This window comes from Pistacia vera, unplaced genomic scaffold (genome assembly GCF_008641045.1).
Source record: "Pistacia vera cultivar Batoury unplaced genomic scaffold, PisVer_v2 Contig36, whole genome shotgun sequence".
In the NCBI taxonomy this organism is placed as follows: Eukaryota; Viridiplantae; Streptophyta; class Magnoliopsida; order Sapindales; family Anacardiaceae; genus Pistacia; species Pistacia vera.
Window position 1 is genome coordinate 385,910 of NW_022196179.1, and position 143,037 is coordinate 528,946.

The 143,037-nt window shown below is 35.9% G+C and overlaps 13 protein-coding genes and 1 long non-coding RNA gene across 20 annotated transcripts; 2 read left to right on the forward strand and 12 right to left on the reverse strand.

The window, feature by feature from the left end:
* The first annotated feature begins 21,372 nt into the window (after nt 1-21,372).
* LOC116139949 (transcription factor bHLH123-like) lies at nt 21,373-24,038 on the forward strand. 2 transcript variants are annotated; one of them, XM_031425594.1, is made up of 7 exons: nt 21,373-21,855; nt 22,000-22,624; nt 22,748-22,864; nt 23,001-23,066; nt 23,197-23,256; nt 23,365-23,418; nt 23,519-24,038. In XM_031425594.1, exons 1-7 carry the CDS (start codon nt 21,545-21,547, stop codon nt 23,666-23,668), a joined length of 1,383 nt encoding a protein of 460 aa, XP_031281454.1. In that variant the 5' UTR covers nt 21,373-21,544; the 3' UTR covers nt 23,669-24,038. The 2 variants fall into 2 exon arrangements, with proteins under 2 accessions (XP_031281454.1, XP_031281453.1); XM_031425593.1 differs by having other exon boundaries at nt 21,387-21,855; nt 23,197-23,262.
* Nucleotides 24,039-27,963: 3,925 nt separating this feature from the next.
* LOC116139958 (probable NAD(P)H dehydrogenase (quinone) FQR1-like 1) lies at nt 27,964-31,526 on the reverse strand. Its single transcript, XM_031425603.1, has 4 exons — nt 31,376-31,526; nt 29,660-29,753; nt 28,543-28,805; nt 27,964-28,449 (listed from the first exon to the last, which is right to left on the reverse strand). The coding sequence occupies exons 1-4, from the start codon at nt 31,396-31,398 to the stop codon at nt 28,218-28,220; spliced, it is 612 nt and encodes a 203-aa protein (XP_031281463.1). The 5' UTR covers nt 31,399-31,526; the 3' UTR covers nt 27,964-28,217.
* Nucleotides 31,527-36,642: 5,116 nt separating this feature from the next.
* LOC116139955 (probable NAD(P)H dehydrogenase (quinone) FQR1-like 1) lies at nt 36,643-40,219 on the reverse strand. Its single transcript, XM_031425599.1, has 4 exons — nt 40,069-40,219; nt 38,354-38,447; nt 37,237-37,499; nt 36,643-37,143 (listed from the first exon to the last, which is right to left on the reverse strand). Exons 1-4 carry the CDS (start codon nt 40,089-40,091, stop codon nt 36,912-36,914), a joined length of 612 nt encoding a protein of 203 aa, XP_031281459.1. The 5' UTR covers nt 40,092-40,219; the 3' UTR covers nt 36,643-36,911.
* A 4,208-nt stretch (nt 40,220-44,427) lies between these two features.
* On the reverse strand, nt 44,428-48,118 carry LOC116139826 (G-type lectin S-receptor-like serine/threonine-protein kinase At4g27290). The gene is made up of 7 exons (XM_031425477.1): nt 46,672-48,118; nt 46,407-46,532; nt 45,957-46,114; nt 45,651-45,861; nt 45,295-45,532; nt 45,055-45,205; nt 44,428-44,955 (listed from the first exon to the last, which is right to left on the reverse strand). Exons 1-7 carry the CDS (start codon nt 47,939-47,941, stop codon nt 44,647-44,649), a joined length of 2,463 nt encoding a protein of 820 aa, XP_031281337.1. The 5' UTR covers nt 47,942-48,118; the 3' UTR covers nt 44,428-44,646.
* Nucleotides 48,119-55,939: 7,821 nt separating this feature from the next.
* LOC116139838 (G-type lectin S-receptor-like serine/threonine-protein kinase SD1-1) lies at nt 55,940-57,382 on the reverse strand. The gene is made up of 5 exons (XM_031425485.1): nt 57,221-57,382; nt 56,914-57,124; nt 56,600-56,837; nt 56,366-56,514; nt 55,940-56,252 (listed from the first exon to the last, which is right to left on the reverse strand). The coding sequence occupies exons 1-5, from the start codon at nt 57,380-57,382 to the stop codon at nt 56,233-56,235; spliced, it is 780 nt and encodes a 259-aa protein (XP_031281345.1). The 3' UTR covers nt 55,940-56,232.
* A 5,520-nt stretch (nt 57,383-62,902) lies between these two features.
* LOC116139839 (receptor-like serine/threonine-protein kinase SD1-8) lies at nt 62,903-64,436 on the reverse strand. The gene is made up of 2 exons (XM_031425486.1): nt 63,167-64,436; nt 62,903-63,027 (listed from the first exon to the last, which is right to left on the reverse strand). The coding sequence occupies exons 1-2, from the start codon at nt 64,434-64,436 to the stop codon at nt 62,903-62,905; spliced, it is 1,395 nt and encodes a 464-aa protein (XP_031281346.1).
* Nucleotides 64,437-67,106: 2,670 nt separating this feature from the next.
* On the reverse strand, nt 67,107-70,374 carry LOC116139825 (G-type lectin S-receptor-like serine/threonine-protein kinase At4g27290). The gene is made up of 7 exons (XM_031425476.1): nt 69,088-70,374; nt 68,797-68,928; nt 68,467-68,603; nt 68,160-68,370; nt 67,846-68,083; nt 67,610-67,760; nt 67,107-67,495 (listed from the first exon to the last, which is right to left on the reverse strand). The coding sequence occupies exons 1-7, from the start codon at nt 70,352-70,354 to the stop codon at nt 67,190-67,192; spliced, it is 2,442 nt and encodes an 813-aa protein (XP_031281336.1). The 5' UTR covers nt 70,355-70,374; the 3' UTR covers nt 67,107-67,189.
* A 552-nt stretch (nt 70,375-70,926) lies between these two features.
* Nucleotides 70,927-75,052, reverse strand: LOC116139824 (G-type lectin S-receptor-like serine/threonine-protein kinase At4g27290). Its single transcript, XM_031425475.1, has 7 exons — nt 73,735-75,052; nt 73,514-73,639; nt 72,561-72,718; nt 72,258-72,468; nt 71,911-72,148; nt 71,679-71,829; nt 70,927-71,570 (listed from the first exon to the last, which is right to left on the reverse strand). The coding sequence occupies exons 1-7, from the start codon at nt 75,011-75,013 to the stop codon at nt 71,265-71,267; spliced, it is 2,469 nt and encodes an 822-aa protein (XP_031281335.1). The 5' UTR covers nt 75,014-75,052; the 3' UTR covers nt 70,927-71,264.
* Nucleotides 75,053-76,311: 1,259 nt separating this feature from the next.
* LOC116139823 (G-type lectin S-receptor-like serine/threonine-protein kinase At4g27290) lies at nt 76,312-80,763 on the reverse strand. Of its 6 annotated transcripts, none has more exons than XM_031425470.1 (9): nt 80,471-80,763; nt 80,326-80,388; nt 78,692-80,054; nt 78,331-78,459; nt 77,822-78,000; nt 77,517-77,727; nt 77,166-77,403; nt 76,935-77,085; nt 76,312-76,847 (listed from the first exon to the last, which is right to left on the reverse strand). In XM_031425470.1, exons 3-9 carry the CDS (start codon nt 79,956-79,958, stop codon nt 76,536-76,538), a joined length of 2,487 nt encoding a protein of 828 aa, XP_031281330.1. In that variant the 5' UTR covers nt 79,959-80,054; nt 80,326-80,388; nt 80,471-80,763; the 3' UTR covers nt 76,312-76,535. The 6 variants fall into 6 exon arrangements, with proteins under 6 accessions (XP_031281330.1, XP_031281327.1, XP_031281331.1 ...); XM_031425473.1 differs by having other exon boundaries at nt 76,316-76,847; nt 78,692-79,672; nt 80,471-80,760; XM_031425472.1 differs by having other exon boundaries at nt 76,316-76,847; nt 78,692-79,677; nt 80,471-80,760.
* A 567-nt stretch (nt 80,764-81,330) lies between these two features.
* On the reverse strand, nt 81,331-81,903 carry LOC116139932 (calcium-binding protein KRP1-like). Its single transcript, XM_031425575.1, has one exon. It carries the CDS (start codon nt 81,752-81,754, stop codon nt 81,404-81,406), a length of 351 nt encoding a protein of 116 aa, XP_031281435.1. The 5' UTR covers nt 81,755-81,903; the 3' UTR covers nt 81,331-81,403.
* Nucleotides 81,904-86,294: 4,391 nt separating this feature from the next.
* LOC116139959 lies at nt 86,295-87,720 on the reverse strand. Its single transcript, XR_004129533.1, has 2 exons — nt 87,563-87,720; nt 86,295-87,390 (listed from the first exon to the last, which is right to left on the reverse strand). It is a non-coding gene; the product is annotated as an uncharacterized LOC116139959 (long non-coding RNA).
* A 13,464-nt stretch (nt 87,721-101,184) lies between these two features.
* Nucleotides 101,185-104,802, reverse strand: LOC116139840 (putative disease resistance protein At3g14460). The gene is made up of 4 exons (XM_031425488.1): nt 102,392-104,802; nt 102,049-102,232; nt 101,562-101,941; nt 101,185-101,482 (listed from the first exon to the last, which is right to left on the reverse strand). Exon 1 carries the CDS (start codon nt 104,800-104,802, stop codon nt 102,457-102,459), a length of 2,346 nt encoding a protein of 781 aa, XP_031281348.1. The 3' UTR covers nt 101,185-101,482; nt 101,562-101,941; nt 102,049-102,232; nt 102,392-102,456.
* A 443-nt stretch (nt 104,803-105,245) lies between these two features.
* Nucleotides 105,246-106,829, reverse strand: LOC116139972 (putative disease resistance RPP13-like protein 1). The gene is made up of 2 exons (XM_031425620.1): nt 105,393-106,829; nt 105,246-105,281 (listed from the first exon to the last, which is right to left on the reverse strand). Coding segments are annotated over exons 1-2 (1,425 nt in total). The 5' UTR covers nt 106,816-106,829; the 3' UTR covers nt 105,246-105,279.
* An 8,742-nt stretch (nt 106,830-115,571) lies between these two features.
* On the forward strand, nt 115,572-139,016 carry LOC116139941. The gene is made up of 9 exons (XM_031425585.1): nt 115,572-115,577; nt 116,671-116,674; nt 121,640-121,647; nt 135,824-136,015; nt 136,820-136,919; nt 137,098-137,266; nt 137,768-137,850; nt 137,952-138,028; nt 138,306-139,016. Exons 4-9 carry the CDS (start codon nt 135,933-135,935, stop codon nt 138,475-138,477), a joined length of 684 nt encoding a protein of 227 aa, XP_031281445.1. The 5' UTR covers nt 115,572-115,577; nt 116,671-116,674; nt 121,640-121,647; nt 135,824-135,932; the 3' UTR covers nt 138,478-139,016.
* The last annotated feature ends 4,021 nt before the right edge of the window (nt 139,017-143,037 follow it).

The following is a 143,037-nucleotide window of genomic DNA, read 5'->3' on the forward strand; positions in this document are numbered from 1 at the left end:
TTATAATAAACATTATTGATGCATATATTTAAAAGAAGATTGATAGACAATGAAAGTTAATAATACTAGAGAGAGAGAAATAGACTAGTCAACTATTTGATAATTGATTTCACCAAGTAACAACCAAATTTTACATCAAAATTCCTTGGACTTTCTTTTACTATTTTCTAATTCCCTTTTCATAATACAACAAATTATGCAATCAATTATCACACCTTGAATGATATTTACTTTTTTGAACAAAAAAAAAATGGTTAATCTCAAAAGCTTCAATGATTTTTTAAAACTGTCAAATATCTATGGAGGTTTCTGATATTTATTTTTTTACTAAAGGGTTGAAATGTACCCTTAAAAAAATTATGATTTTTTTTTTTAGTATTTGACTAAAATAAATAAAAAATAATTTTGGATACCAATTACAAAGCAATTGTGTAGTGGGTAGGGTACAAACATCTCTCTTGGTCTAATTAGGCGGGAAGTATTGAAAACCCATTTCAAAATTTCAATTATCAGGTTAATCATAATTAATTAAGCAAGTCAAAAGTGGGATTAAAAAAATAAAACATGAGGGACCCCAAATTAGGCATCATATGATAATAAATAAAATGTGTTACATTAAAATATTGATGGTTACCTAAGCCTAACGGTAACAGTCACCCTAAAAATGACTAAACCAAACGACAAAGAATTGGGCCAAAATTCACGTGAATTGTTTTCAAGAAGTTGACGGCCCAAAGTTGGTGGTTGACGGGGCACAATCTAATGTCGCCCTCGCACGTGACCCGACATTGGACAATTACACGTGTGGCCCATGAGACTCTTGACTTTGACCACCCTATAAACCCCACCCACACGTGAGACAAATCCCCTTTGTTCCCCTTGTCGGGCCCGTACTATAGGCCCATTCGGCCCATTAAACAGTCATGAACAGTAGAATTACTCTGTGTTGTCACTATATAAGAGGTGGATTATCGGCCTTGTTGTCCCAAATGCAAATAATTGTTCCCCTTGAAAAATAATTTAACATTTAAAGCCAAATAATCAAAGCTTTGGTCATGTATTGTTTGTATAAATGTTGACAAAAAAACCTAATTTTAGAATAGTTTAATTGATTAATCAAAACCCAATTAGGATTAGGACAAACTTTATTATATTTAGAGGAGTAAAGTATAGTACTTTCGGTTATAAATATTTAAATAATTTGTATGTTAGTATAATGTTGAATATGCATTTTTAATAAGTCGTATTAGTATAATGTTGAATAGTGATTAGGAGCTCCAATATGATGGTATTGTAAGTAGTAATAGCATTATTATTATTATTATTATTATTATTATTATCTTTGGGGGGGTTGTTGAGTGTTTTTGTTCTAAGTCTTACAACATGTAACATCAGTTGAATTTAACAAGATTAAGATATTGAAATCAAATCACTTAACCTTATAAAAGTATGCAAATGATTATTGGGAAATCGATAAGGAGATTATGTAAGATGGGTATGTGTCAAAAGACAATTTCAACAAGAGGGAGAAAAATTATGCATGGACCACTATTCTAAACCATATATTAGTCATAAATTTGACACAAATCTTCACTAAAAATAAAGGGTTTCATCATTGATCGTACTTTCAACTACAATATTAAGCACAAGAAACTGAAGGCATTGTTTAATGTTGAGTTGTTTTCTAGATAGCTTCTAGGACGGTTAAACCAAGTATTTAATGGGCTTTAGGGTAGATTCTTTTTTGAAATTGAGGCATCATTTTGTGTCATAACATAACCACTCTAAAATTGTATTGACTTGTATTGGAGAAATATTCGTATTGGATTCAATCTCCATTCAACATTGAGCCAATTACTCCTAGCTTCCATCATCGCTTACGACATACATTTCTTTTAGGAAGCAATGGAAAGTGGAAAATAATTTGGATGGGATCGAGATGTGTTCAATATTCCCATTCAATATAAATGTTAATATGTATAAATTATTGAGCATATGATAAAATAATACATTTGTGCCACTTAAAATCTTGTCGTCAAAGCATATCATTGTTGGTCTTGTTTTTTATTGTCAGGTGATTATGAGAATAGCCACTTAAATTGTATTTTGAAAATGTTTAGATTTTTTGTTTTTTTTCTTGATGATCGAAGTGTTCGAGTCATTGCATGTATCTCGACTAATTTCTGTGATTTATGAATACTCTACAAACTAATATTTCAAAAAAGTGACATATGTGATAGGTGGTTCCAAAAGGTTCAAATCCAAGAAGTTAATGAAGAGAGTAAACCGTTTGACCGCTCTACCGACCCTTTGGAGTCAAGGTTTTGGTTCTTTGATCTTATGGCAAGAGGTCTTTCGCTATAATACAATCATGAAAATGTATATCGCAAGTTTTATGTTTTACGTTGATGTATTGTTACAGCGTATACTGGAACATAACCTCCCCACAACGAAATTTGTTACTTTACAAATGTAAACTTATGCCCCAATACAACCCACTCCAACATAGTTTCTTTGTGGCGCCCGAATATATAAAGTGGACTTCGATAAAGCAGCGAACCTTGGGGGCCAAATCTGGAAAGCCGAAAACTAGTCATACTCAGCCAGTTTATATTACTAACATCGGGCCTTGAGAGATCCTTGATTTGTTCGGGCCATGTTGCGTGATATGTAAGGCTGGATCCAATATCTGAGTAAGGTCCAGTTCACAAAATGCAAATCTTTAAAAAAAATAATTGGAATGTAATTAGCAAGTCTCTTATGCAAATCATGATATTTGGGGATATTAGTGTAAGTAAGATGTGAACGACTTTTTCCCACCCACCAAACTTTTAAATAATTTTTATTATCCAAATTTATATCGGACGGCAAACAGAGAGTAGAATTTATTCAGGTTGCTGAATCTTTTGAAGAGGGAGGCCGATGAGTTTTTAATAGTGGAAAGTTGGATTTTGGTGGTTGAGATTAATCAGAATTTGACTTGAGAGGGACAGTTGCGTAAACCCTAATAACACGATTGTCGACAATTAACGGGATCAATGGAGTAAGGTTTGAGAGGTTTTGGTAAGTGATGGTCGTGAAGAGAATAATGTGGGGTGAGATCGCAATGATGTCGAAATTGAAAACAGATATAAATTAATTAGTAAAGTGGTATTTTAAAAGTTTGTGTTTGAGAAAGTGTCATTAAACAATTATTTGATTGGGAAAAAGTCGTTTACTCGTGTAATAATATAAAATGATTAAGCGTGTAATTACAGGATGTATGACACCATAAACTAAAGCATATCTAAGCACTTTCTCTGAACTCCTATACAAGTTTGAAGTTACTTACATTAATCTAAAGTCAATTAAACACGTAAATTATAGTGTCCATTGCACAAAAAAAGCTGTATTGCATTAAATTAAAGTTTAATTGAGGGATAAAGAATTGTCTATTGAGAAATTGTTTAATAGAAACATCAATGATGAAAGTGAAGAAAGGAGAAATAGAAGAGGTGAGGCAGCTCCATTAAATCTCCTCTTCTTATAAATTCTTTATACAATCATGAACCATTTAAAATAACTCTCTTTCTTTATTATTATATGGTCCTCGTTTACAAATATTATCATCTTCATGTGCATATAATTTCACATTTATATTTATGGAATGATGTAAATAGAAGTCATGCTATTGCACTTACTTGTTAGCATTTAGAAACTGACCCACTTGCCTTGATTACTAGAGATTGCCATAATTAAACACAATTAATCTCAAATCTATCACTACTTGTATTTCTCCCTAAATTTGGGAGAAACATGGGTTTGGTTTTAGTTTAGATTTTTATGGCATTTCATTAAATCAAATAACATTTTATAATATTATTTGAATAGCATTTCTCAATTCGAATTTTTTTTTTTTTTTTTTTTGGTCTTATGAATATTATTATAGCATAAAAAGGTAAAGACAAAGGAAATAATAATTCCCGACCAAGAAAAAAAAAAAGAAAAAAAGAATGAAGGTAAAGTAGTGTTGCCAAAAGCAGATGAGGACAAGCAAGGAACAGGTTTGAAGCAAAGTCTTCAAAATTTAATGATATTAATTTGTAAAAAAATTAAGAAAATTAAGGTTGTGATAAGTGGGTCCAATCCAAATGAAGACTAAAAGGAATGTTTCATCAAAGAGGGTCAAAATCTAAGTCAACCCCACCAAGGGTTTGAATTTGTTTATCAATTTTATTTTTTTATTAATTTTTTTTTTTTTTTTTTTTGTGACAAGACACATGCCCACTACCTCAATTTGTTTATTTTCTTATTCATTCACGCTTCATCTTGTTGAAACATGATGAACGCACCCTCCCCTTTCTTTTCATTTTAAATTCTTTGAATTCAATTTCAACCCTAAGTCAATGACACGAAGCACGGTCACATAACCCACACAACACACCCCAATTTAATAAAAAAAAAAAAAAAAAACTTTGTAAACACATTTAATAGAATAATTTTAATTATTTATATCATATTCTAAACCCATTTTTCTTTCTAAAAAGGAGAAGGATCTTATTTAATAGATATCTCTTGTTTCAATTTAATCCCTTTCAATTTGAAAGTCGTTTCTATTTTCCTCCCTCTTTTGCTCTTCAAACTTAAAATTAGTGTTTTGTTGAAATATTTAACTCTGAAATTAAGTTAATAATTATAGTAATAATGAGGAAATAATAACATTTTGAGTGAAGATAATGAAGATGGAGGGAGTTGGTGAGGATAACTAGAATGGGACAAGTTCCCAAGATTAGAATTCCACATTTGATTGGATGTAAAGGTAGTTTAGACTTTATATTATATTATTTTTATTTTATTTATAATCAAAATATAATCATTTTCTTGGTGAGAATGTAAAAACTTTTTAAATCCTATTATATTGTCACTAAACCCAATTGTAGATCTTACTAGGACATGAAACTATGGATCTGCAATTTCTGCCTTTGTTTTTTAATTTCTTAATTAATTAAACATCTCTATCCATAACTCTTTGTCCCACTTGGCTACCCAACTTTCAGAAAGTGGCAAATTATATGCATTTTTTTTTTATTTTTTTGGCTAATTCTTTACAAAGTGGAAATCTTAGTTGGTTTTTGTAAGAAGAGTGGAAAGGAATGGCTATCAATTATTTTATTATTATTTCAAGATATTTAATAATATTTTATCAATTTAAATATAAAATTAATAATTCATTTTTTTTATATGTTTTTGACTTTTAGTATTTATTTGCTTTGTTTTTTTTTTAATTAGACCCATAGGTTTCTTTTAGGATTCATCAGAGTTCTTGCACTCTCTCTAGGTGCTTAGTTTTGTTTATTATTATCTAACACTTAAATACTAATTAACCACAATTTTTACATGGTTCTTTTTTTCTTGTGGTTTGTTAATAATGAGAATTAATAATCCATTGATCGTTACAATGATATTACTAATCTTCTTTAAAAAAATAAAAAAACCCTCTAAATTATAAATTAATGAGATTATATTATGTAAAATGAAGCTCAAAATTCTGAATTATATTGACTACCAAAACATATGAATAGAATAATTTTTTTTTTTTTTTTTATCAGGCCAAAATGCTCGTACCTCAATTAATTTAAAAGTTATTGAACACTTTACAAATTCAAATGACCACATAAACCACAATATTATTGTGTAAGTATCTCAAGATTTAAACCCAGAGCTTAACTTATTTAATCACTAGACCAACCCCTTAGGATTAATAATAGATTTTTATAATGAAAACTTGTCCAAAACAAAAGCTAAAAAAAACCCACCAATCTAGACCGTTGAAATTGGTCCAGCTGGTTCGTGACTCTATAAACAAAAGTCAGCCCAAAATTATATCAGTTGACAACATTTAAATGGTTGATATTGATTGACCATATAATATTGCTTCATAGCTTTTCCCACAAATCACATCAAACTAACATTAATTCCTCTAACACAATTAATTAATATATCCCAATAAATTAATCTAGTAAATTATTTAAATTTCTATGGTGTTTGACATTCGGAAAGAAGTTAAAAAAAAATCAATTATGAAAACGAAGTGAAGCATTGGTGATTCATTACGCGGTGTTCATTTTAGTCCTCCAAGTGTTTGTGATAATGTTTGACTTAAAAGATTTTTATGTTTACAGCAGAGGCAAGAGCCACGTTCTGGGTTTGACAAAAAATACAGAGAGATGGCCCAGCCAGACATGAAATTTTAGAAGCCGTGTTTTGCTGCTGAGATAGTTGAAAATTTTAAACCTTTTTTTATTGTGTGTGATATTGGCTTTCATGAAGACCCCACTTGGCTTAAGTTTTTCGGTAACTCTGTTAGTTATACTCCTTTCTTCTTCTCTAATATCTTCTTTACACTTCTTTCTCTTTCATTGACAATTTAAAGTTTTCTGTGAACTGTAAAGCTTTGCTTTCTGGCTAGCTCACATTTTGTCTCTATGCTATGCACACCACTACCTTACACCACTCTGACATCACCTATCACCCATTTGTCTAAGGCTTTCAGTTAATGGTGTATTTTCCAGGGATTTAGACAGCCATCGATTTGAGTTAATCTCTCTTCCATTTTTGTTGCTAGCGAATGATTAGCGGTACGTTTTAAGGTTTTTTTTTTTTTTTTTTTTTAATGATCATGGTGTTTGAACTAGTTATGAGTATCTCGACTAATTTTCGAAACTTATTAATACCCCGTAAATCTAATGTTTCAAGGTAAGTTATAACATGATAGGTCGTCCCATATTTGATTAGACCAACCCCTTGAATAAGAAGTACAAAAACCCATATATGGGAATTAAGATTAAACAATTTTGAAAGAACTTCCCACAAATATAGTACTAACTAGTATATCTTTATATTCGGTTTTACTTTACTACCAATTATTTCTTATGGTGAAAAATCAAAACAATAAAGATAGGTTGATAAACAAATCTCACAAACTTTTTTCTTACAAACCCGATGTAACAGTGGATAATTGGTTTCTGATTAATTTATCAAGCGGAAAAATTCATTATAAATCAATCATCAACTGTCACGTTGAGTTTATGAAAAAAAAGCTTGTAAGATTCGTTTGTCAGCGTAATATTATCCAAATCAAAACGGAAGATAAGAGATTCAGAGTTTTTAAGCTAGTAACATGGTTTCATTATGTTTGTAAATGTATGGGATATATGATTAATCTTGGTTTGCAATACACATAAAAAAAAAAAAAAAAAGAATAATGATAAATGATAATTATTCTATTAGTTTACTTGAGAAACATTCATAATAAGTAATTATAATGATATATGAAAAGATGATTGATGTTATGATGGAATGAATGGTGAGATCCAACAAGCAGAATTTAAGCTCAGTACACCAAAATAATTGGATACTCATTCACTATTTATTAATTTCCCAATTAGGTATTTATCAATTCATTATATTTATACATTGTATATATAAAATAATTAAAAAGATAAGGGGCACATGCAATGAAACTGAGATATCCAAAATTCTAATGATTCATTGTCAAGTTGTATTGAAAAGATTCAAGTAATGAAAATCATTAATAATACATGTAATAGATTGTAACAGGTTCCTAAAATAGAAATCCATCCTCCTCTTAGGCTCTTACCCCAACTAACTCCACCCAAAACAACTTGCCATAACCCAAAAACACACATGTAAAATGATAGGAAATTAAGTTTTCTGTTCAAATAATGAACATACAGATTCAATCATTCTAATACATGAAATCTGTATATTTCATCTTCAAGGTAATATACAAGTTTATTACGTATAAAGTATATACAGTAAAACCTCTTTATAATGATATTTTATATAGGAATAATCTCTACATAGTCATAAAAAATTATAGTTCTAATTTTGGATAGTTATAAATAAGAATAAATTTTATATTGTAATAAGTTATAATTTTTTTAAATTCCGTCTTAAGAAAATTGCTTCTACATAGTAATAATTATCTGTATATTGCCAAAAAAATATTCAGATTTATGTTACATTAAAAGTTTAAGATGAAATAAAATATTTATCTAAAGTTATTTGAGATATTGATTTATACTTTAAAGTTGTTACCATATCTTTTAACTTCCAGGTACTAACTCGTTAGCATAGATACCTTCTTGTTGAAACCAAAATACTTCTTATATTTCCGTACTAGAGGAAATGACTATTTCCCACTCAAGGTTTGCCTTAATGACACTTTCCCACCCAAATAGTTTCAAAATACCACTTTCCCACCCAAAGTTAATATTCCATTACTACCCAAAGCCGATTTCGGTCGATTCTAGCTACGAAAGTTCTCCCCGTCACCATCATTTAAACCTTGCGTCTCCTCTCTATAAAACCTCTCTCACTTCGACACCTCATTTCTCGACGATTACCGGTTACCACAAAGCTATGGTTTCTTGTTCATAGTTGGTTTCCAACTGATTCCGGTGGTGATTATTTAATCGGTCACCACTATTCAATCCATTGGCATCCACTATACAAAACGCCTCTCATCATCACTCTTGGTAACTCACTGAACGCCGACTGAAAAGTGAAGTGTATTTTAAGTATTAACAGAATATAAACTTTGGGTGAAAAACTGGTAATTTGAATTTTGGATGGGAGAGTGTCATTAACGCAAACCTTGGTTGGGAAAAAGTCATTTGCTCTTCCATACTATCATTTTCATAATTATTTTTTTTCTCTACTTGTCTATCTATAACAATGAATTAAAATTCTAATATATACTATTAAAATGTGAATTATAAAATAAAAAATTAAAACAGTAATTTTTGTACGTACACCTCTATTAAATTATAATATATACAAAAAAAAAAAAAAATCTTTCTCATAGAAAATTAGAAATATACATCAGAAGGTGGACGATGAGTATTTATTTATTTAATTTATCTTAATTTTTTTGGGAGGTGGTACGTGTCAAAATGGGTAGGGGGGAATGATTAGGACGGAAGAAAATAAGAGGGAGGAGAGCGTCTTGTTTGGTTTTAGTTTAGATATTTTATGGCATTTCATTATCAAATAACATTTTATATATTAATTTGAATAGCATTTCTCAATTCGAATTTTTTTTTTTTTTTTTTTGGTCTTATGAATATTATTTTAGAAATAAAGGTAAAAGACAAAGGAAATAATAATTCACCGACCAGAAAAAAAAAAGAAAAAAGAAATGAAGGTAAAGTAGTGTTGCCAAAAGCAGATGAGGACAAGCAAGGAAACAGGTTTGAAGCAAAGTCTTCAAAATTTAATGATATTAATTGTAAAAAAATAAGAAATTAAGGTTGTGATAAGGGTCCAATCCAAATGAAGACTAAAAGGAATGTTCATCAAGAGTCAAAATCTAAGTCAACCCCACCAAGGGTTTGAATTTGTTTATCAATTTTATTTATTTATTAATTTTTTTTTTTTTTTTTTTTGTGACAAGACACATGCCCACTACCTCTTTTGTTTATTTTCTTATTCTTCACGCTTCATCTTGTTGAAACATGAGACGCATGCACCCCCCCCTCTTTCTTTTCATTTTAAATTCTTTGATTCAATTTCACCCTAAGTCAATGACACGAAGCACGGTCACATAACCCACACACACACCCCAATTTAATAAAAAAAAAAAAAAAAAAACTTGTAAACACATTAATAGAATATTTTAATATTTTATATCATATTCTAAACCATTTTTCTTTCTAAAAGGAGAAGGATCTTATTAATAGATATCTCTTGTTTCAATTTAATCCCTTTCAATTTGAAAGTCGTTTCTATTTCCTCCCTTTTTGCTCTTCAAACTTATAAATTAGTGTTTTGTTAAATATTTAACTCTGAATAAGTTAATAATTATAATAATGAGGAAATAATAACATTTTGAGTGAAGATAATGAAGATGGAGGGAGTTGGTGAGGATAACTAGAATTGGACAAGTTCCCAAGATTAGAATTCCACATTTGATTGAGATGTAAGGTAGTTTAGACTTTGATATATATTTATTTTTATTTTATTTATATCAAATATAATCTTTCTTGGTGAGAATGTAAAACAACTTTTTAAATCCTATTATATTCACTAAACCCAATTGTAGATCTTACTAGGACATGAAACTATGGATCTGCAATTTCTGCCTTTGTTTTTTAATTTCTTAATTAATTAACATCTCTATCCATAACTCTTTGTCCCACTTGGCTACCCAACTTTCAGAAAGTTGGCAATTATATGCATTTTTTTTTTATTTTTTTTGGCTAATTCTTTACAAAGTGGAAATCTTAGTTGGTTTTTGTAAGAAGATGGAAAGGAATGGCTATCAATTATTTTATTATATTTCAAGATATTTATAATATTTTTATCAATTTAAAATATAAATTTAATAATTCATTTTTTTTATATGTTTTTGACTTTTAGTTATTTATTTGCTTTGTTTTTTTTTTTTATTAACCCATAGGTTTCTTTTAGGATTCATCAGAGTTCTGCACTCTCTCTAGGTGCTTAGTTTTTTTTATTATTATCTAACATTAATACTAATTACCCACAATTTTTACATGGTTCTTTTTTTCTTTGTTGGTTTGTTTAATAATGAGGAATTTAATAATCCAATTGATCGTTACAATGATATTACTAATCTTCTTTAAAAAAATAAAAAACCCTCTAAATATAAATTAATGATTATATTATGTAAAATGAGCTCAAAAATTCTGAATTATATTGACTACCAAAACATATGAATAGAGATAATTTTTTTTTTTTTTTTATCAGCCAAAATGCTCGTACCTCAATTAATTTCAAAGTTATTGAACACTTTACAAATTCAAATGACCACATAAACCACAATATTATGTAGTAAGTATTCTCAAGATTTAAACCCAGAGTTAACTTATTTAATCACTAGACCAACCCCTAGGATTAATAATAGTTTTTTTTAATGAAACTTGTCCAAACAAAAAGCTAAAAAAAACCCACCAATCAGACCGTTGAAATTGGTCCAGCTGGTTCGTGACTCTATAACAAAAGTCACCCAAAATTATATCATTTGAAACATTTAAATGGTTGATATTTGATTGACCTATAATATTGCTTCATAGCTTTTCCCACAAACACATCAAACTAACATTAATTCCTCTAACACAATTAATTAATATATCCACCAATTTAATCTAGTAATTATTTAAATTTCTATGGTGTTTGACATTCGGAAAGAGTAAAAAAAATCATTTATGAAAACGAAGTGAAGCATTGGTGATTCATTACGCGGTTTTTCATTTTAGTCCTCCAAGTGTTTGTGATAATGTTTGACTTAAAAAGATTTTTATGTTTACAGCAGAGGCAAGAGCCACGTTCTGGGTTTGACAAAAAATACAGAGAGATGGCCAGCCAGACATGAAATTTTAGAAGCCGTGTTTTGCTGCTGAGATGTTGAAAATTTAAAACCTTTTTTTATTGTGTGTGATATTGGCTTTCATGAAGACCCCACTTGGCTTAAGTTTTTCGGTAACTCTTGATTAGTACTTATCCTTTCTTCTTCTCTAATATCTTCTTTACACTTTCTTTCTCTTTCATTGACATTTAAAGTTTTCTGTGAACGGTAAAGCTTTGCTTTCTGGCTAGCTCACATTTTTGTCTCTATGCTATGCACACCACTACCTTCACCACTCTGACATCACCTATCACCATGTCTAAGGCTTTCAGTTATGGGTGTATTTTCCAGGATTTAGACAGCCATCGATTTGAGTTAATCCTCTTCCATCTTTTGTTGCTAGCGAATGATTATGCGGTACTGTTTAGGTTTTTTTTTTTTTTTTTTTTTTAATGATCATGGTTTTGAACTATTTATGCGTATCTCGACTAATTTTCGAAACTTATTAAATACCCCGTAAATCTATGTTTCAAGGTAAGTTATAAACATGATAGGTCGTCCCAATATTTGGAAGGGTTTCATCATTGATCGGTACTTTCAACATTACAATATTAAGCACAAGAAACTGAAGGCATTAGTTTAATGGTTGAGTTGTTTTCTAGATAGCTTCTAGGACGGTTAAACCAAGTATTTTAATTGGGCTTTAGGGTAGATTCTTTTTTGAAATTGAGGCATCATTTTGTGTCATAACATAACCACTCTAAAAATTGTATTGACTTGTATTGGAGAAATATTCGTATTGGATTCAATCTCCATTCAACAATTGAGCCAATTACTCCTAGCTTCCATCATCGCTTACGACATACATTTCTTTTAGGAAGCAATGGAAAGTGGAAAATAATTTGGATGGGATCGAGGATGTGTTCAATATTCCCATTCAATATAAATGTAATATATGTATAAATTATTGAGCATATGAATAACATAATACATTTGTGCCACTTAAAATCTTGTCGTCAAAGCATATCATTGTTGGTCTTGTTTTTTATTGTCAGGGTGATTATGAGAATAGCCACTTAAATTGTATTTTGAAAATGTTTAGATTTTTTTGTTTTTTTTCTTGATGATCGAAGTGTTCGAGTCAATTTGCATGTATCTCGACTAATTTCTGTGATTTATTGAATACTCTACAAACTTAATATTTCAAAATAAGTGACATATGTGATAGGTGGTTCCAAAAGGTTCAAATCCAAGAAGTTAATGAAGAGAGTAAACCTGTTTGACCGCTCTACCGACCCTTTGGAGTCAAGGGTTTGGTTCTTTGATCTTATGGCAAGAGGTCTTTCGCTATAATACAATCATGTAAAAATGTATATCGCAAGTTTTATGTTTTACGTTGATGTATTGTTACAGCGATATACTGGAACATAACCTCCCCACAACGAAATTTGTTACTTTACAAATGTAAACTTATGCCCCAATACAACCCATTCCAACATAGTTTCTTTGTGGCGGCCCGAATCTATAAAATGGACTTCTGACAAAGCAGCGAACCTTGGGGGCCCAAATCTGGAAAGCCCAAAACTAGTCATACTCAGCCTGTTATTATTACTAACATCGGGCCTTGAGAGATCCTTGATTTGTTCGGGCCATGTTGCGTGATATGTAAGGCTGGATCCAAATATCTGAGTAAGGTCCAGTTCACAAAAATGCAAATCTTTAAAAAAAAAATAATTGGAATGTAATTAGCAAGTCTCTTATGCAAATCATGATATTTGGGGATTATTAGTGTAAGTAAGAGTGAACGACTTTTTCCCACCCACAAACTTTTAAAATATAATTTTATTATCCAAATTTATATCCGGACGGCAAACAGAGAGTAGAATTTATTCAGGTTGCTGAATCTTTTGAAGAGGGGAGGCCGATGAGTTTTTTAATAGTGGAAAGTTGGATTTTGGTGGTTGAGATTAATCAGAATTTGACTTGAGAGGGACAGTTGCGTAAACCCTAATAACACGATTGTCGACAATTAACGGGATCAATGGGAGTAAGGTTTGAGAGGTTTTGGTAAGTGATGGTCGGTGAAGAGAATAATGGTGGTGTGAGATCGCAATGATGTCGAAATTGAAAACAGAATATAAATTTAATTAGTAAAGTGGTATTTTAAAAGTTTGTGTTTGAGAAAGTGTCATTAAACAATTATTTGATTGGGAAAAAGTCGTTTACTCGTGTAAATAATATAAAATGATTAAGCGTGTAATTACAGGATGTATGACACCATAAAACTAAAGCATATCTAAGCACTTTCTCTGAACTCCATATACAAGTTTGAAGTTACTTACATTAATCTAAAGTCAATTAAACACGTAAATTATAGTGTCCATTGCAAGAAAAAAGCTGTATTGCATTAAATTAAAGTTTAATTGGAGGGATAAAGAATTGTCTATTGAGAAATTGTTTAATAGAAACATCAATGATGAAAGTGAAGAAAGGAGAAATAGAAGAGGTGAGGCAGCTCCATTAAATCTCCTCTTCTTATAAATTCTTTATACAATCATGAACCATTTAAAATAACTCTCTTTCTTTAATTTATTATATGGTCCTCGTTTACAAAATATTATCATCTTCATGTGCATATAATTTCATTTTCATATTTATGGAATGATGTAAATATGAAGTCATGCTATTGCACTTACTTGTTAGCCAATTTAGAAACTGACCCACTTGCCTTGATTACTAGAGATTGCCAATAATTAAACACAATTAATCTCAAATCATCATACTACTTGTAATTTCTCCCTAAATTTGGTGGAGAAACATGTGGTTTGGTTTTAGTTTAATATTTTATGGCATTTCATTAAATCAAATAAACATTTTTATATATATTAATTTGAATAGACATTCTCAATGAATTTTTTTTTTTTTGTTTTTGGTCTTATGAATATATATTATAGCATAATAAAGGTAAAAGACAAAGGAAATAATAATTCACCGACCAAGAAAAAAAAAAAAAAAAAGAAATGACAGTAAAGTAGTGTTGCCAAAAAGCAGATGAGGACAAGCAAGAAACAGGTTTGAGCAAATCTTCAAAATTTAATGATATTAATTTGTAAAAAAAAAAAATTAAGAAAATTAAGGTGTGATAAGTGGGTCCAATCCAAATGAAGACTAAAAGGAATGTTTCATCAAAGAGGGTCAAAATCTAAGTCAACCCACCAAGGGTTTGAATTTGTTTATCATTTATTATTTATTATTTTTTTTTTTTTTTTTGTGACAGACACATGCCCACTACCTCAATGTTTTTTTCTTATTCATTCACGCTTCATCTTGTTGAAACATGATGACCACCCTCCCCCCTTTTTTCATTTTAAATTTTGAATTCAATTCAACCCTAAGTCAATGACACGAACGGTCACATAACCCACACAACACACCCAATTTAATTAAAAAAAAAACTTTGTAATTAAAGAATAATTTTAATTATTTATATCATATTTAAACAATCTTTAAAAAGATCTATTTAATAGATATCTTGTTTATTTAATCCTTTCATTTGAAGTCGTCTATTTTCCTCCTCTTTGCTCTTCAACTTTAATTATGTGTTTTGTTGAAATATTTAACTGAATTAAGTTAATAATTTAGTAATAATGAGGAATAATAACATTTTGAGTGAAGAAATGAAGATGGAGGGAGTTGGTGAGGATAACTAGAATTGGGACAAGTTCCAAGATTAGAATTCCACATTTGTGAGATGGAAAGGTAGTTTAGACTTTGATATATATATTATTTTATTTTATTTATAATCAAAAAATAATCATTTCTTGGTGAGAATGTAAAACAACTTTTTAAATCCTATTATTTGTCACTAAACCCAATTGTAGATCTTACTAGGACATAAACTATGGATCTGCAATTTCTGCCTTTGTTTTTTAATTTTTAAATTAATTAAAACATCTCTATCCAAAACTCTTTGTCCCACTTGGCTACCCAACTTTCAGAAAGTTGCAAATATACATTTATTTTTTTTGGCTAATTCTTACAAAGTGGAAATCTTAGTTGGTTTTTGTAAGAAGATGGAAAGGAATGGCTATCAATTTTTTATTATTATTTCAAGATATTTAATAATATTTATCATTTAAAATATAAATTTAATAATTCATTTTTTTTTATATGTTTTGACTTTTAGTTATTTATTTGTTTGTTTTTTTTTTATTAGACCCATAGGTTTCTTTTAGGATTCATCAGAGTTCTTGCACATCTCTTGGTGTTAGTTTTGTTTATTATTATCTAACACTTAAATACATTAACCACATTTTTACATGGTTTTTTTCTTTGTTGGTTGTTAAAATGAGAATTTAATAATCAATTATCTACAATGATATTACTAACTTCTTTAAAAAAAAAAAAACCCTCTAAATTATAAATTAATGAGTTATTATTAAAAATGCTCAAAAATTCTGAATATATTGACTACCAAAAGCTATGAATAGAGATATTTTTTTTTTTTTTATCAGGCAAATGCCGACCTCATTAATTTCAAAAGTTATTAAATTTACAATTCAAAGAACAATAAACACAATTTATTGTAGTAAGTATTTCAATTTAAACCCAAACTTACTTTTTAATCTCCAACCCCTTGGTTTTAATAATAGATTTTTATATGAAAACTGTGCAAACAAAAGCTAAAAAAAAAAAACCCACCAATCTAGCCGTTGAAATTGGTCCAGCTGGTTCGTGACTCTATAAACAAAAGTCACCCAAAATTTATCAGTTGACAACATTTAAATGGTTATATTGATTGACCATATAATATTGCTTCATAGCTTTTCCCACAAATCACATCAAACTAACATATTCCTCTAACACAATTAATTAATATATCCACCAATAAATTAATCTAGTAAATTATTTAATTTCATGGTGTTTGACATTCGGAAAGAAGTAAAAAAAAATCAATTATGAAAACGAAAGTGAAGGCATGGTGATCATTACGCGGTGTTCATTTAGTCCTCCAAGTGTTTGTGATAATGTTTGACTTAAAAGATTTTTATGTTTACAGCAGAGGCAAGAGCCACGTTTCGTGGTTTGAAAAAATACAGAGAGATGGCCCAGCCAGAAATGAAATTTTAGAAGCCGTGTTTTGCTGCTGAGATGTTGAAAATTTTAAACCTTTTTTTTATGTGTGTGATATTGCTTTCAGAAGACCCCACTTGGCTTAAGTTTTTCGGTATCTCTTAGTTACTTACTCCTTTTTTCTCCTAATTCTTCTTTACACTTACTTTCTTTTCATTGACAATTTAAAGTTTTGTGAAACTGTAAAGCTTTGCTTTCTGGCTAGCTCACATTTTTGTCTCTATGCTATGCACACCACACCTTACACCACTCTGACATCACCTATACCATTTCTCAAGGCTTTCAGTTAATGGGTGTATTTTCCAGGGATTTAGACAGCCATCATTGAGTTAATTCTCTTCCATCTTTGTTGCTAGCGAATGATTTGCGGTACTGTTCAAGGTTTTTTTTTTTTTTTTTTTTATGATATTGGTGCTTTGAATTGTATACGTATCTCACTAATTTTGAGCTTATTAATACCGTAAACTAATGTTTAAGGTAAGTATAAATGTTGGCGTCCCAATATTGAACTAAAGAATCAAAGAAGGAACTTTCTTGACGTTAGACAACCCTTGAATAAGAAGTACAAAAACCCATATATGTGGAATTAAGATTAACAATTTTGAAAGAACTTCCCACAAATATATACTAACTAGTATACTTATATCTTTTACTACCATTATTTCTTATGGTGAAAAATCAAACAATAAAGATAGTTGATAAACAAATCTCAAAACTTTTTTTTTACAAACCCGATGACAGGGATAATTGTTTATTAATATCAACGGAAAAAATTCATTAAAATCAATATCAACTGTACGTTGAGTTTATGAAAAAAAACTTGTAAGATTCTTTTCAGCGTAATATTACCAAATCAAAACGGAAGATAAGAGATTCAGAGTTTTTAAGCTATTAACATGGTTTCATTATGTTTGTAAATGTATGGGATATATGATTAATCTTGGTTTGCAATACACATAAAAAAAAAAAAAAAAAGAATAATGATAAATGATAATTATTCTATTAGTACTTGAGAAACATTCATAATAAGTAATTATAATGATATAGAAAAGATGATTGATGTTATGATGGAATGAATGGTGAGATCCAACAAGCAGAATTTAAGCTCAGTACACCAAAATAATGATACTCATTCACTATTTATTAATTTCCCAATTAGGTATTATCAATTCATTATATTTATACATTGTATATAAATAATTAAAAAGATAGGGGCACATGCAATGAAAGAGATATCCAAAATTCTAATGATTCATTGTCAAGTTGTATTGAATTCAAGTAATGAAAATCATAATAATACATCTAAAGATTGTAACAGGTTCCTAAAATAGAAATCCATCCCCTCCTCTTACCCCAACACTCCACCCAAAACAACTTGCCATAACCCAAAAACACACATGTAAATGATAGGAATTAAGTTTTCTGTTCAAATAATGAACATACAGATTCAATCATTCTAATACATGTAAATCTGTATATTCATCTTCAAGTAATATACAAGTTTATTACGTATAAAGTTATACAGTAAAACCTCTTATAATGATATTTTATATAGGAATAATCTCACATAGTCATAAAAATTATAGTTCTAATTTTGGATAGTTATAAATAAGAATAAATTTTATATTGTAATAAGTTATAATTTTTTTAAATTCCGTCTTAAGAAAATGCTTCTACATAGTAATAATTATCTGTATATTGCCAAAAAATATTCAGATTTATGTACATTAAAAGTTTAAGATGAAAAAAATATTTATCTAAAGTATTTGAGTATTGATTTATACTTTAAAGTTGTACCATATCTTTTAACTTCCAGGTACTAACTCGTTAGCATAGATACCTTCTTGTTGAAACCAAAATACTTCTTATATTTCCGTACTAGAGGAATGACTATTTCCCACAAGGTTTGCTTATGACACTTTCCACCCAAATAGTTTCAAAATACCACTTTCCACCCAAAGTTAATATTCCATTACTACCCAAGCCGATTTCGGCGATTCTAGCTACGAAAGTTCTCCCGCACCATCATTTAAACTTGCGTCTCCTCTCTATAAAACCTCTCTCACTTCGCCACCCTTTCTCGACGATTACCGGTTACCACAAAGCTATGGTTTCTTGTTCATAGTTGGTTCCAACTGATTCCGGTGGATTATTTAATCGGTCACCACTATTCAATCCATTGGCATCCCACTATACAAAACGCCTCTCTCATCACTCTTGGTAACTCACTGAACGCCGACTGAAAAGTGAAGTGTATTTTAAGTATTAACAGAATATAAACTTTGGGGGTGAAAACTGGTAATTTGAATTTGGATGGGAGAGTGTCATTAACGCAAACCTTGGTTGGGAAAAAGTCATTTGCTCTTCATACTATCATTTTCATAATTATTTTTTTCTCTACTTGTCTATCTATAACAATGAATTAAAATTCTAATATATACTATTAATGTGAATTTAAAATAAAAATTAAAACAGTAATTTTGTACGTACAACCTCTATTAAATTATATATACAAAAAAAAAAAAAAAATCTTTCTCATAGAAAATTAGAATATACATCAGAAGGTGGACGATGAGTATTTATTTATTTATTTATCTTAATTTTTTTGGGAGGTGGTACGTGTCAAAATGGGTGGAGGGGGAATGATTAGGACGGAAGAAAATAAGAGGGAGGAGAGCGTCGTTTTCAGGGCTCTGATCTTAGGTGAACCGAATGGGAGAGGGAGGGAGGATGAGGTCCTATGTGTCTCGCACGCGTGCACGCCGCGTGGACCCCACGAGTTGACTTTCGCCAAAAGTCTTACTTCTAAGCAGACGCACATTTGATATCTTAGTCTTCTTTTAGTCTCCCCTTTGCGCCTTAATTCAACTCAACAAACCAAAGTCAATTGCCAGTCTCCATCTTTTTTATTTTTTTTTATTTTCTAGGTCAATCTTGATTGTAATTATTCAATTAATTACTTTCTAATTTCATCTAAATATGCATTTTTCTAATTAATTTCTTTCAAAAATGCTTATTTTATTTTCTAATTTAAGCATAATTATCCTAGCTGCATACAACATAGATTTTCTACATGGGCATTCAATTTTTTTTATTTTGGGATTGTTTTTACAAAAAAATATATTTTTAAAGCAATATTTGGAAAAAAAAAAAAAAAAAAAACATTTTGCAATGAAAAATTTCAAACTCAACTATTCATAGTACAAACTCAACAGATTGAACTATTACAAGTCCATGGTCTTGGAAAAAAACCAAACAAAAAATATTGGTAGTCTTGTCACAGAAATTCTAATTAGTTGCTTAAGTTGAAAAAATCCACAGGAATTGAAGGTTTTCTCCAGTTGGTCATAATTCGTGTTCTTCTATCTTTAAACGGCATGATTTTATTATTATGAGTGCTTGAGTTTTTCAATTTGGTTTCTCTTAATTAAGCTCCAGAAGAGAAAAAAATATTTTCTTTACGTATAAAAGAGGGAAACGTAATGCATGCATGGAAATTGTGGTTTATTTATATGTAAATATAAATATAAAAGAATATGGCAGACAAATTAATCCCATCAGCAAAAAATCAACTCCCATAGAAATTGTAAGATGAAAATCAAGTTATCTTGACGCCAAATAGTTTAAATATCTGATAATCAAAATTCCATTATGACTTAATTAAGAGTCACGAAAATTCAAGGGAAATATATGATTTTCACCTACCTCAGGCTCAGCAGAGAAACCGAGTCGAGTCATTCACCAACAAAATTTAAATTTGCTTTTGGTGTCAACTTCTTGATTACGTTTTGCTCTAATTATTTGATTATGATGATTTATCCACAGAAAAATTTTACACTTACTTTCTTGTGGGTTTTTGTGCTTGATGACCAATTGAATGCCAAGTGTGAAACCACCTCACCGTGTGTGTGTATGTATATATATATCCATGGGAGAAATAATTAACAATTGAGGTGTATTATTTAAGAAGTCTTGAGTTCGAGTTCTTAGGTGGTCGAGTGGTTCGATAAGGGCTCTTACCTATATTACTCAAGAGGTCTTGAGTTTGAGTCCTTCCTCGGTTACTAATAGAAATGACCATTGAAGCTTTTATCCGGACGATACTTTTAGAGTCTCGAAAGATTAGTTAACGTGTGTATAAATTGATCCGAACACCCTCGTAAAAATAAAAAAAATAAAAATCTAACAGTTAATATGATCTTATTTAAGATGGGATATATCCAACCTTTGATTATTATTAAGCTATTGTGAATGAAGAGATGATTATAAGAGAATTAAGCTAAGTATAAGTAATTTCATAGCTACAGATCGTAATCCTAAAGTTGTTAAAAAAAGTGGTAAAGTTAGAATGAATAACTGAATAGATACCGCTCCTCTTTCGTAAAAAGAACAAAGTGAGATTGGGCTGCGATCTGCTAAAGAAAACAAAAATTGTTCATTGAGTTTCTGGGGAAAAAACTCGTCTGCATCATTGGGCAATGGGCTCCATGTGCCTGTGGGACGCCAGTTTTTGGCATCAACTTATTTGGCAAAGCAAACCCACCATTTGTCTATTAAAGTAATGAAGCCGAATAAGAAAAAACACAATCAATAATAATCATATAATGAATATTTTCTCTTTTTTCAATGTTAAATACTGGGAGAATTAGTAAATTTTATGGTGTATATGATAAATAAATAAATAAATAAAAAAGAGCCCATTTGGAAAGAAAATAAAAACATAAATATCTGACCTTTTGGCATTTAATATTAAAAAATAAAAGAAATTGAAAGTGAAATGAGGTTTCTCTTTGTCTAATCACACCCTGAAATGTCAACCACATTCCGGTTAGTTCATTCACTTGAACAGTAACTTGAAACAGTTGTTGAAGCTTTGTATATATATATATACATATATATATTTTCGTAATATGCAGCGAATCGTCTCTCATCATTTTATGTAACCTTGAAACCTCCAAGAAACCAAAGCAAGAAGCTCAGTAATCTCAAACAAATTAAAACCAAAACAATCTTCCAAAAGTAGAAACCATCAAGCAAGCCATGGCAGACGAATTCAATACAACTACTAACTGGTGGGATTCTTCAAGAACCCGGTTTGATAACAGTGGATCTTCTTCTTCGTCTTCAGGTCTCAATAGCTTGGGGAGCTTCGGATGGCCAACTGAAATGGTGGATATCAAAGCTAGAACCTCTATAGATTCTTCCGTTTCGGTTTCCGGTAGTTCCGTGGTCTTTCAAGACACCCAAAAGCTGCAACAACCCCCTCAAGATTCTACTTCCCCCGGTGCCGACTTGCATATGATGGGTTTAGGCCTCTCTTCACCATCCATGGAGTGGAACCAAACGTTACTGTAAGATAAAAAAATGATTGTGGACTTGTATTTTATTCTTTTTGTTGTGTTTAATGGAAGCTTTGTGGCCTCATGTTTAATGAGATAAGGTATTGAATTATTGTTTAACTTTTTTATTGGTTTCTTTCCCTTTCATTTTTTCAGTCGGGGTGATAAATCTGAGAATAGTTTTCGCTCCATGCTTCAAGAGAACTTGAATTCGAGTGCAAATTATCAGCAAGAAACCGGGATGGGATCGACTCCAGTTCATTGGAGATCAGAGAAATTATTTTCCGGGGTGAGTGGAGATTCATCAGTGACGGAGTTCAAGCAAATCAACAGAGGCTTTTCATTAGATCAACCTCAGTTTAGTCCTCATGGCGGGAGCTCCAGTGACAGCACCGTCACATGTCAAGGTTTGCCGTCAACTTTCCAAATGGATTCATCGGCTTTGTACGGTAGTCCTTCAACTATTTTACAAGGAATATTAGGCGCGCCAGAGAATAATAATAATCAGCCACACCAATCTTCCATGAATTATCAATACGGCGGCGCAAGTAGCTATGCCATGAACACAAATCAAGAGCTACTTCCTTCATGGTCCAAAGTTCCTCAATTCTTGAGAACTTCACCACCAAAACAGCCGCCGCAACACAGCCAGCTACACTTCTCCAATAACGCTCCATTCTGGAACGCTTCCGCCGCTTCCATGAACGACGTTCGATCCTCAGGCTTTTTCCCAACGTTGCAAACACCATATGCAACACAAAACTACGAGGAAAAGCCCAAGGTGATTAATCAGTATCAACCATACGCATGATTTCTTTTTCTTCTCTTCTTAAGATTCATTCATGATTAGGGTTTCGAGAGTATTTGATTGGAACATTTTATTTCTTTGGTTAATTATGTTCAGCATGCCATATCTGAAGTGCGGGAGTCAAACACAGTGGTGAAGAAAAGTAACAGTGGAAGCGAAGCTGCATCGAAGAGGCCTCGAAACGAAACGGCGTCCCCTATGCCGGCTTTTAAGGTATTGAATTATTAATTATTAGTTGATAAAATTAAACTTTTCTTGATTTGAGATTGAGAAGAAGGAACTTTTAAGCTTTAAAATGGATTTATATAGAGAAAAGACATAGATGAGAATCAGTAGCTTTGTTCTTTAGGTGAGGAAAGAGAAGATGGGGGACAGAATCACTGCACTCCAACAATTGGTTTCACCTTTCGGAAAGGTAAATTAATTGGTTTCTGATGATGTTAAATTTTTTTTTTTTTTTATTCTTCTTTAATTCTGATGCTGAATTCACGAAAGATTCCTAATTTTATTAATCTCCTACTTGTATTGTGTATACATTTTGTCAGACTGATACTGCCTCAGTGCTATCCGAAGCCATTGAATACATCAAGTTCCTCCATGAACAAGTCAGTGTAAGTTCCATTAAAGCTTTGTCATTTTCATAATAATAATAATAATAATAATACTAATATGATATCATGATGACTTAACCATTTCGGAATAAATTATTTCAGGTTTTAAGTACTCCATACATGAAAAATGGAGCTCCCAATCTTCAACACCAAGAGGTATCTTTCTGTTAGTTTTCCCAAAATTAAAGCTTTAACATAATCATAGTTCTTTCAAATTAATGATCATAATATATGTCTTTTCTTGATTCTGATTCAGAATTCTGAGAAGTCTAAGGACAATGAAGGACCGAAACAAGATCTTCGAAGCCGGGGACTGTGTTTAGTACCAGTTTCAAGTACATTCCCAGTGACACATGAGACCACAGTTGATTTTTGGACACCGACATTTGGAGGAACATTCAGATAGAGGAAGAGAATTTGGTTGGAGAAAAAAATTTGTCTCATCAGCATGTAAACATCTTTGACAAGTTTAACCCTAGCCAAGCCAAGCCAAGAATGGGGAGTTGATATGAAGAAATTGAAGAAGAGAAAGCAAGGAAGCAAGAAGCAGAAGAAGGCTAATCTTCTCATGAAAAACTGTAGAAAGAAATCTGTAAAAGAGAGAGAGGAAAAAAAAAAAAAAAAAAAAAAAAGATTAGATCCCTCAAAGTGAAAATGCCATTGTTGGGGCAACTTCAAGGCAAAATGATGTAAGTTTGCCCAATATTTGGGAGGAATGGGAGGCATATGAATTGTTGTAATAATTGAAGAATTATGATGATTTTTAAGGTTGGTTATAGTGGGGGTTCTGATTTTAGGAAAAAGAAAGTTGTTAAGAGAGATTAGATTTTCTGATAAATTTGTTGTAGCATTATCATCAAGGTTAAATAATAAATTAATTAAGAGACATTCTTGAAAAGAGGTGGCATTGGCAATAGGGTAGCCAGGTAGCTTTTGTTTAAGAAAACCTTCAACTAGTTGAAGGGGAAGAGGGGAAGGAATAATTGAATTCCAGAATAGCAGTGAGTGTGGGGATGAGACTTGATTGGAAATTTCACTTTTGATTTGTTTATGTGTTTGGAATATATGTTAGTGGGAAGTCAGAAGGTGACCCACTTCACTCCTTTCAGGTTTTATTATTAAAATTTTTAACATCAGAAAAAATAATGAATGTGCAGATGCTATCACAATTTCCTTTTGTGCTTTTCATCCAATGGTCACACCACCTTCCATTGGAAGGTTAAGATACAAGCCAAACCCCCCTCTCTCTCTCTCTCTTGGTAATCGGAGTGTTCGGACCAGCTTGTATGCACCTCAACTAATTTTATGGTTCATTGAACACCCTATAAGCTCAAAAGACCATATAAATTATAATGTTATTGTGGTAAGTAACCCTAATAAAGTTTGAACTCAGAAACTCAAGGAAGTAAATAAAACTCCTTGACTGCAGGACAACCCCTTGGAGTTCTCTCGCTCTTTTTCATCTTTTAACATCTTGTTATCCATACATAAATATATTATCTTCATCTTCTCTGTATTTTTGTTTCAGTGGACTTGTCAAAACCATTCACACATATTTATATGGTCCTCATTTTATCATCATCATCATCATCACATCTCCTATATATATATATAACTTTGATGTGTTTTTGAATTCACACTTTATAGAGCTATGAAATATTATATATATGACTAAAGTAGTAGTAGGTGAAATTATTCTTGATGTTGAATATGAAAATATCAGTACTATAAACCATTTATATCAATCGCTATTATTTATTTTGTTTTTTTTTTTCTCAAATTTAATAATCTTATGTGGTATTATATGTGTTCCGACGCTAATTTTATGTTTTTTCATGTAAAGTTTGCATCAGAAATACACTATTTTTATGTTTTCTGATGCAAGTTTTGTCTCTGAAACACGCAATTTTTAATATTATTAATATAAAATGAATCTCACCATTATTGATTTTTCTGTAATATTTTGAATGAAATAGTAATAATATTCTTTTAAGATTATTAATTTGCAACATATAAATCATCTGAAAATTGGTGTTTTGAAGATGACATATATATATTCTTTGGGTAATTAATATTAAAAAGAAAAGAGTAAATTAATTTAAAAAAAGTGTGAGTGAGTGTGAAGACTAATTCAAGAATATTCCCATAAAGTGAAATTAAAGGGAAGGCATCTGAAGGAAGAAATAAAAAGCTTAATATATATAAGCACACTAATGATGAAGCTATCAAAAAGAAAGAACAAAAATAAAAAAGCAAAAGATCTTTCTTCTCAAATCTACTTCATTATTATTTAGCATCTCTTCTTGCTCCCACTTTCTCTCCTTCTTATTACTTTTCATTTGCACCCTTTTTTTTTTGAGATAACCAAGGGTGTTCAGGCCAGTTTACACGCATTTCTCAGGACCTTGAAACTAATGACTGGATAAAAGCTTCAATGGTCACCCTTATTAGTAATCAAAGAGAGACTCAAACTTAGAACCTCTTGCGTAATACACTCATTGCCTCAAAACTTGTGTTTCAATAACAGACCCTTATTTCTTGCAACAAAATCTTTCATCATTTTTTATTCTACTCTAGTCTTCTGCTATTCCTTGTGACTTTAAGATGACAAAAGATTGTTACTCTTCAAACTTTAGTTATGTTCTTCTTTGTACATTGGTTCCAAGATGAGTTTCAATACTATTGTTGGGAAGCACTTTTTACCAAAGCAATTAACGGTCAATTTGGCTTAGCTAATTAATTTCCCATTGAAAAAGCACTTCTTCTGCCCAACACCATTATTGAAGAATGGTGTGTAAAATGCGATATCAGTCAATCATGTGCTTCACATTGAAGTCTTCACTCAGGAGAAGAAAGAAAAATTCAACTCAAATTTTCCTAGAAAAAATCATAGCACGAGAAAAATATTCCCATTTCAGGATTTATAAGAGAATTAGATATTTTGGGTGGGTAGGGGCTTCTTAATTAGCCCATGATTAATTTGATTTGATTTGTTTTGTTTCATTGGAAGGTACTATTTTGTCTTTAATTTTGTTGATTCTAAGAAAATGACCTTAATAAATTTGATCACCTTCAAAGCCGTCTAGTCTAATCTAAATCTAATCTAATCATTTTTTGTCACTTAGTTTTGAAGCATATAAACATGATTGAGTGAATGTCCCAAGGAAAAATAAAAAAAGTTAATATTCCCTTGTAAGAATAAAATTAATTATTATCAAAGATATTGTAATTAATGACATTAAAATTCCATTGCCCTGTCCGTTTTCTTCTTCTGCAATCCAATGGAGAATTCAAGATTTATTCTGGTTATGAATAATCATAATTTATAGTTATTAACTACCTTTGGGTGGCCGAATGATTCGATAGTTCAAGTCCTTCTTGGGTTACTAATAAGGATAGCTATTGGAATTCTTATCTTACCGGTAATTTTAGATAGTGTTTTAAAACCTGGCTCGGCCTAGCAGGTTTAATCGGGACTCGAGAGTTTCATTGGGTTGAGTTAGCAATTTCCCTATTCACCAAAAACCCTAGAATTTGGAATGATGATTGACAAACAATTAAAGGCTGGAATGTTGGAGCTTTTGAAGAAAAAGCGTCGTTGAGTGCAATGGTCGTGACAGGGTTGATTTCCGGTGAGTAAATTGGCCGAAAATTGAAAAAAAAAAACCAACGGCAGCAATAGCCAACTTTCGCCGGCAATTAGTGAGGCTAACAGGAGTGGGGTGAGGTGGGTTTTGATAAGGAGGAAGAAGGCAGTATTATTGGGGTGATGGGGAGGGTTTTCGACACCGGCGTCGGTGAGATTTAGCTTGGAATGTCGACATCGGTGTTAGTGAGATTTGGCCAAAATCGAACCAATTTTGACCAGATCTTGAGTAGATTTTCTAGGGAATGGGCTTAAGGGATGATTGGGATTGCATCTGGGGTATCGTCGCAGCCAACTAGTCGTGGACCGATTTGTATTTGTGGCGTGTTTGCTAAATTTCAAACCTGTAGGACTTACTTGTAGTTTTTAGGGGTGTATTTATTGAATTTTAAAAAAATTTTCATCCAGTTTGACTAGCCGGTCAAGCCAATTAAAACGGTCAACCTCGAACCCGACAACTTTGTCAGGTTTCACCCTGAGGTTATTATTAAAAATTTCAAGGTCCCGAAAGATTAGTTGGGATACGCGTAAGTCGACACGAACACCCCTTGTCATCAAAAAGAAGAAAAAAAAAAAAAGATTTATAGTTATTTAAATGAAAACTATAATGGAAAGGTGCTTGACTCTTGTCCATTATTAGAATCCTCGCCTAATTGAAGCTCAAAAGTTTGAACATACGGTAGAGAGAATTGGTGTACCATTTTCGAAAAAAAGTACATAATTGAATAGTTTCACATGCTGTGCTGAAATTAAGCCTCAAAATTTTCCTTTTCAGAGAGAAAAGGTGAATAAAAGTTTGACATTTTAAATTTGACTAATACAGAACCCAAGATCACATGTTGAAACTTGAAAGTGGTTGGAATATTTAGTACAAGGGGGTTGATTTTAAGGGAATATATATAACAACGAAAAGTAACATATACCTGATGTTAGGTGCCTGTCAATTAATACAATCTCTCATATCTTGATATACACACCATAAATATTTTACTTGTTTTTAGGTTTGATCTGGCAAATTCCAATTGATTATAGATTCTACATAAACAAAAGACATATGCAATTCCTCACACTAATAATAATATTTCGTCTTAAATTACGAATACAAAGCAACCTGAAACAACTTTACCATTGAGAAAAAACAACTGTATGTATAACACGCGTACAAATCATATACGAAAAAAAGCGGGAATTATTGTTTGCAAACCTTAAGAGATATAGGAAATACAAATTCTAAATGTGAAAAGAATGGAAGAAAGGCCATGTAATGTAAATGTGTTTATGGTAATTGGTATATAATCCAAATCCAAATTTAAGCACTTCCCTTGAGCTTTTTTGTGATGTTGGCAATGTACTTCCCCTGGTGGAAAGCTTGCTCCAATTCCAGCTCAGTTGGCTGTCTCGAGCCATCCCCAGCATAAGTTCCGGCACCATAGGGACTTCCACCCTTGATCTTCTCCATCTCGAACATACCTGCGCCAAATGTGTATCCGATGGGAACGAATATCATCCCGTGGTGAACAAGCTGAGTGATTGCGGTCAACCTGTAAAAAGAATTTAATAGTTAGTTTTCCTTCCTTGTTTTGAAGGAGTTTTAGTAATTTCAGTTAAAACTTAACCATGATATAGGAACTTACGCTGTAGTCTCTTGTCCACCACCTTGTGACCCGGTGCTATAGAAGATCCCGGCAGGTTTTCCTGCAAGTTGTTGGGTTCTCCAGAGACCACCAGTTGCATCCATAAAAGCCTTAAATTGAGCAGCCATCATACCAAATCTTGTTGGGAAGCCAAAAACAAACCCGTCAGCCTCAGCAAGTTCTTGGGCTGTAATGATTGGTACATCACTCTTTGGTGGTGCACTCATCTTGCCGAGCACCTCCTCTGGCAGCGTTTCAGCAACCTATTCCACATGCCCACTAAAATCAGTCTGGGTATCTATAACAACTTCTATAATGCAGAATAAGGAATTCATGAAAGTATCTTTACTTTTAATAAACTGTTAATGCACAGCCACTAGATTTTACAGTTTGATTTAAACAAGAGAGCAGAAGAAAATCATAACATATTGGCAATCAAATTAACTGAGAAACTTTAATGAAGAATGAATATGAATGGGTGACATGGTACAAAATTCAGCCAATCAAGAAAAACATAAACAGTAAGCATTTCCAAGGTAAAGGCTATTAATTTAGATAAAACATGATGGAAAAACCAAAAGTAACAGCAAATTAAAGGAGCAGCATTATGCATAAGAAATAAGAGCTAAACAGCTGAGATGCATGATTGTGGAAGGACACGCAATAACTCACAAATGATACACGAGGTATACTCAAGAGAGCATGAGGGAAGATGAAATGAAATGAATAGGTGTCAAGAAAAAATCAAAGCTTACAGTCTCATGGAAACTATACTTATAAACAAAAGCAACTAACTAGGCAAGAACTCTGTCATTGACCCCAAAATACCTGAATTTGAGCATGGAGGACAACCATGGTTCATGGCCTACCATCTAAACAATCTACCACCTTAAAACCTTTTTCTTGGTGAGAAGGAAGCCGGATTCGAAATCTAAATCATATATTAGTAGGCCCCTTTATTTTTTTTGCAAAAGTGAATGCCTCTTCTCTAAATTTGTTGCTTGCAATGAGTTAAAAAAATACTATGTACCCAGCAAAACTAGAACATGCAGTAAACTTGGCAGTTTATTAAATAAAAATAGAATGTGATGCTCAAATAAAGCAATGCATATTTTACCTGCCATAATTGGGCTTCAACACCTTCAACAGATGAAGCACCTTTCTTTATCTCTTCTGCAAGTTTCTCTACGTGTCCATACATGGAATAGTACCTGTAATAGCAACAAGACATTTTAATCAAAAGACTCGTATTAGTAACATTGTAAAGCAGCATTAGGCGATGATCTAGAACTGAGAAAATGCAGTGGCATATAATAATAATTAAATGACTGTACAACAATATATTTTACAAATCATACACTGTATAAGAACAGGAGAGAAAACAGTAGAACATTATTTACTGGAAATTCATTTTACTAAATATCACCACAAAATATGTAATATGAATTTCTTTTACGTAAATCAGAAAACAGTTAAATATGTACATCACGTACAAATACTATGTCACCATTTTAGTTGCCATTGGTTGCCCAGAACTATAAAACTATGACCAACTAGAGTTAAGGTCAATTACCATGAGCAACACACCACATATGTCAACCATCATCTAACTTGTGAAATTCAGAGTCAAACAGGTGATGTTACAAATGGGTGGAATGGATGACTGAAAACATAAACTATACTGGCCTATAGATTACTCATACATTTTCATACGGTCTTTGACCACACAATAACAAACTATTTCAACTTTTTCTATCAAAATGATTAGTTAGGTTCTCTGCTTACAAACAACACGATATCACAGACACAATTTTATATGGATAATGCCTAGTGCCTACTAGAAGCTAATGAGAGCTATAATGCCAAGTGCTGACTAGAAGCTAATGAGAGCTCTAATCTATGGCATCAGCAAAATCATGCTTTCAGCTACATGAAACTAACTAAGAAAAAAAAGAGCAAAATTATTACCCAGCCAATCACTTAAGAAAGCTACAATTAAGAGTCTAAACAGTGGACCTGAATTAGGTAAAGAAAACGAGTTCAGGTTTCAAATTTATCTAATTCTTAAACACATTCCTGAATCCCAAACACATATGACATTTCTGAACGAAAAAAGTAAATTCCCATATCCTGTGTAAGTTTAGTTTATAAAATTCACAGGGTGATTCTTAAATGAGCATTCTGTACAAGAAAGCAAACAAAAATAAATCCACAAACAGAATACGATAATGAAATTAAACTGCCTCACTAATCACAATAACTTTACTTTTCACACCAATCTACCTAATTCAGAACGAGATTCTCCCTATAAATCGTCTGTATGATACAAAATAAACTTCCATGTCCATCCAATTCAAATTCCATCATACCAAACACAGCTCGAGTCTATATTTCGACACAAAATTGAGCATTATATTTAAAATTGAATTATAGTTCATGATTTTCTTCTCCAAAATGCAATCTTAAAAACGAACTTCACAACCTTCAAATCACATTATTAATACCTTATCACCTCAAATGGCAATCATTTCACGCTTCCTCAGCTGAAATTTTACTCTCAATATTTTCAATTCATAACAATACGACTCTTTCATAACCGAAGTAAATTTCAAGAACTACAATTACAAATTCTTAAAAGGCTAATCCGATCAAATGATTCACCGTAAAATCTAAAACTAAAGCACACTAATCACACAGAAGGAAGTTAAACAAAACTCAACAAAATTGAAAGCAGAAACAGATCCAGAAATTAACGTCGTAAATTCTAAGCAGAAACGAACGATCAGCAACAAAACGAAGATTAAATCACAGAAAACAAGAGAGAAATACGTACACAATATACACTTTGACGGCCATTTGTGAATGAGTCTTTAACAAGTCACTGAGTTCTCCTTTTTTTCCCTCTATCTGAGTCTGAGATTGAGATTTTCAACGATTGAAAATGAAGACGCTGGAGTCGTATTTATAGTTGCATATGAGAGAGATCAAAAAAGTTAATGACCAGATTAGTCGCTTAATTGGTGGTACCAAACGACTGCGTTTTAAATTTTTAGATTAAAATAAATGATTAATGATGATATGTTGTTGTCACGCTCATCATCATCATGGTCGTTGGAAACTAATCCTCTAGAAGAAGTTAATTTTAAGTCTTTATTTTATTTTTATATATAATTAATTAGTATTTGCTTATTTTAAGGAATAATTAATTTTTCCACAAAATTTGTATAAATAATTAAATACAGTCCAGATACAATGCTTATTTTTGGGTAAACGTCACTTTTTTTTTTTTTTTTTCAAGAATGTTTATAGTTTGCATAATTTCAGGGTTTTTAAAACATGTTACTTACTTGTCACAAATTGGATAAATTATGTAGAAAATTATAAAGGTTCAAATAATAATAATAATAATAATAATAATGATAATAATAATATTGATTTAGACCATCAAAATAAAAGTAAAAAATATTTTTTAATCAAGGCATATGAAAATTAAGATGGTAGCTATATAAATGTTATCTTAGGTTTAAAGAAAATGGGAAATATTTATTATTATACTTATTCAGGATTTTACTCCTAAATTAAATATCTTTTACTACAGGGAATATGAAAATAAAAATGTTAAACAGTTAATGTTATCTTAAGTTTAAAGGAACTAAGATATTTATTATGATTTTATCAATGATTTTACTCCTATATATAACGTAAAATATAGAAAAAAAAAATTCTTTCACAAATCTCTTATACAATATTTTAAAAACATTCAATTATGTAAATATAAATTTTCTTTAAAAGTTTAAATCGTAATTAAGTAAATTTTGATTTACACTAATATAGTTATGATTTTTTAAAATATTTATTTGAGTATTTTAAGCAAATGGAAAGTTGGAAACCGGTGATGGACGGCTCCGAAAGTGAAATGGAGCTTTGGGGAATTAATAAGTGGGCTGTATTGAATCTGAACCGTCAGAGGGTAGAGCTGGAGGGCGGTGAGGTTTTCGAGATTAACGGTTTTAGTGGGCCCAATTACGTGAGTTTACGTTATTCGGGTGGGTTTTGACTTTTCAAATATTCAAGTGTGGACAAGATTAGGTGACGTATCATAGGCTGCATGCTGACCAAACGACACGTAAGAAAATAATAAATCTAGATATGTATGAGTATGACTAGATTATTAGGTGAGTCATGCCAAATTAGCGACCTACATTAACGCTTAATCCGGTTTACCATTTATACCATTAATTAAACTGATTTTAGATTGAAGGCTTGGGTTTAAAGAAATATCTGTAGAAGGAAATGACTTGAACATGATCTTATATTTTAATTAGGATAAGATAAGAGTTGACATATTTTTCTCTCTACGGAAAACCAAATTTAGATTTGATTAAATTTAATCTTTAAATAAGAGATAATAACATTTATCAAGGAGTTGAAGCAATTAATGTAGAACAAGTGGTAATTTAATTGAAGTTAGAGAAATTAATTGGGTTTATTTATATGTCATAATCTAGATTTTTGAGTAAAGAAAATGCAATTCTCAATCATTCCATGATTGATAAGAGAAATGGTTCAATTTTCCAAAATTTATCATTTGATTATACCAAAGCAGTCAAGTTTTTTTCCATTTTGAATAAATCTTAAATTATTCCTTTTACACTACCCAAAAAAAATTAAAATCAGTCTGGGTATCTATAACAACTTCTATAATGCAGAATAAGGAATTCATGAAAGTATTAATAAACTATTAATGCACATCCACTAGATTTTACAGTTTGATTAACAAGAGAGCAGAAGAAAATCAAAATTGGCAATCAAATTAACTGAGAAACTTTAATGAAGAATGAATATGAATGGGTGACATGGTACAAAATTCAGCCAATCAAGAAAAACATAAACAGTAAGCATTTCCAAGGTAAAGGCTATATTAGATAAAACATGAGGAAAAACCAAGTGTAACAGCAAATATAAAGGAGCAGCATTATGTATAAGAAATAAGAGCTAAACAGTGAGATGCATGATTGGGAAGGACACGCAATAACTCACAAATGATACACGAGGTATACTCAAGAGGCATGAGGGAAGATGAAATGAAATGAATAGGTGTCAAGAAAAAATCAAAGTTACAGCTCATGGAAACTATACTTATAAACAAAAGCACTAACTAGGCAAGACCTCTGTCATTGACCCCAAAATACTGAATTTGAGCATGGAAGAACCATGGTTGGCCTACATTAAACAATATACCACCTTAAAACCTTTTCTTGGTAGAAGGAAGCCTGATTCGAAATCTAAATCATAATTAGTAGGCCTTTATTTTTTTTGCAAAAGTGAATGCCTCTTCTCTAAATTTGTGCTGCAATGAGTTAAAACAATACTATGTACCCAGCAAAACTAGAACATGCAGTAAACTTGGCAGTTTATTAAATAAAAATAGAATGTGATGCTCAATAAAGCAATGCATATTTACCTGCATAATTGGGCTTCAACACCTTCAACGATGAAGCACCTTTCTTTATCTCTTCTGCAAGTTTCTCTAGTGTCCATACATGGAATGTACCTGTAATAGCAACAAGAAATTTTAATCAAAAGACTCATATATATAGTAACATTGTAAAGCAGCATTAGACGATGATCTAGAACTGAGAAAATGCAGTGGCATATAATAATAATTAAATGACTGACAACAATATATTTTACAAATCATACGCTGTATAGAAACAGGAGAGAAAACAGTAGAACATTATTTACTGGAAATTCATTTTACTAAATATCACCACAAAATATGTAATATGAATTTCTTTTAGTAAATCAGAAACAGTTAAATATGTACATCAGTACAAATACTATGTCACCATTTTGTTGCCATTGGTTGCCCAGAACATAAAACTATGACCAACTAGAGTTAAGGTCAATTACCATGGCAACACACCACATATGTCAACCATCATCTAACTTGTGAAATTCAGAGTCAAACAGGTGATGTTACAAATGGGTGGAATGGATGACTGAAACAATAAACTATACTGGCCTATAGATTACTCATACATTTTCATGGTCTTGACACACATAAACAAACTATTTCAACTTTTTCTATCAAAATGATAGTTAGGTTCTCTGCTTACAAACAACACGATATCACAGACACAATTTATATGGATAATGCCAGTGTACTAGAAGCTAATGAGAGCTATATGCCAAGTGCCGACTAGAAGCTAATGAGAGCTCTAATCTATGGCATCAGCAAAATCATGCTTTCACATGAAACTAACTAGAAAAAAAAGAGCAAAATTATACAGCCAATCACTAGAAAGCTACAATTAAGAGTCTAAAAAGGGAACTGAATAGGTAAGAAAAACGAGTTCAGGTTTCAATTTATCTAATTCTCAAACACATCTGAATCCCGAACACATATGACATTTCTGAACGAAAAAAGTAAATTCCCATTCTGTGTAAGTTTAGTTTATAGAATTCACAGGGTGATTCTTATAATAAATTTGATCACCTTCAAAGCCGTCTAGTCTAATCTAAATCTAATCTAATCATTTTTTGTCACTTAGTTTTGAAGCATATAAACATGATTGAGTGAATGTCTCAAGAAAAATAAAGAAAGCTAATACTCGCTTGTAAGAATAAAATTAATTATTATCAAAGATATTGTAATTAATGACATTAAAATTTCATTGCCCTATCTGTTTTCTTCTTCTGCAATCCAATGGAGAATTCAAGATTTATTATGGTTATGAATAATCAAGATTTATAGTTATTAACTACCTTTAGTTGACCGAATGGTTTGATAGTTTAAGTCCTTCTTCGGTTGTTAATAAGAGTAGTTATTGAAGTTTTTACCTTACCGGTAATTTCAGACAGTGTTTTAAAACCTGGCCCTATCCAACCGGTTTAACCAAGACTCGGGAGCTTCATTAGGCCGAGTTAACAATTTCACTATTCACCAAAAATCCTAGAATTTGAGATGATGATTGACAAACAATTGAAGGTTGGAATGTTGGAGCTTTTGAAGAAAAAAGCACCGTTGAGTGCAATGGTAACGACATAGTTGATTTTCGGTGAGTGAATTGACCGGAAATTGAAAAAAACCAACGACAGCAATAGCCAGCTTTTGTTGGTGATTAGTGAGGCTAACGGGGGTGGGGTGAGATGGGTTTTGGTAGGGAGGAAGAAGGGAGTATTATTGGGGTGATGAGGAGGGTTTTTCGACACCGACGTCTGTGAGATTTGGCTTGGAATGTCGATGTCGGTGTTAGTGAGATTTGGCCAAAATCGAACCAATTTCGACCAGATCTTGAATAGATTTTCTAGGGAATGGGCTTAAGGGATGATTGGGATTGCATTTGGGGTGTCGTCGCAACCAACTAGTCATGGACCGATTTGTATTTGTGGCGTGTTTGCTAAATTTTAAACCTGTAGGACTTACTTGTAATTTTTAGGGGTGTATTTATTAAATTTTAAAAGTTTTGTCATCCAGTTTGACAAGCCAGTCAACCTCGGACCCCACAACTTTATTGGGTTTCACCCTGAGGTTGTTATTAAAAAATTTAAGGTCCCGAAAGATTATTTGAGGTACGTGTAAGTCGACATGAACACCCCTTGTCATAAAAAAGAGAAAAAAAAAAATTTGTAATTATTTAAATGAAAACTATAATGGAAAGGTGCTTGACTCTTGTCCATTATTAGAATCCTCGCCTAATTGAAGCTCAAAAGTTTGAACATACGGTAGAGAGAATTGGTGTACTATTTTCGAAAAAAAAGTACATAATTGAATAGTTTCACACGGAACATGTTGTGCTGAAATTAAGCCTCAAAAATTTCTTTTTCAGAGAGAAAAGGTGAATAAAAGTTTGACATTTTAGATTTGACTAATACAGAACCCAAGATCACATGTTGAAACTTGAAAGTGGTGTTTGGAATATTTAGTACAAGGGGGTTGATTTTAAGGGAATATATATAACAACGAAAAGTAACACATACCTGATGTTAGGTGCCTGTCAATTAATACAATCTCTCATATCTTGATATACACACCATAAATATTTTACTTGTTTTTAGGTTTGATCTGGCAAATTCCAATTGATTATAGATTCTACATAAACAAAAGACATTTGCAATTCCTCACACTAATAATAATATTTCGTCTTAAATTACGAATACAAAGCAACCTGAAACAACTTTACCATTGAGAAAAAACAACTGTATGTATAACACGCGTACAAATCATATACGAAAAAAAGCGGGAATTATTGTTTGCAAACCTTAAGAGATATAGGAAATACAAATTCTAAATGTGAAAAGAATGGAAGAAAGGCCATGTAATGTAAATGTGTTTATGGTAATTGGTATATAATCCAAATCCAAATTTAAGCACTTCCCTTGAGCTTTTTTGTGATGTTGGCAATGTACTTCCCCTGGTGGAAAGCTTGCTCCAATTCCAGCTCAGTTGGCTGTCTCGAGCCATCCCCAGCATAAGTTCCGGCACCATAGGGACTTCCACCCTTGATCTTCTCCATCTCGAACATACCTGCGCCAAATGTGTATCCGATGGGAACGAATATCATCCCGTGGTGAACAAGCTGAGTGATTGCGGTCAACCTGTAAAAAGAATTTAATAGTTAGTTTTCCTTCCTTGTTTTGAAGGAGTTTTAGTAATTTCAGTTAAAACTTAACCATGATATAGGAACTTACGCTGTAGTCTCTTGTCCACCACCTTGTGACCCGGTGCTATAGAAGATCCCGGCAGGTTTTCCTGCAAGTTGTTGGGTTCTCCAGAGACCACCAGTTGCATCCATAAAAGCCTTAAATTGAGCAGCCATCATACCAAATCTTGTTGGGAAGCCAAAAACAAACCCGTCAGCCTCAGCAAGTTCTTGGGCTGTAATGATTGGTACATCACTCTTTGGTGGTGCACTCATCTTGCCGAGCACCTCCTCTGGCAGCGTTTCAGCAACCTATTCCACATGCCCACTAAAATCAGTCTGGGTATCTATAACAACTTCTATAATGCAGAATAAGGAATTCATGAAAGTATCTTTACTTTTAATAAACTGTTAATGCACAGCCACTAGATTTTACAGTTTGATTTAAACAAGAGAGCAGAAGAAAATCATAACATATTGGCAATCAAATTAACTGAGAAACTTTAATGAAGAATGAATATGAATGGGTGACATGGTACAAAATTCAGCCAATCAAGAAAAACATAAACAGTAAGCATTTCCAAGGTAAAGGCTATTAATTTAGATAAAACATGATGGAAAAACCAAAAGTAACAGCAAATTAAAGGAGCAGCATTATGCATAAGAAATAAGAGCTAAACAGCTGAGATGCATGATTGTGGAAGGACACGCAATAACTCACAAATGATACACGAGGTATACTCAAGAGAGCATGAGGGAAGATGAAATGAAATGAATAGGTGTCAAGAAAAAATCAAAGCTTACAGTCTCATGGAAACTATACTTATAAACAAAAGCAACTAACTAGGCAAGAACTCTGTCATTGACCCCAAAATACCTGAATTTGAGCATGGAGGACAACCATGGTTCATGGCCTACCATCTAAACAATCTACCACCTTAAAACCTTTTTCTTGGTGAGAAGGAAGCCGGATTCGAAATCTAAATCATATATTAGTAGGCCCCTTTATTTTTTTTGCAAAAGTGAATGCCTCTTCTCTAAATTTGTTGCTTGCAATGAGTTAAAAAAATACTATGTACCCAGCAAAACTAGAACATGCAGTAAACTTGGCAGTTTATTAAATAAAAATAGAATGTGATGCTCAAATAAAGCAATGCATATTTTACCTGCCATAATTGGGCTTCAACACCTTCAACAGATGAAGCACCTTTCTTTATCTCTTCTGCAAGTTTCTCTACGTGTCCATACATGGAATAGTACCTGTAATAGCAACAAGACATTTTAATCAAAAGACTCGTATTAGTAACATTGTAAAGCAGCATTAGGCGATGATCTAGAACTGAGAAAATGCAGTGGCATATAATAATAATTAAATGACTGTACAACAATATATTTTACAAATCATACACTGTATAAGAACAGGAGAGAAAACAGTAGAACATTATTTACTGGAAATTCATTTTACTAAATATCACCACAAAATATGTAATATGAATTTCTTTTACGTAAATCAGAAAACAGTTAAATATGTACATCACGTACAAATACTAAGTCACCATTTTAGTAGCCATTGGTTGCCCAGAACTATAAAACTATGACCAACTAGAGTTAAGGTCAATTACCATGAGCAACACACCACATATATCAACCATCATCTAACTTGTGAAATTCAGAGTCAAATGGTGATGTTACAAATGGGTGGAATGGATGACTGAAAACATAAACTATACTGGCCTATAGATTACTCATACATTTTCATATGGTCTTTGACCACAGAATAACAAACTATTTGAACTTTTTCTATCAAAATGATTAGTTAGGTTCTCTGCTTACAAACAACACGATATCACAGACACAATTTTATATGGATAATGCCTAGTGCCTACTAGAAGCTAATGAGAGCTATAATGCCAAGTGCTGACTAGAAGCTAATGAGAGCTCTAATCTATGGCATCAGCAAAATCATGCTTTCAGCTACATGAAACTAACTAAGAAAAAAAAGAGCAAAATTATTACCCAGCCAATCACTTAAGAAAGCTACAATTAAGAGTCTAAACAGTGGAACTGAATTAGGTAAAGAAAACGAGTTCAGGTTTCAAATTTATCTAATTCTCAAACACATTCCTGAATCCCGAACACATATGACATTTCTGAACGAAAAAAGTAAATTCCCATATCCTGTGTAAGTTTAGTTTATAGAATTCACAGGGTGATTCTTAAATGAGCATTCTGTACAACAAAGCAAACAAAAATAAATCCACAAACAGAATACGATAATGAAATTAAACTGCCTCACTAATCACAATAACTTTACTTTTCACACCAATCTACCTAATTCAGAACGAGATTCTCCCTATAAATCGTCTGTATGATACAAAATAAACTTCCATGTCCATCCAATTCAAATTCCATCATACCAAACACAGCTCGAGTCTATATTTCGACACAAAATTGAGCATTATATTTAAAATTGAATTATAGTTCATGATTTTCTTCTCCAAAATGCAATCTTAAAAACGAACTTCACAACCTTCAAATCACATTATTAATACCTTATCACCTCAAATGGCAATCATTTCACGCTTCCTCAGCTGAAATTTTACTCTCAATATTTTCAATTCATAACAATACGACTCTTTCATAACCGAAGTAAATTTCAAGAACTACAATTACAAATTCTTAAAAGGCTAATCCGATCAAATGATTCACCGTAAAATCTAAAACTAAAGCACACTAATCACACAGAAGGAAGTTAAACAAAACTCAACAAAATTGAAAGCAGAAACAGATCCAGAAATTAACGTCGTAAATTCTAAGCAGAAACGAACGATCAGCAACAAAACGAAGATTAAATCACAGAAAACAAGAGAGAAATACGTACACAATATACACTTTGACGGCCATTTGTGAATGAGTCTTTAACAAGTCACTGAGTTCTCCTTTTTTTCCCTCTATCTGAGTCTGAGATTGAGATTTTCAACGATTGAAAATGAAGACGCTGGAGTCGTATTTATAGTTGCATATGAGAGAGATCAAAAAAGTTAATGACCAGATTAGTCGCTTAATTGGTGGTACCAAACGACTGCGTTTTAAATTTTTAGATTAAAATAAATGATTAATGATGATATGTTGTTGTCACGCTCATCATCATCATGGTCGTTGGAAACTAATCCTCTAGAAGAAGTTAATTTTAAGTCTTTATTTTATTTTTATATATAATTAATTAGTATTTGCTTATTTTAAGGAATAATTAATTTTTCCACAAAATTTGTATAAATAATTAAATACAGTCCAGATACAATGCTTATTTTTGGGTAAACGTCACTTTTTTTTTTTTTTTTTCAAGAATGTTTATAGTTTGCATAATTTCAGGGTTTTTAAAACATGTTACTTACTTGTCACAAATTGGATAAATTATGTAGAAAATTATAAAGGTTCAAATAATAATAATAATAATAATAATAATGATAATAATAATATTGATTTAGACCATCAAAATAAAAGTAAAAAATATTTTTTAATCAAGGCATATGAAAATTAAGATGGTAGCTATATAAATGTTATCTTAGGTTTAAAGAAAATGGGAAATATTTATTATTATACTTATTCAGGATTTTACTCCTAAATTAAATATCTTTTACTACAGGGAATATGAAAATAAAAATGTTAAACAGTTAATGTTATCTTAAGTTTAAAGGAACTAAGATATTTATTATGATTTTATCAATGATTTTACTCCTATATATAACGTAAAATATAGAAAAAAAAAATTCTTTCACAAATCTCTTATACAATATTTTAAAAACATTCAATTATGTAAATATAAATTTTCTTTAAAAGTTTAAATCGTAATTAAGTAAATTTTGATTTACACTAATATAGTTATGATTTTTTAAAATATTTATTTGAGTATTTTAAGCAAATGGAAAGTTGGAAACCGGTGATGGACGGCTCCGAAAGTGAAATGGAGCTTTGGGGAATTAATAAGTGGGCTGTATTGAATCTGAACCGTCAGAGGGTAGAGCTGGAGGGCGGTGAGGTTTTCGAGATTAACGGTTTTAGTGGGCCCAATTACGTGAGTTTACGTTATTCGGGTGGGTTTTGACTTTTCAAATATTCAAGTGTGGACAAGATTAGGTGACGTATCATAGGCTGCATGCTGACCAAACGACACGTAAGAAAATAATAAATCTAGATATGTATGAGTATGACTAGATTATTAGGTGAGTCATGCCAAATTAGCGACCTACATTAACGCTTAATCCGGTTTACCATTTATACCATTAATTAAACTGATTTTAGATTGAAGGCTTGGGTTTAAAGAAATATCTGTAGAAGGAAATGACTTGAACATGATCTTATATTTTAATTAGGATAAGATAAGAGTTGACATATTTTTCTCTCTACGGAAAACCAAATTTAGATTTGATTAAATTTAATCTTTAAATAAGAGATAATAACATTTATCAAGGAGTTGAAGCAATTAATGTAGAACAAGTGGTAATTTAATTGAAGTTAGAGAAATTAATTGGGTTTATTTATATGTCATAATCTAGATTTTTGAGTAAAGAAAATGCAATTCTCAATCATTCCATGATTGATAAGAGAAATGGTTCAATTTTCCAAAATTTATCATTTGATTATACCAAAGCAGTCAAGTTTTTTTCCATTTTGAATAAATCTTAAATTATTCCTTTTACACTACCCAAAAAAAATTCCTTTAAATAAACATTTTTTTTCTTGTATTATTTTCCTTAAGATTTTTTTTTTTAACATATATATTTTTGTTCCAGAAATAATGTAATTTTTAACTTGCGAATTACAATAATGTCATAAATCTGTTTGATTTGAACTCAATAAGAACACTGTTTTGATTTTGGTCCAATTAATTTGGCGAAAACGTGGAAGGCTGCAAAGCTCTAAATTATAATTACAAAAAAAAAAAAAAAAAAGGTGTCTAAATTTGGGTCAAAAGAATTGCAAGTCAGAGTCATCCAATTTTGTATATTAAGAGCTCGCATGGTCAATTTGATCAGCATGAAATTAAAATATCTCAAGTTGTGCCCGTCTGCGCTTCACATGTTCTTATAATAATATTAGAGTTTAATAAAGAGAAAATGACATTTTCTATTTTAATAAACTCTTTGTTAGAATATTATCTTGTTGAGCTCACCAAACGACAGCATTTCCAGTATGCGACGACGGCTGCAAAGGGATTCTTGTAAATTCAGTTCACATTACAAACGTAGACTTCAAATTTTGTGGATAAATGAATAATTCTCACACAAAATAAAAGTCCACAAAATTACAAAACCCTCACTTCATATGAAGATGACATCAAAATAATATAGAAAGATGACCGAGTCCAAGTAGTACGTAATATAGACGTCTGCTTTTATATGTAGATAACAATATAAGAAACTTTGTCATTCTTTTTTTTTTTTTTTTAATGATCGGGATGGTTGGATTAGTCTACGTGCATACAAGCCTAATGTTTTAAGGTTGATCCCCGACTAATCTTTGGGATCTATTGAATACCCTACAAACTTAATGTTATAGGTGACCCCAAGATGGTAGGTGATTCTAAAGTGGTTTAAACCCAAAAAGTCCATAAAATGAACAAACTTTCTTGACCGTCAGGCTAATTCCTTAGGTTATCATATATTTACTGGCTAAAAAAACTTATTTAAAACTATAAACACTTTTAAAATTATGTAAGAGTGTTTGATTGTATCTTAAAAGTGTTTATAAGATTTTAAATAAGTTATTTTACGATTTATACGAGAGAAACTATAAACTCTTTTTTTAGTTTATTTAAAACGTTTAAATTTTAAAAATATCCCGATTTTATTTTATTTCTTTGACTTAATTTATTCTTGTATGTTAAAACACTTTTTGGTAAATAAGTACTAAAAGCCCTTTTACATTTCCTTTCCAAACCATTAATCACAAAACCTCAACTCTAATAAACTTTTCTTTAATAAGTTCTATCGAAGAAGAAGTCATACCAAACAAACCTCAAAAACACTTTAATTTACATAATTTTTTTAATTTTTTTTTTAATTTTTAGGGTTTAAGGTTTACCATAAAGGTATGTAGACTTTACATGAAAAAGGGAGTGGTGTTTTCTTGAACAAGCAGGAACCTTAGCTCAATCCATCTGATATCTCACCATCATTCATGATCGATCATAATTTGTATAAGGGGTCCACGTACAAGTGCATGAAAATGGGAGATTGGAATTGGCTTTAGCTTCAAGAATATTGTATTTGTATGCAAGTTCGTTGTCAGCCTGTCTGCTTCCATAATGTTCTTTCAATCAATCAATCTTTCTAGTTGTTGCCTTCTTCTCAAAGTTATCTATACGTACGTACAATTTTGACTCTGTCTCCCCTACCATACCTAGCTCTCATTGATGTTTCCTGCATTCTCTCACCAACCCCATCTTATTTGTAAAGCTTGTTCTTCTGTTTTATGACAATACTGCACTTGTAACATACCCTTTTGCAATTTATTGAGTGGGGTCTGTAGAGTTACGATTATCACGTATTATCTTACTATCTTGTTTGGTGGGATTCGAATTTATCTCTTACGCACCTTAAATAGTGAGAATTCAGAGCGTGTCCCCCATATTCAAACTTGGATATTATTTTTTCAAATAAGCTCGATAAGGTAGGATAGAAGATATTACAAAAACAATATGTGATGATTGTAACTCTTTAAGCCTCACTCGACTAGGTGGTTAGTGGATGTTACAACAGATCCTTTCTAGCCACAACAAGTTCATACTTGCCTTATTATTTTCCTTGCCTTTAGTAAGCTTTATTTTTGGGTTACAATTATGTCGAGGTGTCAAATGAGTCATCAATTGAGTTTGATGGAATTTTTTCAGAACAAAATTGGGGTCAGGCTGTTGGGATAAAGTGGGTCTAATTCTAAGTATTGTTTAGTTTGGTGCCTAGTTTGAAAGCTATTAGTAACCTTTTGTCTTTGTGCTTTTAGTTGATGCAGTATTCTTGGTGAGAGATTGAATATTGATGAGCTAGGAAATAATCAATATCAATGTCAAATTATAGTTTCTTCTGTTAACTTCGATTGAGACCTATCATCAATAAACCTAAATTTTGGATAAGATTTGGCATAATAGTTGAGTTAGAGTCAGAATATGGTTGTGTCTTTTAATTTTAAACCTTATTCAAATTAAAGATACAAGATTAGTACTGCCTAAATGAGTCTGAGATTAACAAGATTATTTCATAGATCAAATCCAGAAAATACAGGAAGCTCCAGGATTATCCTCAATCAAAATGGACACAAGCTAAACTCCAACATTAATAGCATCCCATTTTACCCAGCAGTCATGATCTATTTCTCATTGCTAATTTGTGTAAATGAAATCACAATTTCTATGGTCTAGTATCAATTAGTTCAGCTGCATATATATGGTTAAAAATTAAAACTATCGAGCCTCTAACAATGAGATAGTGATTTCATTAGTTGAAGAAGATTCAGGCTTTCCTAAAGAAGAGTCTGGTCCCTGTGATTTCCTGTCCATCAAGAAGCCAGGTTGCTTTGGCTGAGGCAACTCGTTCTCACTACCAAGCATCACAACTACAGATGACATATTTGGCCTGTCCTCAGGATACTGTTGAACACATAAGAGACTAATGTGGATACATCTTATCGCTTCTGAAAGATTGCAGGATTGATCTCCCAATACTGAATCAATCAGTTCCAGTTGCTTGTCTTCGTTCCACAGTTTCCATGCCTAAAATATATCAAAACCCTTACTGTTAATATGCCAGAAATAACATAATTCCTGAACTTTTTGTTGAAAGTAAACTAATGCCTTTCGGATTTTACTTACATGTCCTATAAGGTTATGGTTGTCATCTGGATGATAAAACCCTCTATTTTTGCTTCCACTTACTATCTCTAGCATTAAAATGCCAAAGCTGAAGACATCAGATTTTACTGAGAAAAGTCCATCAGTGGCATATTCTGGAGCCATATATCCACTGTATAAGAATGTTAAGAGGGAAATTTTGTTAATTAATATAGAAGTGTAGTAGAGAACAATAAAATGACAGGGCAAGAGGATGCTTACTAAGTTCCAACAACTCTTTTTGTGTTTCCTTCTGTCTCATCTCCGCCAAAAGTTCTTGCCAAGCCAAAATCTGAAATTTTCGGATTCATCTCATGGTCAAGTAGTACATTACTTGCTTTCAGATCTCTATGTATAATCCTCAATCTGGAATCTTGATGAAGATAAAGAAGACCTCTAGCAATCCCGCAAATGATTTGAAAACGCTTGGACCAATCTAATACTGTGCTTTTTGTTTGATCTAGCAAGAATAATATTCAGGTCAGTGTGTTGTCATGCTTGAATTGTTAAAAAATCAACCTCAATTTTGCTAGAACAAATCCAAATGTCTCTAATAGAAATACGCTAAGCTAGCAGACCGAAAATAAAAGAGTCTAGGCTGTTGTTGGGCATGAATTCATATATCAGCATTTTCTCATCTCCTTCAATGCAGCACCCAAGAAGCTTTACAAGATTCCTATGTTGTAGTTTGGCAATCAGTATAACTTCATTCGTGAACTCGTTTAATCCTTGCCCAGAAATCTTCGAAAGCCTCTTGACAGCGATTTCTTGTCCATCTACAAGTGTACCCTGGAAAGATATTTTGTGAAATTAGTTACTGTGATCTTCAGTAAAATAGTAGTAATATGTTCTTATGATCAGTTCATATAGTTTTATGAGCTTACTTTGTATACAGGTCCAAAGCCACCTTCTCCAAGCTTGTTGTTGATTGAAAAGTTTTCAGTGGCATTAGAAATGGTATCTAATTCAAACAATGGTAGCTCCAAGTCATCTTTTGGATCATCCTGTCTATGACTGCTGCCCCTGTTGGTTTCTGTTTTCTCTGAAACAGTGAACATATTAACTGTAAATAATGAAACATTGTTCTCCATATGTAATGAGGACTCAGTATTCTGTAACATTGTTCTCTCTGTATTGAATATTCTAGATACATGACTAGGAATTTTACCAATTATCCATTTTGTAACGGATTTTAACGGAAATTATGTTAAAAATCAAAGCTATCCTGTTTCAAAAGACTGACTCAGAAGAAATTGTAGCATTCAATTCATTTTACAAAAAGTTCTTGCAAACAAATGAAGATATACTTAAGAAGGCAGACTGAGGAACATTACCTACTAAGTTTATCCTGTTTTTGTGTATGTAATAGCCAACGATAAGCAAAAGCACAGCAACCACAGCAACCGCAGCAATGGTAGTAAAAACTATTATCGGTATATTCTTATGCTCATCATTCGCCCCTTGACCATGACATCGGTGATATTGAAAAGAGAACATAGTCAAGTTATATAAAATGTATCATATTATCTTAATCTACACTCAAAATTAATTACAAGTAAGATGGTGAACTGATATCAGTAGACAAAATTAAGCCAGTACCTTTTTCTGAAGCAGACATTCGCATATATAAGTCCTGTCCACCAGCTGGAAACTGTTTCATGTCCATCAGATCACCAAACCACATAGTGCAGCCACTGCCTCCTCCACTAATATCTGAGTTAGTGTATGCCATACAAGAAGAGTTTTCTAAGCATTTCTCCCTGCATTCCTTGAGATTCATACTTCTGTTCACTGAAGAATGTGTAGCATCTGGCACTTTCAATCCATCAAACTTGATAAAACCATCTGCCTTAGAGTAGTTTAGTGGCTTATTGCGAATGCACCCTTGATACCAGTCCATGCTTTCCAATGATTTTGACTTGAATCCTTCTAAACATTGGCAAATTGGTAATGCACTGGGAATACAAATCCCATAAGAGCCACAAAGATTATAATTGTCACAGCGATCTCTAGGCACCGATGCATACAGTTTCCAACTTTGATTTTCTTCATTCCATACGAATCGTTCAAGAGCATTACTGGTTTCATTCATAACAATTCTTGAGATCGCTGATTTTTTTGTTGCATTGAACATGTAGTAAACCTCCTCCTCATTAGACACAAATTTGTACTTAAAAATTGGATTAAGCCTTAGCTCTGGCGATCCACTGAACCCAAGGCCATTCCATGGACCGCTCCTATAAAATTTTGTTGAACCCTTCCTCATAATTATTTCAGGATTTTCTTGTAGTTCAATTCCCCAAGTAAAGTCTCCTGGAGATGGGTCATCCGGGCTCCTCCAGGCTGATATACGCCGTTCAAAACCAGTTTTTAGGTCCCATCCGAGCTTCATTTCTGCTATCAATGTATCAGAAGGATAGTCAAAGCTTTGCCACAAATAAGTTCCTAAATTACCATCTTGTTCATCTCTTAGAACAAGATTTCCTGAATCCAGGAGCTGAACCACTGCTGAACTCGATACTTTTGTCAAGTTGGCTGACCAAACTATACTTGTGCTCTGGCTCATCAGAACAAGATTGCCGGTTCTGTTTATCATCAAAATTCCGGAAGAATCATTGATCGGATTGAGTCTATTTGCAACCCAGACAACTGTTTGAACTGGGATCTTCTTGTACCAAATTCCCAAGTACCGATTCTTAGAACTACCAGGACTGAAGAAACCAAGCTCAAATGTTTGATTTTTTGAAACTAAAGTCCTGCCCTCACTAAGAGACTGGGATGAACTAATGGTGTCAGTTGTTGCATAACATAATCCAGAGAAAAAGAGCAGAAGCTTAAAACTGATAAAAAATAAACAAAGAACATCCATTGGGGTCTAGACCTATTAGCTCTTTGCACCAATTTACCGATGAACACCATAAATAACAGTCCATCTAGAAGGGTATTGACTTAAAAGTTAATAATCTTGACTTACTTCTCAGAGTCGGAGAACTGCTTTAATTGTCGCAGAAAGAAGGAACCTTCACTAGTACAGACTGGTGGCTGAAAATTTAATAACTTTTTTGATATGTGAACTACATATGTAACACAAGTAAACCCCAAGTCCTGTGTTGTCCCAAGATGACGAAAAAGTTGGCGCACCATTACAAAATGAACTAGAATTTGATTGGTCGGCCGAGCTATGTGGCGGACTTTGCATTCACATGACCCCAAAAATTCAACACTGGAAAATGACATGCTTGACTTTATTGATTAACTATGCAAGCGTTTTTCTGATCACTGTAATTTTCACATTGAGTATAATTTTGCCGTCACCTTCAATTAAGGGAAATCAACCAAGGAGACTTGATATCTACAGTGTTCTACTTTGGGGAAACTTAATTTCTTCTTGGTTTCAGTTGAATTCATTTTATGTGCTAAAAAGGAGAGAACGGCTTTAGATATTAAATTAGCTAGAGAAGAGATTGTTAATGTATCCTTAATCTTACGTGTGTTTTAATTCTCATATGTGTATCCATTATTAAGAGACGTAATTTGGAGTGCTTTTAGCACTTTGGTGAACAGTGGAACAATAACCCACGTAGAATTATTGTCCTGTCAGATTTATGTGTCATTATAGTTAGTCATATTCAAGGATTGAGACCTATCATGTGCGACCAAGTACATTAATCCCAACATGTACATATACTTTCTGGTAGTAAATAGCAAAACCCTAAACCTAACGGCCCCGACGGTTGGAGGGGCCAATGAGTTAAGAACAAGAGGGGTTTTGGACGATAGACTATGAGAAAGGTGATGGAGGTGACCAGGTGGTTCAACGCCGTCGAAAACAACCTAGATCGGGCAAAAATCAAGAGAGTGCATAGTGGCCGAGGGTGTTATTGAAGTAATTTGAAAATAAGAAGGTTAATATAATTCTACTAATTTAGGGGTTAATACGTAATTTATTAATTTACTTGTTATGGGCATTATGGTAATTACATTATTTGTAACCTAAAAAATGTTAACAATGTTACTTTAAGGATGAGAATCTAGAATAAATGCAACTAGAAATACCAACTTGGGATTTCGCTAAACTTAGAGTGGGAATACGTTGGTTACTTTACATATTGACGATGAATTTCAATCCACATCTCTATCTCAATTCTCACACCAATATGATGATATTGGATATAGAACTGTACAAATGTCATGAGCTGGACACTTGTTAATTACTCAGAATACTAACATCTTACTAGGGGTGAGCGGTTCCAGGTACTCTACGTTTTTTGGGAATCGGTATCGAAATCTACAAGTTCCTAAGAAAAGGTATCGGAACCGAAACTTGAAATGCAGGTTCCAATTCCTTACCGGGGTACCTTGTGAAAAATCAGTTAACCCCTTATTAGTTTAAAAAGACAAACACACCTTACAATTTTACAAATACACCCCTGACAAATTAAGAAATCCTTAAAATTATAAATATATATATTTTACAAAGTATAGTTATGAAATTAATTTTGGGAATTAAATTTTAGTAAACTTTATTATCCAAAAATACAAATATTATATAATATTATAATTACTAGAGTGAAAATAAAGAAAAATTAACATTAATTGTGAATTTGTGACAAAGTAATAAAATTAAATATTAATATTAATATGATTTATGAACATTTAATTAAATAATTATAATGACTCTAATTTTAAGTTTGTTTAATGATTTCTTAATATATCGTGACTCATGAGGTATGAGTTGTTATATTATAATATACTAATAATTTAATTAAGTAATGTTATAATTTAATAAATTACTAATGTTTATAATATAATGTTATAATTAATTAAGTAATCATACTATAAATCTATAATATACTATTATAATTAATTAGATTTTTAATCATTTAATTAAGTGATGTACTAATGTGGTAAATTACTAATGTTTATAATGTAATGTTATAATTAATTAGCTAATCATTTAACTATAATGTAATATTATAATTAATTAAGTAATCATACTATAAATTTATAATGTAGTATTATAATTAATTAAATTTTTAATCATTTAATTAAATAATATACTAATGTAGTAAATTACTAATGTGTATAATGTAATGTTATAATTAATTAGCTAATCATACTATAAATCTATAATGTGATGTTATAATTAATTAAATTTCTAAACATTTAATTAATTAATGTACTAATGTTTATCAATTAATCATATATAATTAATTGATTACTAATTTACTATAGATATACCCAAAACTTGATAATTGAAGTAAATAACTAAATATTATTCAATCAAATATATTATTTTATTTAAAAAATAATTCTTTTAATAACATTGAAACACTTTTAATTGGATCATAATTCCAATTATAATTTATACACTTAATTAATCAAAATTTAATATTATGATATATTAAATATTTTTATATGTAAAAATTTTAATATATTAATTTAATTAGGTTATCATAATATATTAAAGTTTTTTATATGGTGAAGTATATATGTATAATTAATTGTATATATATTTGACTAAGTTATTGTTACACATAATTTTTTATATAACATTTCATTCCATTTGGCCATTTTAAAATTTTTATATGTAAACTTACAGACCCCCAATTCTTTACTGATATTTCATTTAAATCCAAGTTCCAATACAAGTTCCTACTCAGGTACCTGAATTTAGTTCCAAGACAAGTTCCATTCAAGGTACCCATTTTAGGTTCCCATCATAGGTTCCGGTTCGGACACATATAGGAACCAGAATCGGACCTGCACAGTAATGGTTCCAAAAAATTGGAACTGAAACTTATTTGCACAGTGTCGATTCTAGGTAGGTTTCGGTTCTACTTGCTAGTTCCAATTTTACCTGCTACCCATGCTTACCTCTACATCCCACCTTTAAAAATCCAATATTCAATCATTTTTTATATTTAATATGGGATTGTATCAGAAGGAATAAATAATGTGGAGTTGGACATATACAGTTAGAAAACTATTGAGCCTCCAAAAGTGAGATACTGATTTCATTCTTTGACGTTAATCCATAATCGGCTCGAGTAAATTCCTGTCCATCAAGAAACCAGGTTGTTTTGGCTGAGGCATTACATTATCACTACACTACTACAGTTGGCATGGTTGGCCTGTCTACGGGATACTGCTGCACACATAAGAGACTAATGTGGATGCATCTTATTATTTCTGAAATATTGCTTGATTCTCCCAACACTGAATCAATTAGTTCCAAAGGCTTGCCTCTTTTCTATAGTTTCCATGCCTAAAACATATAAAAAACCTTCTATCAATTATGATTCAGCATTCCAACTTTGATTAATGTTGACATAACTCCCTGCAATTTTAGTGAATGTAATTTAAAAATTTTCACTTACATATCTTGCAAGGTTGAGGCCATTCTGTTGATGATAGAACCCTCTATTTCTTACCCCAAGTTCTGTGTTGTCCCAAGATGACGAAAAAGTTGGTGCACCATTACAAAATGAACTAGAATATGATTGGTTGGCCGAGATATGTAGCGGTCTTTGCATTCACGTGACCCCAAAAATTCAACACTTGAAAATGACATGCTTGCAAACATGTAATTTTCACATTGAGTAAAGTTTTGGCCTCACCATCAATTCTAATACTTTTTAAAATAATATTTTGGAAAAAGTAAAATTGGATGGGTATTACGATGTAAGATTTAAAAATTAATAAAAGTATCCCTTATGTTTGTTTATTTACTAAATATCTCTATAATAAAATACTAAAAATTAACAAAAACACCCCCAACCCAACAAGTAAATACGGACAGCATGATCGGTTGGATCTAATTGGTAGTGCACCGATATGGCCTTTTCTGGCTAGTACGGCTAGATCTAGCCATTGACGGCCAGATATGGTTGCATTTGGTCATCAACGATGGCCATATCTTAGCCATCGTTGACGACTGGCTAGGGCCAAAGATCTAGCCTTTTCCGAAGCCGAGATTCAATCGGTAATGCGCCTTTATACTAAATATCTCTATAATAAAATACTAAAAATTAACAAAAACACCCCCAACCCAACAAGTAAATACAGACAGCACGATCGGTTGGATCTAATTGGTAGTGCACCGATATGGCCTTTTCTGGCTAGTACGGCTAGATCTAGCCATTGACGGCCAGATATGGTTGCATTTGGTCATCAACGATGGCCATATCTTAGTCATCGTTGACGACTGGCTAAGGCCAAAGATCTAGCCTTTTCCGAAGCCTAGATTCAATCGGTAGTGCGCCTTTATACTAGATTTCGGCCAGCTTCCGATGGTGGTGGCTGGAATCTAGCAAATGTGGGTTGCTGGGGTGTTTTTGTCAATTTCTAAATTTTTTGGGGGTGTTTAGTTAAATTAACAAATTTCGGGGGTTTAAAAAAATTGAATAATATGGAATAATATTTTGAGAATAAGAGAATAAATGTGTATTTTGGATAAAATAGGAAATAGAATACTGAAAAATTGTGTACCAAATAGACCCTAAATATCTATAGTGTTCTACTTTGGGGTAAACTTAATTTCTTCTTGGTTTCAATTGAATTCATTTTATGCGCTAAAAAGGAGAGAAGAGCTTTAGATATTAAATTAGCTAGAGTAAGAGATTGTTAATGCATCCATAATCTTACATGTGTTAGGTCAACTGAAATGTATCCATTATTAAGAGACATAATTTGGAGTGCTTTTATGGAGAATTATTATCCCTGTCAGATTTATGGGTAATTAGTGATTAATTTTCCTTTGGGTTTCTAGATAATGTTGAGGGAACTTATGTTCTGGGCACTATCAAAATTAGAAGGGTATTAACATTTCAAAAACTTTTAGGTCTAATTGACACTACATCGCATAGAGAAGTAATTATAAATATGCTGAACCACATGTTCCCACCCGTAACAATAATTTACGACCAATGTTTTGAAACCCAGACCGAACCGGCCGGTTGGACCAGTTCAACTGGGAACCGGCCACCTGTCCGGTCCAAGGTTTAATAAAAACTGGTAAAAGCATTTGACTCGGTTAAGACCAGATTTAGGCTGTATGAACAGTGACAAACCGCTGGTCCAACCGGATTGATCACAAAACTGGGTCACTTAAAAAACAAAAATCCCTAAATTTTTTTGTCTCTTCCTTCGTCATTCTTCGATCTTCTTCTTGATTCTTGCAACAGTGGCCACCACCCCGTCCTTCCACATATGACATTCTTACTTCTCCAAACCATTTTGTCTTACCCTCTCCTCCTCCAAAAACAACAGCAACAGCAATAGAAACAATAAACTCAATGACCACATTATCAACAAGCGTCTTAGTCAAAACCAAACTCAAACTATCACTTTCACCATCAAAATCAAAGCGTTCAACATCAAAATCACAACTTACAGCATCAAGAAGAATACCCACAAGCCAAATTGGTCTTATTCTTCTTCTTCATGTTCTCTTAGAGATGAGGCGGTGCATGTGATTCAAACACATTCCCGAGCCTTTCTTGTGTGTAGATCCAAAACCCTTAGACCTTTTCGCCCGTTTCCTTGATGGTGGATTTCAAACCATGTTAGCCATTTTTGTGTTTGCTAGTGATTAAAGAAACAAAAATGGGGTTTTGTTGAAAAAGCATGTTGTGGCTTAGCCAAAAGTGAAGAAAAGTAAGGGAGAGGGGAATGAGAAAGAAGGAAGAGGATGAAGTGAAGAAGTTAGAGAAGAAGAATAGAGGAAGGAAGAAGAAAGTTACAAAAGAGAGGGGAAACTGGAGAGTGATAGCAAAAAGAAGAAACTGACGAAGGGAAAGAGAGAAAGAAAAAAGTATATAAGCCGTAGGGGTGTTTTTGTTGGATTTCAAACTTGCAAAGACTGACGGGTAATTCTTTGGGGTATGTTTGTTGGGTTTCAAACCAGCGGTCAGACCGACTAGTCCAACCGGTCGGACCGGTCAACTCGGGAACCGGTTGCCTAACCGGGTCATTGGACGAGTCGGTTTTCAGAACATTGTTTACGACTCGACAAGTTTTAAAAAGACAATTACCCACATTCCTTGAATATCTGCCCTTTAAGTTTAACTAGGAGGATAAAATGGTAAATTCAAAAACAGTCAAGGGTAATTATATCACTGTACCCCTGTATTCCCATCTTCTTCTCATCTCCCCCTTCCATCTTCATCTTTTTCATCTCACCTTTTTTTCGGCGAATACCCCTCTTTTAGGCCTGTTTTTAATTGATTTGCACATCCGAAATTCATCCTTCCACCACCACCAGAACCCCCTCCACCCCTTCTTCTAAACCCACCATTCAATTGGCTTTCCCCACCCCCCGTCTGTCATCCACCGGTCATTTTTGGATTGCCCATCGCCTGTTCGTACAATTCCCCAGCTAACCTGCCCATCTCCGGCCACCAAAATGCAACCTATCAATACCAAACGACTCATCGGATGCTCCTCTTCATAACCCCCATCAGTTTGGCCCGAGCTTGTCCATCGTTTTTGCTAGCGACTCCATCTTCGGTTTGTGCAACTTTGAAGTTGGGGTTGTTTTGATTGGAGCTTTTGAGGACTTGATTGGGGGTAATTGCTTGTTCGTTTGGAGTCGGCTTGTTGGTAGTCTGTTGTGGTTTTGTACTTTTGTTTTCCAGTTGACTCCTATCGCCGGTGGTCGGTTTCCCCTGGGTTTTGCAAAACGCCCATCAAGTTTTTGTAAAAAGGCCCCAGAGAGCCTTCTGCGCGCGCTTTGCGCTTGTATTTGAATTTGAATTTTTTTCTTCTTAGTTTTTTATTCTTTGATGATTGATTGATAATTTCGTGATGTCTGATTAAATTGTCTAATGGATTATTGATTTGGGGTGGAAGTGTTTTAAATTTATGGTGGTTTGTGGTAGTGTTGATAGCTGTATTTGGTGGTTCTAGTGGTGGGTTTGGAGTTGGTGGAGGTCTCGACGGCGGAATCGATTCATGGGATTTGGATTCAAAGAGGGAGGGTATTTTTGTCTTTACATTGACTATCAATCTCACATAACAGAATTTACTAACAGATATTAATGGAAGATAGGTAATTGTCGTTTTGAAACTTTTTGGATACTAAATTTTCGTTAGAGAAAACTTCGGGTGAGACCATGTCGTTTACCCTTATAAATGTCCACAAATTGTAGTTAGTCATATGCAAGGATTGAGGCCTATCACGTGCGAGCAAGCACATTAATCTCTACATGTACATATGCTTTTTGGCAGTAAATAGCAAAACCCTAAACCTAACAACGCCAGCAATTGGAGGGGCCAATAAGCTAGGAACCAAAGGGGTTTTGAACGATGGACTATGGGGAAGGTGATGGAGTTGACCAGGTGGTCCAACGTCGTCGGAAACAACCCAGATTGGGCAAAAACTGAGATGGTGCACAGTGGTTGAGGGTGTTATTGAAGTAATTTAAAAATAAGATGGTTAATTATAATTCTACTAATCTAGGGGTTAATAAGTAATTTATTAATTTACTTGTTATGAGTATTATGGTAATTGCATTACCTGTAACTTAAAAAATGTTAACAGTGTTACTTTAAGGGTGAAAATCTAGAATAAATACAACTCAGGATATCAAATTGGGATTCCGCCAAACTTCGGGTGGGAATACGTTGTTTACTCAACATATTGACGATGAATTTCAATCCACATCAATCTTCTATCTCAATTCTCACACCGATATGATGATATTGGATATAGAACTGCGTAAGTGTCATGGGCTGGACATTTGTTAATTACTCAAAATACTAGCATCCCACCTTTAAATATCCATGATTCAATCATTTTTTTTTTTTAATTTACTATGGGATTGTATCACAAGGAATAAATAATGTGGACTTCAACATATACAGTTACAAAATTATCGAGCCTCCAAAAGTGAGATACTGATTTCATTCTTTGACATTAATCCATAATTGTTTGATGAAAGGCCTGGCTCAAGTAAATTCCTGTCCATCAAGAAATCAGGTTGTTTTGGTTGAGGCAATATACTATCACTACCAAGCATCACTACTACAGTTGACATGGTTGGCCTGTCCACCGGATACTGTTGCACACATAAGAGACTAATGTGGATGCATCTTGTTACTTCTGAAATATTGCATGATTCTCCCAACACTGAATCAATCAGTTCCAATGGCTTGCCTTCATTCCATAGTTTCCATGCCTAAAACATATAAAAAACCCTTCTGTCAATTATGATTCAACATTCCAAATTTGATCAAATTGACACAATTCTCTGCAATTTTAGTGAATGTAATTAAAAGTTTTTTCACTTACATCCTGTGAGGTTGAGGCCACTCTCTAGATGATAGAACCCTCTATTCCTCACCCCAATTAAGATCTCTAACAATAAAATGCCGAAGCTAAACACGTCAGATTTAACAGAGAACAGTCCCTCACTAGCATATTCTGGTGCCATGTAACCACTGTGGAAGAAATTTACAAAAAAAGGTTGTTTCATTAATGAGAGAAAGTGAAGTACAAAGATGTGTCAAGACAATATATACTTACTAAGTTCCAGCCAGTCTTTTTGTGTTCCCTTCAGTTTGATCTCCACCAAAAGTTTTGGCCAAACCAAAGTCTGAAATTTTTGGGTTCATTTCATGATCAAGTAATACATTACTTGCTTTGAGATCTCTATGTATAATCCTCAGTCTAGAATCTTGATGAAGATAGAGAAGACCCCTTGCAATCCCACATATAATGTTGAAACGCTTCGACCAGTCCAATAGCTCACTTCTTGATTGATCTGGCAGGCATAAAATTCAAATTAACATATGTCTATAATAGAGATACAGTAAGTCAGATGAAATTCATAAGGTTACCAAAGATGAAGTAGTCCAAGCTCTTGTTGGGCATTAATTCATAAATCAACAATTTCTCGTTCGCTTCAATGCAGCAACCAAGAAGCTTTACAAGATTTCGATGCTGTAGATTCGCAATCAGTGAAACTTCATTCTTTAACTCATTTAATCCTTGCCTAGAAATATTTGAGAGCCTCTTCACAGCAATTTCTTGCCCATCCGCTAGTGTGCCCTGGAAAAAAGTAAATGTGAAATAAGTTATGGTGTTCTGAGTAAAATAATTCCTCCTCTCATATGTTCATTTCACTAGCACGTTTCAGTGTTTTACTTGGTATACAGCTCCAAAGCCACCTTCTCCAAGCTTGTTGGATAATGAAAAGTTATTGGTGGCTTTCGTAATTATAGCTAACTCGAACATTGGTAGCTCTAAGTCTTCTCTTTCTTGATGCATTTCCATGTTGTTTTCTGTTTTCTCCAAAGTAGTGCACATTATCAGATATCAATAGCATTCAGAAGTTAAGTTTCCTAAGCTGTTCCTACCATAAACTTATGGCTATGTTTAAAAGATTTTGTTCAAAACTGGATGGTGAAAGATTAGGCCAACTCTAAAAGAACAAAGAAATGCAATAAGTGTAAGGAGAGCAACCAAAAACTCAGAGAGCTTAACAATGGAGGAAAGTTGAATATTCCATTTTAGTGTATATTTTCTTGCTATACAAGGGAGAAGAACGAGAATATATACAGAGACTCTGCAACAAACTTGTAACAAATTAACAAAACCCAGCCTATCATATTGTGCCAGCTAGTAGACATGTGCTAAAATGAATGAAAGAATAACAAAAAGTATATACAACAACAAAAAATTAAAAACTGATTACAAAACTTGGCCTGTATCTGTTAACATCCCCCCGCAAGATGGAGAATAGAAATTTACTATTCCCATCTTGGACAAGTGTGCTTGAAGAAGGTAGGATGGAAGAGCTTTGGTGAATGTATCAGCCAACTATGCTTGAGAGGAAACAAGAGCTGTTGTGAGACTTCCTTCCTGAATTTTATCGCGGATCGAGTGACAATCAAACTCTATGTGCTTGGTTCACTCATGAAATAACGGATTGACAGCTATGTGAAGGGCTGTCTGGTTGTCACAGTAGAGAATGGCGGCCTGCGGATGAGAAATGTCAAGATCATGGAGAAGGTATCGAAGCCAAATAAGTTTTGAACAAGTAGTGGCCATAGAGCGATACTCGGCTTCAACAGATGATTTGGAAACAACCGTTTGCTTCTTAGACTTCCAGGAAATAAGCAATTAACCTAAGAAAACACAATATCCTATTGTATACCGACGGGAATCCAGGCAAAAGGCCCAATTCGAATCATCAAAAGCTGTAAGTTGAAGCTGAGATGAGGATGGCAGCAACAGACCTTGAGCAGGTGCAGTTTTAATATATCGCAAGATACGGTAGGTTGTTGCTAAGTGGGAGGAAGAAGGTTGATCCATAAATTGGCTTAATAATTGGACAACAAAGCAAATATCTGGGCGGGTTATTGTGAGGTACAATAACCTATCAATTAAACTTCGAAAGATACTTGGATCAGAAAGTGTAGTCCTTTTAGATTTGCTGATTTTGAAATGTTGATCCATAGAAGTCTAAGGGGTTTGCATCCAAGCATACTCGAATTTGCCAAAATGTCTAAGGCATATTTCCTTTGACATATATAAATACCTTTGGAAGATCTAGCAATTTCCTAGCCCAAGAAATAACAGAGACAACCAAGATCTTTATTCTTGAATTTGCTATTCAAAAAATTCCGTAGAGAAGCAATGAAGTCATTGGAATTGTTAGCAACCAAAAAATCATCACATATATGAGTAAAGCAGTAAAATTGTCCCCTTCATGCTTGGTGAATAAGCTATAATCAGACTTTGATTGGATGAAGCCAAAAGCAATAAGAGAAGAGGTGAGTTTAAAGTTCCATTGTCTTAAAGCTTGCTTTAGGTCATAAAGGCTTTTAAGCAATTTGCAAACTTAAGTTGGTTTACCTTTGGTGTAACCTGGGGGTTTCTTCATGTAAATTTCTTCATGTAAATCACCATTAAGAAATGCATTATTTACATCAAATTGATGTAAATACCATCCTTTGATGGCAGCAACACTAAGAAGGCATCTAACAGTGACAAGTTTAGCAACGGGTGATAAAGTTTCAGTATAATCTATGCCTTCTTGTTGGGTGTAGCCTTTAGCTACAAGTCTAGCCTTAAGTCTTTCAACAGAACCATCAGACTTAAATTGAATGCGATAGACATACTTACAATTGATTGCTTCTTTTCCTTTATACAATTGATTGCTTCTTTTCCTTTAGGCAAATCAGTGATGGTCCAAGTATGGTTGTTTTCCAAAGCTTCAATTTCAGCATCCATAGCTTTGCACCACTCAAGATCTTTAATTGCTTGTTTATATGAGGTGGGCTCGGTTTGAATGGAAATGGATGGTGAAAATGCTTGAAAAGAGGAATTAAAATGCTTGTAAGATAAGCAGTCAGAGAGAGAAAAAATATTTACCATTTAATTGAGGAGCTGCAGTGGAAGCTAATCGGTGAGGTGAGACAAGCCTAACTTGTTTGTAATGGAAGTCCTTCAGATATTGAGGAGCAGTCTTGTTCCGGGTAGACCTGCGAAGTGTAAGGGCAACAGGAAGAGGAATGATGGAATTAGATGGTGGAGAAGTGGGAGAAGGGGAGGATGTATTAGGGCAATTAGCAGAAACAACAGGAGGGTCAAAGGATGAAGGAGAAGGAGATATAGGATTTAGAAAAGTAGAAGAAGGTGCAAACGAAAGAGAGAAAATAGGGAGAGATGGGGCTGTGGAAGAAGGAGAGAGAGGTGTTTGAAAAGGAAAAAAAAAAAAAAAATCTTGAAAAATAACACCCTTGAAATGAAAATGGTATTAGTTTTGAGATCCAAAAGCTTGTAGCCTTTAGTTCCAAAAGGGTAGCTAAGAAATGCACATGCACAACCTCTAGGGTCAAATTTTGTTCTATTATGAGCAACTGTGGCGGCAAAGCAAAGGGAACCAAATATTCTCATGTGAGCATACTCGGGTTTTTTTATTAAAAAGGAGTTCATAAGATGTTCTGTTGTTAAGAAGTGGTGATGGAAGCCCATTGATGATATATGTGGCTGTAATGATGGATTCATTCCGGTAAGTTAAGGGAAGACCCGCTTGAAAAAGAAGGAAACGAGCCACATTTAGTAAGTGTTGGTGCTTCCTCTCAACAATGCCATTTTGTTGAGGGGTTGCAACACAACTTTTGTGATGGATAATGTCTTTTTGACTAAAAAATTCATGCATGTGAAATTCAACACCATTATCACTTCTCATAATTTTAATTTTCATTTGGAATTGTGTCTCAACAAGATTGTAAAAGGCTGTAATGCATTGTCTGGTTTCGGATTTGGCAGCAAGCAAGTAAATCTAGGTAGTTATAGAAAAGTCATCAACAATGGTTAAGAAGTATTTTGAGCCATCATGTGCAATTGTGGAGCAAGGATCCCATAGGTCACAATGAATGAGCTCAAAGATTCTTGATGAAGAATGTGAACTGTTAGGAAAAGATAAACGATGAAACTTTGCTAATAGGCAAATTTTGCAAGACTTTTCATTAATAGATGAAACTCCCTTATGTACAAGAGGATCTGAAATTATCTGTAACCTAGGAAATGATAAATGGCCTAGGCAACAATGCCGTAGGTTAGTATTTGAGACAGAGTTTGTAAGGGAAGAAAAACAAGAAAACTTGGTATGGCTGCTGTATGAGTGTGTCGAGAGAAAAGTAGACAAGGCTGAGGGAAGAACTTCCTTGCAAATGAAATGGTACAAGCCATGCTTGTGCTCACCCTTTCCAATCGTTATCCATGAATGCAGGTCCTGAATAAAACAGTGAGTGGAAAAGAAGAGCAAACAAAAATTAAGAGTAGAGGTTAGTTTGTTTGATAAAATAAGGTTGAAAGAAAAGGATGGCACGCAGAGGACATCATGCAAAATGATGGAATTAGTTAAGTGAATTGTTCCAATATGTGTGACAGGGGCGGAATGACTATTGGGTAGTTTCACAAAATAAGAAACAGTAGATGTAATAGTGGTGAAAAATGTGTGGTCTGTAGCGCCTGTGTCAAGGATCCAAGCAATAGATGATGTATGTGTTGAATAGTATGTGTGAGTAGATAAAGAGGTGGAAGTACCAGACATTTGGGAAGATGATACTGGGTGAAGAAAGGTTTGAGGTGGGTTCCTGAAGTGGATAGCGGAAGCCGCAATGGGTAAATCCTGAGGTCTGAGCAAGGCCATCAGTTACTGATATTGTTGCTTGGTGAAACCAAACTTGGCATCATTGTTGTCTTCAGAGTCATTGGTAAATGAAAATGATGTCTGATTTGCAAGGAAACCAAATTGTTGCTGCTGCTGCTTGGCCTGATATTTGTGACCAGGTGGATATCCATTGAGTTTGTAGCATTTCTCAATGGTATGGCCAGTCATGTTGCAATGTGAGCAAAGAGGGGGCTTAGCATTGCCAACTTTGAAACAAGTATCGAAAGTGTGACCAGTTATTTTACAGTGGCTGCAATAGGGACGGTCCTTTTTGGGAGAGTGGTTTGGTTTAGGTGAGGGTTTGGAAAGGGTGTAGGGTTGCTGGATTGCCATGGCCATAGTTTCGGGGGATGGAGTGGAGGAGGTCATTTGATGGTGTCTTTCTTGCTATTGGATGAGGGAAAACACTTTGGAGACAGGTGGGATGGGATCTAAAATCATAATCTGGTCTCGGATGGAGGAGTAAAAGTCATTGAGACCCATCAAAAATTGCAGCACACAATCTCTTTGATATCGATCCAGTAAGGTTTTCATAGTACCACAATTGCAAGAAGGTATGGGATCATACACAGAAAGTTTATCCTAAATAGCTTTTAACTTGCCATAGTAAATGCTTACCAGATCATGTTAATGAAGCAGAGCAGCCAACGCCTTCTTAAGTTGGTAAATACGAGGTCCATTTTGATGCGAAAATCGTGATTGAAGATCCGACCAGATTTCTCGAGCATCATCAACAAAGAGAACGCTGGATTGGAGAAAAGAGCTGATAGAGTTGTGGAGCCAAGAAACGACCATGTCATTACAGCGCTCCTAAAGCTCAAGCAATGGATCGTTGGGTTTAGATGGTTTGGTGATGGATCCAGTGATAAAACCCAGTTTATTTTTTGCACGGAGTGCACGACGCATTGAGCGAGACCAGGTGGCGTAGTTGTCGGTGGTGAGGAGATTGGCAACAAGGGTAAGGGCTGGATTGTCACCATGGTCAAGCCGATAGAGGTTCGCCGGATCAAGGAGATTAAGGTATGGAGATGGGGTTTTTGATTCTAGGTCAAAGTGAGAATCAGAATCAGAGGTTGCCATTGAAGATGCTCTCGCTGACTCTGATACCATGTAAGGAGAGCAACCAAAAACTCAGAGAGCTTAACAATGGAGGAAAGTTGAATATTCCATTTCAGTGTACAGTTTCTTGCTATACAGGGGAGAAGAACGAGAATATATACTGAGACTCTGTAAGAAACTTGTAACAAATTAACAAACCCAACCTATCATATTGTGCCAGCTGGTAGACATGTGCTAAAATGAATGAAAGAATAACAAAAATTATATACAACGAAAAAGTAAAAACTGATTGCAAAACTTGGCTTGTATCTGTTAACAATAAGTTTGGAAACAAACAGAATGACATTACCTTCTGTATTCGTCCTTCTTTTGTGAATGTTCCTTTTGTAAATGCAGTAGCTCACTATAAGTACTCCGGCAACCACATCAACGGCAATAGAGGTTATCACCAGTATCTTCATCTTAGGATTATCTTCTTTCTCTTGATTTACCATTAAAATATAGAATACAAAACAGTTAGTAAAAATATGCATGCATAGAAGGCAGCAAGATGACTGCATACACCAACTTCAGTCTATACAGGATCACTTATTAAGGAGTAAAATAGACAAGATAAAGCCAACGATAAGCGAAAGCACAGCAACCACAGCAACCGCAGCAATGGTAGTAAAAACTATTATCTGTATATTCTTATGCTCATCATTCGCCCCTTGACCATGACATTGGTGATATTGAAAAGAGAACATAGTCAAGTTATATAAAATGTATCATATTATCTTAATCTACACTCAAAATTAATCACAAGTAAGATGGTGAACTGATATCAGTAAACAAAATTAAGCCAGTACCTTTTTCTGAAGCAGACATTCGGATATATAAGTCCTGTCCACCAGCTGGAAACTGTTTCATGTCCATCAGATCACCAAACCACATAGTGCAGCCACTGCCTCCTCCACTAATATCTGAGTTAGTGTATGCCATACAAGAAGAGTTTTCTAAGCATTTCTCCCTGCATTCCTTGAGATTCATACTTCTGTTCACTGAAGAATGTGTAGCATCTGGCACTTTCAATCCATCAAACTTGATAAAACCATCTACCTTAGAGTAGTTTAGTGGCTTATTGCGTATGCATCCTTGAGACCAGTCCATGCTGTCCAATGATTTTGACTTGAATCCTTCTAAACATTGGCAAATTGGTGATGCACTAAGAATACAAATCCCATAAGAGCCACAAAGATCATAATTGTCACAGCGATCTCTAGGCACCGATGCATACAGTTTCCAACTTTGATTTTCTTCATTCCATACGAATCGTTCACGAGCATTACTGGTTTCATTCATAACAATTCTTGAGATCGCTGATTTTTTTGTTGCATTGAACATGTAGTAAACCTCCTCCTCATTAGACACAAATTTGTACTTAAAAATTGGATTAGGCCTTAACTCTGGCGCTCCACTGAACCCAAGGCCATTCCATGGACCGCTCCTATAAAATTTTGTTGAACCCTTCCTCATAATTATTTCAGGATTTTCTTGTAGTTCAATTCCCCAAGTAAAGTCTCCTGGAGATGGGTCATCCGGGCTCCTCCAGGCTGATATACGCCGTTCAAAACCAGTTTTTAGGTCCCATTCTAGCTTCATTTCTGCTATCAATGTATCAGAAGGATAGTCAAAGCTTTGCCACAAATAAGTTCCTAAATTACCATCTTGTTCATCTCTTAGAACAAGATTTCCTGAATCCAGGAGCTGAACCACTGCTGAACTCGATACTTTTGTCAAGTTGGCTGACCAAACTATACTTGTGCTCTGGCTCATCAGAACAAGATTGCCGGTTCTGTTTATCATCAACATTCCGGAAGAATCATTGATCGGATTGAGTCTATTTGCAACCCAGACAACTGTTTGAACTGGGATCTTCTTGTACCAAATTCCCAAGTACCGATTCTTAGAACTACCAGGACTGAAGAAACCAAGCTCAAATGTTTGATCTTTTGAAACTAAAGTCCTGCCCTCACTAAGAGACTGGGATGAACTAATGGTGTCAGTTGTTGCATAACATAATCCAGAGAAAAAGAGCAGAAGCTTAAAACTAATAAAAAATAAACAAAGAACATCCATTGGGGTCTAGACCTATTAGCTCTTTGCACCAATTTACGGGTGAACACCATAAATGACTGTCCATCTAGAAGGGTATTGGCTTAAAAGTTGATAATCTTGACTTACATTTCAGAGTAAGAGAACTGCTTTTAATTGTTGCAGAATGAAGGAATCTTCACTAGTACGGACTGGTAGCTGAAAATTTAGTAACTTTGATGATATGTAAAATAAATATCTAACATAAGGAAACCCCAAGTCCTGTGTTGGCCCAAGACGACGAAAAAGTTGGCGCACCATTACACAATGAACTAGAATTTGATTGGTTGGCCGAGCTCTGTGGCGGACTTTGCATTCACATGACCCCTAAAATTCAACACTGGAAAATGACATGCTTGACTTCATTGATTAACTATGGAAACATGTTTCTCTCTGTAATTTTCACATCGAGTAAAGTTTTGGCGTCACCATCAATCAAGGGAAATCTACCAAGGAGACTAAATATCTACACTGTTCTACTTTGGGGTAAACTTAATTGCTTCTTGCTTTCAGTTGAATTCATTTTATGCGCTAAAAAGGAGAGAAGAGCTTTAGATATTAAATTAGCTAGAGTAAGAAAATTGTTAATGCATCCATAACCTTATATGTGTTTTGACTCTTTAATGTGTTAGGTCAATTGAAATGTATCCATTATTAAGAGACGTAATTTGGAGTGCTTTTACGGAGAATTATTATTTCTGTTAGATTTATGGGTAATTAGTGATTAATTTTCCTTTGGGTTTCCAAATAACTTTGAGGGAACTTTCATTCTGGACACTATCAAAATTAGAAGGGTATTAACATTTCAAATACTTTTAGGTCTAATTGACACTAGATCTCTTTGAGAAGTAATTATAAATATGGTTGAACCACATGTTCCCACCCGTAATAATAATTTACAACCCAACAAGTTTTAAAAAGACAATTACCAACATTCCGTTAATATCTACCATAAATTTAACTAGGAGGATAAAATGGTAAATTCAAAAACAGTCAAGAGTAATTATATCACTTTACCCCTGTATTCCCATCATCTTCTCATCTCCCCCTCCCTTTTTCATCTCACTTTTTTCCGGCGAATACCCCTCTTTTAGGCTTGTTTTCGGTTGATTGGCACATTGGAAATTCACCCTTCCACCACCACTGGAACCCCTTCACCCCTTCTTCTAAACCCACCATTCAATCGGCTTTCCCCACTCCCCCTTTGTCGTCCACCGATTGTTTTTGAACTGCCCACCACCTGTTCGTAAAATTCCCCAGCCAACCTGCCCATCTCCGACCACCAAAATGCAACCTATCAATACCAAACGACTCATCGGATGCTCCTCTTCATAACCTACATCAGTTTGGCCCGAGCTTGTCCATCGTTTTTCCCAGCGACTCCCTCTTGGGTTTGTGCGACTTTGAAGTTGGGGTTGTTTTGATTGGAGCTATTGAGGACTTGATTGGGGGTAATTGCTTGTTTGTTTGGAGTCGGGCTTGTTGGTAGTCTGTTGTTGTTTTGTACTTTTGTTTTTCGGCCGACTCCTAGCGCCGGCGGTCGATTTCCCTTGGTTTTTGCAAAACGCCCACCAAGTGTTCGTAAAAAGGCCCCAGAGAGCCTTCTGCGCGCTCTTAGCGCCTGTATTTGAATTTTTTTCTTCTCAGTTTTTTATTCTTTGATGATTGATTGATAATACACATTTCGTGATGTGTGATTAAATTGTTTAATGGATTATTGATTTGGGTTGGAAGTGTTCGAAATTTGTGGTGGTTTGTGGCAGTGTTGATGGCTGTATTTGGTGGTTCTAGTGGTGGGTTTGGAGTTGGTGGAGGTCCAGGCGACGGAATGATTAATGGGATTTGGATTCAAAGAGGGAAGGTATTTTTGTCTTTACATTGACTATCAATCTCACATAACAGAATTTTCTAACAGATATTAATGGAAGGTAACTGTCGTTTTGAAACTTTTCGGATGCTGAATTGTGTTAGAGCAAACTGGAGCATGTCGTTTGCCCTTATAAATTTCCACAAATTGTAGTTAGTCATATTCAAGGATTGAGACCTTATCATGTGCGAGCAAGTACATTAATCTCTACATATACATATACTTTCTGGCAATAAATAGCAAAACCCTAAACCTAACAGTGTTGGCGATCGGAGGGGCCAATGAGTCAAGTCAGAGGGGTTTTGGATAATGGACTATAGGGAAGGTGATGGAAGTGTCAGGTGGTTCAATGTCGTCGAAAACAAACCAAATCGGGAAAAAATCGAGAGGATGCACAGTGATCAAGGGTGTTATTAAAGTAATCTGAAAATAAGATGGTTAATTATAATTCTACTAATTTAGGGGTTAACAAGTAATTTACTAATTTACTTGTTGTGGGTATTATGGTAATTGCATTATCTGTAACTTAAAAAATGTTAACAATGCTATTTTAAGGATGGAAATCTAGAATAAATGCAACCAAGGATGGTAATTTAGGATTTAGCCAAACTTCTGGTGGGAATACGTTGTTTACTCTACATATTGACGATGAATTTCAATCCACGTTAATCTTCTATCTCAATTCTCACACCGATATGATGATATTGGATATAGAACTATGCAACCGCCATGGGTTGGACATTTGTTAATTACTCAAAATACTAGCATCCCACCTTGAAAAATCCAGGATTCAATCATTTTTTTTTAATTTAATATGGGATTGTATCACAACGAATAAATAATGTGGACTTGGACATATACAGTAACAAAATTATCGAGCCTCCAAAAGTGAGATACTGATTTCATTCTTTGACATTAATCCATAATCACTTGATGAAAGGCCTGGCTCAAGTAAATTCCTGTCCATCAAGAAACCAGGTTGTTTTGGCTGGGGCAATATACTATCACTACCAAGCATCACCACTACAGTTGACATGGTTGGCCTATCCACCGGATATTGTTGCACACATAAGAGACTAATGTGGATGCATCTTATTACTTCTGAAATATTGCATGATTCTCCCAACACTGAATCAATCAGTTCCATTGGCTTGCCTTCATTCCATAGTTTCCATGCCTAAAACATATAAAAACCCTTCTATCAATTATGATTCGGCATTCCAAATTTGATCAAAAGTTGACATAATTCTCTGCAATTTTAGTGAATGTAATTAAAAAAATTTTCACTTACATATCCTGTGAGGTTGAGGCCACTCTTTGGATGATAGAACCCTCTATTTCTCACCCCAATTAAGATCTCCAACAATAAAATGCCGAAGCTAAACACATCAGATTTAACAGAGAACAGTCCCTCACTAGCGTATTCTGGTGCCATGTAACCACTGTGAAAGAAATTTACAAAAAAGGGTTGTTTCATTAATGAGTGAAAGTGAACTACAAAGATGTGTCAAGACAATATATACTTACTAAGTTCCAGCCAGTCTTTTTGTGTTCCCTTCAGTTTGATCTCCACCAAAAGTTTTGGCCAAACCAAAATCTGAAATTTTTGGGTTCATTTCATGATCAAGTAATACATTACTTGCTTTGAGATCTCTATGTATAATCCTCAGTCTAGAGTCTTGATGAAGATAGAGAAGACCCCTTGCAATCCCACATATAATGTTGAAACGCTTCGACCAGTCCAATAGCTTACTTCTTGATTGATCTGGCATGTATAAAATTCAAATTAAGATATGTCTATAATAGAGATACAGTAAGTCAGATGAAATTGACAAGGTTACCAAAGATGAAGTAGTCCAGGCTCTTGTTGGGCATTAATTCATAAATCAACAATTTCTCTTCCGCTTCAATGCAGCAACCAAGAAGCTTTACAAGATTTCGGTGCTGTAGATTCGCAATCAGTAAAACTTCATTCTTTAACTCATTTAATCCTTGCCCAGAAATATTTGAGAGCCTCTTCACAGCAATTTCTTTCCCATCCGCTAGTGTGCCCTGGAAAAAAGTAAATGTGAAATAAGTTACAGTGTTCTGAGTAAAATAATTCCTCTTCTCATGTGTTCAATTCACCATCATGTTTCAGTGTTTTACTTGGTATACAGCTCCAAAGCCACCTTCTCCAAGCTTGTTGGATAATGAAAAGTTATTGGTGGCTTTCGCAATTGTAGCTAACTCCAACATTGGTAGCTCTAAGTCTTCTCTTTCCTGATGCATTTCCATGTTGTTTTCTGTTTTCTCCAAAGTAGTGCACATTATCAGATATCAATAGCATTCAGAAGTCAAAGTTTCCTAAGCTGTTCCCAGCATAAACTTATGGCTATGTTTGGAAGATTTTATTCAAAACTGGATGGAGAAAGATTAGGCCAACAATAAAAGTACAAACAAATGCAATAAGTTTGGAAACAAACAAAATGACATTACCTACTGTATTCGTCCTTCTTTTGTGAATGCGCCTTTTGTAAATGCAGTAGCTCACTATAAGTACTCCGGCAACCACAGCAACGGCAATAGAGGTTATCACCAGTATCTTCATCTTAGGATTATCTTCTGTCTCTTGATCGACCATTAAAATATAGAATACAAAGCAGTTAGTAAAAATATGCATGCATAGAAGGCAGCAAGAAATTGCTCTTTGTCATGACTGCATACACCAACTTTAGTCTATACAGGATCACTTATTAAGGATTAACATAGACAAAATAAAGCCAATACCTAGTTCTGAAGCAGACATTCGTATATGTAAGTCCTGACCACCATCTTGTATGTGTCTGATATCAATCAGATCACCAAACCACATGGCACAGCCGCTGCCTGCCCCTCTAATATCGGAGTTAGTATATGCCATACAAGTAGAGTTCCCTAAACATTTCTCCCTGCATTCGTTGAGATTCATAGTTTTGTTCACCCAAGAATGTGCAGCATCTGGCAGCTTCAGCCCAACAAATTTGACAAAACCATCTTGGTTTGAGTAGTTTAATGGTATGTTACGCACACACCCTTGCCAGTCCAAATTTTCTCCTGATTTAGGCTTAAACCCTTTCAAACATTGGCAAATTGGTGTCTTACTAGTGATACAGTACCCATAGGCACCACAAGTACCATAATTGTCACAGTAATCTCTTGGTACATATGAATACACCTTCCAACTTTGAGTTTCTTCACTCCAAGCAGGTCGCTGGCGTTCATAGTCGGTTTGGTTTAAAACAACCCTTGTGATTAGTGATTTATCAGTAGCGCTGAATGAGTAGTACAACTCTTCCTCATTAGATACCATGTTGAATTGGAAATCTGGATTAGAAGTCATTGCTTCTGCACCACTGAATCCAAGACCATTCCAAGGGCCACTCCTATAAAACTTTTCTGATCCCTTATACATAACTGGCTCAGGATAACCTTGTAGGTCCATTCTCCAAGTCAAGTCCCCAGGAGACGGGTCACTGGGGCTCTTCCAAGCTGTTAGACGCCGTTCAAGACCATTCTTCAAGTCCCATCCAAACTTCATTTCTGGCAGCAATGTATCAGATGGATAATCAAAGCTTTGCCACAAAAAAGTTTCCGAATTAGAAACTTGTTCATCTCTCAGGACAAGATTTCCGGAATCTAAAAGCTCTGCTAGCACTGGACTCTGGACTTCAATTGTCAAGTTTGCTGACCAAACTACAGTCTTGTTCTGGCTTGTTAATACAAGATTACCTGTGCTGTTTATCATCAATAATCCTGAAGAATCATTGATGGGGTTGACTCTGTTTGCTACCCAAACAACAGTTTGAATTGGGATCTTTTTGTACCAAATTCCTAAATAACGATTCTTGGAACTACCAGGACTGAAGAAACCAAGCTCGAAGGTACCATTTTTTGAAACCAAGGTGTTGCCATCAGTTAGATATTGGGATGAACTCATGGTTTCAGTTGCATCAGAGAGTTCACAAAACAGAAACAGCAACTTAAAACTAATGAACAAAAAAGGAAGAATATCCATTGTTGCCTGGACTATATCTGCAGCAGCTTATATATAAACGCCATGAAAATTGGTCCATCTAGAAGAAAATTGATCTGAATGCGATGATGCTGACACATATTTAATTCAACCGCCTTTATAGACTTTTAGCTGAAAATAAAACGTGTCCATAGTGAATATCCGAACCCAAAAGAAAAAGGGAAAAAAAAACTTAGAAAAGTATACCCCTCCTGTTTTTCCAACATAAGGAAATGTTGCTGGGTCTCTGCAACAATACTTGGATCTGAACGGTTGGTCAAACTGTTTGACCTTTTACCATTTCAAATGAGTCCAAAACTTCTGCGCTGGAGATAGACTTTTTGATTTTGGTTGTATAAACAACCATGCAGACGGTTCACGCATTTCTAGTTGAGGATAACATTATTCTTTGGTTTTGCTTGACTAAATATTTTCTTACGCACCGGCATTAATTGGTAATCAAGATTGGAGTGCTCAATTAAGAATATTAAATTTGGTGGAGAAAGAGACAGCATAATGCATTCATTATCAGTTTATTAACTGCAAGCTTTACACCAGTTTTATGGTAACACACCAGTTACAAAGAACACAATCTAATAAAACTATGTTTCCAGCTCCATACAAGTTACAGTATCAAGTTCATTAAACAACAATATAAAATGTGGCCAGTAAAGCAATAAAAAGTGTTACTTTGAGAAACTTGCCATCATAATAACCACTGGAGATCAGCATTCTGCATTTCATAACTGTAAAATTTATTGACTATGAATTTTAATATCCGGCCGATTAAGAAAATGAATGGGGAACTATACATAAATATGCAGATGAAAAATGATCCACAGGGTCAAAATAGGCATACAAAATTAGCTGATGAAGGTACAGGAAATATCGACTAGGTCGTATAGTAAGAAAACTATCGAGCCTCCAACAGTGAGATAGTGATTTCATTGGTAGAAGAGGATTCAGGCTTGCCTGATGAAGTGCCTGTTTCATGTAATTTCCTGTCCATCAGGAAGCCAGGTTGTTTTGGCTCAGTTAATTCACCATCACTACCCAACATTAGAACAGCAGATGACATATTTGGCCTGTCCTCAGGATACTGTTGCACACATAAGAGACTAACGTGGATGCATCTGATCACTTCTGATAAATGGCATGATTCTCCCAACACTGGATCAATCAGTTCTAAAGGCTTGCCTTCTTTCCACAATTTCCATGCCTAAAACATATCAAAAACCCTTTGTCATTACGATTTCCAGTCCTAATTTGACAGTTTAAAGGCAAACTATTAAGCTTTGCTGAAAGTAATGTAATATTTTTCACTTACATATCCTATAAGGTTAAGGCTCTCGTCTGGATGATAAAATCCTCTGTTTCTTATCCCACTTATTATCTCCAGCATTAAAATACCAAAGCTAAAGACATCAGATTTTACTGAGAATAGCCCATCACTAGCATATTCTGGTGCCATATAACCACTGTATAGATGATTAAAAGAGAGATTTCAGTTATTGAGTGAAAGTGAACTATAATGATGGTATGATAAAAAAATTACTTACTAAGTTCCAACTACTCTTTTTGTGTTTCCCTCGGTCTGGTCTCCGCCAAAAGTTCTTGCCAAGCCAAAATCTGAAATTTTCGGGTTCATCTCATGATCAAGTAGTACATTACTTGCTTTGAGATCTCTGTGTATGATCCTCAATCTAGAGTCCTGATGAAGATAGAGAAGACCCCTTGCAATCCCGCAAATGATGTGGAAACGCTTAGACCAGTCTAATTGCTTACCTTCTTTTTGATCTGGCAAGTATCGTATTCAGGGTTAGTTTAATATCTAGCTTGAAGTTTCAAGGACAGTGAAAAAGACTTATCTAAACTTGTTAGGGTCATAATTTTGAGGGATGCTGACCAAAAATGAAGTTGTCCAGACTCTTGTTGGGCATGAATTCATATATTAGCAATTTCTCCTCTCCTTGAATACAGCAACCAAGAAGCTTTACAAGATTTCTGTGCTGTAGTTTGGCAATCAGAATGACTTCATTTTTGAACTCATTTAGTCCTTGCCCAGAAATCACGGAAAGTCTCTTCACAGCAATTTCTTGTCCATCCTCTAGTTTGCCCTGAAAAGAGATATATGAAATGACTTATGCTATTCTAAATAAGATCAGTACTTTTTTCACATAGTCATTTCAGTACTGTGTTGGGGTTTTACTTGGTACACAGGTCCAAATCCACCTTCTCCAAGCTTGTTGTTCATTGAGAAGCTATTGGTGGCATTGGCAATTGTAGCTAACTCAAACAATGGCAGCTCCAGGTCTTCTTGTTGATCTTCATTGCGGTTATTGGTTTCCCTGTTGTTTTCTGTTTTCTCTGAAATAATGGACATATTAACTACAAATAAGAGGTTATGAACTTTTGTTTAATAAACATTAACAGCCACGTAACACCTATGGTGTTGTTTTATTAGGAAATGAAGATCAAAATTACAAAGATAATGAACATCCTCCAAAAATAGACATATTCCAGCGTAATTAAATACATGAATATATGAACTCTTAGAATTATGACTGCCAGCTACTCAAAATATAGTAGTTCAAAAGAAACATATAATCTAGCCTCCAAAAGCTAGCCAGTAGCTGCAAAGGGCATAATAGATGAATTATAGCAACAGAAAAACCATAACAGCATGCCCCAGAAACACTCCACCAAATAGCACACAGAAAGCACCAGGAAAATTAACCAAAGCTCCTCAGATTTCGAAAACCCCCTGCAATTGCCGAAAATCGCCAGAAGAAAAAATAAAAAATAGAAACATATCATTTCAATCAAGGTAGCAAATATGTAACCATTCCAAATAATATCAAAATTCTAGTTTATACAAATTAACAGTAAATACTAGAATCATCAGTTATTTGGAATGGATACATATTCGTCAAAGTATATTAACATACAAATTCCCAAACTTCCATTTTGCAATCAGTTTTTACACCTTACTGATGGCATTTACAAGGCATTTATGAAGAAGTCTAATTGAAAATTAGATGGAGAAAAGTCTGACTATGCTCTATTGGAAAAGGGTTGGATGGAAGAAAATTGCTACCACTCATTTATCATTATAGGAAACAAAGGACCATAAATTTCTGAAAGCAAACAGAGTAACTTTACCTGATGTTTTCTTCTGCCTCCTCTTGTGAATTACATAACCGAGTATAATTACAAGCAACCCAGCTACTACACCAATTGTAGTAAAAACTATCACCAATGTCATCTTCTTCTTTCCATCACTCGACCCTAAGAAACAGTTTGGATACAGCCAAGCAAATTAATCAACAATAGTACACCGAAGAAAATCTATCTATGTAACACAAAAATGATTAAGCCAATACCTAGTTCTGAAGCAGACATTCGAATATACAAGTCCTGCCCACTAGCTGTCATCTCTCTGATATCAATCAAATCACCAAACCACATGGTACAGCCGCTGCCTCCTCCTTCAACGTTTGAATTTGCATATGCCATACAAGAAGAGTTCTGTGAGCATTTCAACCCGCATTCCTTGAGATTCATACTTCCGTTAACCCGAGAATGATTAGCATCCGGCAATTTCAGCCCCTGAAATTTGATAAAACCATCTATTGTTGACAAGTTCAGTGGCTTATTACGCACACACCCCTGTGACCAGTCCACATTTCCTGGTGATTTAGGCGTGAACCCTTTCAAACATTGGCAAATCGGTGATTCACTGAGAATACAAACCCCATAGGAACCACAAAGTCCATAATTGTCACATCTATCTCTCGGCACAACTGCATACACCGTCCAACTTTGACTTGATGGACTCCAGGTGAATCTATCACGTTGATACTCAGTTTGGTTCATAACAATCCTGGAGATCACTGAATTGTCCGTGACATTGTATGTGTAGTACAACTCATCTTCGTTAGATACAAAGCTGAAAACGAAAACCGGATTAGGCCTCAACTCTGGCGCGCCACTGAATCTAAGGCCATTCCAGGGGCCACTCCTGAAGAATTTGGTCGAGCCCTTCCACATAATTAACTCAGGATTTTGTTGTGGTTCCAACTCCCAGGTGAAGTCTCCAGGAGACGGGTCATCAGGGCTCTTCCAAGACGTTAAACGCCGCTCAAAACCAGTCCTTAAGTCCCATCCAAGCTTCATACCTGGAAGCATAGTATCAGATGGATAGTCAAAACTTTGCCACAAATAATTAGTCTCCGAATTCCCATCTTGCTCATCCCTTAGGATAAGATTTCCTGTATCCAGTAGCTGAAGTATTACCGCGGAACTTGATACTTGTTTTGTGAAATTTGCAGACCAAACTACACTTGTGTTCTGGCTCATTAAAACAGGATTTCCGGAGCTGTTTATCATCAACAAACCTGACGAATCATTGATGGGATTGAGTCTATTGGCGACCCAAACAACAGTTTTAACTGGGATATTCTTGTACCAAATTCCTAAGTAACGATTTTGATTATTACCAGGACTGAAGAAACCAAGCTCAAAGGTTCCATCATTTGAAATCAAGGTGGCGCCACTGGTATCATTAAGAGACTGTAATGAGTTAATAGTATCGGCTGCATAGGAGAATTCCACGAACAACAGGAACTTAAAACTGATGAACATGAAACAAAGAATATCCATGGGTGCCTGCAGCTTCAGTCAGAAAGAAGCCCTCTAAAGCAAGTTATATATCAAAAAAAAAAAAAACACCATAAAGAAAACAATGTTTTCTATCTAGAATGATATTGACATAAAGCCAATGACTTTATTATGCTTTCATTCAGCGTACGGCAGCTGTTTCTTTATCGTTGAGCTGTGCCAGACTGCCACTGTAGAAAGGACAGGTAGTTGAATATTTCCAAATTCCAAAAGGTAACTGTCACTTACATCAGCCCCTGTAAAATATCTTTTATTTCTGCTGATGCCCATATTTTTTTTCAAAAAAGTATGTGAACCCACCTGGGTTTTAAACTTTCAATTATTTTACCTTCAGTCTCTTTTCTGACCGTTCTGATTTTATTAATATCTGGATTTGGACTCTTTTTACATGCTCAAGTTGATAGGAGTCAATAAAATTTTACCCCTTAAACCACTTAAAAAGATAAAATTTATGATATAGATATCACATGATTTTCTACCAAAAACTAATCATTCAAGAAGTTTGTTTCACTTCTTGAAAATTATGGCTATATTGGTAATAGATCGAATATGACGGATTAAACAAATTTCTATTTTATACATGAATTGAACAATCTTCAAATCGAAGTTCAGGGAAATAGATGTGATATACAGAAAAAGAATAAATATAGATTTTTGTTTCTACTTTTGGAGATATTTTACTAACAAGCCACATGGCAATTGCATCTATCGAATTATCGAATTCAATTCAAATGGAAGAAAAAAGTCGCTGTTAAATGAATGCCAATTTGTCGAAAATGATGGATTGTGATAGAGTTAAGCAATCTTTGAAGGGGTGGATGAAGTGATTGAAAAGTCTGCAAATGTGAAAAGTTAATGTAAAAAGGTTGCTGGCGTTAATAAATATGTACTAAGATTTGGTTGGCCGGTCAGCTTGGTCCAGCAATATGAGATTCTTTACAATAACAGATGGCCCCATATTTCCTCATACGAAATCGAAATATTTGACATTCTTGTTTGAAATTAAGCCTTTTCACATCAATTTCTCCCTGGTCTTGCGTGGCAATGAGAAAATTATCAAGTAAGTAGATATAAATTCCGGGTTCAACACAGAGGACTAAATGTCGAAGTGACAGTGACCCACAACAGAAAATAGAGTTATATTATTGACAAAAGTCTTTGTTTCCTTATTAAAACGGGATTTGTTTTCTTCTCATTTTTCTTCTGGTTTACGCGTTTGTTATTTATCACTTCCATGATTTGATCAAAATTTTGAATTGTTCGTTCGAAAATTCTTTGACTGTTTTAGTTGGAAAATTCTTTTATCAACATTACTCTTTTATAAAAAAGAACTTGTTAAAACATACATAAATTACTACAAATTATATAAAACTCCAGGATCTTCTTGATCCATAACTGTATACTACATCATTAGTGGCCTAATCACTTCTAGTTCTACAGTCTAACTCATAAGGTTGAAATGTGACTGATATCAGTTACTGGGATCATATGTTATGAGCATTCTCTATCTAGGCTCCAACTGAGAGAAAGTAATTTCATTTGTTGAAGATGATTCAGGCTTACCAAATGAAGAGCCTGGTGGTGGTTCATCTGATTTCCTGTCTATCAAGAAATCGGGTTGTTTCGGCTGAGGCAACGCAATCTCACTGCCCAACATCAGAACCACAGATGACATGCTTGGCCTATCTTCAGGATGCTGCTGCACACATAACAAACTAATGTGGATGCAACGCGTGACTTCTGATGGATTACGTGATTCGCTCAAGAATGAATCAATCAGTTCTAATGGCTTGCCTTCATTCCACAATTTCCATGCCTAAATCATATATTATCAGTTTGAATACTGTCAGAATTTGATATAATTCTTGAAACTTAAGCTGAAATGTACATTAATGTTTCTTACTTGTCCTACAAGAGTAAGACTTTGGTCTGTGTGATAAAAACCTCTACTTTTCTTTCCACATGCAATCTCCAGCATTAAGATTCCGAAGCTAAATACATCAGATTTTACTGAGAATAGACCATCAGTAGCATACTCTGGTGCCATATAACCACTGTAGGAAATTGTTTAAAAGAGAAATTTAATTAATAAGGGAACTACATTATAAAGATGATATAGATAAGAAAGACTTACTAAGTTCCAACCACTCTCTTTGTGCTTCCTTCAATCTCATCTCCTCCAAAAGTTCTTGCCAAGCCAAAATCCGAAATTTTTGGGTTCATCTCATGATCAAGTAATACATTACTTGCTTTTAGATCTCTATGTATAATCCTCAGTCTAGAATCTTGATGAAGATAGAGGAGACCCCTAGCGATCCCACAAATAATGTGAAAACGCTTGCACCAGTCCAATAGCTTACGGTTTTTTTGATCTGGAAAGTTTCATATTTAGGTTAGTTTAATATCTCTATGATTGAAAAAAAAGATCTATGTATAAACAGAGTTACACTAGACCAGCTGAATTCATAAGTTGAGGGATGCAAACCAAAAATGAAGAAGTCAAGACTCTTGTTGGGCATGAATTCATAAACCAGCAATTTCTCATCTTCTTGAATGCAGCAACCGAGAAGCTTTACAAGATTTCGGTGCTGTAGTTTGGCGATCAGTATAACTTCATTTTTGAACTCATTTAATCCCTGCCCAGAAATCTTTGAAAGCCTCTTTACAGCGATTTCTTTTCCATCCGCCAGTATACCCTGGAAAAAGTATTTGTTAAATGAGTTGTGGCATTTCTGAGTAGAATAAGTAGTTTGCTCATGCCATCATTTCACTTGCATGTTGCAAGCTTACTTTGTATACAGGTCCAAAGCCACCTTCTCCAAGCTTGTTGTTGATTGAAAAGTTATTGGTGGCATTAGCAATTGTAGCCAACTCAAATAGCGATAGCTCAAGGTCTTGTTCTTGCTCTTCATTTCCCTGATCAGTGTATCCACTGTTTTCTGTTATCTCTGAAATAGTGGACAATATAACTGTAAATAATTTAAATTACCATTTCAGAAGTACAGGTTCTTTATCAGAAAAATAGCATTTAAGTGACTATTAAATTTAGCCAATATGTATTTGTCAGTTGATAAGGGAGTAGCACAGAAACACTTAAACAGAAAATAAATAAGAACTCATACTTCTAAATCAGGTGGCAACTATCCAATTACTTTGATTAATGCATTAAACACTTCATATATACTTTAAGATTTCATTCGCATTGCATTTAAAATTGACTGCAAATACTGTAATTTGCTATTACTTGAATTAATCAAAACCAATGACCACGAATATCTGAAGACAGATAGTAAATTTACCTACTGCATTTGCCCTGCGTTTGTGAATGTAATAGCTTGCTATAAGTATCCCAGCAATCACAGCAATAGTAGCAACAATTATCACCGCTATTTTCAGCTTTGTGACATCTGTCGCCCCTGGTTGAATGGCTAAAATAAAGAAAAATTCAGTAATGATATAGCATAGTGAATAGTTAAATTACATTAAAAACACATGTACAAAGGCTATAGCAAGAAACAGATTTATGTATTGACCACATAGTACTACCCCAATCTATAAAAGCTAATAATTTTAACAACAGAAAGACTGATAACGATGATCTAACTTTGGTGAGTAACCAATGCTCACTAAGGAGCAATAGAAACTAAATTAAGAAAATACCTATCTCTGAAGCAGACATTCGAATATATAAGTCCTGCCCGCCATCTGGCTGTTGTCTGATGTCAATCAGGTCACCGAACCACATGGCGCAGCCACTGCCTCCTCCTCTAATATCTGAGTTAGTGTATGCCATACAAGAAGAGTTCTCTAAGCATTTCTCTCTGCATTCCTTGAGATCCATACTTTTTTTCACTGAAGCATGTGTAGCATCTGGTAGTTTCAATCCATTAAATCTGATAAAACCATCTGTCTTAGAGTAGTTTAGGGGCTCATTGCGTACACACCCTTGAAACCAGTCAATATTTGCTGAATTAGGCTTGAAGCCTTTGAAGCATTGGCAAACAGGTGATTCAGTACTCATACAATTCCCGTAAGCACCGCAAAGACCATAAGTGTCACAGTAATCTTTTGGCAAAATTGAATACACCTTCCAACTTTGAGTTGCTTCACTCCATGCAAGTCGTTGACGTACATAGTTGGTTTGGTTCATAACAACTCTTGTGATTAATGATTTGTCTGTGTTATTGTACATGTAGTACAACTCCTCCTCATTACTGACAAAGTTGAACTGAAAAACCGGGTTAGGCTTTAATGCTGGTGCACCACTAAATCCAAGGCCATTCCATGGACCGCTCCTGTAGAATTTTTTTGAGTCTTTCCACATAACCAGCTCAGGATAATCTTGTAGTTCTACTGCCCAGGTAAAGTTTCCAGGAGATGGGTCATCTGGGCTCTTCCATGCTGATAGACGCCGTTCTAGACCATTTTTGAAGTCCCATCCAAGTTTCATTTCTGAGAGCAATGTATCTGATGGATAGTCAAAGCTTTGCCACAAATAAGTTCCCAAATTACCATCCTGTTCATCTCTTAGGACGAAATTTCCAGAATCTAGTAACTGTAGTAGCACTGGACTCCGGACTTCTTTTGTCAAGTTTGCAGACCAGACTACACTGGTGTTCTGGCTAATTAAAACAGGATAGCCTGTGCTGTTTATCATCAACAAACCAGAAGAATCATTGATAGGATTGAGTCTGTTTGCAACCCACACAACCGTTTTAACTGGGATCTTACTGTACCAAATTCCTAAGTAACGACTCTTGGTACTACCAGGACTGAAGAAACCAAGCTCAAAGGTTCCATCTATTGAAACTAAGGTTCTGCCATCACTTAGAGACTGGGATGAACTAATGGAGTCGGAAGCATAAGAGTATTCAGAAAAGAAAAGAAGCAACTTATAGCTGATGAGCAGAAAAGAAAGGATATCCATTGTTTCCAAGACTTGGGGCTCTTTGTACAACTTACAGACAAACACGTAACCTCAACATGGAAGATTCATGACTTGAATTCAGTTCAGAGAAGAAACCTTCAACAATAGTGACTTTCAGATTAAAATACAACAGTTATGTTATTATGGAAAGAAAATATCTAAATCAGATGTTACATGATAATAAAAAATGTTGACGCAATACTAAATGAACTCAGATTTAGTAGACTAGCCCAACGGTTTGACATTTATTACAATAGCCACCAATTTCTAAACTTCATGTTTGACACACTTTGTACAGAGTTTACAGGGTATCACCCATATTTTTATTTTCATTTTTCACAAAGAGTAAAGTAAATAGTTGCTTTACCGAAATTTGCTCTAGTTGCAGGAGGTTCACAGTTGAGAACTACACATCAACAGTTGGTAAGGACTGCATTTAGGGAGAAAAAAGAAGATGTTAAGATCTAGAAGAAATCAGCCTTAATCATACGTGTATAAATTAATCATCTAACCTGGTCAATTGAAGTCAAAGAATGGCATTCCAAAAGACTACAGCCTTCAAGAGTTCAAGTTTGATCAGGTCAACTTGATTAGTTGGTTTCATTCAGTAACTACATAACCAATATGCAGATGCCAGAAACCATTATTATTCCCAGCCTAAAGAAAAGGAAACCAAAATGACCAAACAAATGACTTATCTTGCACCACTTTCGGTAAATTTTGGTCCATAAAACCCCAGCAGTCGTAGAGTCAACTCCACTACAGGGGTTAGAAAAATTCCACCTTAGGTTGGAAAATCTGTATGACCCCATCACTTTACTTACTTTTATTTTTTTAAGTGAATCGAAGTTTATACTTTATAACAGTGATCACCAATTAAAGGTCTTTTTGAAGGCAAAGGCTTGATTCTAAGCACTATATTGTGCATTACAGATTGCAAAACTGAAGCTAAATATTTAGAATAACATAATTTAAGAACCTACAGAATCTGCTTCTGCTCTGTATTTTTTTTGACACTTGACCATCCAGTCTTGCCAGAAAGCCAAAACTTAGTCAGAAATTTTCTTAGCTTTTTCATGGTTTTAGTCTTTTAGAGCATAGCTAATTACACATTTAGACACCTAAATGTATATTAACACACAATTTTTTGATATATTTGAACCCAAACTTCTCCACTTGGCACTCTTAAATGGAATCATAATAGCAAATTCAATATATCTCTTATAAAGCTTTTCTTTTAGCTTGGGCCTTTTGTATGCCTTCATATCTATGTGCAAATGAGTACTTCAATAAAACAAGATCAAACCAGAACAAAAATGGAAACGCTAAATGTTTCTGAATTTCTCATTTCCCTCAAGTATATTCATCAATTCCATTACAAAAAAAAATCTTCCAAAATAAAACATCAATAAATTAAAAAAAAAAAAAAAAAAAAAAAAAAAGAGTTAATGACAAGCCTTGAACTCTTGGTCAAGAGCCTCTTCAACCAAAAATTTTGAAGTTTCCATCAACTCAGGGCTCAATCTAAACATCAAAACACAAAACTCCATCTGATTAAGAGCTCCATCGCCATCAAAGTCACCTTCTCTCACCATAGACCTCAGATCATCATCACTCATGTCTTGTAAGCCCATCAAAGCTGAGTTTCTCTTAAGACTCTCAAAGGTGATGACCCCTTTATCAGTATCCATCAAAAGATTAAACCCATTACACAACTCTCCAATCAAACCATCCCCACCAAGCTTGTGTGCCATGAGGGGCAAGAAATCTTCGAAGTTTTGTGAAGCAGCTGCCATTGTAATTAGAGGAAGAACTCAAAGAAAGAAGTTTTACAATTATGAAAGTTGAGTTGGGTTTGAGAGTATGTGAATGATGGAGGATTATATATAGAGGCGAAAGAGCGGAGGGTTTTCCAAGAAAGAGAGCCATGGAAGACAACTAAGCTACAGGTAATGAAAGGAAGGTTGGGCCATTTCTTGACACCGTGATATGGGTTTCTGGGAAGGTAGTCAGGGGCAGAATAGTCATTTCGATGGATTGCAAAAGGTCGGGACAAAGGGGTATAATGGTAAAGAAAGTTTGGTGGGACAGTGGAGGAATCATGAGGGGTAATATTGTCATTCTGAAGAGATGGATATGGAAATTGTTTTACTTAAGCCTTAAGGGGAATGCTTAAGGGCTAGATTTGTCAATTTAGAAACACTTAATTAATTTTTTTTAATTGTTATAATTTGTACCATGATTATTCAGTTATTATTATTATTATTATTAAATGAAATTAATATTCCGAGTTTCATAACTTTCGTTATAATATAGTTACATTATACGTATATTACAAGTTTTATATTTTTGTTCACCGGTTTTAAGTTTTAGGTTGATATATATGTATAGTGATATATTGTAGAAAAATCTGAGTTTGATCTAAAAAATAAAAATAAAAAACAAATTATTCATGATATGAATCGATCAAAAACCCAACCACTCATTTTCAATAATTTCTTAGAAATTGTGTTGGTCAAATTTTCAATTTCTTGTTTGCCTCCTCTTCTGAATGGATGGTAAGAAAATATTGTCACGTTTTTCTTGGTAAAAACTCAAATTCATTGTTTCAAGTTTTCCCACTTCCAATTAATTGTTGTAATTGGTAATAAATATTTTATTTTAGATTTTACCAAAAATCTTTGAATAGGTCCACTAATAAATTCCACATCCAAGGTCAAAGCCGACCTTTTCCGACCACTACTGTAATTTAAAGTTTCCTTTGCCTTCTTTTTTGGATGCTCTCGGGGAATTTCCTACTTGGGAAGGAAACTTATAAGGGTAGAATAGTCATTTCATAGTAGAAAGATGTTGGAAATTCAATGGGTGGCTTAACTTTGGAGGAAAGCTCACTGGGGGCATAATCGTCTCTTTAATTAAAAAAACTCCTTTCAAATCTTCTTCACATTTTAAAAATTGAACGGCCCAACTCGCCGACATATCTTTATGACAAGTTTACATTTATAAATATATAAAGCAGAGATTTTTTTATTCCATTAATCAAAATTTTATATATAATTTTTTAATTAGTATGTTTAATATTGTCAAAATCATAAACTTATTCATTTATAAAATATTAATTCAGTCTAACGATATAAACCCAACGATATTTAATCATAATTTTGACAAAAAAATATATGAGATCCTCAATATATATATATATATATATATATATATATATATAACTGATATTTTTGGGTTAGTTTGTTTACATCTTAATTAATGATCAGGGTTTATTGAACATTCTGTAATCCTAAAAAATTAGATAATTATAATATTATTTGATAGATTATTCCAATTTGAATTCGAATACTAAAAGATGTAGGTTATCCTCGGTTATATATATATATATATCTAATATATATATAATATATATATATATATAATTGAGTGTAGCAGGCGTTTGTTTTCAATCGCTAGAATCCAAATGTGATAATGGGCCTCTCACCCAACCTCTGGGAATTTTCTCAACTTGTCTTGTTGTGGGCACCCTCAAAATTCTTCCCCCACAACCCACTACAATCCATAGTCCAAACAAAAGAGTATTCAATGCATGTATCAGCTTTTGTATTTAATTAAATAATAAATCATGCAATTAACTCTCAATTTTATGAGTCCAGTGATTTTGGAAACACAAAAATTTCAGTAGAAACTGAAGTTATATAAGTAAGAAAATAAAAATATCCTTCTTCTGTAAAGAATGTAATATTTGGAAACTTTTATATTTCCAATTTTTGAAGAGAATTGAGATTGTTAAAATTAATCACTTAGAATCTTCCTTCAAATCTCCTATTGGAGTGACTAGTGAGTACCTTTCTGATACAATAATTTCTTCAAAATAACACCTTTTACTTTTTATAATATTGGCCTAATTCTCATAATTTTGACCATATACCATAAGAAACAATATTAACTATTTAAACTATCTTTAAGTGGTTAAGTAGTTTGATAAAGACTCTTAGATGTATTACTAAAAAAGTCTTAGATTCTAATCTCTCATTAATTACTAATTAGAGTAGTCATCAGAATTCTTACCCAACCGATAGTTATAAGTCTTAAAGGATTAGTTGAGGTATGCATAAAATGTAGAAAACCTATAAGACCAAAACTCCGTGTTTCGGATGAAAAATCTATTAAACTTGATCAACTATTAATAAGTAATCTCAAGTCCAAGATGAGTGGATTTTGACAAGGAGATGTAGAAATAGTACTTCATGATCTATTACGTGTATGTTCTTTTTCCTTCAAATTTATATTTATTTATTTGCATATTTTGCTTGGTGATTGAGTTTTACAACTTTAATGACATATAATTGAAAAATCGACAAATCATTGTTGTTTCTCTTGACAATGTTGTTTGTATCTAATGAATCCAGCTGGCTCTAATGACATTGATATTAATGAAGTGTGGTTGATCAGCATGAAGGGAAATTTCAAAAGCCATAACATATCTCTGAACATAATATGCACATCTGTGTCATAGCCCTAGACAGATGTCTCATGTCCTCTAGCAGTTGTAAGTAACGATGAGCTATACACGGTAAGTGTCATCATCAACATGATCTGGAAAGGTACCATGGACAACGATTCGAAGTTTATATAACCCAAATTGACCAGCTCCCCCATCAATATTTCACCTAAGAGGTAAAATTCTGTACAACTAACCCATATTTGAGTACCTAAATCTACCCAATAATGTTTGATTTTCATTTTGAGAGACACAAACCCAAAAGTTGAAACACATCTTACTGTGTTTAGTTGAAATCTCTCTCAGACATTATACTTACCAAGCAAATGTGATTTTTCCTACTAATAATACTACACCAACAACCATTTCTTACAAATTTTTTCTTACAACCCTGACGTGACAACTCGCAGTTAATTAGTGAAACTCATGCAAGACTCATGTGAGATCTGTTGTGAACCGACTAATTACAAGCTGTCACGTCAGGGTTGTGAAAAAAAGTTTGCGAAAGAGGGTTGTTGGTATAGTATTATTCTTTTCCCTACTCCTCCCATTCCAAAAAAATGGTATATTACATTAAAGGTGAATCACTTAATCCATCTTTCATTTAGCTTTATTTTCAAGTTTAAAGCATATGCTTTTCTATCTTAATCAACAATAAAGCAAGTATACTAATAAATTCCAAAGGGTCCATCCCATAAAGAGCAGAATGAACCAAGCCCAAGATGCTAGAAAGGAGCCTGCTAGTGCCAGCCCATCTACATGTGGGTTATCTTGGCCCATTCTAACTAGTTTCAGATTTACAAATATGAGTTGACTTTTTCTCATCCAAATAATGGTTTGTGACATTTTCTCACCCACCTACTTTTAAAACAACATTTTATTACTTAAATATATATTTCTTAAATATATATTCCAATAACAAACAGACAATACTAAATTTGATGAATGAATTTGAAACCCTTAGATGAATGAATTTGAAACCCTTAGATGAATGAATGACTTACTTAGAGAGGTTGGTAACACAAATTTTGGTCCTGTCTTTGTTGAGAGGACACTAAATTTGAGTACCCAATAATACAAAGATTTGTGAGAGAGGCAAGCTTTTGTAATCCCCACTGGATTGGTAACTTATAGATATTTACATTTTCACCTAACCGAAGTTAGGCTAATAAGAAAACCTTCTTTTGGAAAGAGCATAATACTTGGAAACTTGTATATTTCCAATTGAGAACTGAGATTGTGCATTGGGTATGGCAGGACTTTAATTCTTAAAAGAATGTTAAGATTGAATATACAATTGGGTTATATATCAAAACTTGCAAGATGCTTAAGGAGATTATTGATTAGATAAACTTCAGCTATCTGATACAATAATCTCTTAAAAACAACACCTCTAGTTATACAATTTTGACAATAAATCAGTAGAACAATATTAACCATTTAAAACTAAACACAAAGAGGAGATTCATATAAAACTACCAGTAAAAATGCTTTAAGTCGTTATGTATGTAAGTTCTTTCGTGATCAACTGCCGCATTGTTGTTTCTCTTGATAATACAATAAAATTAATAATAACGATGTTGTTCCTGATGATAATAGTATAATACAACCATTGTCTTCCCACTCATAAACTCTTTTATATCTTTCATTTCAGGAAACATCACAATTATAGCGGTGGGTGCTGTTTCTCTTTATGATATTTTAATGATAACCCATTTTATTGTCTTATGACCATTAAGGGTTTTTTTTTTTTTTTTTCATCGTATTCTATCAATAACACATCTCCAAACATCATGTAATGCAATTGTATTACGGCAATGAACAAACAATGAAAGAACTCTGATATTATTTTATCTTCAGATTTCAGAAACCCAAATTTATGTTTTCAAGAGACATACACCCGTTATTCTAGAAACCCAAATCTACGTCTTAAAAATACAAACTCAATGTTTTGAGACACATCCCCACTTCAAAGAAACCCAAATCTCTCTTTTAGAAACACAAACTCATCTTTCTGAGACACATACCTACTTCAGAGACACACACCCATACTTATTAAAACACAAACTCATATCTTCATAGACACATACCCACTTTAGAGACACACACCCATACTTCTCAGAAACCCAAATCTGTCTCTTTAGAAAAACATAAACTCATATCGTCTGAGACACGTACCCACTTTAGAGACACACACTCATACTTGTCAGTATCTCTTAGAAACACAAACTCATATCTATCTCTTAGAAACACAAACTCATATCGTCCGAGACACATACCCACTTCAAAGACACACAACCATATTTCTCAGAAACCCAAATCTATGTCTTGAGAAACATAAACTCATGTCTTCTGACACACATACCCATGTCTGATACACATACCCATACTCTCCAAAACCCAAATCTATGTCTTAGAAACATAAATTGTGTTTTCGGAGACACATACCCACTTCACTGACATATAGCTATACTTCTCAGAAACCCAAATCTATGTGTTCAGAGACACATACCCATGTCAGAGACACATACCCATATTTCTCATCAACTCAAATCTATCTCTTCAGAGACACATATCCATACTTTTGGTTTGCAATCTCCGAGAGCTTTACATTCATACCCAAAAATCGTAATCTTGCCAACTCCTCCCATACCAAGAAATGGGTTATTACAGAAAAGATGAAATCAGTTTCTCCATCCTTTATCACCCTTTGAATCATTTTAGCTTTATCTTCATCTCTGCCAAAAGCAGTAGGTTCAGTTGGCAAAGATATAATGCGTGGTCGTTTCCATACAAATGGAACTACCTCTCCATTAACTACTTGCAATTCAAGCTCAATTCTTTCCTCACAGATTCCTTCCAACCCGGAAGTTATATCTTTCATCTTTAACCATAAATTAACCCTGATTCCATCATAGTTCGGATCTGTCACACAACAAATTTAATCTCTATGACTTGATGGGTATATAATTACTATAAAAACTCAGTCATGCATACCAAATGTTTGATAAAATGACTGTTATACATCTATAAATAAACCCAGTCGGGTCTTAATCTAACAAGAACAATTGGCTTTTATATGGAGAGAAAAGCTAACCTTCTAAAGCCGTAAAAAGGGAGTTTCACAGCAGATCTTGCAACTGAAGCAGAGGAGTAAGACCAGCTTGGTAAAATTAAGAAAGTATGCGAAAGTATGGTCGGTGTTTTGGTTCTCCGGTGGTTGGGTTGACTAAAAGCTGACCCAGAACAGCAACCAAAACGAGAAAGCGGCGTGTGAGAGTTGATATCATTTTATTTTTATATGATGTAATGGCATGGGCTAGGTCTAGGTATTTGGGCACGTGAGATAGCCGACTGGTCGTACCTCTTTGAAATGAGTAAACGACATTTCTGTTGCTTTTATGAACTTCTTTAGTTTTTTTTTGGTTTCAATTAGTTTTACTTTTCTGGAAATCAAAGGGCAGACATTATTCAAAACGTTCAAGCAACTGGGTTGGACAGTGTTATGCCTGAAAAAGTAAGGCTGACGTAGAGCCCGGTTAGCATAAATGGTTAGGGCTTAGGCAGATCCTACAGTCGTTCAGACGCAATCACGTCATATGCTGGCGTGAGCAGCATGCTCCTGCGAGTGTAGTGGTTGCGTGCCAAACTGACGAAAGGCAAGAGGCCGTCCACGTGTCCAACCCCTGCACTAAACGAGGAAATCACTTGAGTGGGTGAGCAACAGGACGCAAAGAAGGATTTGCATGATATCTGCCCCCTTTTTACGGATTCAGTAATCATTACTCCAATTCATCACACTATAAATAGAGAGCTCCTCTCCCATTTGTGGGATTGGCTCATTTTACTCTGTATTAGCTAATTTCTCTCTGTAATAGCTTATTCTCTCTTTCGTAATCACTTACGAGTCAGCTCGCTAAACGCGACTTGACCCTCCATATTAATACAATATCAGTGGATGTAGGAGTCGCTTGCTTAAGCGTTCGAACCACTTTAAAACATTGTTTCTTCACCTATTACTCATTTCACTACCCTCATTCGCGTGTGTCTTCTAGGCCAGCTCAGCATTTCACACGTTCGTTTAGTTAGTGTTAAAATCACGCATTAACAGTTTGGCGCTAGAAGGAAGGTCTGATTTAGTATTCGACCATCATCAGGAGAATCTTTGACTAACTGGTCCTACAACAGCAAATGGCTCGCCGATTCGAATCTGAGCGAACCAATCATGGTGATGAGGAGATCCCCTAGGTACAAGAGGACACTTCTCCCAAGGTGCCCTCAGTTCCACAAAATGTCATAGGGGATATCCCTTTAAGCTCACAACTTGACCCAGCCGTCATGAGCTACCTGGAGAGGTTCAACAATACTCTCCAAACGGTCAGCCAAAGGCTGGATCGTTTGGACCAGGCCATGCCACCCGAATCAAATGGGGCGGTGCAGTCGTAAAGAACGCCTACAGGTCACGTGAAAGCGCGGAAAAGGGCGATAGCACATGTCGTGCACACTGCAACACTTCAAAGGAAGGGTAAGCAAGTGGCGAACAGCGGGCCCAAGGGCTCCAAAGGACTAGTAGAATACCTGTGGTGTTAAGGCTCGGTGGCAGGTCGCATCCTGAGCTGTCCCATGCCACATTGCACAAGCACTCCCACAAAAGCGTTGGGCAGGGTGATTCTTATCACCGCCAGAATGAAGATCCTAATCGTCATCATGCCGGAGGTTCCCACACTCCACGGGGCGGTTCATACCACTGCGGAGGTCGTGAAAATTCTCCGCACCATTTATCGCCATCACAAGACTCTAGCCAGCGTGTGTCGAGATTGGTCGGAACTGCCTACAAAGGTGAGGAGGAATTCGACCTATGGTCATTTCTCAACCGTAACCATAAGGGTCGAACCCACGTTGCGGAAAGTAATCCATGGACAACGCTGCTACCTCAGATCAAAGAGCTGTAGCGAGCTCTGGATCAACTAAAGGCTCAGCAAAATGAGCAAGGGCAGGTCGCGGAGGCGTTCCCCTTTTCTCCGACGGTATTAGCCGCCCCTCTCCCATCAAGATTTAGAATGCCCAATATGCGAGCGTTCGATAGAAATTCTGATCCACAGGATCACTTGTATGAATTCAACGACCTGATGGAGCTTCACCAGGTTTTAAACTTGGCGAAGTGTCATTGTTTGGCAGTAATTCTAACCTCTCATGCCAAACGATGGTTCAGGTCGCTCCCAGCGGGATCGATCAGTTGTGGCCTTAGATGAGCACGACGTTCCTGAGACACTTCCAAGCAAACAAGAAGTTCTCAATGCCTTTGAGCTACCTTAGCAACATAAGGCAAGAGAGGGATGAATCCCTCCAGTCTTACATCGATCGATTCCACAAAGAGCTTCATAAGGTAGCTCACACTCCCGAAGAGTCTGTTTAGACTCTCATCATCGCGGGAGTTCGCCTACAGACCGATCTGTGGAAGGAACTACAGGCTGAGAATGATGTTTCCCTCACCAGCTTCTACAGCCTTGCGGAGAAATACCTCCGTATTGAAAAATCTGTGGCAGTGCTCCACGCCACGACCTCGACACTTAAGGTAGTGCACCTGGTCGAGGGGAAAATAAGAGGGTTGATCGCAGATGGGCTAATGACGATCAACAAAAAGGAAAGAAACCGCGGTTCGAGCCCAAGAAGTCTTATGCTCCGGTTCCTTGTCGCGATCACGACAGGAGTCAATATACCCCTTTAAATGAATCTGTCTCGGCCATTCTTGACAAATCATAAGAGGCCAGTCTGCTTGGAGAGCCCGAGCCCATGAAAGGTCCTTCTTCATCCAGAAACAACAAAAAATATTGTCGTTTGATGAGAATGCAAAATGACATATTTATCCCCCTTAATGTCTAGTCTTTTATACTTATTTGCTGCCTAAATATACTCATTATTATTATATTTTGATTTAGGATGCAAATGGAGGCGTTAACTGCAAAACGGAACTAATTAAGTGAATTCAGACAATTTCAACATTGCTTCGTAATCTGGGCATAACTCTCTCATCAAAGCTTCGATTGAGATGATTCAAAATACTGTGGAACGCTAAGAAAGAGATCTAAAACTTTCATGTTTTGAGTTTGGAGAGATTCTCGGTGAATCAAGGTCGTAATCGAGCTTGAAGTTGACACACCTGCACTGCCAATGTTCTGGAACATTCCGCCTTGTCATGCAATTCAAATAGGCAGATTATTACAAGAAGTTTTGAAGACCTGTTGCACGCAAATTACAGCTGGAAACACCACTTTCCTATTTTATATTAAGACTTTATTTTATTTTCAATTACTCAGATTAAGATAAAGGTTATTTTGGGATCTTAGAATATTTTTAGGAGATTTAGATTAAGTAGAATTAGAATTAGAATTCGAATTAGATATTTTTAAAGGGAGATCATATTAGGGATTACAAAACATATCACACACGCCTCTCTCTTCTCTCTCTGGTGGATTTTCATTTTTCCTTGGAATTCTCGTGATGGCCATGAGTGGCTAAACTTTTATAACTTGGTCGAAGGAAACAAAACCTCGGAATCAATAAATTGTGAGATCAATTTGGTTTTTTCTTTAAGTGTTCAATTTATGTTTGAGTATTGAATGTTCTTCTGTGCTTATTTTAATGATTGTTGCATTTAGTTACTAGGAGGCCTACTATTTTATTAATTATTGCAATCTACTGCTAAGTTAGATATCAAATCCGTAATTGTTTGATTCCTCTAACTTGTGAAGCAATTAGGGTTAATAATTTGCTTATTAATTATTGCAATCTACTGCTAAGTTAGATATCAAATCCGTAATTGTTTGATTCCTCTAACTTGTGAAGCAATTAGGGTTAATAATTTGCTATGTCAGGAATTAGTAATTCTTAAGAAGAACACTCAACTAAATTAAATGCAAATCTTGAGTTTGTGTTGTTTAGCTTCATCGATCTCTCTAGGTCTTAAGGCTACCACTAGATTAAATCTTTAGCGCTTGTCTAGGGTTGTTTAGTAGTAAGGTTAATTAGATCGCTTGTTTCTTAATTAATTACAACTAAGGAGAGATAGGAAAATAGTTCCAACGGTGAATATTTAGGGTATGAATTGATTTATTTTTGTATCCATGATCAGTTGAAAGATTCCGATGGTGGATGTTGACTTAGACCAAGGTTTGTTATTTTGATTGATTGATTAATTTGAATTGTTGTTTTCCCGAAATTGTTTCTGTTTAACTCAAAACCCCCCCATACTGGTTCACATAACATTAAATTCGGCTAGACACTCTCCGTGGGAATGATCCCTACTCAAACTACTATATGTATTTTTAGGGTTTTAATTTTGGGTGCTTACGACAGCACGCCATCGTTATCATCGAGACAATGGACATCACACCGATGAATGCCGAGCTCTCAAGGAGACAATCGAAAACCTTATCAAGCAGGGGCATTTCAAAGAGTATGTTGATGACTCTGCTCCCGCAAGGGAGAAAAATCAGGAGGAACCGGGAAAGAAGCGTCGTGATCGTAAAGGTATTTGTAGCGTGGGAGTAATCTTTGAAGGACTGCACCTCGCGAGAAATTCACGAGGTGCCCAGGAAAGGTATGCTCGCAAAGTCTATCACGACCCCATCAGTGTGATGAACACGACGCGGCAACCACCAAAGGTTCGCAGAGAGGAGGAAATCACCTTCTCCGAAAAGGACGCAGTCCGATTACATCATCCCCATGATGACGCTCTCATAATCACGCCCCAAATAGGACGCTTCAACGTCCACAGAATGTTGGTGGACAACGGAAGTGCTGTGAACATCCTGTTCCAGACAACTTTCGAGAGAATGAATTTGGACGAGGCCGACCTGAAGCCCACCTCGATCCCCCTATATGGTTTTACAGGGGACCATCTAACCCCCAAAGGAAGGATCTCGCTTCCAGTCATGCTGGGTGACTCTAACGAGGTGACCAAAATAACTAAATTCTTAATAGTGGATTGCTCATTCGCTTTTAATGGTATGGTGCGACCTCTACTGAGAAACTTCAAGGCGGTCACTTCAATATACCATCTCAAGATGAAGTTCCCCACCCAGACGGGGATAGAGGAAGTAAGTGGATCTTAGTGCGTTATGTAAGGGTAGTGCAGATGGCGTGCAAAGGGAAAGATATCTCACGCGACATTCCTAGATAGGTAATGGCGATCAGTCGGATCGAATCGCAGCCCAGCCCAGACTGACCGAGGATAATATGGATCCTCGTATTTAGGAATACCCTTCCAGTGGGCCAATTGAGGATCTATCTGAGGTATTGGTCGACCAGAGCAAGCCGAGCAGAGTGTTGAGGATTAGGAGCAATCTCAACCCCCAGCTTCGCCACCAAACTGACCAGCTTCCTTAGAGAGAATATCGATGTGTTCGCATGGTCGCATGCAGATATGGTTGGGATCAGCCCGAATGTTATTTGCCATGCCTTGAACATCGACAGTGAAGCCAAGTCGGTTTGCCATAAGAGAAGAGCGATGGATCTGGAGTGATATGCTGCCTTGAAACTTGAGGTAGATAAGCTCATTCGGAATGGATCAATTCAAGAAGCGCTCTATCCGAGTTGGGTTGCCAACCTGGTTCTAGTAAAGAAGCCCAACGACAAGTGGCGGACTTGTGTTGACTTCACCGACCTCAACAAAGCATGCCCTAGGATCGACCAGCTCGTGGATGCCACTTCTGGGCACGAGCTACTGAGTTTTATGGACGCGTACTCTGGATACAATCAAATTCTGATGTACGTGCCAGACGAAGAGCATACATTCTTTGTTACAGATCGAGGGCTATATTACTACAAGGTTATGCCCTTGGGCCTCAAGAATGCCGACGTAACTTACTAGCGGTTGGTTAATCGAATGTTCTCTGAGCAGATCGGGAAGTCGATGGAGGTCTATGTAGATGATATACTGGTCAAGTTGCATGTCGCTTTAGATCACATAGCGCATCTCGCTGAGATGTTCAACATCCTCCAAAAATACAGAATGAAGCTAAACTCTCTCAAGTGCTCATTCGGAGTGTCATCAGGAAAATTCCTGGGATACATGGTTAACCACAGGGGAATAGAGATCAACCCCGAGAAAATCTAAGCTCTCTTCGATATGAAAAGCTCGACCACCAAGAAGCAGGTTATGAGCCTCAATGGGCGAATTGCGGCACTAAGTTGCTTCATATCGAGAGCAACAGACCGTTGCTTGCCATTCTTCAATGTGCTAAGGGCCAACAAGAAATTTGAGTGGACTCTCAATGCGAACAGACATTCCAGAGCATTAAAGAACACCTCGGAAAGCCACATCTTCTGTCCAAACCTCTCCCACAAGAGATCCTTCTCCTATACCTGTCCGTCTCTTAGTTTGCAGTCAGTATAGCTTTAGTTCGGGAAGAGAACATGGTCCAATGGCCAGTGTATTATGTGAGCAAATGTCTATTGGATGCTGAGATGCGGTATTTGGAAATGGAGCGATTAACTTATGCCTTACTGATCGTTTCCCGAAAGTTACGACCTTACTTCTACGCCCATACGATTCATGTAATGATCAATTACCTACTTATGCAGGTCCTCCAGAAACTAGAGGCATCGGGTAAATTGTTTAAATGGGCTATGGAATTAAGTCAGTTCGATCTGAAGTACAGACCGAAAGTAACCATCAAAGGGCAGGCCATTGCCGACTTCATATCATAATTCTCATATCCCCCGACGAATAAGTCAAAGTAACAGCCCAGCAAAGCCATTCAGGAAACTGCCTAAAATCTATCAACCTAGAGCCTTTACATCAATGGATCATCAAACAGAAAGAGGGTCAAGGCAAGTCTTCTCCTTCTGAGTCCCGAAGGGCCTCATATTCATGGCATCCTCCGGTTTAGGTTCAAAGCGACCAATAATGAGGCTGAATATGAAGCTCTGCTCGCTAGGTTGCGGTTGGCCTGAAAAATGGGCTCGACCATGATCAGCATCTACAGTGACTCCATGCTGGTTGTCAACCAGATTTTGGGGGAGTACCAGGCCAAGGAAGAAAATATGATCAGCTATCTGAAGAAAGCTAAGGCCGCACTCAAGCTGTTCAAGCACTTCACGATCACACAGATTCCTAGAGATAGCAATTCTGTGGTAGATGCCTTGGCAAAGATAATCTTGTCGCTAGACTCAGACACACTGGAAAGCATTCCTGTTCGGTTCATAGAGGCCCTTAGTGTCAGCTTAACTTAACAGGCCGTGAATACTGTAAAATCAGTTTCCTGGATGACCTCCATCATTCAGTATCTCGGAGACGGGTCCTTGCCCAACGATAAGGTCAAGGCAAGGATCCTGCGAACAAGAGCTGCTCGTTACACACTTATCGGAGACCAGTTATACAGGTGAGGGTTTAGCGCCCCTCTCCTCCGATGTGTAACCAGCGAAGAAGCATACTACATCATGAGGGAGATACATGAAGGGATCTGGGGTAATCACACAGTCGCACGATCTCTCGCCAACAAAGTTGTTCGTCAAGGGTATTATTAGCCCATAATCCAAGAAGATACCTACAACTTTGTTAAAAAGTGTGACAAGTGCCAGCGGTTCGCGAACATATTGTGAACTCCTTCCCACCAGCTGATAACCATGACCAACCCCTGGCCATTCTCCATGTGGGGAATTGATCTCATTGGTCATATGCCAGTTGGTAAAGGGAGAGTCAAATATGCAGTGGTCGCGGTAGACTACTTCATCAAGTGGGTTGAAGCAGAGCCATTAGCCGCAATCACCATCAAAAAGCTCAAGAACTTCGTCTTCAAGAACATTGTATGCCGCTACGGGATTCCTCATACCCTCATCTCAGATAATGGCAAACAGTTCGACAATGAGGAGTTCAAGCAGTTTTATGATGAGTTGGGTATCCATAAAAAGTTTGCCTCTGTCGCAAGACCACAAGCGAATGCTCAAGTTGAAGTTGTCAACAAAACCATCAAGCACACTCTGAAGGTCAAACTTGGCACAGCCAAGGGGAATTGGGTTGACGACCTCCTCGAAGTCCTATGGGCATATAGGACAACTCCGAGAACCTCTACCTCAAAAACCCTTTTTTCGCTAGCATATGGCTGCAAAGCGATAATCCTTGTGGAGGTAAAGACAAGTTCACTTCGGAGGGACCTGTTCAACGAAGCTGACAATGAAGCGCTTATGCACGCAAGTCTAGACCTAATTGAAGAACATCGTAGCAAGGCTCAGCTAAGGATAGCAGCCTATCAGAAACGCAGAAAAAGTTCTTCGACTCTACGGTCAGAAGAAGAGACTTCTAGGTCGGCGACCTTGTCTTGAAGGAAGTTCTTCTTGGTACTAAGGAACCAAGTGCGGGAGTTTTGAGACCAAATTGGGAAGGTCCATACCGCATCGTCAAAGTGATAAGACCGGGGACTTACCATCTCAAAAGGATGAATGGTTCCGTAGTGCCGCGAGCTTGGAATGCTAAACATCTGCGACCATATTATCAATAATTCTGAACTCAATTTTTCCTTATAAAGATTTTACCTTTAAGTCTTTATGAATAACAAGTGTACAATTCTGTAATTCTGTTTGTTTGTAATTATTATCTTCCCATGTGTATAATTTTGTTCGCATAAACTGGTTCCATTATAATTGTAAAACAGTTAGAGTGTGACCTCATATGTAACAGTACGAAAATTGTAAATATTCATAACGGATTAAGAAAGCCTTGTCTTTATTCATAAAAGGAATACAAAAAGTAAGCATGGGAAAGGCAATACAAAAGTAAAGGCAATCAATGGCCTTCATCCCTAATTCCTAGAGGCGCGACCTCGTCATCCCCAGGCTGATCGCCAATCACATGGCCAGCTGCAGGCTCCTCGGGGACATACCCCGAATGCTCCCCTTGGTCAAGTCCTCGGGTGGCCTCCGCTGTATCCTCATCGTCGAGTCGCGCCATGGATCTAAGGATTTCCTAGTATTCCTCCAGGAGGTCGGACATATTCATTTCGGGATTCTTCGGCCGTAGGGCATAGATGGACTGAATTGCTCATTAAGCGGCCTTCGACTTGATCTTCGCCCCTTGACGCTATATCTCTTCAGTTAGCGAAGCGACTCTTCCCTGACTAGCTTGCAGCTCGGCCTCAAGTGCCCGTTTTTGCTTTTCGGTGGCCTCCCATAGCTCGCCCCTCTCCCGCTCTGCTCGCAAGGCCCGCTCAGAGGTCGTTTTTAGCTCTTGGTCTTTCTCGCTAGCCTCCTTAGGGAGTGTAGCCACTGTCCTCTGAAGCTCTTTCATCTCCTCTCCATGCTTCTCTAGCTCGGCTTTCTAGAAGTCCATCGTGCGAAGAGCAGTGTTCCTCTCATTCAGATACTGGTTCACCGAAGCAGTGGATAAGTCTTTCTCTGCTTTAGTGGCTTCCAAGTCCCGTTTGAGCCGAGTGTTCTCCTCTCTCAACGCGACCATCCCTTCGATGGCTCCTAGCTGGACCTTTTGTAGGGACAGTTACATGGAGAGCAAGACGTGTGAACAAAAGAAATAACAAGTTAGTTTCTTTGCTACTGAAAAGAAGCAAAGTCCTCGCCGAGGATAGCTCGTCTTACCTTGCTCAGGTACTGAATGGATGTGGACATTAGGTCCACATAATCGGAAGCCACGAACTCGTCAAAAGCCTTCGCGAGCTCCCACTCCAGTAGGGTAAAAACCACCGGCTATAGATGGTCCGAAAGTTATCCCATTGAATCAAGCATAGGAGTGTCCGTGCCCGTGCCTCCATCAGGAGTCGTGCCACCCGCCGGTTCCCTACCCGGTTTCCTCCCAGGGTTTGCGACCTCGCTTTGCCTTGTTCGCGGTGCTGGTCGCACCCCTAGTAGGCCTTCCCGAGCAGAATGCTTGGTAGGCCTGCGACCTCCTGGGCTGAACGCCCAGGTCCTCCGGTTCGGACTCTGATTCTTCGGTCTGAATTTGTCGCCTCTTCTTGGGCCGTTGAGCCGTCGTCTTCTGCCTCGAGCGAACATCCAAGGGCTGGAGAGCGCCCGCAAGTCGGATTGGAGCACCAGTCTATGCCCTTCCGGCGGGGGGACCGGTGGGAGCACCTCCAGTCAGTCCAGTGGCCCCCACTCTAGGGAAGGTGAAATGCCTCGGTCATGGTGATCTGGACACCTTTGGAGGCATGATCGCTGCATGTGAACGTCGTTAGCAAAATAGTTCACTGCACGCACAATCAAAAAATAAACCAAGGTTGCGAAGCTTACTCGGTGGGGGCTCTAGGGTCGCTTCCGAGTTAAAGAAGCAATATTTCCGCAAGTTTGCAGTTGTCACGAGCAACCTAGCGTCACGACTTTCTTCGAGCAAAAAGCCGAAGGCAATAATCCTGTCCGGATCCACGAGGAGCTCTAAACTGGTCATTTTGTTAACTGCAAAAACCAAAAGAGTTCGCAAAGCGATAAAAAAGGAAAACCTACTTGGATCCTAGAAATAGCAAAGGCCGTCGTAACGAAAGAAAAAGAACTTCGTCTCATACGCCCCTGCATTGCTTGGGTAACTATGTATTCCTGCTCCAATGGTGGTTCGCCTGGAAAGGTAGTAGGAATCTTTGTCCTTACTCTTTTTCAGGATATACGAGCAACCGAGCTCTAGCGCGGTTAGCTCGCCTAGTCCATTTTCATAGCATGCGATGTACATGGCCACGGCTATCATGTACGCGTTCGGTGTGAGCTACAAGTGTGCGGTCCCGAAATGGTCGAGGATCGACTTGACAAAGGGGTGGAAAGAGATTAACCCCCCACTCTTGAAAATGTCCTTGGAGATCGCAGCTAGCCCTCGTGGTGGATTCTGAGCTGTGCGTGTCCTATCTCGGAAGACCTCCATGCTGATAGCGTATTGGTTTATTACCCTTTGAAGCTCTTCGTCAGTAAGCACCGACAGGATCTCTTAAGGGGACCTGCAGGAACATCTTGCGCAGATGAACTGGTCATTTCCTCAGCTCTGGTTGTTGGGGGGTCCATTCTACTGCAGTTTGCAAAAGTGACAAACAGGGAATCGTTCAGTCCTCGTACACTATTCTGTATGATGACGTGGAAGAAAACAATAAATATTTCCTCCCTTAAACCCTAGAAAAACCCTAACAGAATACTTTTAGAGCCACCATTAATGGCTTAATCCCAAAGAGAATATTTCATCTTCGGTCAACTACCAACGGACTATCGTCGCATGACGACTACCAAAAACAACAATAAAAGTAGCAGAGGGACAATCCTTACCTCCTGAAATGAGAAGATTAATCCTTCTGCTTCGAATATCAAGTGCGCACCGGTTTGAAAGGCAAAGAATCAGAGTTCATGAAAATCTCTTGCTCTCTCTGAGAAGATGAATATTGTGACATTGCCTGAAGTGAACTTGGGTTTTATAGTGAAGGAAAAGGTACTTTGGTTTCCCAAAGTCAAACGACGTTTGGGTGGAAAACGCATCTGATCGTTGGTCGCGACTAGTGAAGAAAAGTGACCATCACGCCTCAAGAAACCAAACCATCATTCTTTTTCGTTGAAAAACTCAAGCGACGGCACGTTCTCCCTCCTCCACATTAAATGCTCCCACGTCCACATTTAATGCTCTGATAGAGAATGTTGTTTCAGCATGGCTCGCATTTAATGCGCATGGCTGGCGCTTATTGCTCATAAGGCACGTCTGTCAGAATAGAAGGTATTTCATTAAATGCACCTACAACAAAAGCGCAACGGAAAACATTTGAAGAGGTCGTTGTGAAAAACACTCTTCGTCTTGTCAGTCGCGGAGTGACGTGACCCCTCGACCTCAACGGACGTTAGTTGCAAAGCAATGTGGTTCTTTGTTCTTAACAAAACTTGCTAAGTGTAATCAGGTCACGGGATTCAGTCCAGGTCGGCATCATCGTTATGGTACTAAATACAATCTAAAGTCTGGTCGCTGACCTTACAGCAAAGGTTGTTTTAGGCTGCCTGTGTTGAAATAGGTTCTCGACCTCTCTGTATGCAGGTCGAGTCAACCATCGCCTCTTCGAACGCATCAAATCAAGGCATAATTATGTAGTTTCCAAGGTTCGATCCTCAAACCTTAAAAACTAGGAGACTTCTGTTATGCCTGAAAAAGTAGGGCTGACGCAGAGCCTGATCAGCGTAAATGGTCAGGGCCTAGGCAGATCCTACAACCATTCAAACGCAGCCACGTCACATGCTGGCGTGAGTAGCATGCTCCTGCCAGTGTAATGGGTGCGCGCCAGACTGACGAAAGGCTGGAGGCCGTCCACGTGTCCAACCCCTACACTAAACGAGGAAATCACTCGAGTGGGTGAGCAACAGGATGCAAAGAAGGGTTTGCATGGTATCTGCCCCCTTTTTACGGATTCAGTAATCATTACTCCAATTCATCCCACTATAAATAGAGAGCTTCTCTCCCGTTTGTGGGATTTGCTCATTTTACTCTGTATTAGCTAATTTCTCTCTATAATAGCTCATTCTCTCTTTTGTAATCACTTGCGAGTCAGCTCGCTGAGCGCGACCTGACCTTCCATATTAATACAATATCAGTGGATGTAGGAGTCGCTTGCTTAAGCGTTCGAACCACTTTAAAACATTGTTTCTTCACCTATTACTCATTTCACTACCCCCATTCGCATGTGTCTTCTGGGCTAGCTCAGCATTTCACACGTTCGTTTAGTCGGTGTCAAAATCACAAATCAACAAGTAGATTTTCAGGGTTGTCTTAAATTTACTCGTTAATCTTTTCCATCAATATCAATCTTTCGCTTAGTAATTTTCATTATAATATTTTAAAATTTTAACCTTTGTTATCATGACCGAACTATAGTCTCTCCCTCATAACATGAACCAATCATTCATATTAACCACGAATTTTGAATCATTTTTTTGGTATCCTATTTGAATTGAATAACAAAATATCTGTTGGTTTACTTATTGTGATCATTATTCTGAAAATTAATCTGAATTAAATAAGATTTTTTCTATTGAAATGAAAGGGGGGGGGGGGGGGGGGGGGGGGAGTGGTTTTGTTTCTATTATCTCATTCTATTCAACTCAAAACATTTTTCCAATTCTATTCAATGAAAACAATTACCTTTCACTCCTTCTAATACGAAAATTAATCTACCTAAGACCACCACCGCCTGCGAACAACCATCGACGGCTAGAATGACACACGACCAACCAGATTTGGCAAGTCGTGCGCCAATCTTATCATTTTTTGTTAGATCCACTACGATTTGGCTAGATCCAGGCATTAACGCCCAATCTACTAGCCATTGACGATAGCCAGATTTTGGCATTTTGTTGAGCACCAGATTTTGGCCATTAATGATAGCCAGATTGCCATTGACGACGACTGGATTTTGACCGTTGACGACAACTAGATTTTGTGGGGTGTTTTAGTTAATTTTTAAAGTTTTATTGTGAGGGGTGTTTAGCTAAATTAACAAATGTAAGGGGTTAAAAATAATCTAAATATTTTCAGAAAATGTTTTCTAAAAATGTATCAAAGAACTATTCAACATTTTAGCCAACTTTAATATAATTTTCAGATATTATACCAAACACATTCTTAGAATCCTATTCTATTCGATTTAATCCAACTCAACTCAACTCAACTCAACTTAAAATAGTTTTTCAGAATAACATTTTTCGAATAACCTACCAAACATGCCCAAATTACTCTCGAACTTCATCCAAAATCAAGAATTTAGATTGACTGAAACTTGTAAAGTAACACCAAGAGTGGAAAATACAGAAAGTTGAAATCTACTGTTGGTTAATAATAAATAGTGTTGGGTTAATTGGGCTCTAAGTCTTTGTTGTGAAGCCCAATTTCAGATGAAGCATCCACCTACAAGGCTACAACTATTACAAGAAGCATTTTATCTTTAGTGTTCTGATATGAGATTCCTGTGGATGACAAGCTCAGAGAAGCCACTTGATTCAACTTGGTTCCCTGCATTTGTTTTCATCCTGAAGCTTGTGGAGTTTAGCTCTACCTGTTCCCCTGGACTGAAACAACTTTAAGTATGTGTCTGATGTGTTTATGTATATAAAATTGAAAAATATCGAACTTTCATGGATACCTATATGAATACTTCATTTTCGAGCCTCCTCCAAGTCTGGATTCAGAATTTCGGATAGTCTACTTGCTTCCCACAGTGAAAGAACAAATAACCAAACAAAGAGCATCCAAGCTTACTTCTTTCACGGACAAATTGCATTCAAGGTTATCATCAATGAAGAACCTTCACTTCTCAAGGTTTATGAAAGAGGGATATTGAAGGTTCATTCAAACAAAGTACAACTACAACAAGGTTAATTTTTCTTTATCACACTAGCAGGGAGGATAAAGAATTGTATCTACAATAATGGACTTACTTTATGTCAAAAGCAAACTAGAGCTTCATCTGTCACATTTCAATATGGTTTCTCTGCAATCACTTCTTCTTCCATAATATTTTATCTGCAAAAGATGTTCATATCTGTTATTATGAGTTTTTATTGAGCTGAGAATTAGTATGAAGTATTTAAACATGAACCTGTACAATTTGAAGTCTACAAAATGCAAACCTGAAGAATTTTCAACATCTATCATGAAAGAACAATTGCTTATAAGTTCTGGTAGAAAGAAAGATTTCTTGAAATGGAGAATCAATTTCTGATTGCCTGACCTCCAAATAGAGTCTGTATGCTGCCTTGCTTATCTTCTTGTAATTATTCAATTAGTTCAATTTTTAGGACCGCCAGCAACGATCTAAATAATTAAATGAAAAACATTACAGTCAGAAGTTGATACACTTTCAACTCAAGTGAAGACGTATATATTACCAAAGATTAAACAAGGATTAAAAATTGAAGAATTTAAAATGTATGATAAAATGTACAAATATGCAGGGGCTACAAGTTGACAAACCTGAGATATAAGGATGGACTGAGGTATTCTGTGAATCCATCTACATTTCTGAACCAAAAGAGAGCTCATTCTCTCTCCTGTGGATCATAGATAAATTTTCCATCTATCTTAACATCTGGGATGTGTGCTACCTTGGACCATTCTTTTCCTTTATTTCTTCCGAAATGTTTCTTCAACAAAGGACAATCCAAAATGTACAACTTCAAAAGTGAGGATGGCAAGCCTGCCTTGGGAAAGGATTTAAGATTTGGACATTGACTGATTGACAACTCTTGAAGAGAGGTGAGATTTTGAAAACCATTTGAGGAAAGGTATTTCAGTTTTGGGAATTCTTCAATGGTGAGTACAACTAGAGAGGAAGGCAATATTGTTCCCATCTCCTCCTGTGGGAAAGACACAGCATTTGGACATCCGGTAATATGAAGCCCTCCAAGAGATGTAAGCTTATGCAACCCCCACTCAACCAAAGGCTGGTAAATATTGAGATTATCTACTGCAAGGTTTTCAATATTTGTAGGAAAACCATCTGATGGAAAGGCCATAATACTTGGGCATTTACTTATCTGTAATTCTTGAAGAGAGTTGAGCATTTCCAAGCTGCCAGGCAGGGCTTTGAGATTCTCACAGTTGAAGATTGAAACTGTTAAATTACTATTAGGAAACCCTCCTTCTGGAAAGGAAACAAGACCTGGACAATCAGTAATTAAAAGTCTATGAAGACGAATAAGATTGTGTAGGCCCTCAGGAAAGGATTTAAGATTTTCACATTTTTGGATCTCAAATCTTTCAAGAGACATGTTATTATAAAACATCTCTGCTACTGACTCTAGTTTTGGACAATCATGAATTTTTAGTTCAAGAAGTGCCTTAGGCAACTGGCCTGACGATGACAAGGTCTTCAATTCCAAACAATGAAAAATTTCAATGCATTCAAATGCAGCAGGTAATTGACCTCTTGATGATAAGGTTGTGAGCTTTGAGCAACCCCAAAGTTCAAGGTACTCGAGTGTAGTAGGTAACTGGCCTGTTGATGATATGCTTGTAAGAGATGGACAGCTACAAATATACATGAACTTAAGAGATGAACCGGTATTCATTCCTGAAGAAGAAGCTGCCGAAGAAGAAGAAGAAGAAGAAGTATCTTGATCTCTGTCATCAAACAAGCACCGCAGATTCTGACAATCTCTTGCCGAAATGCTACATAGAGATGAAGGTAGATAGCCTGTTACTATGAATTTTAGAGAATGGCAACTTTTAACTGTTAATGTCTCAAGACATGGATTATTATGATTCATTTCCGGAGGTAAGGATGCCAAAGCATGACAATTTTCAATCTCAAGTTTTCTTAGGACAGAAAGAAACCTGATCTCTGGAAACAAAACTAAGGATCTGCAGTTTTCAATGCATAGATGTCTCAGAGAGGTGAGGCTGTGAAACCCTTGTATTGGCTTCTGAAGACAAATCTCATTTTGCCAGAAGTGCATGAGCTCGTCACAGTTGACTATCTTTAGATGCTCTACATTCTGAAACCCTTGCCTTAACCAAAACCCTTTCCTCAACCAATTTCCAAACTCAGAAACATTTCTAAGAGTCATGGATTTCAGCGAGTTAGAGTCAGTTGGGCTATTGCAGACCATACCTTTGCATACATCTATCTCTAATTTAGAAAGCAGTGGAAAGCCAGAGCATGAAACCACCAACTGCTCACAGTTATTGATCACAAGTTTCTCCAACAAAGGCAGATGATTAGGCAATGCTCCGGATAGTTTGGGACACCTTCGAAGTGTAAGTTCACGGAGGCAAGGGAATCTTTTCACATTCTCATTTCCTTCGCTAGTTTCCCAATACTCGCATTCTTGCAATCCCTCAAACACCAGAGTCTCTAGTGATTGAAATGGTTTTGAGCAACATTTCCCGTAAAATTCGGAACCTATACTTTTCAAGCTTGTCATCCCTCTAATGATAAGGGCTTTCAGGGAGCTCAGAAGCCCAAGTGACGGTAATGATAAACATCTTGTGCATCCGTCTAATCTCAGGAGCGCCATATTAGAAAATGATGGATCTCCTAACCAAGATGGAAATCCTGTGCCACCATAGCATGAGATTTCAAGCTTTTTCAAATTTCTATGAGGTTGTAGCATTTTAAGCACATTTTTTTCTTCCACTTCATTTCTTGACTCAGGAAAAGAATATCCCCATTGTAAGAACAATCCGTCAATGTCTTTTTTATTACTTAATATGGCCCCTCCTGCATCATGTGAGCTGGTCTCATTCTCTAACCCTGAAATATAAAGTTCTCCACGCAGAAATTTTAAGTTCTTCAAATCTTTTACACTTGATCCTGTTTCTTTGCCTACAACAAAATCAGACAACGTTCGGAGACATTTCAATTCTCCCATTCTCAATGGCATTGCTTTTAAATTCACTTTATATATGTCAAGATGGCGTAGATTGACCAAATCTCCGATGTTAGAAGGCAGTTTCATGAGGTGACGACAATCCGTCAGTATCAAAGTTTGCAGGTTATATAATGAGCATATCGATTCTGGTAGCCTTCTAATCATAGTACCAAAAAGATTAAGATACCTAAGATGCTGCAAATCTCCGATTGAATTTGGTAGTTCAGTGATATAATATTTTTTTAGTGATAGTACTCTCAACCTCTTGAACTTCGGCAACAAATCAAAAAGAACCGAAAAACTTATGTAACGAGTGTATATATGCAAAGACAATGGCAAGAATGTCCTTAAGTGTCCAACATCGTTGAAGATGTCAAATTTATTTTTTCCACCATAATCACTGCAAACATAAGAGGAATGACGAACCTTTTTGGTTCTTTTTGATGAATGACTTGTTCTTGATTCATCCTCTAATCTAAAGCTTGTCTCTCCTGAAACCCACAATGCCAAATCATTGACAAGATCGTGCATCACAAATTTAGAACGTTTAGCACTTGATGATTGAAAAAAGGACCTTGACAATAAATCACGGAAATAATCACAACCTAAATCTTCCATTTGTTTATTGTCTATTGATTGTTCAACAAGACCTTCTGCCATCCACAAGAGCACAACCTCTTTCTCCTCGAGCTGATAATCCTTAGGAAAGATTGAACAATACGCAAAACATCTTTTCAAATGTGATGGGAGGTGATGGTAACTTAATCTGAGTACAGGGAGAATGTCACTATCTTCTGACAAGTCCCATATTTTACTGTTTAACACGTCTTCCCACTCTTCATCTCTATGCTTACAACGTAGAAGACCACCGAGAGTTCTTGCTGCCAAGGGCAAACCTTTACACTTTTCAACAACTTTCTCGCGAATCAATTCTGAAATTTGACATGCTTCAATATTTCTACCCTCGAATGCATGTTTCATGAACACAGACCAACAATCATCGTTTGATAGAAGCTCTAAGGGATAATATTTAACTGGCCCTATTGTTAATGCAACATCTACACTGCGAGTTGTCACAATTATCTTACTTCCAGGTGCTCCAGCCAAAAAGGGCCGTTTTAAGATGTCCCACAAGCTATAATTCTTACTCCAAACATCATCTAACACAATCAAGAATTTTTTTCCAACTAATTCCTCGTTCAATTGAACCTGCACTTGATTTAAATCCTTCAAATCACATGATGATAAAGTGGTTGATTCTAAAATTGCCTTCGTAATTCTCAAAACATCGAAGTCATCAGAGACACAAACCCAAGCTCTTGGCTTGAATTGTTCGACCTCCCTATCGTTGTACACGAGTTGAGCAAGCGTGGTTTTACCAATTCCTCCCATTCCAACAATGGGTATTACAGAATAGTTGACATCACGTGGCTCATCTCTTAACACCATTTCAAGTATCTTCCTTTTATCTTCTTCTCTCCCATAAACAACAGGCTCAGGAGGCAAACATGTACTTGGTGGTCTTTGCCATCCTAAACTTGATGTCCCTCCACACACTACTTGCAACCCAAGCTCAACTCTTTGCTTACATATTACTTCCAACCGGCTAGTTATACCTTTTATCTTTGACCTCATAGTAAAATCGAACTTAACAGCACTTGGACTCTGGATAATTTTAACGTAAGCAGGGATTATGAGGTTCCGTACCTTGCTGCTACTACTAGATTCATGATGTTCTGCCTTCAATTTACGCCCCAAAGCTTCAGTGGCAAACTCATCGAGCATGTCCTCTACATCATATGCCAAGTCTCGAAGATCGTCCAGCCAAATTTTCACTGCCCGGTCAGTCAGTTGCTTCTCCTCTGCGTCATTAAGAACTGCCTGAATCATCTTCAGTTTTTCTTCCCATTTTTGCAGCTTTGATCGCACACCCTCTTGACTCGCAAAACGCAGCACGTCAGGAGAGGCTAATCTGTCAAACAGAACCTGAAGGAAAGCAGAAAGAAAGAGCTCCCCTACCGCCATGGTTTTGCTGGTGTCCAAAAAAAGAATGAGGATTATGATCACACAATGTGAAGAGCGAGATCAAGCACAAACAATCGTATGAAACAAGGAATCTACAGTTTTTTTTTTTTTTTTTTTTTTTTCTTCAATGAAATCTTGAAAAATTTCTAACGTCAAAAGTAAATGGGTTGTCACTTTGTTACAAGTTGCTTTGAGCCTTTGGTGCTTTAGCGTCTTTATCTTTATTAAAATTCCACACTAATTGGCTTCATNAAGAAAGAATGAGGATTATGATCACACAATGTGAAGAGCGAGATCAAGCACAAACAATCGTATGAAACAAGGAATCTACAGTTTTTTTTTTTTTTTTTTTTTTTTCTTCAATGAAATCTTGAAAAATTTCTAACGTCAAAAGTAAATGGGTTGTCACTTTGTTACAAGTTGCTTTGAGCCTTTGGTGCTTTAGCGTCTTTATCTTTATTAAAATTCCACACTAATTGGCTTCATTGTATAAAGTAAAAGAGAGATTAATCTTTTATCTAAAGAAAGATGCGAATTTGAAGTGTTTTGGGGGGGAAAGTTATTAGGTCCAGCTACCACATTTCAGTAATGATACTGGTAGCTGGTAGCCCTTGGATCTTGGACTATAGTCTAAACAACTGTAATCTGATGGCTCCCATTGTCCCAGTAGTATTACTAGGAGGTGACATTTAATTCTCCAATTTTGAGTACCAACTTTAGGGTATGGCCATATGGATCCAATTGGATAGGACAGAAAGGGAATTGATCTTTAGCCCCCACGTATTATTATTATCCCCATCTTTAATTTATTAAAAGGTCAAAAATGTAATTGACAAATTTTACGTTATGAGTTTATAAAATTTACGTTGATATGATGTTACCAACATTGTATTCTAAGAGCATCTTTAAATAACTCTTTATATGACTAAAACTCTTTATTATAAAGAGTTTATCCATAAAAATAAAAATCCAATAGGCTCTTTATTCTTAAAATGTAAATTAAAGAGTAAGTTTGACTTTCCACATCTAGATAATTAAATTTCAATCTTTATCATAATTTCATTTAATAAATTACAAACTTCTATATATTTTATTTTTATTTATGAATTATTTCTCTTATTAAGTTTTTTTTTTAAATTTAAAAAGTCTATTAGATTTGAATAAAAATTTTGTTTTTTATATTTAGAAATTAATGAAAATGCTCTTTATTTATATAGAAGATGCGCTTTAAAATAAAGAACATAATTGAAGATACTGTAACCAAATCTATAGTATTTTCAAAACTCTAAATCGGCGTTTCATGTCTTAATTAAATCTAATGACAACAAAAAATCAAAGAACAAACCACAACAATGACATTGAATAGTGCTTTGTACAGAAAAAAAGAAGCTTCAAAATAGGATCCACATTTCTTATGTACAAGAAAAAAAACTTGTAGAATACAATAATCAGACTATCAAATCCTCCTTTAGGTTGCAGTTTGGGGCAGCATTAGCCTGTGTCGGACACAAGCCCTGTCTGTGATACCCTGAAATGGATTGTGGGGTTCATTAGACTAATCAGCATTTTGTGCCAGGAGAAATAAAGCAATCGACGGGGACAACCATTTGTCAGAACTTTGAGCCAGAGGCCTAATATGATATTACCCACTGAGGATTTTGAGGTCATACCATCTGGTTGACAACATGATCTGATCTTTTATTGTTTATTTTTACTCCTGAAGTCTGCCTCTCAACAGATGGACACCTTTGAATCTTTGGACTCAAAGTTATATGCTGCACAAATTTAATGATCATCAAGCATGTGAAATAACAAACTGAGTTTTCAGAATTAGTGAAGAATGATAAAGAAATCAGTATACATACTGTTGTTTTCAACCTGATTCTTGTAAAGCGTTGGCCTAATAGAACAAACTATTTCTCTTCGTTCCCAACTAGGCTTGAAACTTGGGAAAGAGGGCACCGAAGAAACTAGTATCTGAAGGATACATTTCGTGCCTCAGCAATCCAGTCTCTTTTACTCCTCTCATCAATAAAATGAAACAATTATGAACTTCAGAACAAATCTAATAAGAAACTTTAGTAAGTCTAGTGTGTGTATGCAAAATACTAGAATCTGACTAAGTTCACAAATTTCTTATCTCTGTTTACCTTCTTCCCACAACTTTACACAAATCAACCAATGGAAGCAGTTAACTTCAACAACAAAAACACTTTCATTATCAAGTATGGTTACACCAAAATGCTAGAAGACATAACTCTCCAAAGTTGATCTATTTGATACTGCACACTGTTATATGGGTTCAAACAGTTGACCTGATTTAATTGGAAGTCATAAAAAAAAATGAAAAAGAAAATCAGAGAAACATAAGTGAAGATAAAAAGAAAAAAAAAGTAACTCTTTTCGAAATATCATGAATACAATCAGAGCCTAAATCTGTATTTTTATTGAGCTGAAACATATTAAAGGTGATTAAGACAGTGAACTGCTAGAAAAAAAGTTGAGGGTAATTTGTAGGGGAACAAGGGATTGAAAAACTCTATGGGATAAAATAAAATACACTTACTCATAGATGAATACTCCATCTATCTTGACACAAGGGATATCGGCTATCTTGGGCCACTCTTGTACTTTTTATCTTTTGCACTTGCTTTTCAGCAGTGGACATTCATCGACATTTAGTTGCAAAAGTGAAGATGGCAGGCCAACATCTAGGAAGGGTGTGAGACTTGGACAACTTTTGAGCCATAGGAATTCCTGAGAGAGAGGTTTTGGAAGCCATTAGAAGATAAGTACTTCAGTTTTGAGAAACTTTCAATGGTCAGTCGAGTAAGAGAGGCTGGCAGTGTCATTCCCATCTCTGGGCAAGTCAGTGTCTCTGGACATCTAGTAATGGACAGGTCTCGAAGAGAGGTGAGCTTGTGCAACCCCCATTCAACCGGTGGTCTATAGACATTGAGATCTCCAATTGAAAGACATGTTAGATTGGTGGGAAAGGCTTGTTGTGGAGAGAATATGATGCCTGGACATTGCCTTATTTCCAATTCCTGAAAAGAGTTGAGGCTGTGCATGCAGCCGGGTAATGCTTTAAGTTTCTCACACCTGCCGATTAAAACTGATAAATAGGTGTTGGGAAGCCCCTCTTTTGGGAAGTACACAAGATTAGGACAACCCCAGATACGGATCAGATTAAGATGACTCAGATTGGTGCAGACCCTCAGCTATGGATAGAAGATTGTCACAATTCAAGACGTCAATGGATTGAAGAGAACTGTTACTTTCAAACCTCTCTGCTATCAACTCCAGCTTTGGACAAACTATCAATACGGAGGTACTGAAGCGCCTTGGGCAACTGGCCACATGGTGATATGCTCGTGAGGTTCAAGCAATTCCAAATCTCTAGGCATTTGATTGTTACAGGTAAGTGACTGCTTGATGATATAGAAGGAAATATGATGAGCCCTTTTAACTGTCCTTTAAATTATCTGTTTTCTTTTGCTTATTTGCTCTCAATTCATCCTCTAATTGAAAGCTTGTTTCTCCGCAAATCCTTTGAGCTATATCATGCACAAGATCATGCATTGCAAATTTAGAGGACCGTTTGCAATTTGTTCGAACACTTGATGGTTGAAAAATTGACCTTGATAAGAGATCATGAAAATACTCCAGGCTTAAATCTTTCATTTGTTCATCATGTTTTGATTGTTTAATAGGACCTTCTGCCATCCATAGAAGATTTTCTCTTCAAATTCATAATTCTTTGGAAAAAATTGCACAATAGGCAAACTTATCTTTAGACGTGAAGGAAGTCAATGGTAACTTAATGTTAACACCGGGAGCATGTCACTTTCTTCTGATAAATGCCATATTTCACTGTTTAATACATCTTCCCAGTCATAATTGTTTCCCTTACATCGTAGAAGACCACCCAGAGTTGCTGCTGCAAAAGGCAATCCTCGGCACTTTTCAACAACTTTTTGACGAACTAATTCCAATTTTCGATGTGCACTATCATCTTCACTCTCAAATGCATGCTTTATAAATACGGACCAACAATCATCAACGGATAGAAGCTCTAAATCATGACAGTATTTAATGTTTCCTATTGTTAATGCAACATCTAAGCCATGTGTTGTTACAATCACCTTACTTACCGGTGCTCCAGCAAAGAGAGACTTCAGGATCTGCCATAGGCCATAGTTTTTGCTCCAGATATCATCTAAGATGATCAAGAATTTTCTTCCAGACACTTCCTTTCTCAGGGAAAGCAGTACCTGGTTTAAATCTCTCAAGTTGCAAGGCAGGAAAGTGAATGACTTGATAATTGTTTGTGTGATTTTCATGACATCAAAGTCATTAGAAACACAAACCCATGCTTTTAAGTCGAAATCATCTTCCACTGTCTTGTCATTATACACAAGTCGAGCAATTGTTGTTTTTCCAAATCCTCCGATACCAACAATGGCTATCACACAAAAGTTTGCATTACTTGGGTTTTCCCTAAACACCATTTTAAGAATTTTTTCTTTATCTTCATCTCTCCCATAAACAGAAGGTTCATTTCGCAAACATATACTGGGTGGTCTTTGCCACAAAGCAGGATTTGATGACCCTCCAGCAATCTTTTCCAATCCAAGTTTACTGCAGTTTTCTCAGATTTCTTCCAACCTGCTTGGATATCTTTTATCTTGGATTCCATACTAAAATCAAACTTAACTGCACCTGGAGTCAACTCAGTGAAATAAGCAGGGATTAGGCTATGAACCTTGCTAGTACTGCTAGTCTGATCTTCTGTGATCAACTTGCGAGCCAAAGCTTCAGTGGCAAACTCATCTAATATGTCCTCCACATCATAGGCCAAGTCCTGAAGATCAGCCAGCCACAATTTCAAAGCCTTGTCATTCAGTTACTTCTCCTCTGCGTCGCTGATAACTGCCTGCATCATCTTCAACTTCTCTTCCCATTTTTTTTCAGCTTGGAAGATACTCCCTCTTGACTTACAAAGTTGAGCAACTCCGGAGATGTCATTCTGTCAAATAAGACCTTAAGGAATGCAGAGAGAAAGACCTCTCCCACAGCCATGACCGGATTGGTGACGCAAAGAGAAGGACGAGAACAAACAGTAAGACTGACGATCTTCTGTTTAGAACAAGTTCAAAAGTCAAGGTCCCGCTTCATTGTTTTTCTCCCGTATGACGTTTGCAGATGTAGCACGTGTATGAGTCTAAACAATCTCATGCTAGAAAATGGTTGCAGAGCGGTGTATCAATAAGTACCATGGCTAATGTTTTTTTTTTATAAAATAATGGTAGTCTTAATTATATTCTTAAAAATGGCATCACCAACAGGAATCTTTTTGACTCAAAGGTTAGGAGAATATTACTTGAAAATTCAATCCAGTGCCGCCTTCTCAGTATCGGTGCACCAATGGAAATCCTTAATAATAAAATGATATCAGATGACCCCAGCATTGCTCTTGCTCTTTTTCTCAAACATCTTCCGTGCATTAGCAAAATTACGCAGGCCAACCCTCCCTTTTTGTTAAAAAATAATACATCAGGGGAAATAATAATATGGGGATCCTAAATCATTTTATTTCAGAAAAGAAACCATAGTGTTTAGATTTCTGCTGAAAATTTTCTTATTTGAGATCACATTTTCTGTACTATTTCTTAAAATCAAGTTAAGCAACAGCTGAATTGAGAAAAAGTGAAGTACTGGTAAAGAATNGCCAAAGCTTCAGTGGCAAACTCATCTAATATGTCCTCCACATCATAGGCCAAGTCCTGAAGATCAGCCAGCCACAATTTCAAAGCCTTGTCATTCAGTTGCTTCTCCTCTGCGTCGCTGATAACTGCCTGCATCATCTTCAACTTCTCTTCCCCTTTTTTTTCAGCTTGGAAGATACTCCCTCTTGACTTACAAAGTTGAGCAACTCCGGAGATGTCATTCTGTCAAATAAGACCTAAAGGAATGCAGAGAGAAAGACCTCTCCCACAGCCATGACCGGATTGGTGACGCAAAGAGAAGGACGAGAACAAACAGTAAGACTGACGATCTTCTGTTTAGAACAAGTTCAAAAGTCAAGTTCCCGCTTCATTTTTTTTCTCCCGTATGACGTTTGCAGATGTAGCACGTGTACGAGTCTAAACAATTTCATGCTAGAAAATGGTTGCAGAGCCCTGTATCAATAAGTACCATGGCTAATGTTTTTTTTATAAAATAATGGTAGTCTTAATTATATTCTTAAAAATGGCATCACCAACAGGAATCTTTTTGACTCAAAAGGTTAGGAGAATATTACTTGAAAATTCAATCCAGTACCGCCTTCTCAGTATCGGTGCACCAAATGGAAATCCTTAATAATAAAATGATATCAGATGACCCCAGCATTGTTTTTGCTCTTTTTCTCAAACATCTTCCGTGCATTAGCAAAATTACGCAGGCCAACTCTCTCTTTTTGTTAAAAAATAATACATCAGGGGGAATAATAATATGGGGATCCTAAATCATTTTATTTCAGAAAAGAAACCATAGTGTTTAGATTTCTGCTGAAAATTTCCTCATTTGAGATCACATTTTCTGTACTATTTCTTAAAATCAAGTTAAGCAACAGCTGAATTGAGAAAAAGTGAAGTACTGGTAAAGAATTATAAAAAATTGAACGTTGACCCTAAACCTGCTTCAATGAGACTCATGAAATGAAGGCAAACGTGAGGTGGAAAGAACTCGAGATCGTGACGCGACCAGGAAATATTTTACATGGCGACAAATATAGGCACGGTTAAACAATCGAAAGAAACAAGAAAAAAAAAAAAAAACAAAAAAAATAGGATGTTAGGGTTTCATTAATACTGCACAATACAATCGAATACAAAAGAATAATTTAACCTAAATACAAAGAGACTATATATAGGCTAAACAAAGGAAACTGAAAAGACATGAAAATACTGAAAAGACTATTCTACTCTTAATAAATAATAAAACAAAATAACCCTATATTTCTTAATATCTCCCCTCAAACTCATGATGCGGTGGCTATAAGCATTGAGAGTTTGCCAACTAGAAAACAAAAACGGGAAATAGAATGCGGCTTGGTAAAGAAATCTGCAATCTGCAAAGAAGAAGAAACAAAGGGCAAGGTAATGGTGCCATGCTTGAGATGATGGCGAGTAAGGTGACAATCGATCTCAATGTGCTTAGTTCGTTCATGAAAAACTGAGTTGTGAGCAATCTAAATAGAACTCTGGTTGTCACAATACATAGGAGTGGGATGAGAAAGAGAAACTCCCATATCTGCAAGTAACCAACGTAACTAAACAATCTCTTTGGTAGTAGATGCCATAGCACGATATTCTGCTTCGGTTGAAGATTGAGAAACAATAAATTGTTTCTTGCTCTTCTAAGAAATAAGAGAATCACCCAAAAAGATATAGAAACCAGTAACAGACTTGTGATCTGTGGGATCACTGCCATGATCAGCATCAGAGTATGCACGCAGCTCCAAGGAAGAGGTGGATGGAAGTAAAAGACTCTGAAAGACTGTACCCCGAAGATACCGCAAAATATGAAGAACAACTGCCCAATGAACCGTAATAGGAGAAGCAACAAACTGACTAACAACATGAACATCATATGCAATATCTGGACGAGTAATAGTGAGATACACCAAGCTCCCCACAATAGTACGGTATAAAGTGAGATCTGACAAAGGTAAACCATCAGAAGAAGAATACTTCACGTTAACCTCAATCGGAGTATCTATAGTCTTATTATCAGTAAGTCTAGCCCACTCATGAATATCTGCAACATATTTCGACTGAGAAAGAAGATAACCTCTAGGTGAGTAGGCTATCTCAATACCCAAGAAATATCGTAGAGAACCCAAATCCTTCATTTCAAACTGTCTAGCTAACTTTGTCTTCAAAACTGAAATAGCATCAATATCATCACCAATAATAATCATGTCATCAACATAGAAAGACAGAATCATACGACCTGCATCAGTGCACTTAACAAAAAGAGCAGAATTATGACTACTAGAAGCAAATCCAAGGGAAAAGATCACAATAGAAAATTTCTCAAATCAAGCACAAGGTGCTTGTTTAGGACCATATAACGCTTTCTTGAGCTTGCAAACATACCTAGAATCATGTGAAACACCAGTAGGGGGCGCCATATAAACTTCTTCTTGAAGATCTCCATTCAAGAAGACATTTTTAACATCAAGTTGAGAGATATGCCACTGACGAACCAAAGCTACTGCAATAAGAGTACGAATAGTAGTCATTTTTGCAACAGGAGCAAATGTCTCCTCATAATCCATACCATACTGTTGAGAGTACCCTTTTGCAACCAACCTAGCTTTGTATCACTCAATAGATCCATCAGAATTAGTCTTGATCTTATAAACCCAACGACACCCAACAACACTCTTACTAGGAGGTAGAGGAACCAAATCCCATGTACCTGTTTTATGCAAAGCAGAAAGTTCTTCATCCATAGCTTGCTGCCAAAGAGGATCAATAATTACCTCTTTATAGGAAGAGGGCTCAGAGAGACAATGAATAGAAGCTAAAAACGAAGCAAAAGATGAAGAATAACAAGAATAAGCAAAATCTGGTAACTTTGTGAACTTACGAATGCGTATGGATTGACATAGTGGTGGATCCACAATCTCAGATGGAGCTTGAGGGACCATAGAAGAAGAGGGAGCTTCAGGTGTGCCAGAGAGTAAAGTGTCAGTACCTGCAGAATGATCAGTACGAATTGGTCATGTATAATGTAAAGGTAACAAGGTAAGAACATGCGAAGGGGTATTTGAAATACTAGGAACCTAAGATGACAAACTATCAGAATCCTCAGAAAAAGGATCTATACGAATACGATTAGATCTAGTCAAGTTATGAGTAGTGGATGGAATAGAAAAGAAAGGTATATGCTTAAGAAAAACAATATGACGAGACACATAAAGTTTCTGAGTTATTGGATCAAAACAACGATACCCCTTTTTATCTTCACCATAACCAAGAAAGACACAAATAACAGATCGAGAGGACAACTTGCTGCGTTCTACATGAGGACGAAGAACGAAACAAGTACAACCAAAAACTCTAAAGAAAGAATAATCAGGGGCATACCCATATATACAACTTTTCGAAAAGAGAAAAACCTGAAATATGAGAAGATGGAATTGTATTAATCAAACCTACAGCAGTAAGAACAGCTTCACCCCAAAACACACTAGGAACAGAAGCAGACAACAAGAGAGAACGAGAGGTTTCAACAATGTGCCTATGTTTTCTTTCAACAACACCATTTTGCTCAAGAGTATCTGTACAAGAGGTTTGATGAACAGTTCCATCTAAGGCAAGCAACTCACAAAATTTATTAGAAGTGTATTCCCCACCTAAATCACACCTAAAACATTTGATAACAGCAGAATGTTGAGTTTTGACAAGAGCTCGAAAGGCTGTATATATCTCAAAGAATTCAGAACGATGTTTCATTAAATAAACCCAATAATAACGAGTATGATCATCAATAAAAGAAACATAATATCGAGACCCTTCTTTTGTGGCAATAGGATAAAGTCCCCATACATTAGAATGAATCGAATCAAATCAAATGGAGAAGAAGAAACATAAATACTTCGATTAAAAGGTAAAGCTGAAAATTTTGCCAGTTTACATCTACTATAATCAGAAATATCACAAGTTTGCAAATTTCCTAAAGCCCCTGTGGATGCCAAAAATCTCAAACGAGAAGACGAAACATGACCTAAACGAGAATGCCATAAATAAAAACTAGAAGAAGAAGGACTCAAACGAAAAGAAGACAAATCAACACTAGTAGCGGCAGCATCAGCATCAGCACTAGTAGCAGCAGCAACAACTGGCACTTTTAACTCATCCAAAATTTATAGTCCCCCTTCCTATAGCCTTTCCCAATCAGCTTCCGAGACTACAGATCCTGCACATAACAAGAAGAAGAGGAAAAGGTGACTAAATTACCAGAATCACATAACTGACCAACATAAGCAAGATTTAATGTGAGTTTCAGAATATGATAAACATTAGGGAGAGACAAGTGAGGTGTGGCAACAGAACCAACACCTGCTAAAGGCATAGGAGTGCCATCAGCAGTCATAATAGGAATAGAAGACGAAGGAGACACAGAAGCAAACGATGAAGAATCTGGAGACATATGATGTGAAGCACCAGAATCCAAGACCCATACAGAATGTGACATACGTGAAGAACTATAAGGGAACTGACCTACGGAAGAAGAAGGAGACATAACTTGTGGCTGTAAGGAGAGAAACTTCTGAAATTGCTCAACCAGAGTACTAGGATCAGTGAAAGAACCTAATGAAACTACTGCTGCAGTATTAGACTGTGGTGGTTTGTAACCTTGAGGTGGTCTATGAGCATTAGATTGTGATTGGTTGCCAGGCTTCCAAGCTTGAGATTGCTGTTGCGATTGATTCTGCTGTCTCAACTTAGGACACTAAGCCTTCTAATGACCTTTCTGCTTATAGAAACTGCACTTGTCGAAGGCAACCCTTGTGTAAGGCTTATTCTGATTATTAAAGAGTGGCTTAGAAGGTATTACTAACACATAAGGATTAGAAGTAGAAAAAATTCCCTTTTCAAAATAAGACTTAAGACGTATTTCTTCAGCCAATAACTCACTGACAATTGAGTCAACAGAAGGAAGTGGAGAACGATTCAAAATTGAACCTCTAAGTCCTTCAAAATCACTGTAAGTGCCGTTAAAAACTATACCAACCATTGCTGCTCTCTACGAGCAATATAGGCACCACATGCCTTTAATTATGTAGATTCTATAAGAGCCAACTGATCACAAAGATCTGTCATAGCAGAATAAACTCCTGAATACTCATATTCTTCTGCTAAAGAGCTTGCATGTCATTCTCTAATTGATACTGCTTTGCAAAATTTGATTGAGTAAATAACCATTGCAGATGATCCCTAACCTCCTTTGCTGTCTCATACTTCGCTAACTGTGTACCTATGGAATACTCAACAGAATTGTTAATCCAAGTAATAATTTTTGCATTGTTTGCTTCCCAGGCATCTATCAAAGCATCATAACCGTCATCAGTATTCCTAGGTTTCACAGAAGTTCCACTAATATATCCCCACATCTTTTTACCTTTAAGAAAATTTCTCATTACATAACTCTAATACGAACAGTGGCGGACCCAAGATTTTTGCCTTGGGGGGGGCCCCCTCACTCTGCCACTGCTTGCCAATCAACTAGTGAAAACATAAGAAAATAACATCCAATTCACAAGGAAACACAAGAAAATTGTTACGTGGAAAAACCTCTTCAATGTGAAGAGATAAAAACACCACGGAATCTGACGATCCACTTAAATCCAATATAATCAAAAGAGTTTACTAATGCGTATTTTTGACAAACATGCAAATGTAGCAAGTGCACTAGTCGCAAAAAGTAATAAAATGAGAAGTAGAGTATCGTTCCCACGAGAATAGTATTACTAAGTACCAATTTCTCTAGTTTAAGTCCTAATTGAAGCAACAATAAATTGGATTGATGGAAAATTAATGAACTAAATACAATTTAAGAAAATATAAACGAATTATAATGAAATTAAAGCAAAACCTAACAACTTAACTAATTAAACAAAATGCTAGGGTGTTGATTTCACCTAGATACGCTAACCCAAATCATAGAATCTATTACCCAACTTCTAATTCTTTTATTGAAAATCGAATTCCCTAAGTTGTAAAATATACCTTCTCAGGCTATATTTTCCTACTTATCCCTATTAAGCTTCCGCATCCAACAAAATGAAGATTAATAGTTCAAAGTTTTTTAAGCTTTATGGAATTCTATCTAGATTTCATAAATCAGTAAACCTATCTATAGTGTTTGCTTAATCTACGGTATTTATCCCAAGAGGCACAATCACACATCACTTCTTAGTCTCATTGTGAACAACACACATTTGAATAGTGATCAAGCATCCAAAAATCATTAAGCAAAGAGATAAACACTCAATCATAAAATTAAAACTCAAAGTAAATCAATTCATATAAATTTGAATCATTGTATCAAGGTTACATCAAACCCTAGCTAAACAACTCAATTCATACTCAAAAACAAAATAAAATAAAAAAAACAAACTGAATCAAGATTCATCATTGAAAAACAAGCAAAAGATGGGGAAATCTTCTCTAATTTGAAGCCCAAATCTTCAATAATCTTCTCCTTCCAAGAGCTGCCTTCCAAATGACGAACCAAGACCTTTTTTCTTTCATTTTCGTGCTAATTTATACCTCTTTTACTTAAGGACAAGCCCTAGTAAGCCAAAACACGTTGTTTTATTTTTAACATCTGACGCAGTTTCGCCGCGGCAAAGCTTTTTCCTTACCTCGGTGAGAATCTTTTGGGCCAATTTTGAGCATGAAAGAGTCTGAATCTGGAAAAGTGTTAAACATATGAATTGTAGCCCTTTAAATTATATTTCTACTCGTTCAAGAATCAGCACAATCCAAGGTCTAAAGCTCAAGTTATGACAGAAATACTGAAGCACATCCAAAGACGTTTTTCTTCAGTTTCCAACCGTCTGTTCACGATTTCAAGCCAAGTTTTCACCCTTGTCCAGTCAGAATTAGGAAAAACCCAAACATGAAAGTTGTAGCTCTGGTTCTTAGCTTTCCAAAACTTCTAAAATCAGGTCATTCTGAGTTTCCAAGCTCAAGTTACGTAATTTATGTTCAAAACTATCATTTATGCTCAAAATCATCGTTTAGGCCTGCAAAGACAAATTAATAGAATTAGGTAACAATTATGGCCCAGATTGTATAAGAAATATCCTAAATTCTATCGAAATTTAATGCAAAATCATAAGAAAAAATATGATTATCATTTACAATAATCACAAATCTACCAAAAATATTCTACACAAATTTAGAACTCAACTACAACTCTAATAAAAATAAAATACACAAAGGTTTATAAAAAGATGAATTACAATCACTCCAAATCCAGATCCGCATGTAAAGGGGAAGTTGGGAATTGGGGAAGAAAAACTTGAATATGACAAAACCTAACTTTTTAATTTTTTAACTTTTAACTTTTCTTTTTTACCTTTTAATAAAACTTTTCAATTTATTTTTTAAAGTTGAGGCCTGGGTCCGCCCCTGAATACGAATAATTCTTTTCATCTAACCTCACACTCATAGATTGAAGCGAATCGTCTCTTTTAGTAGCCATAATAAAATCCAAAGAAAACCAGAACACAAAAGAAAGAAAAACGAGATACCAGACTGCAGAAACTTAACGAATACCCTCAACCAACTCACCGCGGAGTTGGATCCGCGTAAGCTGTATTTAAGATTATGTCTTGTCACATGAAACTTGGCTCTGATACCATGATAAAGTGAGCTTGGGTAGAACTCACTCCCAAAAGCTAGCTCAAGAGAGAAGGGAGTCAAATCACTTATATACACCATAACAGTCCACTATTAGCGCGATGTGTGACAAATTCAACTTCTAACACCCTCCCTCACGCTCGACGTGCAAGGTCAGGGTTCAAACTCATCATCGCCCCAACCAAAGAGGAGAGAGAAACAAATGTGACTCTGATACCATGTTAAACAATCCAAAGAAATAAGAAAAAAGGGAGGCTAGGGTTTCATTGATACCGCACAATGCAATCAAATACAAAAGAATGATTTAACCTAAATATAAAGAGACTATATATATAGGTTAAACAAAGGAAACTGAAAAGACAGGGAAATAATAAAAAGTCTATTCTACCTTTAATAAACAATAAAACAAAATAACCCTATATTTCTTGTGGATTTATTCCTAAATTAGGAATTTGACCACAGTTGTAGATAGGGAATCAGTTTGGTATTAATACCAAATATCATGTATATTTATTCTTTCTAGAAATAGGAGATCCTAATTTTGTTTTTTCTAGAATTAGCTGATTGTATATTTATAGGAGTAGATTTCTCTCTTCCTTCTAGGCTGTATAAATATTCTCTCAATTGTAATAATAAAGAATACACTAAATATTCAAACTTTTACATGGTATCAGAGCAGGGTTCCTCCTAGCTCTTCCTTATTTTTTCTTCTCCGTGTGTCCATCCTTGTCTGCCATGGCTGCCGAAAAAGACTGCTTCATTTCAGAGGTAACCTCCAAGCCGTCCTCATTAGATTAGTCCCTTTCTGGTCCAGCTCTCTCTCACAGCAATGAAGTTGTCTCCCTGGTTACCAGCCACAAATTCAATGGACACAACTATCTCCAATGGTCCCAATCTGTGGTGATGTATATTGGTGGAAAAGGCAAGGAGGAATATCTCACTGGTGAAATTTCTGCTCCAAAACAAGATGACCCTATGTATAAAACTTGGAAAGCCGATAATCATATGATTAAATCATGGCTGATAAGTTCTTTGAATAATGATATAGGAGAAAATTTTCTTTTATATGCCACTGCAAAGGAATTTTGGGATGTTGTCAAAGACTCCTATTCAAGTTCTGAAAATACCTCAGAACTGTTTGCTATTGAAGCTGCCTTGTATGATCTCCGCCAAGATGATACCTCTGTCACTCAATACTTCAACACTCTCACACGCTATTGGCAGCAGCTGGATCTGTTCGAAGAATATGCTTGGAAGTGCACCGATGATACTACTCTATACCGTACTATTGTGGAGAAAAAGAGAACCTTTAAATTTCTTCATGGCCTCAACAAAAATCGATGCAGTCCGGAGCCGAATCATGAGCACCAAGCCCCTTCCTAAGGTCAAAGAAGCATTCTCTGAAGTTCGTCTTAAAGAAAGCAGAAAAAAGGTTATGATGGGCTCTCCAACTCTATCATCAGATCAGGAATCATCTGCCCTTGCTGCCCGAGGACAGTCTCATGGTGCCAATCCTGATAATCGTCAGAACAAGGGACGCCCTTGGTGTGACCATTGCCGAAAACCTGGACACTACAAAGAGACATGCTGGAAAATCCATGGAAAGCCACCAAATTGGAAACCAAAGTCATGGGGTGATCGGGAGAGTCATGGGAATGTTGCTGCGACTGCTAGTCCTACTGCTGAAGGAAAAAATGATACATCTGAGTCAGCTCCTTTCACTAAAGCTCAGCTTGAGGCTCTTCAGAAACTTCTAAGTCAGTCATCCAACTCTACTCAGCCAACTACTCAGGGTACTGGGATGTTGGCCATGAGAGGTAATAAATCAGTAGCCTTGTTTGTCAATAAAAGAACTACTAAATATTGGATTCTTGACTCTGGCGCTTCAGATCATATGACCGGAGATGCATCTATTCTTTCTGAGTATAACACGAATACAGGGAATCATACAGTTAAAATTGCAGATGGAACACTTTCTAAGGTGGAGGGTTCGGGCTCAGTCACAATAAATAAGGACCTAACTCTCACATCTGTACTCTATGTGCCTAAGCTGGACTGTAATTTACTTTCTATTAGTAAATTTACTCGTGACCTCCATTGTGTGACTAAATTTTTCCCAAATCTTTGTGTATTTCAGGACTTGGATTCGGGGAAGAGGATTGGCAGTGCTGAGATGTGTTCTGGTCTTTATATTCTACAAGATGAAACTCTATCCGCTAGCACAGCTCAAAAGTTCAGTTTGTTTTCTTTGAATAATCAGTCCATTTCCCATTCTAATAAGAATAGTGATATTATGTTATGGCACTATCGTCTTGGTCATCCGAATTTTTTGTATTTGTCAAAAATGTTTCCTTCTTTATTTATTAATAAAAATCCAAACTCTTTTTGTTGTGAAATCTGTCAGTTTGCAAAACACGCTCGCAATAGTTACTCTAGATTAACATATAAACCATCCAAACCATTCTCATTGATTCATAGTGATGTATGGGGGCCCTCAAGTGTTAACACTTTAACTGGAAAAAGATGGTTTATATCGTTTATTGATGATCACACTAGATTAACTTGGGTGTTTCTTATGAAAAATAAATCTGAAGTAAGTGAGATTTTTCAGAATTTTCATTCTATGATTCAAACTCAGTTTCAAACTCGGATTCAAATTCTCAAAACTGATAATGCCAAAGACTTTTTCAATTCTGTTCTTAGTCCCTATCTCATCCAACAGGGCATCATTCACTTAAGTTCTTGTGTTGACACTCCTCAACAAAATGGAGTTGCTGAACGCAAAAATCGACATCTTCTTGAAGTTGCTCGATCTCTCATGTTTGCCACTCACGTTCCCAAATTTTTCTGGGGTGATGCTCTTCTTACTGCTGCCTATCTAATCAATAGGATGCCATCTAAAGTCCTCAAATTTCAAACTCCTTGTCAAACTCTCTTGCAATTATTCCCTCATACCAGGTTCATTAGTTTGATTGATCCTAAGGTTTTTGGCTGCACCGCTTTTGTCCATCTCTATTCCCAACATCGTAGTAAGTTAGACCCTAAATCTATCAAATGCATCTTTATTGGTTATTCATCTCATCAAAAGGGTTATAAGTGCTATTCTCCTACTACTCGAAAAACCTATAACTCTATGGATGTCACCTTTTTTGAAAATCATGCTTACTACAAACCTGAGATTCAGGGGGAGAATGTGAGTGAATCTCATCTTTGGGATATTATTCCGAGTACCCATACTCCACCTCCACCTATTGTTCAAACTGCCAGTCCACAGCCGATCGGTCCATCTACCTCCCAAGTCATAGAAAATCAAAGTCCATCTAGTCCATCTATTTCCCAAGTCATAGAAAATCAATTTGAAACAACTTATGGGCCGTCTATAACTGATGATCCTCAACAAGAACCTAAAGAGCTTCATGTCTACCAAAGAAGGAAAAATTCTGACAAAGAAATAAAGGACAGTACACATCTCGAGGACCACCATGAATCGGAACTGGATCCACATCCTCCAGAAATACATTCAGGTTTGAGTAATCCTAGTCATGATAATATTACTCATATAAATGATGATTCAAATCTGCCTATTGCTTTGAGAAAGGGAGTTCGTGCTTGTACTAAACATCCTATTGGCAACTTTGTGTCCTATAAAATCTTATCTCCATCATATCAGGCATTTGTTTCTGTGATTGATAATATACAGATTCCTCATACAGTCCAAGAGGCGCTAATTGATCCTAATTGGAAAAAGGCTGTACAAGATGAGATCAACGCTTTGGTAAAGAATGGTACTTGGACAATTACAAAATTACCAATTGGGAAGAGACCTGTGGGATGCAAGTGGGTATTTACCATTAAACATAAAGCAGATGGTAGCGTTGAGAGGTTTAAAGCTCGTCTGGTTGCTAAGGGTTTCACTCAGTCTTACGGGATAGATTATCAAGAGACCTTTGCGCCAGTTGCTAAACTCAACACCATCCGTGTTCTATTCTCTCTTGCTGCAAATAGGGACTGGCCACTGCACCAACTAGATGTTAAGAATGCTTTCCTAAATGGTGATCTTGAAGAAGAAGTCTATATGGATATTCCACCAGGCTTCGAGAATTCATCCAACCAGGACAAAATATGCAGACTCAAAAAATCTCTATATGGCCTTAAACAATCTCCTCGGGCATGGTTTGGTAAATTCACTAAATCAATCATTCAAAATGGCTATACTCAGTGTCAGGCAGATCACACATTGTTTGTCAAACTCTCATCAGATAAAAGGATAGCTATCCTAATCGTTTATGTTGATGATATAATACTGACAGGCGATTACAAGGAGGAACTGGCAAGATTGAAGAGTTTCTTATCAAAGGAATTTGAGATTAAAGACCTTGGGTATCTCAGATATTTTCTTGGCATGGAAATTGCACGATCAAGACGTGGCATATTTGTTTCTCAACGTAAGTATGTTCTAGACTTACTCAAAGAAACAGGTATGCTTGGGTGCAAACCGGCCTCAACTCCAATGGACTCTAACAAGAAAATTGGCTCAGGGATAGATAAGACACCTGTGGACAGGGGCAGATATCAAAGGCTAGTTGGACGCCTTATTTATCTATCTCACACTAGACCTGATATTGGCTTTCCTGTTAGTGTGGTCAGTCAATACATGAATAATCCAACTGAAGAACACATGGAAGCTGTTACTAGAATCCTTAGATACCTCAAGATGACTCCTGGAAAAGGTCTTCTATTCAAGAAAAGTGATAATAGAGAAATAAAAGTCTACACAGATGCAGACTGGGCAGGAGATGTAACAGATAGAAGGAGTACTTCAGGTTATTGTTCTTATGTTTGGGGTAATCTGGTAACATGGAGGAGTAAGAAACAATCAATTGTTTCTAGAAGTTCAGCTGAAGCAGAATTTAGAGCTCTGGCTCTTGGCATTTGTGAAGGAATTTGGCTGAAAAAGTTACTTGGTGAACTTGGAGTATTTACGGAAGAGTCTATACAGATGTTTTGTGACAACCAGGCTGCCATTAGTATTGCAAAAAATCCTGTTCATCACGACAGGACTAAGCATATTGAGATAGATAGACACTTCATCACTGAGAAAATTGAGAATGCCATTGTTCAAATCATTTATACTCCATCAAGGTTTCAAACAGCTGACATCCTCACCAAAGCTCTCCCAAGAACCAGTTTTGAAGAATTAATGTGCAAGCTTGGGATGTTTGATATACACAACCCAACTTGAGGGGGAGTGTGGATTTATTTCCTGAATTAGGAATTTGACCACAGCTGTAGATAGGGAATCAATTTGGTATTAATACCAAATATCATGTATATTAATTCTTTCTAGAAATAGGCGATCCTAATTTTGTTTTTTCTAGCATTAGCTGATTGTATATTTATAGGAGTAGATTTCTCTCTTCCTTCTAGGCTGTATAAATATTCTCTCAATTGTAATAATACGACACACACAAAATATTCAATAATTCACAGTACCTTTCAACCTGAAAGATCCAGCCGTAGGGGTCATCACTGGAAAAAATCGGGAGCTCCAACTTTCTTACCCCCAATCTTGTTGAGTTCCCCCTTCACTGTGGTTGTAACCTCCAATGTCAAGAGGTGGTGGCGGCGGCGGCGGTGGTGGTTTGTATTCCTTTCGTGTTTCCCCGTCACGTTGGTTTCTTGTTCTAGAGTGGTTACCTTCTTCTTGTACCACGATTCTCTGGTGAGCTTCTTCTTCTGTTCTACGACAAGCTTCTTCTTCGATTCTCCGGTGAGCTTCTTCGTCTTCATCTTTCCGTCGCATCTAGTTCTACGTGTCAACTATTATCTCTCTCATGGATGCAATAGTCTCTGTCAGCTTGGTAAGGTCTCTCTGCATTCCCATGACTTCTTTCTCAACATTATTAACTCTATTCTCCATTCTGGTGTTAACCATACCCCAGTGAGTGACTACTTTGATACCACTTGATTGAACTCTTTCTCAGTACTAACGCACTCAAGCAATCAATTTACCCAAACAATAAATCAGAACAAGATTCAAAGGAAAATCTGTATATTGATATCAGAATTTAGAGTAATACACTTTTGGAATGCAAAATACTGCCTAGCTAACTTGTACAATGCTTAAAACAAAAATAAAGAGTCAAAGAAAATTAAGACACCGCTGAGCTTCGAGGGCTGGCTTCCTCCCCTTTCCCTTTGTCCTCTCTTTTCTCAATAATCCCCCGTATCTTGACATTCTTCCCTTTTTGTAATTCCTTCAGCATTCCCTCATAACAGAATGCCGTACTCTCTCTCTCTACAATTGCCATCTGTCTTGTACTGCTCTGTCACACCAGTTTGTAATCCTCTATTACGCCCCTTTCCCTTCCTATTGTAGACTAGCAACTCATTGGTTCTATCAGTGTGCTTTCTTTATTTTTTTTTTCCCAGATTGAGATACTTTATGTTCTCGATAAAGTTGGTGCTTTTTTACTGTTTTCTGTTAAATTATAAACTTCTGGTGGACTGATTTTCCAGTTTAATCTGTACAGCTATTTTCTTTTCTGCAATAACTTCTCCTTTCATAGGAAGAGAAGAAAAAAGAATCTTCTGCATAGCTCATATCTAGTGCCAAAGAGAACTAAAATAATATATTCAAAGTTGAAATAGACATTTGAATCCACTTCGTGTACAAACATTTGAAGTAACTCCATGTCATTGATCACTATGTAACATTAAGATAATGTGATACTGCATGCTTTGATGCAGGAAATATTCTACTCATACTTGGTCAGACATTGAGGTTTTGAAGTTAGCTGCTGGCGTTGAAGCAAACACAGTTCATCCAATTGGTAAAGCAATTGTTGAAGCTGCTCAGGCTGCTCACTGTCAAAATCTAAAGGTAAGTTCTTTCCTAACTTCTTCAATGCATCAAGAACAATTGTGTGACTCTTAAATATTAACATTAAAAGAAAAAAAAATTCCTGACAGTATTACTAAAGGGTCAGCAGTAAACTTTAAATTGACACAAACTTTCAAAACTTTAAATTGACACAAACTTTCAAGAATCGTAGTGCCTCTAATGTCTAGATATTTGTAATCATAGGACATTAGCTTATCCATGCTAACTTCTAGCTTTCCTCAACTTTTAGCTGAAACACAAATTCATTGTTGTGACATTAAGTTATTACATGAATGGTTAATTAAGAAAAGAAAAGTAGTTTGAGGTTGACGGATGGTTTCATTTATTTGCTATTGTAAGGACATAAATTGTAGAAAAGTCAACAACCTAGAGCGTTTGTGATAACAATGTATAATTTAAGCTTAGTAAGCTTTGAGAATATCAGTAAAACTAACATGAGAAATTTGTTTGTGCTACTTGTGGTTTGCCTTGCAACATGTTTGAACAATCAGAACCAAATGTTTTGTTTATTTATGCGAAAGTAACTTTATATTAGGTTTTGTTTGAGTTAAGTCCACATAGTGATAGGAATAGCATGATGATATACATATGTGGGTCTCATTTCCTAAACCAAGGAGGATTATTTCTTATTAAATTTAAAAGAGTTTTATTTTCATTGTGTCATTCTAAGGATGATAGGCCATGGAGCAACATAGATCAAACTATATCTAAAGTTGTTTAAGTTTTCAAGACAAATTAATGAGGGTGAAAATTGGTTGGTGAAAATTGGTTTCTATAGTTGTTAACAAGATCAAATCAACAGTTAATTTTGAAAGAAAAGAGAGAATAAAAGCCAACCCTAATTCATTAGTGGATTCCAATTTCCCTATTAATAATGAAATGATTTTTCTGAAACCTTCTGCCAATAAATGGGTTTATGCACTAATTTCCTAGCAAACGAACTCTTTCAACTGTCATTTAATCTGGATTTTCTTAATGATCTCCTTCATCTTGTCTTGTGTGAGAGAAATCGCAGATGTTGGCTTAAAAAAAGACTACATGTCACACTTCATATTTTCTCGACAATTTTCACTTTAAATGGTGGAGATATATATATCTTAATAATACTCTCTCTTGGATGTTCACTAGTTATAGATGATTATATTCGACTAAGATGAGGAAAAATTTAACGGTTTAACATCTGATGGACCCAAAATAGCTAGCTGGTACTCACGCAAGACAGGCAACAAGAAATAGGGGCAAAAGGGGTAAATTACCCAAGGACAGGTGTCTGGATTAGTTGTTAGGGTTGTTAGAATCAGGATGTCAGAATAAAAGGGCAGTGGTACCAGAGAGAGAGGATATCAATTGTTTTGTGCATGAATTGAGTGTGGGAGGTGCTGGCTCTCGAAGACCAGCTGGTGTTACTGTTTTATTGTTTTATTCATACAGACTCGTTGTTATTCTTAACCCTCTATTATGATTAATATACCATTTCCATTATTTTGAGCTGTTGTGTTGGATTGGTGCTGAAATATTGTTGAATGTTACGTCTGGATAGTTCTTATTCTTGTATTTGGGCTGTGTGTTGCGTGTGAGTTGTGAAAACGGTCTGGTAAATTGCGGGGTTCCTTCAACATCTAAGCAAAGAAACATAATTATATTGTTTACTTTGAAGTCATTTGGATGTGCTTACAACTGCCTCTTTAAATTTGACCTTATCAGTAAAACTCAATGGGACAAAACCTGGTCAAGGGAAAAATAGTACATTGCACATATGCCCTATACAAGAACTCTTCAAAAATTTACTAAAGGAGTATACTGTACATATGTTCAATACAATAACTCTTTACAGTAAATCTTAATTTGGATTATCTTGCCCTCACCACTTGGTACTCTCTATTTGACGGAATTGTGTTATTTGTTATTGGCTTTTGGGGTCTTCTCTTTATATTAACGTTCAGTTGTATGGGGATTTGCTGATGGTAAAACCTTGATGGAACTGTAATGGGGTTGGGAATTGCACTTCCATGTGTGATCAGCAAGAGATCAATATTGAGGATATATGTAAGTGCTGCAGTTTGAGAAACGAACAAAAATGAGAGGACTGTTTTCTTCTGGATCCCTCTTGTCACTGTTATTTTGTATGGTTCTATAATAAACTTTAATGGCGACATGAATGTTTTTGGGTATCCATGTAAAAAATTGTTTATTTATTTATTTTACAGGTGGTAGATGGAACATTTAGTGAAGAACCTGGGTCAGGCACAATAGCTATTATTGAGAACAGAAAGGTGTCTGTTGGGACAATAGACTGGGTTTGCAGGTGTTGTACTCATGGGACTCTTCCTCTTATGTTATTTCTTTTCTACTTCTGGTCAATTCAATTCATTCTGTTGTATTCAAAGTTGCATAAGGAGAAAAATATTCTGTTTTAATATTCTTCAAGTATGCGTTCTACATTTTAAACTATCTGTGAATTTTCGGACAGATACCTCAGTACTCTTCTGCTGCTTGCATGTTCTTCATATTGATGTGATACAATCTCATGTTCGTCCTGAAATTTTTCCTACAGTTCTGTTTTGAAATACTGGATTGTTATTAAACAGCAAACATGTCTGTTGGCTCCAGTTTTAGGTTCTTTGACATGATTCTTTTGTAAGCATATGAATGCAGCAAGTCAAATGTACTGATTTTTTTTTAATGCTATATATTTAGCTGAGCTGTATACTATTTCATTGATGGTGAATTCATCCTGTTTCCTTGTTGAAATCCTAGGCATTCCATGGAGAAGCTAACTTTGTTGGTGCCTATTTCCTGATTTCATGAGTGTGAATCCAGTTGACTCAGTCATGAGAATGGCAATGGAACTGTCAGTCGTAATACTGGTCAATGCTTACAAAAGGGACATAGATGTGAATGATGGGATAATTATAGCAGCATTTTATACATGTTCTAAGTCTTCTTTTGTTTATGAGGAATGAAATCAGCCATAACTACTCATTATTGTACTTACATAAAACTGAATGTGTCCAACTTCCAGCTTAGGGATTTTCCCATGTCATTTCTAATATCAATTCATGAGTGAATATTTTCTTTATGCAGGCATGGAGTTGATGTAAGTTCATTTCAAGAAGTGGACATGGAGGATTTGAACAATCAATCTGTTGTATACGTTGGAGTTGATAATACCCTTGCAGGTTGTATTTATGTTGAGGATCAGATCAGGGAGGATGCAGAATTTGTTGTCGAATCTTTGTCTAGGCAAGGAATTGGTGTATACATGCTATCTGGAGACCAAAAAAGTGCTGCTGAATATGTTGCATCTCTTGTTGGTATTCCAAAAGAGAGGGTAAGATACGGTCTTTCAGTTATTCAAAACCATAGTCTCAAGAATGAAATTTATCATAAACCTATTTATGTTCTGTTGGAATGGCAGTTGATTTCATTGACAAAATTGGGAAGACACCTTAGATTTTGTTCTCTTTCTATATTTCTTATATTTCAACAGTACAACCTAACTCAAATATATACACACACTCAACAATTACAAATATACCCTTTACACTATATATATACATAGTTTCCAACACTCCCTCTCAAGCTGGAGCATATATATCTATCATCCCCAACTTGTTACAAATATAGGTTATCCTTTTACCAACTAGAGACTTCGTGAGGATGTCAGCTAGTTGTACCCTTGTTCTAATATGATTAGTAGCAATTAACTTTTGTTCAAGTTTCTCTCGTACAAAGTGACAATCCGCTTCTATATGCTTAATCCTCTCGTGAAAGTCTGGATTGTTTGCTATATGTATGGCTGCTTGGTTGTCACACCACAAGTCCATAGTCCTTTGGTTACCGAACCCAATTTCTCTAAGAAGATGTCTTGTCCATATGAGCTCACACGTAACTTCTGTCATAGCCCGATACTCAGACTCTACGTTTGACCTAGCTACAACCGGTTGCTTCTTACTTTTCCAAGAAATAAGATTTCCTCTAACAAAAACACAAAACCCAGTCACAGACCGTCTATCCACAGAGGATCCTGCCCAATTTGCATCTGAAAAACCTTCTACCTTATGATGACCATGATCACTGTAAAGAATCCCACGTCCAAGGGCTCCCTTTAGATACTTCAAAATATGGAGGACTGCATCCCAATGAGATGTCCTAGGATGACATAAACTGACTCTTCACACTCACTGAAAAAGCAATATCTGGACGGGTTACTGTAAGCTAGTTTAACTTTCCAACTATCCGTCTGTACCTTTCTAGATCACCAAACATCTCTCCATCCTCAGCATTCAATCTCACATTAGGAACCATAGGAGTGTCACAAGGCTTAGCCTCACTTAGACCCATTTCAGTCAACACATTTAACACATACTTGCGTTGAGAGAGAAAAATCCATTTCTTACTCCGAGAAACCTCGACTCCCAGATACCTTAAAGTGCTCAAGTCTTTTGTGTGAAATTTGGAAGCCAAAAAGTTTTTCAAAGTCTTAATGCCAACATCATCATTGTCAGTGATTACAATGTCATCAACATAAACAACCAAAAGAATGATGCCAGAACTAGATTGCTTATAAAAGACAAAGTAATCATAGGCACTCCTATGTAAACCAAACTAAGTCACCACTTCGCTAAACCTCCCAAACCACGCTCGTGGAGATTGCTTTAAGCCATATAAAGATTTCCTCAGTTTGCATACCTTTCTTGCTCTCCCTGAGCAACAAACCCTAGAGGTTGCTCTATGTAAACATTTTCAGGAAGATTACCATGTAAAAAGACATTTTTTACATCAAGTTGGTGAAGATGCCAACAATATGAAGCTGCAAGAGAGATGAATAGTTGGACAGAGGTCATTTTAGCCACTGGCTCAAAATAATCAATACCATACGTCTGGGCATAACTTTTAGTAACCAATCGAGCTTTCAACCGAGCCATAGTCCCATCGGGATTAGCCTTCACTATGAAAACCCATTTGCACCCAATAGCCTTTCTATTTTCAGGCAACTCCATTAGAACCCATGTATCATTATGTTCTAGAGCCAACATCTCTTCTTCCATAGCCCTTCGCCACCCATCATGATTAATTGCTTCAGACACAGAGTTGGGAACAGAAACAGAGTCTAAAGAGGGAATAAAAGACTTGGAAGATGAAGACAAAGAGTGATATGAAACAAATGAGGAGATAAGATAGGTACAAGAGCGCTTACCTTTACGAATAGCAATGGGAAGATCATGATCATGGTCAGAGGAAGAAGGAACCGGATCTGAGGGCGAGGCAGTCGATAGAGGCAGTGGATCAAATGTTGCTGTAGGTGTTTCATGGGGCTGGTGACCCTGCGAGAGTATACCTGGGTGATAGGAGGACGAGATGGTAGAGGACTATGATGGGTAATGTTGTAAACAAGAAGATCATCAGGGGGTGCTTCAAAAGAAGTAGATGAAGTGGAGGACTCAACATATGGAGTGGTTTCAAAAAAGGAAACATCAGCTAAGATAAGGTACTTACCTAGGACAAGAGAAAAACAGCGATAACCCTTCTGATATCGGGAATAACCCAAGAATATGCACTTGAGGGACCTAGGTTCAAATTTGGATACATGAGGTCTAACATCTTGGACAAAGCACGTGCACCCAAACACTTTAGAAGGAAGAGAGAATAAAGGCTGTGATGGAAAAAGGATAGAGAACGGGATTTGATCACCCAAAATAGAAGAAGGCATGTGATTGATCAAGTGACATGTTGTAGAGATAGCATCTGCCCAAAATTCTATAGACTTTCATGTGAAAAAGGAGAGTACAAGCAACTTCTAATAAATGACGATTTTTGCGTTCAACAACTCCATTTTGCTGAGGTGTATAAACACATGGTGACTGATGAATAATACCTCTAGTAGATAGAAAGGAGAAGAAAGGGGCAGAAACGTATTCTTTGGCATTATCATTTCTGAGAATTTTAATAGATGAAGTAAATTGATTTTGTATTTCAGCATAAAAGGTACAAAATATGCAGAACAATTTAGAGTGATTTTTCATAAAGTACAACCAAGTTACACGTGAAAAATTATCTACAAAAATAACAAAATATCGATATCCAGACTTAGACAACACTGGGCAAGAACCCCAAACATTAGAGTGTATAACATCAAAAGGGGCTGTGGCTCTTTTGTTTATCCTAGGGCTAGAGGACACTCCATGGTGTTTTCCAAACTTACACGCCTCACACTCAAGGTGTGACATTGACCCTACACTAGGACACAACCTTTTCAAAATGGAAAGGGGAGGATGACCAAGGCGACCATGTAATATGGGTAGAGATGAATCACTGGTACACGCAACAGGTTGAGAGACAGGAGTGGAGACATCATCGAGCATATACAGGCCACCTGATACACGACCCCTACCAATAATCTGTCTCGTCCCAAGATCCTGAAATATACAATGAGTAGGAAAAAAGTAAACACCACAATTGAATGCATTAGTAATTTGACTAACTGATAAGATTAAAGAGAAAATGAGGAAGACACAAGACAGAGGAAAGAGACATAGATTTGTTGAGATGGGCAGTATCACATCCAATAATAGGTGCAGTAGACCTGTTAGCTAAGGTAATTGAAGACAAATTGGGAGAAGGTGTAAATGAGGAGAGAATACCTGTATCGCCTGTCATATGGTGGGTAGCACCAGAATCAATGACCCAGTTACTACTAGAAGTGGACAAACAGACTGTAGGATTACCTAACTGGGTTAATGTAGTGGTAGTCGATGGGATGGATGACTGGGAGCAAGAATTCTGAGTGAGACGAACATATTTTGCTGTAGAGATAGTAACCTGTGATGGGGTGGGTAAGAGACCATCTTGAGTTACAACATGAGCAAACTTCTGAGTGTCTTGCATATTCAGGGGCTTGCCATGGAGCTTCCAACAATTTTTTTTTTTTACGTGACTCTCAGTACCACAGTGAAAGCAAGTACGAGGGCCATTACCACGATTGTTCCTAGTATCACGACTTGTCCCTTTGTTACCTTTGCCATCACCAGATTTCATGCTAGCTAGGGCCGCATGATCAACATTAGGATCTTTAAGGGTTTCTTTGTCCTTAGACACTCCTCGATCTTCCCCCTTACTAATTTTGAGAAGTCGAGCAAAGACATCCGTAAGAGAGGGAAGTGTCTCACCGGTAAGAAGTTGTGTACGAGCTATCTCATATTCCGGTCTCAACCCAACCAGAAAACATTGCACTACCACTTGTTCTTCTTGTGCTTGCATCATCTTCACATCAGTAGGGACAGGAAACATAACCCTTTTTTCTTCAAAGGCTTGTTTTATCTCTGTATAATATTCGAGCAACGTCTTCTCTTGCATATTTGCTCGATAGATCTTCAATAACAATTCATGGGCATGAGACAGGTCTTGTTTACTACAAGAACTCTAGATATCCATAACCCTTGACTGTATCACAGTGACCAATCACATCATCCACGGACGCAAGAGTGTTCTGAATATTGATGAAGAGCTTATCGTTTCCATGAGCCACTTCTCGAGTTTTACTACATCTTCTGTTTCCTAGGTGGATCCTCGATTAATGGTCTCCCATATCAATGCTAGACCACATATCGTAGGATTATTCGCTTCCATTGAATATAATTCTTTTTTCCCAGTAATTTTCGATCAGTAATTTTGGTGGAGGAAGTAACAATTTCAGTCACCATCTTCTTACCATCCGTTGCCATACTGTCCAGCAAAGAACTTGTAACTCCACAGATTCACAACAATCCTAACTCCAAACAACCCAAGCAAACACAACAACTCCATCGATTCACAACAATCTGAACACCAAACAACTCAAGCAAGTACAACAACTCAAACCACTAGGATTCAGAACAACTCTGGTATCACATTTTCAACTCCAAGCCAACACAAAGCATTCCCATTTTCACACAAACACAGAGCCATATTTCAAACAAAAACCATGCAAAACAAAAAAAAAATTTGTGCACCAAACCAACAATCACAAAAGAGAGATTTATTGCACCAAACCAAAACTCAAAATTAGCACTTGCCGGAAAAAAAAGGAAAACAATGAAGAACAGAGTCAGACATCGCCGGAAAACAGAAACACGTCGTCGGAAAACAGACACAGAGGTCAGACGTCGCCGGAAAACAGAGGGAAGAGGTCAGACGTCACTGTAAACAGAGGGAAGGGGTCAGACGTCGCTAGAAAACACAGGGAAGCGGTTAGACGTCGCTGGAAAACCCAAGGAAGAAGTCAGCACTCGTCGGAAAACTGAATCACGCAAATGGGTTTAGGGTTTACGCGTTTCAAGCTCTGATACCATGTTATTCTCTCTATTTCACTTAAATGTCAACAGTACACCCTAACTCAAATATATACACACTTAATAATTACAAATATACCCTTTACCCTTTACACTATATATATACACATAGTTTCCAATTATAATAAATCCTACACTGCACCAGTTTGCTGGGTAATACATGCTAATTGTTATGCATTCTCTTTTAAATTTCATTACCATTTCCGCTATTTTTCCTTCTTATGTATATATTAAACTTTGCTACTTAAGGTCGTCACTTATTACCCAACCTGCCATCAGTTGTGAGTTAAGATTTTTACTTTCTTGCCTTAATGGATCTAATGTTACAACTTCTATTTATATAATTCAGGGGCGCATGCTCATAGCAGGTCCACGCTGGAGGTTCCAATCTTTTGGTTCATTCATGGGGATCCATTATTGGTTGATAAACATTATCAGGCCAGAGCACTTTCTGACATGGTTATTGTTGTCCAGTCAGAGGCATCATCCTGGGAAAGCCATCTCCAGTGTAATGGGCAATCACTTCTATGGGATCTAAGGTTAGAAATTTGTGTTCTGTGTTGGGTTGTGAATTGGTTCATTCTCAGTGGTGCTACTATAGTTTAGACTTGTCTCAAATTCTTTTTGAAATAGCCAGAACATCTGGAGTTGGTGTGTTCAATTAGAGTGATAAACTGGAATTATGAGATATCTGTCTCACTCTACTGGGTTGTGTGGAACTTAATCAACGACCAATAGTGGGAAAGGAAATGGTATTATTTTTGTTGGATTAAGAACTAATAACTTATTTTTTGCTAGAATGGGGAAAGGTCTGTCTTCATACTCACTTGCTGCCATGTTAACTTGCATTGTTTTAACTTTGACAGCAACAAGCCACCGTCTTTAAATTTGGATCAATGTGATCTTTGGATGTCATGGGTTATTAATAATTAGTGGAATGTGGAAGATTGTCTGTAGCAATTGCTGTGAGCCTCCGTAATTTGTTTGTCTAGAGGGAATTTCTTTGTAGAAGATGTAAATTCATTATTTGAGCACAACTTGTTTGTCAGGTATACTATATATTTGGTTACACGTTATTTGAGATGACCAATAGCCTTTTTGTTCTTGTCAATTGTGAAATCCATGTAAATTTGGCCCCAGTTACGGCAAATGCTGGATTTTCTGTTTGGTAAATTTATTCTTGGTTTCTCTGACCATCAAATATGAACCAAATAAAGAGGTTATATTACTCAAGAAAGCAGTTGGTGAAAGATACCCTTTGTTTGTTAAGAAAAATCGCGCAGAAGACTGCCCAGTCTGGATGCAATCATATTGGTTAAATTCTTTTCTTTCTGCTCATTCAGAATGCCCATAAAAGCTGCATTGGCTGCTGTTTCTGAACATATGGCTGGTTTGCTTCCCCTTCATCTAGTCTACAGCCATGCCCATGAAACTGCAATTGAGGTATGCTCTAGTAGAACGTGGTACATTTTATAGTAAACTATTGAAGAAGTACATACCTGCCATTTGTTTTCTACTTTTAATGGTAAAGTGTGAAAGGTTAAAAGCAGTCTGGATATTTGTAAGAAGTATTGACGATACATGTACTAGTATAATTAGTCTGTTGCTTGCATTTTTGCAGGACTGGATTTGGTCAGTTGGATGCAACCCATTTTCCATTACTTCTCAAGGCTGGCACATATCACAGTTTCAATCTGATACTATTGCTCGGAGTTATATCATCACAACTCTTGATGAATCAATACAAGTGGTGAATTCAGCCATTCATCTACTACTGATGGAGCGTACATGTATCCTTTGTACTATTTTGGCCTATGAATAACTGGAATAATATTGTATATAAATATGCACATACATGCAAACATTTGTCATACTTGGATATAACCATGTGGGTTGCTTGCATATATACGTTAAACTTTTGGCTAAAGACATACATGCAAATACATATATTTGATTTATATTTTACTTGAAAGTTAATATAAGATTAGGCTACAATTTGGAAGTGCCACAAGATGCACCATACTCAGTGGTCATCCATCAAATAAGGCAGTGGTACCAAATACCTGGCTATCAGCATGTGCAGAACTCATGTATTTACTGTTTTCCCATTTAATTCATTTATGGAGACAAGACTGTCAGTTTTAAGTTAAGAAAGCTGAAATCTAATAATTCTTTTGTTAATGATTGTTGGCTTGTTCAATCAAATATTGCTTCTAGATTGTATTTTGTCATATATTCTCTGTTGCTGTTGGAACTTGGGTTTCTGTTGATGTAGACTTAACCAAAACCAGCGGAAAAAACCTATAAATTCTTTCAGTCTCAGGAGCATGAGCTGGTGAACAAGTATAATTATGTAGTTAGCTTGTGGAGAAGAGTGAGCTCACTTTCCTACTATCTAGCTTATGGGAATAATAATTCATTTTATTAAAGGACGTTTTAAATAAACAGTTAGCTAATATCACTTTTTATTTTCAGATTTCAACTGTTAGTGGAGAGTTGCGGTATGTGGATGCCTTGAGACTGCTATATACCTTGGAGGACGCATCAAAACAGTAAGACACTTATGACTATCATTCATTGTGTACAGGGGTTTTTGAATATTTTTATTGGAAATTTACAGCGGTTACATTAAACTCAAGCTGAGGTCTTGGAATTGATTGTTTGACCATAATGAAGAACAATGATATTAAGAAGTACTCATCTGTTGTTTTTATCTGGCTTTCCTGCTTGTCATTAACTGTTTTGGTTTAATGCAAAATTTGGCAAGCTATTGATTTGCAAGGTTGTACAGAAACATGGCTTATCCCAGGAGTTTCATTTCTGATGCAGGTTTGTCAATCAAGTTAATGCAACTATAGCCCTTTTCCACCCAATTCACTGCACAAAAGAGAGGAAAGTACATGTGGTGTTTGATGTAACAACGATTCCTGCATTCGTAGTTGTTCTGGGTATTCTCTTTATTGTGTTAAAGCCAAGACGATCAAAGCCTAAGATTAATTGAGACTAATTGAGATCATGGTTACAAAGTGTTCGTGTTGGTCAGTGCATGGCGTTTTGGAGATATCTTTGAGGCGAATGACATCACATTTTTATGCCCAATAGTTATATAGGTTATACTTGAATTGACTTTACTTCCGTTCTGTCAGGGCAGCATAGCTTTATTGAAATGATAGTTGATGAGAGAGATAATAGGAATTAGAATGCAGTCACAATGACCAGGCCAAGGTCACAAGTATTATTTTAGGCTTCATGTATTGTACTTGTTAACATGGTTGACCAGAAATCTTCCCATGTGTCTGAAGTTTTATTAGTTCTTGTTCATCCCTTGTAACCTAGCTTGGCCGGAAGTGCTAGAAATGCAACAGATCTATCTCATCTCTTCAATGGACTTGTAAATTCTTTTTGTTTGCTGACAATGTAACAATACTGAAAATTTTGCTGTGGTACATTGTATAATAGGTCTTTAGCCTCTTCAATGGCGTTGTTTCCTGTGACATTTCTTATTGAAATGGCTTGCAATTAATTTAGATAAATGAAATACAAATTGAAGAGGAAACTTCATTCAAATCAACAATAGCTCGGTTTAAATTAATATACCATAGACTGTGTCCTTCAAATGCCTGGCCCTTGGTTTTGAAAGGGATGAACCTCACAGATATAGCAGCAACAACAATTACAATCTCAAAGAGAATGACAGCAGCTGTTTGATGGCAACTGCTACAAGAGGGCCTATCATACCACCGATTCTTCCCACAGCGATTGCCACTCCAGCTACGGTTGACCTTACAGAAGTTGGATATATCTATACACAACATAGACAAATTGAAGACTTTCAGAAGTGCAAGATATTACCTTCGGGATAAAAATACAGGCGATTGTGAAAGCTCCGAAGGCACACATGCGAGCCCCTAATAATAAACCTATTGTTACAATTTTTAATTGATGCATAACCAATGGTATGAGGAAAATCAGAAGTAAGATGAACAAAACCATCATTGAAAATTTTCGACCAACTCTGTCCACAAGTATTGCAGCTAAAACAAGCCTGGGAAGCTCTGGAAGTAATAATTTTCAGCCACATGTTACTTGAATTACTCTGGAAAAGAAGGAACTGAAACGAAAAAAGAGAGATCGGTGATGTAGTACCTCCCAAACTAGCCAGAAACACATCAGTGTAGAGACTAGAATCATTCACAGCTTTGGAAAGCTTCGCAGTTGAGCCACATTTAGTTTGCATACTACTTAGCTTGGAGGTCAGCAGTATGATTCCATAATATGTGAATGAATTTTCGAAGAATAAAGTCCATAGGAGAAAGGTTGTTCTAAGTTCTAACTAATGTTGATGAGAAAAGTGTGAAAAACGAAGAGAAGCCTGATTTCATTTTCGTGGTCGAGGAGAGTAGAGGGATGTGATTTTCAGGAACAACTTGTTCATCAGGTGGTGTGGTTTTGTCAGACACAAATATTCCATCTGGGAGGTGTGTTTTATTGAATTGAGAAATCTTCTCTAGAAGATGAAGAACATCATTTGTTCTTCCTTTCACACTTATATACCTTGGCGATTCTGGAACAATGCCATAAAAGCGAAGCACAACAAATGATGGAAGAGAGGACAATGCCAGTAGCCACTTCCAATTCAATCTTTTCAAGACAATCTGCAATACAACTGACTTGATTAAACTCCCGCTGGAAACTCCATTCTTTGCTTGCTCATCGCTAACAAGCCAACTGTTCAAAGCAACTAAAAAAGAAAAAATAAGATAATCTGGCAATTCGCTGAAGTAAACGTACCCAAGCAAGTCCAGCCTCAGATATTGACCTGAGCATCCAGAAAGACGAGTAAATAACCATCCGCATGCCTCTCTTTGGAGCAGGAACAAACTGTTGATCAAGATGATATTATGCTGGAAACTCATGAAATTAGTCACATTTTGGAGTTTGGAGCTGCAAGTTTGGCGGCAAAAGTTTGAAGTTCAACTGCTGCTGTTTTTGGTTTTGTTCAAAGTAATGATATTTTGCTTGAAACAAATATTTTTGATTGTTGGTCTGGAGCCGGAAACTGGCGGCAAAAGGGCAGAATTTGAAGTTGTGAAGCTTGTCTGGAGCAGTTCACCGTAGTTGGTTCGTAGGCATTCTGAAGTGATAGTTTTTGATGAATTCAGCATACATTAGGCTTCCTACTTTATATTAACTTAATGTGATGTAATTAGAGTTCCTAAGGATGTATGGTTAAGATGTTTTGGATTAAAATATGTTTTATGTTAGGTATAACAGTAGGTCTGCAATGTATAAACTTTGTTGTATTTGTTGAATGCATATGAAATAGACAAGTGCTTCTTCTCTCTTATCTTTTCCTTCCTTTTTTATCTCCCATATAACTATCCTTACATGCTCCAATAACTAACAACTGGTATCAGAGCTCCATTTGATCTCAAGGGGCCTGCAAAAACCTTCATTTCGGCAATCACTCAGTCAATCCTCACCACACCAAAAACCAGACTTCATGGCAACAAGTTCAGCCTCACTCCTACCTCCAACCTTCAATGGAGAACAGTACCATATGTGGGCTGTTAAGATGAAGGCTTATTTAAGAGGTTAGAGGCTATGGCAGTACATAGAAGAAAAGAAGCAGTCGCCACAGTTGGGGCCAAATCCAACCTTGAATCAACTAAGAATCCATGAAAATGAGGTTGCTAAAGCTCCAAGAGCTCTATCACATATACATGCAGCTGTTACGGATCAAGTCTTCACAAGGATAATGGCTTGTGAGACAGCAAAGGAAGCTTGGGACAAGCTTAAGGAAGAGTTTGGAGGAAGTAGCCAAACCAAAAATATGCAAGTCTTGAACCTAAGAAGAGAGTTTGAGACATTGAAAATGCAAGAAGCTGAAGTGGTTAAGGAGTATGTAGATAGATTAATGAATGTGGTTAACAAGATAAGGTTGCTAGGGAAGGAGATAACCGATAAAAGAATTGTAGAGAAGCTATTAGTGAGCCTACCCGAGAGGTTTGAATAAAAAATCTCCTCTTTGGAGGATTCCAAAGACTTGTCTCAAATCACCTTGACTGAGCGTGTTCATGCACTTCAAGCTCAAGAGCAAAGAAGAAAGTTGAGGCAGGAGGACAGTGGTGAAGCTGCATTGGTTGTCCTGCAAAAGGGCAAGCCAACTCAAGGAGGAAACAAAAGGCTTGCTGGAGATAAGAGAGGAAAGGAGAAAGCAAGTAGTCAATGGAATAAACCAGGAGGTTTCAGGAGTTTTGCACCATGTTCTCACTGCAAAAAGAAGAACCATGCAGAGAGCAAGTGCCGATTCAGACCAAATGTTCAATGCAGGGCATGTAAACAATTCGGCCACATTGAAAAAGTTTGCAAAAACAAACCACACCAGCCAACACAACAAGCACAGACGGTTGAGGATCTGCAGCAAACTACAGAATCAGAGTAGTTGTTTGTGGCCTCCTACTATGTTGTTCAGTTCAATGCTAGAGCTGGCTGATTGATAGTGGATGTACAAATCATATGACACCTAATCTGGAGAACTTTGTGAAGCTAGACCAAGCATACCAGTCAAGTGTAAAGGTGGGAAATGGTGACTTTGTGAAGGTTAAAGGCAGAGGAAATGTGGATGTGCAGACCTTGACAGGTATAAAAATCATTTCTAATGTGTTGTTTGTTCCTGAAATCAATCAAAATCTGCTTAGTGTAGGACAGATGCTTGAAAGAAATTACACCTTACACTTTGAAAACCAATCCTGCACAATATTAGATAATGAGGGAAATGTGATGATGCATGTAAAAATGGGGGGGAAGAGCTTCCCAGTTGAACTCAAAAAATCAGAATTTCAGGTTATGGCAGTGAATTCAGATGACACAAACCTATGGCATAAGAGGTATGGTCATTATCATTATGTTGGAATTAGACAAATGAAACTTAAAAATATGGTGCATACCTTACTCGAAATAGAAGAGAAGGAGAGTTTGTGTAGAGCATGCCAAATAGGGAAGCTTAGCAAACCTGTTTTTCCAACAAACCAGGCCTGGAGAGTTGCCAAAAAGCTCCAATTGGTACACACTGATGTGTGTGGACCAATGCAGACCCCATCCCTAAGTGGATCCAAATACTTTACATTCAACTAAGGGTGGGAATCTGGAAAACTGACTTGGGCCTTTTATCGAGCAAGTGGCGAACGCGACTTTGGGCTTTGATTTTTGTCGAACAGAAAGTTAGAAATGGCCAAAAAAAATACCCACACAAACTACAACACAAGGAGAATCTATTAGCATAGTCTGATGACACTGATTGCTCTCCAATCAAACGGAAAACAATCGAGAAGATATCTAAAATCGCAAGGTGGCAAGTGTGGGAGGGGCTGGAAAAGTGAGTGATGACAGCAAGTGGGGGTATAGGTTTTGTAGAGGAGGTCTTAGGGAGTCCAACGGTGGTCTCAAAAGTTATTTTGGAGTTTGGTATCAGTCGAAAAAAGCAAAAATCCGACTGCTTGGGCGATGCTAATGTGAGCCTCTTCTTGCTAACATGAACCCACTTTCAGCCCAAAAGAGC

Coding starts and splice junctions, on each gene's coding strand:
- LOC116139824 (XM_031425475.1), bottom strand. CDS start 75,013: ATGGATATTCTTTGTTTCATGTTCATCAGTTTTAAGTTCCTGTTGTTC. Junction 73,640..73,734: donor AATGTCTGCTTCAGAACTAG/GTATTGGCTTAA, acceptor ACTGTTTCTTAG/GGTCGAGTGATGGAAAGAAG. Junction 72,469..72,560: donor GATTTGGACCTGTGTACCAA/GTAAAACCCCAA, acceptor ATCTCTTTTCAG/GGCAAACTAGAGGATGGACA.
- LOC116139825 (XM_031425476.1), bottom strand. CDS start 70,354: ATGGATATTCTTCCTTTTTTGTTCATTAGTTTTAAGTTGCTGTTTCTG. Junction 67,761..67,845: donor AAAAGACTGGCTGGAACTTA/GTAAGTATATAT, acceptor TTTCTTTCACAG/TGGTTACATGGCACCAGAAT. Junction 67,496..67,609: donor GCCTCAACCTCACAGGATAT/GTAAGTGAAAAT, acceptor TATATGTTTTAG/GCATGGAAACTATGGAATGA.
- LOC116139941 (XM_031425585.1), top strand. CDS start 135,933: ATGGTTATTGTTGTCCAGTCAGAGGCATCATCCTGGGAAAGCCATCTC. Junction 136,016..136,819: donor TCACTTCTATGGGATCTAAG/GTTAGAAATTTG, acceptor CTGCTCATTCAG/AATGCCCATAAAAGCTGCAT. Junction 137,851..137,951: donor TAGTTAGCTTGTGGAGAAGA/GTGAGCTCACTT, acceptor TTTTATTTTCAG/ATTTCAACTGTTAGTGGAGA.
- LOC116139955 (XM_031425599.1), bottom strand. CDS start 40,091: ATGGCCGTCAAAGTGTATATTGT. Junction 38,448..40,068: donor GCCGTCAAAGTGTATATTGT/GTACGTATTTCT, acceptor TTGCTATTACAG/GTACTATTCCATGTATGGAC. Junction 37,500..38,353: donor TTGAAGCCCAATTATGGCAG/GTAAAATATGCA, acceptor CATGTGGAATAG/GTTGCTGAAACGCTGCCAGA.
- LOC116139972 (XM_031425620.1), bottom strand. CDS start 106,815: ATGGCGGTAGGGGAGCTCTTTCTTTCTGCTTTCCTTCAGGTTCTGTTT.
- LOC116139838 (XM_031425485.1), bottom strand. CDS start 57,382: ATGTGCACTACTTTGGAGAAAACAGAAAACAACATGGAAATGCATCAA. Junction 56,515..56,599: donor AAAAGACTGGCTGGAACTTA/GTAAGTATATAT, acceptor TTTCTTCCACAG/TGGTTACATGGCACCAGAAT. Junction 56,253..56,365: donor TGGCCTCAACCTCACAGGAT/GTAAGTGAAAAA, acceptor TATATGTTTTAG/GCATGGAAACTATGGAATGA.
- LOC116139823 (XM_031425470.1), bottom strand. CDS start 79,958: ATGGATATCCTTTCTTTTCTGCTCATCAGCTATAAGTTGCTTCTTTTC. Junction 78,001..78,330: donor ACGCAGGGCAAATGCAGTAG/GTAAATTTACTA, acceptor AATTATTTACAG/TTATATTGTCCACTATTTCA. Junction 77,404..77,516: donor TCTTGACTTCTTCATTTTTG/GTTTGCATCCCT, acceptor GAAACTTTCCAG/ATCAAAAAAACCGTAAGCTA.
- LOC116139840 (XM_031425488.1), bottom strand. CDS start 104,802: ATGCCATTGAGAATGGGAGAATTGAAATGTCTCCGAACGTTGTCTGAT.
- LOC116139826 (XM_031425477.1), bottom strand. CDS start 47,941: ATGGATGTTCTTTGTTTATTTTTTATCAGTTTTAAGCTTCTGCTCTTT. Junction 46,115..46,406: donor AAACAGGATAAACTTAGTAG/GTAATGTTCCTC, acceptor TCACTGTTTCAG/AGAAAACAGAAACCAACAGG. Junction 44,956..45,054: donor ACCATAACCTTATAGGACAT/GTAAGTAAAATC, acceptor GATATATTTTAG/GCATGGAAACTGTGGAACGA.
- LOC116139932 (XM_031425575.1), bottom strand. CDS start 81,754: ATGGCAGCTGCTTCACAAAACTTCGAAGATTTCTTGCCCCTCATGGCA.
- LOC116139958 (XM_031425603.1), bottom strand. CDS start 31,398: ATGGCCGTCAAAGTGTATATTGT. Junction 29,754..31,375: donor GCCGTCAAAGTGTATATTGT/GTACGTATTTCT, acceptor TTGCTATTACAG/GTACTATTCCATGTATGGAC. Junction 28,806..29,659: donor TTGAAGCCCAATTATGGCAG/GTAAAATATGCA, acceptor CATGTGGAATAG/GTTGCTGAAACGCTGCCAGA.
- LOC116139839 (XM_031425486.1), bottom strand. CDS start 64,436: ATGGATGTTCTTTGTTTATTTTTTATTAGTTTTAAGCTTCTGCTCTTT. Junction 63,028..63,166: donor AATGTCTGCTTCAGAAAAAG/GTACTGGCTTAA, acceptor GTCATGGTCAAG/GGGCGAATGATGAGCATAAG.
- LOC116139949 (XM_031425593.1), top strand. CDS start 21,545: ATGGCAGACGAATTCAATACAACTACTAACTGGTGGGATTCTTCAAGA. Junction 23,067..23,196: donor TGGTTTCACCTTTCGGAAAG/GTAAATTAATTG, acceptor ACATTTTGTCAG/ACTGATACTGCCTCAGTGCT. Junction 23,263..23,364: donor TCCTCCATGAACAAGTCAGT/GTAAGTTCCATT, acceptor AAATTATTTCAG/GTTTTAAGTACTCCATACAT.